The sequence below is a fragment of the Trichosurus vulpecula genome, chromosome 7 (genome assembly GCF_011100635.1).
Source record: "Trichosurus vulpecula isolate mTriVul1 chromosome 7, mTriVul1.pri, whole genome shotgun sequence".
Classification (NCBI taxonomy): domain Eukaryota; kingdom Metazoa; phylum Chordata; class Mammalia; order Diprotodontia; family Phalangeridae; genus Trichosurus; species Trichosurus vulpecula.
This window is the reverse complement of record NC_050579.1, coordinates 183,833,328-183,977,506: the sequence shown is the minus strand read 5'-3', so window position 1 is coordinate 183,977,506 and position 144,179 is coordinate 183,833,328. Positions and strand designations below refer to the sequence as shown.

Below are 144,179 nucleotides of genomic sequence, written 5' to 3'. Positions count from 1 at the left end.
TCATAATTTTTTAATTTTATAAATTGTCAATTCGCCTGTGATGTTATTGGTACAGGGAGCTCTCAGAGAAGAAACTTCCTCTACCAACACTTAAATGGCAGGGTAGCTGCTACACCAGCTTCTTCTCTTCTCCCTAGAGTCCTCCTCCCCATCACCTTCCTGATGTCGTGATCCTCTTTGAGAATGAAAGACAAACAACAACAACCCTGTAATACCCACAGTCATGCAACTGCATAGCAAATAGAGTCCTGGAAGCTTCTCTCAATGACTAACCTCTCACTGGGCCCAGGCATTCTGGGAAAAAAATGATGTATTTCTTTATAACCTCTACCAAATTATTTATTGTCTTAGGGAGGGAGGAGGGAAAGGAGGAAGAAAATTTAGAACTCAAAAATTTATATAATAAAGAATGTTAAAAATCATCTTTACATGTAATTGGAAAAAATAAAAAACTATTTAAAAGAAAAAATTATGTATTTCTATATGATATGCCAATGGTTTCATCCATAAACCTATGTGGTAATTTAAAATTTTCAGCCTCCTAAGAAAAATGTGGCTCCACCCCTACACATACACTATGTTATAGCTATGCTTATGGTGTTGCTTGGCATCTAGGTGGTTCAGTCATAGCGTGCTGGACTTGGAGTCAGGAAGACCTGAATTTGAATCCTGCCTCAGACACTTCCTAACTTTGTGACTCAGGGCAAGGTATTTAACCTCTTAACCTCAGTTTCCTCATCTGTAAAATGGGGGAAATAATAGCACCTTCTTCACAGGGCTGTTATAAAGCTCAAAAGAGATATGTGTAAAGTGCTTTGCAAAACTTAAAAGCACTATAATTTATATAATGCTTTGTTTATCATTATAATTATATAACAATTATAATGAATATAATCATATAACAATTATAATGAATATAATCATACAATTTAATAAGTATGTAATAATTATAATTATTTATAATTTATAACATATAGTCACCCGTTGTTATTGTTATCCACATTTCTTCACAATTTCTGGTTCTTAAAGAATAATTACTGTTTCTGCCTCAGGGATCAAGTAATTTGTCAACGACTACCTCATCTTCAATGGAGTTTGGATTGCAGTTCAAGTGCCAAAGACACTGTCTGACCCACTCCCAACTACTCTCCCCAGCCCCAGCCCCCACCCCCACCCCCACCAATGGAGGAAAGTATAAGGCCACTAGGCTGTGCTATGTCCCCACTCTGAATTCCTGTCTGGAATGTTTACTGGGGACAAGGGAAAGAAAAAAATGCTCAGGAATTCCAGAGCTAGTGCTGAGGTATGATGTTCCTAGCTCTGTCCAGATGAGATCATAAGTTTTGGGAAACTCAAGACATCTTGAAGAATTTAAAGACAGTAACTGGAAGGGAAGAGATCAGCTGAACACTAGAATGTGCAGTCACTGTTTTCTTAAAGTACTTACTGTGACCTTGGGCAAATCACTGGAGACAGTGTGGCTTAAAAAGCTGGCCTATGAGACAGAAAATCTGGATCCCCAATATTTACAAGCTGTCTGAATTTGGTCAGGTCATTAACCTCACCAAGTCCCATTTTCCACATCTGCAAAATGGAAATGCTGTTGACCAGCAGGCAGCTGTGAGTTTCAAGTGAGATATATTTAATTCAGATGGAAAGTATTTTTGACCTCTGTGGGCCACAGTTTTCTCATCTGTAAAATGAAGGGTCTGGAGCACCAATCATACCTCAAATCACAATAAGCTCCAAGCAGAAATAACCTGAATATAAAAGGTCATATTGATGAGGAATGCGTGACCCTCACCCTTCTTCCCAAATGAATTTGGAAAATGATGAGATTAACAGAAGTCTTTCCGGAAATGATGAGAAAAACAGAGGCCCCTCCACCCTAGGTAAATGGACTGGTCAATGAGATAATGAGATTCAAATAGGTGGGTCAATGAAATATGAAACTAACTGGGGCTCCTCTATCCTAGGCAAATGGGCTGGACAATTGAATCAAAACTCTGAGCTGCTGCCCCTTGCCTGCATATCCCTGATTACCCCATCTCTTTACCTACAGCAGGTTTTCTTCTATAAGAATCCCTAGCTTCCCCTGGCTACTGCGTGTCTCCCACAGGGAGCTGCCACCCTTATGCCCTTAAGGGGTCGTGATCTCCCTTAAAGATGAGCCTGCTTGGTGAGTTATCCAGAATAAATGCCTTCACTTGATTTGGAGACAACCTGTATGAATTCTTTCAAGACAACACTACAACACACACACACACACACACACACACACATACATACATACATACACCTTGCACCCCAACATTTTGGTGACCTTGCACCTCGTCAATATTATTTTAAAAGTTGAAGAGAATGGAAGGAGGTTCCTTTCACGACTACAATTTGGAGAGAATTCCTAATCAAACAAGGAAAAGAAGTCATTGTAATGGACAAAATAGGTCATTTCAATAACACAAAATTGAAAAGCTTTTGCATAAATAAATTCAATAAATTGAGAATGCAAAGAACTATCAAGCGCGAAAATACTTGCATCAAGTATTTCAGGGGGAAAACATCAATAACCTAGACCTATAAGGAGTTAACCCAAATATATATAAGGGCAAGGGCCATTTCCCAAAAAATAAGTAGTAAAGGACATGAACAAATGATTCATAGGATCATAGATTGAGAGCTAGAAGAGCCTTTAGAAGTCATCCAGTCCAAATCCCTCATTTTATAGATGAAGAAACTGAGAGATTAAGCAATTTACACAAAATTCCACGGAGGTAGTAACTGGTAGAGATCTAAATCCAGCTCCTTGTGCTAGCAAATCCAACATTATTTCCACAAAAGAATTGCAAACTAGAAGTAACCATATGAAAACAAAGTAAATAAATAAAAGAATACAGAAATTTCACCTCATAACAAGAGTATTCTGAAGCCTGCCTTAGTGGCACAGGGTCTCTGTCTCCCTCCACTAATACCTGCCTCCCAGGACAGCACCCTGGTCCTCATCTATCAAAGCTTTTCATGGTGTTTTTATTGGATACCAAAAACCCCAGTTGTGGCGGAGACACATTTTTCTAGGGAAATTGGCAGGCCCTCACAGGATTCTAGTTGGGATCCATGAGCCTTACTTTCTGGCTCTAAGGGAAGTCTAGGAGATGGGAGTGAGTTGCTGCAAGCAAACAAACAAACAAAACGCTCCCAAAATGCAGCAGCGGGTGACAGGAGGTTAGATTCTTCCGATAAATAGAAGCATAGGAATTTTAGAAATGGAAGGGACCCTAGTAGTCATATAGTCCAATTCATACCTGAAAGTCATCCTCCACTAGGATATATCACAAAAGCCAGACCCACCCCTTCTTGAGGCAGTTCTAGGTGCTGAAAAGTTTTCCCTGACATCAAACCCGGACTTGCCTCCTTGAAACTTGCACTATTTGCTCCTGGTTCTGCCCTCTGGGGCCAGATGGATCAAATCTAACTCCTCTCCCACACGACGATCTTTCAAATACTTGAACACCGCTGTCATGCCCATCCTGAGCTTTCTCTTCTCCAGACTAAGCATCCCTACTTATTTCAATTGAATGTCCTAGGACACGGACTCAAGACCCTTCACAAAATTTGTTCCCCACCTCTGGACACTTTCTGACGAACTAATTTATTAGATGGCACAGTGCATAAGAGCTCTGGATTTGCAATCAGGAAGACATGAGCTCAAATCTTACTTTAGACACATCCCTCTGTTACCTGGGTGAGTCACTTAATCTCTCTCAGCTTCAGTTTCCTCGTGTGAAAAATAATAGCATCTCCCTCAAGATATGATTGAGAGAATCAGATGAGATAATATATATAAAATGTGTTGGAAACTTTAAAGAGCCGTATGAATGCTAGCTATTATGTGCAGAATACTGTATTAGTGCTATGGAAATACAAATATTAGCTAAAAGCTATTTCCTTTCCTCAAGGAGTTTTTGGTCCAAGAGAAATATTACATACTGATGCAGATATTTATAATAATATGATACTGTAAGAGTCAGCAGGATGAGTACTGCTTCCCCAAAGGTTATGTAAACAAGGAATGCAGTCAACACGCTTTGTCAGGCTAATGGCTATATTTATGGAGCTCTTAGAGGAAGGTGGGGAGAGAGTTCCAGAGAACAGATTGGGGGGTTTCAGGGGACAAAACTAGAGCAAAAGTTAAGGGCCCTCTTTACCAGGCCTGCATAATGAGGTTCATGCATATTAACTCATATGCCCCTAAGGAGGGGTTAGTGCCATTTTGTGAACATGTGTTACTTGAGGTGGGAGGGGGAACACATTAAGGGGAACATGCAGTAGGGCTTTTTGGGAAGTCTATGAACTATGTTGACTCTCACCAATCAGAATCAGCTAGGAGGGACTGGCAGCTGGGAACAGGTACAAAGGACCCACTCTCGCTTCTGTAGAGTGTGTGTGTGTGTGTGTGTGTGTGTGTAGCTCATCTTGGGTCTCTTTCACACCAGCCCTGCAGGATGCATTAAAGTTCCATCTGCTTCACTCAACCGGAGTCTAATTTACTGCGTCTATTTGGGCGAGAGGGGTTATTTCTCACAACATACATCTATTTCCCTGGACACTTTGCCAGGGGAGAAGTGCTGGTCCCAAAGGGATATCCAGCCTTATGTTTTCTTGCCCATGTGTTATGTTTTTGGTTTTTTTTTAATAAAATTATGTATTTATATTGCCTCACTAACTAAACTCTAAACCCAAAGAACAAGGCCCAAGTTTTACACCTCTTTGTATTCCAGGTCCCTAACATGTGGAATCTTACAGCAGATGCTGGTTATCAATGATGAGTTATTAGGAAGTTATTATAGCTACTAAATGCCCATCCCAAAAGCAAAAACCTTGTTTTACTTTAGGGAAGGGACAGAGAAATATTAAAAGACGATCTCTCTTACAGGCCTAAAGTGTAATAATCATATGGATAGAACAGGGATGGGGCTGACCTTTCAGACAGGCAAAGTCTTTGTTTACTCTTTCACTACATCATTACCAGGGAAATGAGTAGTGGCTTTCCTTCCCAAGGGGGATGTCATCTGCCAAAGCTTTTCTCTTTGTAGTGGAGCTAAAAGGGATAGTGGGGGAAATGGGAAAGAAAACAGTACACATCCATCCTATGTCCTTCAAAAATGCAAATAACCTGGCATTCAACTACAGATATAAGGGCCAAACGCAACTACTTGTCCCCAGGATGCTCTTCATGAATTTTCAGGGGAAAAAAAAATCCTTTTTTTTAAAAAGGCTTGTTTAGCTAAGTTTAAAATGAACAGGTAGGCCAATAAGGCCTTATCTTCTGAAACTTCTGGCTATGAGCTTCCTTTACATTTACCCCAAGCTGGTTCTATGAAAGTTCTGTCTCTGGCGAAATTACTCACATGGGTAGGAGCCACCCATCAGTAATGTAAACTTGGAGCTAGAATTGGGTTGTGCCTGACTGAATGCCATAACTCCCTCCCCCAACCTCCCCAGGTTCAGAGAATTAATGGGGTTCAAGCTGTTAATAACCAGCATTCTGAGAGTGATTGACTTAACACTGTTCAGTGACTAAATGCTAAAAACTTTTCCCCCCAATTTTTAAAACATTTTTATTTAAAGTTTTGAGTTCCAAATTCTACCTTTCCTGCCCCCTCTTCCTTCCTTCCCCCTCTATGAGACAATAAACAATCAGATATAGGTTATATATATATACAATTATGTAAAACATTTCCATCTTAGTCATTTTGTATAAGAAGACTCAAATAAAAAAAAAAGAAAGTGAAAAATAGCATGCTTCAGTCTGTATTCAGTCAATATCAGTTCTTTCTCTGGAGACCAATAGTTAGTTTCATCATTAGCCCTTTGGGATTGCTCTGGATCATTGCTGAAAATAGCTAAGTCATTCACAATTCTTCATCAAACAATATTGCTCCTACTGTATCCAATGTTCTCCTGAGTCTGTTCACTTCACTGCGCATCAGTTCATGTAAATCTTTCCAGGTTTTTCTGAAATCATTCTGCTCATCATTTCTTATAGCACAATAATATTCCATTATAATCATATGCCACAGCTTGTTTAGCCATTCCCCAATTGAGGGGCATCCTTTCAGATTCTAATTCTTAGCCACTACAAAATGAGCTACTATAAATATATAACTGCGCATTTTATATGATTAACTTTTGATGGATTTTTTATTAATTTTTCTGGGTGGATATTGTTTTGTTGCTTTAAAAAATTCACCATGTTGAAAAGCTAACAAGATGTACTATACCAATTTCTTTTTTTAATTTAATGTTTTTCAATAAACAAAAATTTTTTTTCTCCTTCTTCTTTCCATTAGGTAGTCAAGTAAAACCCATTCCAGCACTGGTTGTGTCCAAAATAGTGTAGTCTCATTCTGCGCCCTGAGACTACCACATTTCTTCATCATTGGTCCCCTGGAATCATGGTTAGTCATTTGTGTTGATGAGATCTTAAGTCTTTCAAAGTTGTTTTTCTCGACAATGTTGTTGTTTTTGTCTGAGTTGTTCTTCTGGTTCTCCTCACTTCAATCTTCATCAGTTCATACAAGTCTTCCTACTTTTATTTGATGTCCTCCTCACATTTTCATCCTTGAATGCCCTTAAGATACTTCTACTTTTTCTCCCTGCTTTATGAGACTTTTTTGCTCATAGTCGTTCAAGAAGTCGAGTCAACAATTCCTTTCATATTATTCCATTACTCTTACGTACCATAATTTGTCTAGCCATTCTCTAAGTGATGGGCATCCCCTTAGTTTCCCCTTAGTTTCTTTGCCAATCTGGAAACAGCTGTTATAAATATTATTGTACATTGTACTTTTGCTCTTTCTTTGAGCTCTTTGGAGCACAGCATTTTGGCTGATTTCTGATTTCATGAACTAGTAGAGGGAAAAAAAACCTTAAAAGCCTCTCCCACCTCCCCATTATAAATTAACACCTTAATTGTTCATTAACATCTTTGCTGGGATCAGCTAACTTCAATTTAAGAGCGAGGATAAGTGCCTTCCTTAGGTTGATTGGGTAAAAAGGAATAAGAATGTAGACCTAAGAGGGAGGTAAAACACAGAGCAGAGTTGGAAAATTGCCAAAGAAAAGTTTTACTAGTTTCGCACAATTTTTCAGAGAGCCCAGCCCTGGTCATTCGTTTCAAGATCATTTAGTTCCATTTCATCTTTCTACCCTTCCGCATGTGTGACATAGTTTGCAAATGGGAGATCATCTTGTCCATTCCTTTGCCTCCAGGTACCACTCCAGCTGTATCTGGGTAGCTGGGGGTGGGGGTGGGGTAGGGGGGTTCCTGTCCTGTTTTTCAAGCTTTTAGAGAACAGGAATCCACAATCTCCCCCAGCAGTATCCAAATACTCAAATAGAACCGTGACCAAATTCATTTGACTGTTTTCTCCAGCAAAGCACATTACATTCATGCCGGACCACCCTGTGGCACTCATCCATACCCTTTCCACATCCTGGGAACATTGAATCCACTGGATGTTGCTGGAATGTGCTTTCTTTAGAAATCTCAAAGGTACCTGCAATCCCTACCCACACCCCCTCCACCATACATCTCTATCACATAATTCCTTGATGATATCTTTTATTTTTGTTTTTCTTTGGCATTCCTCTTTAGTGATAGGATACAGCCTGCTGATACCCACAATGACCCTCTCCATTGCCCTCTATGTAACATGCGTTTTAAATTCATCTGAGATTGTTGAATTCCATGTCTTGCTGCCACATAGCAACTCTGATAGAATGCTGGTATTTTTTTAAATGGGCCTTTGTTTCCATGGGATGCCTGGGGTCACTAAAGTAGCCTAAAGTAGCCAGTTTCCTAAAGGCCACCTGCCCTTCTCTTTTCCTCTTATTTAACTCTGAGCCCAACTTGTTATCAATTTACCTTTTGTCCCAGTTGTATATTAATTAGACAAGTTCTGTAGGCTGTCCACTCAAATCTACATTTCAATCAAAGCAATAGACTTCATCCACTTGGTCTTTGTGTGGACAGACAGGCTAAACTCCTTTGAATGATTACAAATCTCTTCCAAGAGGCCCTGCCATGTTCTGGGAATTGATACCATCAGCACAATGGCATCTGAAAACTGTAGCACATCTGGAGGATTTCATCCTGTATCTAGGAGGAATGAGGAATCCCTCTTCAACCATGATACTGTGTAGAATCTCCTCCACCACAATTGCAAATACTTTTATTGAGTGTATACCTCCTTTATGATTCATTTGATATTTCTGTAGGGTGGTCATTGATCAGGATTATTCCTATTGTTTTACCTTCCAAAGAATCTCGAATGATTTTGATGTTTTCTCTGGGTAGAAGACACCTTGTTGTAAAGGAACCTATAAAATAGCATTTTGTTCTATAGAATCAATTTTTGGTCAATTAACAAACAACAAGCAAAATGGGATTGAACATTGTCTATAGCTTTCAGTTAATTGGAAAATGGTAAGATGTGATCCATTGTTAGATGTCACTTGGGAAAGTCTGTTTGTTCCCTCTTAATTCCTTCTTCAAGGATGCTTTCAACTTGTGTATAAATGGAACATAAAGATTTTGAATAGAATAGATGGAACAGTAGGCATATAGGTCATGTTCTCAGTCTCTTTTTTCAGTATTTATAAAGTCTAAGTTTTTTCCCCCATACAAAGGTGTCTTTCCCCTCTTTTAGATATATTGTATATTGGCTCTTCAATGTCCTCACAATTGTATTGCCTTGTAAAGGCAATCAGTGAATGGGAAGATCTTCCCCTCTCATTTGAGTGAGCTTCAGGAGCGGGGCTCTCAGGGTCCTGGGGGGTGTGGCTAGGACTGGAGCCAATGGAAGCCTGTGGTGGGAGGAGCTTGCTGAAGGGTTAGAGCAGAGCTAAGAGGCAGTTGGTGAGGCAGTTGGTGAGAGCAGTTAAGAGCTGAAGGAGAGAGGAAGCAGTCAGTTAGCTGGAACACAGCTTGGAGATTGCGGCGGAAGCAGTGGTGACGGTGGCAGGTGCTACAAAAGAGCAGGACTGACCCTTGTGGAGACCAGAGTGTGCTGAGCAGGGGCTTGAAGCCAGTGGGTGGTCTTCTTGCTGGAGGGCCCTGGCATGGGCGGGGGTGGGGGGGTGGGGGAAGCACCAGTATGGCTTGGCTTGCTGCCATGTTTTTCTATGGCCACTATTGTGAGATGGGCATACGGTTTTGGAAGATTCTTGCCAGGATGTCAAATTGAGGACAGTGGTCCATGGGTCTGCTACTTTTGAGTTTCAATAAATGCTTTAACTCCTCTGCCTTCTACTTAGAGAATTCCTTATATCCTGCGATTCTGGACCATTCAGGCATATTCATGGTTATCTTTGAAGTCATGAATTCTGCCTTCATGATATATGCCTCTAGCATGGACCTTCTCTGTATATACTTGGTCCATATACACTTTCCTTCTCTGTTTTCTTTAGTGCTGCTTCTACTTCCTCCATAGCAGGAGTTCTTCATTTTCATGTGTTGCAGACCTCCTTGGCAGTCTGGTAAAGCCTGTAGAATTCTTCTCAGAATAATGTTTTTAAATGCATAAAATAAAATACATAGACTTAGAAAGAAAACCAGTTATATTGAAATAAAGTTATCAAAAAAATTTTAAGTCCATGGACCCCCTGAAATCTATTCATGAGCTCCAGCTCATGAAAACCCTTCTCTATAAGCATATCAGCACATTATTAGGATCCAAGTGTAGAAAGGTTATGTCATAAGTTATAGAGAAAATAGTTCTGATAATAATTTTTACAAATCTTTTCCACCTTTCTTTTGTTTGTCTTCCCCTCATTTTCCTCTACTTCTCTCTACTTTATGAGGCTATTTTACTCATAGTCATACAAGTCAATTCAATAAGCATTTATTAAGTACCTACTATGTACCAGACATTGTGTTAAGGGCTGGAGAAACAAAGAAAAAAACAATCCTTGCTCTGAAAGGAGCTCATAGTGTAATGGTGAGTTTGGGAGGATGGTTCATCAACATTCTTAGTAAGATTTTACAAGAAGCTTATATTCTAACCCAGTATTGCCTTTGGAACTCATCTCTCTCCATTTAGCAAATAAGTCAGATGTTTTCTGGTCTATTGTGGATGAAATTACTGTAGTTAATGTCAAGGTCATTTCTACTGTCTATTTCCATTATTTATTGGCAATTACTCATTGAAATAGTTCAGAATTAAATTAAAATTATTTTAATTGTATGCCATGTCTTTTTACTATTCTTCCTTCTTTTTTCTTTTATTAATTCTGAGATTCATGCTGACAATCTGTCTGTACACAGAAAGCTAACTCAGGGTTAGCTTCCTCATCAGTAACAGTTTCTGCCTCTCCATTGAAATATAATCTATCTTGTTCTTTATTATTTGGTATTATTCGGTGCTCACCATATCTGGTACCTACCAATTATTTTCTCAGATAAAGTGCATGATACAAAGTCATGAGGCTTCAATGTAATGTATGTTCTTTGGCCTCTCTCATTTCTTCTTCCTAAGCCACACTTTCTCATATACTTACCTCCATTGTCACCTTTTCCCACCTTTGCCTTGAGATAGTCCAGGATCACAGTGTATATTGATTTAATCTGGAGGGTGATATCAATTTCTTTGTAGAAAGTCTCGACCATTTCATTCCTAATGTAACAGCCCTCTTGAGAGTAAGAGTATATTACATACCCCAGGATTCTCACAGAAAAAGTAAATTCTGCTCTACTCCCACAAGAGGGATACAGTGTTCAATGTGAAGAAGTTTTTCATAAGTCTCAGCTGTAGTAGCTTTAACCCATTTACTCTTATTCTGTCCTCAGTGGTAATGGAGAACAACTTGTGACCGTCCTCCATAGAATGCCCTTTTGTACGATCATACAACTGGAAGGGACTTCAAAGATCATCTAGTCCAAGCCCCTCATTTTATAGATTAGCAAACAGAAGCAAAAGAGGTTAAATGACTGTCCCCTTCCCCAAATTCACACAGGTAATGAATGTCATATGTGGGATGTGAGTCCAACATGGGTTCCCAAGTCAGTGTTCTTTCATACTACCACACAGGGTTAGTGTCATGGAGCTGTATTGAGGTTTGATGAACTGCTGATAGTTAGGAATGGAATGGGGGTGCCTTATTGGCTGAGGGACACTGAAGGAAAGATACTGGAAGGGACAGGAGGAGTGGCTAAAGAAGTCTGGAAACAACAGGAGCTACATCATCAGAGATTGGAGGTCTTCTCCACAGCAGAACAATTTGGGAGCATTCAGTCCAAAGCAGGTTGAACAAATTCCCATGATGCCATGCCAGTAGGTAAAAATTCCAGAATCTACAAATGCTTGTTGCCCCCTCCCCACTCTCTAAAAGGGCCCTCTCTAAAGGACCCAAGACTGTCAGGAAGATGCCTACCTAACATGAGAAGCTGTCTGACCCAGAAGAAATTAGATTCTGAAAGGCTCTGCTTTTCTCTGGTATCTTTTCAGTCTTAAAACCATCCTGAGGAGTGATGAAGTATTGATCATCTTCTCCTTTGTAGGAGAGGGAATTCCTGTCTTTCATTTGGATTGGGAATTTTTCCCCTCTCCAATGAATATGGTCTGGGACTTTGAAGGAAGCCCTGGCACCCCGAGTGGTGCTGGCTGGGAAAACTGGCAGACCAAGTACCTGGCTGTTAGTTTCAAGTCTGCAGCTGTGCTCCTGGGGACTGCCCCTTCTGAAGAATGTGGAGGAGGGAAGGAAGGGAGAGCAAGGGAGAACTTGTGAAATGTTTACTACCAGAGAATTTGGCACCAGAGAATTTAGCAGCTGCTACTCCCATCCACCTGCTCAGTTCTGGAGCAGAGAATTCAGCTGATTCAGAACTTCTGAGATGCAGACTTCCAGAAATAGATTGTGAAAACGACAACTCATGAGACCTTTTCTCACTTTAACCCCTTTTTTCTCATAAATTAATAGAATCGCAATTTCCTATTTGACAATTTAAATAAACATGCATTTATGAAGTATCTTCTGTGTGCAGAACACTGTTCTAGGCATAGGAGGAAGTAAAGAGTTTAGGTAAAACACAATCCCTGCCTTCATGGATTTTATAGTCATGTCTAATAAGAAGAGAAGATGTGTACACAACTAGCTGTAATATATGAAAATACATGATAAATGTATTCAAGTGGTGCAAATGTTTTATGTGAAGTTCAAGGGCTTGGGTCATGGTCTCATTATTCTTCAGGGACCCCTCCTCCAATAATACAACAGAAACAGGCCAAACTGGACTGGCCTCCAGCAAAATGATGCTTAGACAATAATGTGTCCATTATTAGTTGTAAAGGAGTATGATTGATTGTTTCCAACCTATTTTCTGTCTCACCTACAGTATTTAGATAAAAAAGTAGTTTAATTTTCTTTTTTTAAGTTAGTAGCTTAATTTTTAAGTTTTATTGATGCCTTTAATTTTTAACATCATATTCATTTTTGAAATGCCCCTTCCCTCCCCCTGCCCAGAAAGTCATTCCTTATGACAAAGATTTAAATTTTTTAAAAAAATTCAAATTCAGCAAAACTAACCAATCATTGACCATGTCTGACAACATACCCAATGCCTCATATCCATAGTACCACGCTTCTTCAACAAAAGGAGAAAGGATCAATTTTTCATATTTTCTTGGGGCCACACTTGGTCACTATAATTCCAGTGTTCGGTTTCATCTTATTGATCTTTCCACAGTGTCTAGTGCATAGTAGGTGCTTCAAAAATATGTATTGATTATTGATATTGGTATTATTGTAGTCATCATGTACTTCATTTTCCTGGTTGGCCAGATTCATTTTCTCTAGAATTCTTGCTTCTTCCTCCTCCTCCTCAACAAAGACAGTAGGATCCACCACACCCTTCCAATCGCAAGAAACAAGGGCCTCCTCAGGCATCTATCCTGATGTTATCCCATCCCATTTCTACTTCTTGTTTAGGAGGGAATCAATAACGGAAAAAGTACAATCATTCCTACTGGAAAGGGCATGACAAATGATTGCCCTTTGGCTCCATTCACAGCTCCTTAATAACCTAAACCATAGCTTCCTTCCATCATCATCACTCAGTCTCTCACTTTTAGAATATAAACTTCTTGAGGGCAGGGACTATCTCACTTTTGTATTTGTATCCCCAGGACCTAGAATCTTCCCTGGCAGATAGTAAATGCTTAATAAGTACTTCTTTTCTTCCTTCCTCCTTCCCTTCCTTCCTTTCCTACTTTTCTTTCCTCTATTCCTTCTTTCTTTCACTCCTTCTTCCTTTCCTCCCTTCCTTTCTTTCCTCCACTCCTTCTTCCCTTCTCTTTCCCTCCCTCCATCCCTTCCTTCTTCCTTTCTTTCCTCCTTTCTATCCTTCCTTCTTCCCTTTCTCCTTCCTTTCCTCCTTTCTTTCTTCTTCCTTCTTTCTTTCCTTCCTTCCTTCCTTCCTTCCTTCCTTCCTTCCTTCCTTCCTTCCTTCCTTCCTTCCTTCCTTCCTTTCTTCCCTATGATTCTCTCTCCCTAATGCATGGATACTGATGACTCTAAACTTGTTCCTGTAATTCTTGAGACCTCTCTGTATGTCAGTATTTAAAGGAATATCCCTTCTAATATCAGAAGACCTTTATAAACTGATACAGAGTGAAGTGAGCAGAACCAGAACAATTTATACAATGATAACATTATAGAGAAAAATGACTTTGAAAGACTTTGGAACTCTGATCAAAGCAATGATAAACCACAAGTCTAAAAACACCAAGGTGAAAAATGTCACTCACCTCTTGACAAAGAGGTGATGAACTTAAAATGCGTGAAGAGACATACATCTTTGGACATGGCTAATGTGGGAATTTGTTTGCTGGACTGCATAAATATGTAATGATGGATTTTTTTGTTTCGTTTTGATTTGTTGGGTGGAGAGGGGAGGCGTTATTTTTTTAAAAAAATCTGTTACTTGAAAATTAAAAAAAAACAAATTAAAAAGAAACATCCATTCAGTGTTAAAGGCAGTATGGCATAACAGAAAAATCATTGGACTTAGACTCAGATGACCTGGCATTAAGTCCTAACTCTAGTGATGTGAGAGAGAGCAATCTTTCTGAGATGCTGTAAAATGGAGATAATCACACTAGCTCTATTGGACCCGGAGAAATCTGGGTTCAAACCCTGCCTCTGACAATTAATAATAATGATGATAAGAGCTAGCATTTACCTAGCACCTACCATCTACTGGGCACTGTGTTAAGTAAGTGCTTTACAAATATTGTGTCATTTGATCCTTACAACAGCCCTGGGAGCTAGACGCTACCTATTTTATAGTCAAGGAAACTGAGGTTAAGTGACTTGCCCAAGGTCACACAGCTAGTGTCTGGGGTCAAATGAACATAAGTCTTCCTGACTCTAGTCCCAGCACTCTATCCATTACACCACCTGGCTGGCTACCATCTGGGTAACCATAAGCAAGTCACTGAGCCTCTCTAAGTCATCTGCAAAATAAAGAAGTTGGACCAGATGATTTCTGAGGATCCTTGCAGGGCTAAATTTAGGTTTCTATCATAGAAGCTTGTTAAATGAGCTATAATGAGTATTATTCACCATTCTATGGGCCCAGTGTGCTCTTAGGTATTCACTCCCTTGTAGAGTGAATTAGAGGTGAGACAAACTGTGAGAAACTCATTCGTTTGTTATTTACACACACTCACACACACACACATACACACACACACACACATATACAGGCTCGCAAGTGCACATTATTTCTCCAAAGAACTCATAATTCACAATTCAACAGAAAAGAGTTAGTGCCTTCTCTCTAAGTGAACCCCAGCACAAGTCAGGAAATAATTATTATCAGAAACATGAAGCATAGTTACATAATAGCAGGAGGGTCTTGAATTTCTAAGTAGATGAAGTTTAGCTGAATGCTTTCAGGACCCTTCTGAAATTCAACATAACTTTTAGCACTATGAACTTTTCCTTATCTAGTAAAGAAATTAGAACAAATATCCCATGAGATACACACACACACACACACACACACACACACACACGGCAATGTGGCACAACAAAAAATTTCATTATCTCTACAGTCAGAGGAACTGGGTTCAAATCTCACCTCTGATGTGTACTGTCTGTGTCACCTCAGGCAAATAATTTAGGCTTCCTGGGGCCTGAATTTTCTCATCTGTAAAATGAAAATGTTGTGGTGACTCTGAGGTCACTTCTTGTTCTAAATCTAGGACTTTCTGAGTCATCAGTTCACATCTGAATTACTGCCTCCCATGGTTCCGGGATTAGCTGGTTGACAGCTGAGAACAAGAAGAGGCCACAGGATAAGCACTTGGAAATGGAACACCTGGCAACAGAGAAAAGTATTTTTAGCCCTGTGCCATCAGGATTTGATCTGGCAGCCAGAACCTGGTGGAGGATCTATGATAAGATAGTTCTTGGGTCTTGGACCAAGAAATGTCTAAGATGGGACAATTATCAAGTCTTGTTGTTCAAAAGCAGGATTTGAGCTGAAGTAGAACTATTCCTAGGGTGGGGTGACTAGGGCTTTGGACCAGGATTTTTAAATTTAAAGGGTGCTTATAGCACTTAAAATCCTTCAGCAGGACTAAAACAGTTGAACGTAGCACCTCGTTAGCAAGAATAATTACTTAAAATAGCGGCTCAAGATGAGTTATAGAGGTAAGCTCTTGAGGTCTAGTCTCACTCTATTCTCTACCCTCCTTCCTCTGCTTCCCTATTTTCTGCACAACTTATCCTTAAACTCATCTTTTAAAATTTATCTCAGGATGGGTTTGGGCCAACTTGCCCTGGGCACAAAAATTTAGACTCTTAGTAAGCCAATCCATTAAACATCAGACCTGGTGACCAGACAAGTGAATGAGACTCAGGACTGGAACAAGGGCAGAGATTCATCACTGAAAAAAGCAGGTTGAAGTATAACCAGCAGCAAAAGGTAGGCTGGTGGTAGGACAGCAAGGCTTCTTAAACTGTGGGTCTCGACCCCACATGGGGTTACAAAAAATTGGCAACAGTAAAAGATTTCTGAACATGCAACAACCAAAAATTAGTTCAAAATCAAATGCATAATGAATCCAGGATGTTTCCGGCAGCACTTGCCCATGTTACATCATGCAACTTCACTTCAGCCTTGGTTCTGAACACAAAGCATGAGCACTTTGCACTGCACATGCCGTCAGGCCACACAGCGCCAATGAAAGGGGAAAAGTCTCAGGAGTGGAAAAAGTTTAAGAAACTCTGAACTAAACTATGGTCAAAAAGCCAAGGTTAAGATGGGAGAAACAATGGAGGCTGAAACTAAGACTTGTGTCTGGGACAGAAACTGGAATCATTTCCAGGAGGCCAAGTTTAAATTAAAATTCAACAAGCATCTATTAAGTGCCCACTAAATTCAAAATTTCGTGCTCGTCCCTAGAGCCAAACAGTTTACAGATCACATCTTTTTATCTGGGGAAGAAAAGGAGGTGGGCAAGACAAAGATGAGGGATAATAGGATGGATAGCCTGAATTCTATACTGGGGCTCTTTATGATTACTGTTTCCTTTTCTAAATGTTTGTTGACCACCTTTAATAGTATGTTCTAGAAGAGACTTTAGAGATTACCCAGTGTAGTAAGGTTGACCTATAATTAATCCAAAAGGTAAATGCAATCACAATTTTGGTTCAGACTCATACAGAACAGCTCAGTTAGGGACCTAATTTATATAATACTATATATAATATAACATATATTGTATATGCTATAATTAATATAATATATGATATAAGATACAGTCTATATGGCATACAATGTATAATACCATGAATAATATATCACATTATATATTATATAAATATATGTTATATAAGGCATACCTTATATAATATGTTATACATTCTATAGTTTGTTATTATATTATATAAATAATATAATATGTTATACATAGTATAATTATATATTATATAAAGCATACCCTTATAAGGGATGAATAAGATAAATTATGAAAGGGCAGCTAGGTGACTCTGGATAAAGTGCCAGGTCTGGGGTCAGGAAGATTCCTTTTGCCGAGTTCATATCTGGCCTCAGGCACTTACTAGCTGTGCCACTCTGGGCAAGTCACTTAACTCTGTTTCCCTCAGTTTTACCATCTATAAGATGAACTGGAAAAGGAAATGCAAACCACTAGCTATTATTTGTAATCTTTGTTTTTATGAACTCTACTGAAATAGCAAAACAAGTCTTGGGGTTTTATGTTTTCATTCAACCATATGGTTCTCCTTTTTAATTTTAAAATAGGTAGCAGACTATTCTTAACATGGTATTATCCAGTCCTGACCTCTGAATAATTAATTAATATTTAATAATAAATTATTGCTGTATTAAATAATAATATTATTGTTTATTATTTATAACATTAATGAATAATCAATCACATTAATCATAAACACGTGATTTCTAATATTATTTTAATGATAAATTAATTATAATAAAACAAATTATAATTAATATAATAAAATTAATTATAGTTGATAATAAATTATTATAATAATTTAATTGTGATTAATAACAACAAAACAGAATTATAACGAATGTGCTGATAGTAGTTGAAATACCATAGATTTCTCCATTAAGAGCTTACATGAAGATAATACCCCCACCAGATCCAGTTTCAGATTTTTTCTCCTAGCTCAAGCCCACGTTCTTGTTATTCAAGGTCATCAAGTATTCCATCAGATGGCCAACAGATACATGCTGCATTCCTAGGAAGAATGGGCTCAAATCTGGAGTGCAGTGGTAGTGAGAATGAGATGTGGGCCTAGAAGTCCTTTAAGAGTCCTGATGAGACTAGTGAGGCTGCCTCTAGGTCATTATGTTCAATTCTAGGTACCACAGTATAGGAAGGGAGACTCTACAGGAGGGTAACCAGGGTACTGAAAGGACTTGAGTCCTTGCTATATGAGGAGCAGATGAAGGAGCTAGTGAAGTTTTGTTTAGTCACTAGAAGAGAATGCTCAGAGCACTTAGACACATTGCTTTTTAGTGTACAACACTTTGAGTACCCAGCACAGTGGAGGAAAGAGATCTTGTGGGCTTGCCAGGATAGACAAAGCATGCAAAGTTTGCCTTTGAAGTTTATCTTTAGCAGAAATCTCTCCTCCCCTGTCAATAGCCTTTAATTCCTCCCTCCTGGGCTCCATATCCTCCCTCACCCCTCCCTGCTGTATCTTAGTCCTGCTAATCCCTGCTAAAGTCATAGGGATCATAGGCTTTAGACCTGGAAGGGACCTAAGAGCTCATATTTTAACCCTTGTGTTAGAAACTCTCTCCTGACATTAACGGCCCAGGTGTACTTTGGAAGTTCTCACTTCTCTGGCTTATTAACCCCACCCAGCCAATCTTGAACTTCACTGTCCAACAGAATCCAATGTATTGGGCTAGATGATCTCAACCATCCCTTCTGGCTTTGACTACTATAATCACAAATCACAAAATACATTGATAAACATTTCAAACTGTCCTTTTAATGTCATTTTTCCCAGTAATTTTTCCTAAGTCAGAAATCCAGTTCCCTTTTCTAATTCAGGCTGACAACTATTCTTCTCCATTTATGTTCCTTTTTTTTTTTTAGTCTATATGTCTAACAACAGGTTGGTTTCAGGTTCACAAACTAACTTTTAAACTATTCCCTTAATTGGAAATTGAGAGGATGCCCATCAACTGGAGAATAGCTGAACAAGTTGTGCTGTATAATTGTTATGGAATACTATTGTGCTATAAGAAACGATAAGCATGATGATTTCAGAAAAACCTGGGAAGTTACATGAACTGATGCAAAGTGAAGTGAACAGAAACAGGAAAGCATAGTATACAGTTACAGCAACACTGTAACGATGATAAACTGTGAAAAATTTAGCTGATTAAGACAGTGATCCGAGACAATTCCAAAGGACCTTTGATGAAAAATGCTATCCATCTCCAGAGAGAGAACTGATGTACATCTTGAAGCATGTTTTGCACTTTCCTTATCTTTCTTGTTATTGTGTATGTGTGTTTTCTTTTGCAACACGGCTACTATGGAAATGTGTTTTGCATGTCCTTCCACGTATAATCAATATAATCCTTGCCTTCTCAAGGGGTGGAGGAAGGGCAGGAGGTAGGGACAGAATTTGGAACCTGAAATTTTAAAAATGAATATTAAAAATTTTAATGTCATTGGAAAATATTTAATGAAATAAAAATATCCTAAAAATATTTTCTTAATATTCTGAACTTGACAAACACCAGCAAACATAAACACTTTAACATATAAAGAAGAAGGAAACTGTATAAGATACCATTAATCCCCACCATATATAGCACAAACCAGCTTTTCAAGAGGTTTCCTTGATAATTTCAGGTCAAAGCCGAGACCAAGACAAGGTTTACAAACTGGTGGATTGGGGAGCATGAAGGAAGGTCCGTCACTTTTTCTTTTTTCTGTCTCTATTTCTGAGGGTGACACAAAGCATTATTTTCCTCTCTCCTTTCTCCCTGACCTGCAACTCCTCTTTCTATCCATCTCTTGTGACTTCTCCTACTCTCTTAGTTTCTTCTAAAAAATCCAAGGTGGCAGATGGGAATATCTGTTCAGGGCTGAATTACTACCAGTGGGAGCCATTCCTAGAACCTTATGATGCCTTTGGGGCCCCTATTTTAGTATAAAAGGAATTCTCCTAACTGGGCCCCTGGTGCCAAGAGATTGTGACCAATGAGATGACTCTCTTCTGGCCCTGGGGGTGACAGGAAAAATAAAACCTTGAGAAAAACACGAGAGAGTGAAGAGACTGGAAGAGAATGAAAGACTTGCTATATCAGCACCTTGGACAGGTGCTCAGAGACCCCACTGCTGATGTTCCTGATGGCTTCTAATCAGTTGAGATGCTGGAAAAACACTATAGCTGAAGGATACAAGGCCACCTAAAGTCAGTACAAAATGGTGGTCGTTTTTCTGAAGCCCCAGGACAAAACTAGTGAAACATCTACCTCTTCTCCTCCCCTCCCAGCCCTTACTTGCTCTGACTCTCACCCTGAGCCTATATCCCATTCCTTATATCTGCAAGATTCTGTTCACTTTCTACATTGGTAAAGAGTTCTCAAAAAAAAGCAGTTTATCTAAAATATGGTTCTGTGTGTGTGTGTGTGTGTGTGTGTGTGTGTGTGTGTGTATTCTTGGGGAGATCCAATGCATTTAAAGGGACCATGGTCACCCAAGGACATAGAAAGAAGAAAGTTGTCTTTCTAATTGCTGAGGATTTTTTCCAGCTGGGTTCTTGAGTTAAACAAAAGAGATGTTATTGATACATATTATTATAGCTCCATATTATTATAATTAAATATATTAATGATAGCAGGGAAAGGTAAACTTACTTTGTTACATACTCAGACACAGAACGATCCTATAGCATCTTGGTGGAAAGATGTAAGTAGAAGAGGGGTGAAGTCCCCCGAGGCAGAAGCCTCAAACAAATTTCTCTTCCCTAACACCAGGTTAGAGAGCATGGGCGTTGACTAAAATAAAAGTTGTGGCCATATGATGCCTGAAGAAAGAAGCTGAAAAAGGATGGTCCCCACAGACCAAGGTTAGGGTCAGAGAGAAAGAGTGGGTAGTTTCCATCTGCCAAACATCCCCAACCCACCATCACTTTGAAGTACCCTTATTTTTTTATATGAAAAGATTTCAACCATGACTATCCTGTTTAGGGAGCTAGAGATGTGGGCCTCTCTCTTGAGGATCAGTGACTTCATATTGTTGACATTCTTCATATTCTGATCCCATAACCAAGACCACTTTTATTACTTTTTCTAAAGCCTCACATAATTGGGTAATTACAGTTTTTACTGAGACAGTTCTTTTGAATTCAATTCAAATAATTCTACAAACAGTGACTGTACACAGTGTGTGAGGAGCCCTGTGCTAAGCAGGAGATCACAAAGTTTATTCAAGTCCCTGCCTTCTTAGAATTTGATAAAGTAAAATGACAAATACATAGTAACTATAATACAAAATAATAGATGATAAGTACATTATCAATGTGCAAAGTGCTATGTGGGGGCTGAGGAGAAAAATGTCGTTACTGCTTAAGGAGGTCAAGGAAGGAATCACAGAGGGGCTGACATTTAAATTGGTCTTTAAAGGATGGGTAAGGATCTAACTGGTGAAGAGGGGAAAGGACATATGTATTCTAGGAACCAAGTAAACAAAGGCACAGAAAAGCATGTTCAGAGATCATGGATATAGAAACTGGAAAGGACTTCGGAGACCATCTAGTCTAACTCCCACATTTTATAGATGAGGAAACTGAGGCATAGTGAAACCAAGTGACTTGCCCAAGCATAGCATGAGTGACACGAGATAAAGCTGGAAATTCAGCATTTTGTGAGCCTTAAATATCATGCAAAAGAATTTAAACTGTTCAGTAGACAATAGATTTTTGAGCAAAAGCATAACCACATCTTTGTATAAGGTAGTCTAGTTTGACAGTAGTATGCCATATACTTCGTGGTTGCATAAAAAAAAATTATTGATGAAAACAAAGAGAAAGCAGTCTTTGAAATAGAGCCAGCCTAACACATTCCCCAGCAGATCTTTATCCAGTGGCTAGTCAAGTTTGTGACAAATGATGTCATAACAAAGGGGGATCTTAAGTAAGTCAATAGTGCTCTAGGTTTCCCTTTCTCCAAGCTTAAAATACTAATATGCTAATAAGAGCACTGCGATCTCTGCTGTGGGGTGGGTAAGAGGAAATCACGGTTAAGGAATAACAAGACCCTAGTGCACATAGGGACACCAGTCCTCCAGATCCTATGAAAAACAAGGATGAAGTGACCATGAGTCACAGAAACAAAGTAATCCACCAAGTCTTTTTTACTCCCCTAACTTGCTAATTCATTTTACAAATTAACTGGCTTTACTTAACACAATGAATTCCAGAAACCAAAGAACTAGAACCAGCAGTTTATATTGAACTCAAATAACTAAGATCATTTAGATAATGAGAATCATTTCTGTAGTATACTGTACAATGATGATTAATGTTCTTAATGATGACCAGGAGGTAATATAAGATCCTGAAGTGTCTTCTGAATCATCAAAGAAATATTAAATTATCTTGAATAAAATTTTAGTGTTGAATTCTTAGAAATGTGGCAATTTGCATAAAGTCTATACTGTGAGTTAAATGGAATTTTAAATTAGCCAGAACAAATTGTTCCCTGACTACTAGTATGAACAGGTATTTACTCTGTTTCATGCCTGCCCTCTGGCTGTTTTTTTCCTTCTCCTTCAAGCTTCCTTCCCCTCTCCTCTACTCTGTCTCTCTGTCTCTGTCTCTGTCTCTATCTCTCTCTCCCCTTCCTTCTTCCCTATTTCTTTTCCTCCATCATCCTTCATCCCTTCCCCTCTCTTTCCCTTCCTAAAATTATCTTTTGAAATAATCTCAAACCTGGTGCTCTCACTGGTTGTCACAAATGCCATTTCATGATAAAAGACTTTAGGTCCTAACAGGAAATCTGAAGGTCTGCAGAGCAGGTCAGAGCTTTTTTCCATAATACCAGTGTTCAGTGTTTTATTCCAATCTGCTAATGGGATGTGTTTATATATTCCAGGTCAAGAGCCTACAGAAGCTCTCTGCTCAGCTCTGTCAGGAAAAGCATAAGCAAGGGACTGAGGGCCCACCTGGCTCTGGGATTTAGCTCTTAATCAGAACTATTCAGAGCACTATCCCTTGGATGAATTTAGGACATGAAGCCTTCAATTTACCTGCAGTTTTAAGCAGAGATGACTAACACATGTAGCATTTCTTTGGGATTAGTGAGGACTAAGGGAATCAGCTGTTTACCAAACAGCAACTAATCTCCAGGAAATACCCCAAGCTAAGGTATTATTTCTTTTTTTAGTGAAAATGAAGAAGAAAAGAAGGAAAAAATCCAAACACTGAGGGCCTGTGGGTTCAATACATATTCTTTAAGGGGATGGTCTTGTTCAGAGAGGCACGTGAGTTATCTCTACTCTTTGTATAAATCTAAATATCTCGGATACTCTGAATGTCTAAATATCATTTCACATCAAGGAGAGTTTCCTAAATGATGTATGTGGACATCTCAGTCCAACCCAAAGGCACATACCAATATCTGAGAGCAGAGAGCTCAAATCAGGAACTGGTGGCTTAGTTTCTTCCTTTCCTAATCTCATTTCTGATCATCAAAGTGAGGAAAAGAAGTCTCATTTCATCCTGAAACATCATGAAAGATAAGGTGTCATAGGCAAAGCCCACCTACGTAAATGGGCTGGTTAACTGGACCACTTTAATACCTCATGGATCAGTGATTTGAAGGAGGGAACCTACCATGGTGGAAAGAGCATGGGATTTGGAGTTAGAGGGCCTGGGATCTAGTTCTGGCTCTGCCACTGTTACCTTGGACAAGTCATTTAACTTCTCTGGGCCTCAGTTTAATCACCTGTAAAATGAGAGAGTTGGGTAGACGGTCCCCAGAGTTCTTTCCATGTGTAGAGCTATGATCCTATGATCTTCAGCTTTAAATCAATTGTGATATTTTCATTGGTATGTATGGCTTTTCTACCATGCAGATTGCAACTCCTTTATGATTGAATCTCTGCATTTAGCCAGGCTTATCCTTGGATGGTCTATTGCCAGGCCTATACCAAAACATTTCCATCTCACTAGGGCCTATCAGAGTTTGTGCTCCAGTGGTATCTTCCTTAAGAACCCAGGCAGCAGTACACATCAGAAAGAATCTTCAGTGGAGCTTCTTCTGTAATTCAGCTTGACCATGTGTAAATTTGTCTAATGATCCTGTTATTCTACATAGAATGTAAGCTCCCTGGGGATGGGGACTTTCCTCTAGGGCCTCACTTTGGGAGTCATTAAAAACATGTGCAATTTCCCAAAGGCCCAAAATCAATCCCAGCCCACTCTCTTCCTCCTGTTCAATTCTCCATCTGCAGTGTCTGCTTGTGACGTACGTATTGATGTACCAGCCCATAGGGCACATCGTAGTAAGGACAAGAGGCATTCTTTATGCATTTTTCCCATGGATACATTTTAACATGGATAGTTAGGCCCAACTCTTGAGCAATTACAGACCTCATTTAGAAGGCTCTGCAATGTTCAAAGGCTTTCTGAACCAACACAATCAACCTCCAATCTGAATCCTATGGAGGATTTCACCATCTGGAGGGAATCTTTCTTCTACTTGGACTCTGCCTTGGGCGTCCGGTCTCTCTCTACCTTTGGCAAGTACAGGTCTCCATTTTATGCATCACTTGATATTGAAAAGAGGATTATTGAACAAACAAAGTTAGCTCCAATGTTATACATACCAAGAAATTTTTTATACTTTGGTGGAGGAGAGCCTTTAATCCAATGAAGTCAAATGCTTTTTCAGAGCCATAAACAAGCACAGTGAAATCTTGTATTCTATGTGTTTTCAAGCCAACTATATGACTGTAAAGTGATCTGCTATAGGGTATCATTTGCAAAAGCCTGCCTGTTCTCTTCTCATATTTTCATCAAACATATCTTTGATGAGGTACAACTTACTTAGACCTCTCTATGAAGCTAGCCCTAGACCATGCTTCAATGTCACATTCTATATAGTCATCCTCCCAAGCCTTTTTACCATCTGCCTGCCACTGCAACTATGATTTCCTTCCTCTGCTTTCCACATCTTGGTCTACAATCAAATCAATAGTACCATTGCTTTTAGAATGGGCATGTCAGTTGAGCAACTCATACTGCCTATGATGCACTGCCCAACCCCCAACTAAAACTCCTTTCCCTGGCCACCACTCCTGTACATGTTGTTGTCTTCCTCTTTCCGACTATACAATCTCTGAGGATGCAGACTGTTTCTCTTTTTCACATTTGTATTCCCCAGCCCTTAGCACGGTGCCCATTATATTGTAAGCACAAAATAAATCCTTTTTTTCATTTCATTTCATATGCTTTTGGGATGACCTGGACTAATTGCTTCTCATGCTACACTTCTTTCTGTAAACTGGTTTTTCCCTGCTCAATTTCTCATTTTTTTGAAGAGATACACCTCACAATCTCCTCCTGCAAATGAGTTTATATTAGAAACCAATGGTGCCCTTGGCTGCCATATCTCTTCACTTAACAAGGAGATTTTTTCTTGCTTTAGGTAATTTTGAAGTTCTTTTATTCTTCTTCTTGTAGTAATTGTTTTATATTGGTTACTTCCCCAGGAAATGGTGCTAATCAATGGCCATGTCTACAGTAGTGTCCTTTTTTCAGCGTCAATAGTCATTTTAAATAGGTCGGCATGGAGCCATTTTAATTGCACCCATCTCTTCTTATTTTTATGTTTTCTTCCAATTTGATGTTGATTTTTATCTTTTCTCATAGTTAATGACCTGTGTATATGAACAGCTGATTTGGTAATGAATCCTACATCAATAACCAGTTATTTATTGTCTCATTATCATTTGTAGCAAGATCAACACTCATATGATCCAGTTCCTCTAGTAGTAAGTCTGCTGGTTGGTCATTAACAAAGTCTCACATTAAAAGTACCAACAGTTAAGTTAAATTTTGTAGGTAATCCTTTCTGCATTGCTTTCCTGCCACTCTACACAAGTAGAAGGTAGGCACACGTAACAGTATCACTTTGTATTTTTTTGTTTCATGGATAGCCAAGGCCAAAGAATTCACTCACCAAATGGCCAGCCTATTTTCCCTGCTCCCTGGAACCATTAAAAGAGAAATTATTATGATCTTGAAGATACGTAGGCCTTGAAGGTCCTTAGGCATGTGGCTAGACACTTTCCCATCTCCTGTGTGACTTCATAAACTGCTGAAGATTATAAAGAAGCACCCTGGGTCTCAGACTCTCCACAAACCACTAAGAAGCTATTGGAATACAGAAGGATGGGACAACAGGTGACTCCTCCCAACTCACAGCTGAGGAAGGGGGTGAGTGGTGAACCTGGAAAAGGAGAAGCAAGAGGTTGTTTGTGGCCCCCGGTCCCATTGTCCTTTCCAGGGCTGGCCTTACCCATGAATGGTTGCTTGAATGGTGTAATATAAGAGAAGGTCCTTCAGACAGCTCCCCAGCATGCCTTGAAATTTTTCTGATCAAGATTCATCTGGAAACACCAAACACCCTGAGAGGTGGGGTGGTGAACTGTCTATCTGTCATAACCGTATAGCACGAGGCATGGGTAAGAAAGAAGGAACACAGATGTGAGAAGACAGCAAAAGGAAGCTGATTCTACCTTCTTCCCAGAGGCCAAAGAATTGTCACCTACTTATAATCAAGTCTCTGTCCCTTCTCTCAACCTGTACCTTGCCTCGTCTGGCATGGTGAAGTTAGGCCATGAGGCAAAGGCATAAATCAGCCTAGGGCTCTGACTCTATGATGATTCCTAGAGAAACCTGAGCAGGGCATCCAAAGAACAACTGAGTCTCCAATAGGCGCTCTCAAGATGGAACAACATTCCTTGTTATCACAAGGTCCTTTCCCAGCCAACCCTTACAGAACGAGTCACTTTCAGCTTGGAATTCATGCATTTAGTGGGTTCTTTCCCCTTTGTCTTCTCAGACTTTTCATAGTTATTTTGAACTCTAATCCCCATCTCTGCCCCTAAAGAATCCTCATGAGATTGTCCTTTGCTTCATTTTTTTTCTCCTTATCCCCCTAGATGAATCAATGAAATTTTCGATTCAGCGGCTTATTATAGGTCTTGTGAGATACTAGCTCATTTCTCACTTAAATCCAATTCACATGCAAGTCAAGACCTCAGTCATGGTCCTCTTTGAAAACAAAGGACAGACAACCACAATATTAGACATTATATGTCAATGAGAGCTTCTTTAAGGTAGCTCCTAGGGCAGATATTGGAGACAGGTCCAGAGAGAGCTGGACTTTGCCAGAAGGGAAGATACAATACTGAAAACACCAGGGAAGGAAAACAAGTGAAATACAGTTATGCTTAGCTAGAACCAAGTCTTACGCATTTTGCATGAGACACTGCTAATCAGTGGAGAGAGAGAATGCTAACACAACACTGTATGCCCATGTGAAAGCAGAGTTGGTATGAGAGCTATGGAGAAGAAAGACTTTTTTTAAATTCTCTCTTCGAGAGAGGACATGTGTGGCTCCAGACTTTCTCCTGGAATAACGCCAGACACATGGAGAGAGAGAGACAGACGGATTTAGGAAGCAGCAGATATGTAGGGAAAGTTAGCTCCCCAATAAGTCCTTGATTTCCAGCTTGCTCCCCTAGAGACACTGGGCCAATTCAGCACCTCTCTTTTGGCTTGAGATGAGATGTTTTGCTCCCAGGCAACAGAGAGAGGTCCCACCCAAGGGGAAATTCTCTCTCTGAAGTCTCTAGGGAAGTAAGCCAGACATCAGGAAATGTTGAGGAGCTGGCTTTTCTCCTACAGCTTCTCAACACGTCTGAAGACAGTCTGGAATCATGAGTATCAGAAGAAGAAAAAGAACCAACTTTACTCTGAAATTAGCATTCTCTTTACTCATTAGGAGAGCTTCACCCACAATGCCCAAGGCTTAGCTAAGGTTCCATGATAAGTAAAGGCTTGTTGACAAGGTTGTGACAAGGTCTCAGCATCACTGTGTGCAAAGTTGCTGGTGAGAGGAGGTATCTGGGGCTTCCTGCCCTGACATATGGCGGAGGAGGGACAGGTATTAAGGGAACGAGCATTTATTAAGCACTAGTATATGTCAGGCACTATGCTAAGTGGTTTACCAATATTATTTCATTTGATCCTCACAACAGTCCTGTGAGGTAGGTGCTATGATCCCCATTTCACAGTTAAGGAAACTGAGGCAGACAGAGTGACTTGCCCAGGGTCGCACAGTTAGTAAGTATCTGAGGCAGGATTTGAACTCTGGTCTTCTTGACTCTAGACCTAGCGTTCTATCCCCTGAGCCATCTAACAGGAGGGAAAATTTCATCAAATAACATAGATGTAGAACTAGAACTGGCAGGACCCTTCCAGGTAATCTAGTCCAACCTCCTCATTTTACCAATGAAGAATCTGAGATGCAGAAAAGTCAAGTGACTTGTCCACAATCACATCAGCAAATGGAAGAGAAGATCTCTGACTCCAAATTCGGTGTTCTTTTCATCCCACCCTGCTGTGAATGTACCAGGTGTGTTGTAAACACGCCTAACCTTTCACACAGGTACCGTCTCATCACATCTAGCAAAAAACTGACCAGTATATTAAGTTAAAAAATATGTAGAAGGCAGGAAATATCAATCTGGAGTATTTGTCTATGACATGAGTGTTCTGAATGATGCGTAGCCCCACATGGCTCTTCAGCCCCTTCTTTCTGGATGTGTTAGATTCATCACTCAGGGCCAAATGGACCACAATTTTCTCCTGTCTTTCTTCATCAGTCACTATGTGGCTTCTTGTATAGCCTGCTAGGCTGTTGGCCTCTGATTCACTATAATTGCCATCCAACATAATGGTTCTTGAATGAAGCATCCCACACAGGCACGGGACCTAAGGAAAACCAACACAAAGAAAAAATCGCGGGTTATTAGGCATTAAAAGGACTAAAGAAAAAAGATTCAATGAGGATGATGCTTTCTTCCTCTTAACATGGAGGCTCACTTACTTTCATTAAATTTACAGAATCATAGAACCTCAGAGCTTAGTGGTCAAATTCATTCCTAAACCAAAATCCCTTCTCCAATAATTCAACAAATGATCATCCAGCCTTTGCTTAGAAAGTTTCCACTTGGGTGAGATTGGAGCATTTTTGCCCTTTGTCCTGAAGGGGTCCATCCAGTGATGGGCCTTGGAGAATCCCATCCTGCTTTGGAACAGCTTTCAATGTGAGGAAGTTTCCTCTGCCACCAAGCCTAGTTCTGCCCTCTGAAGTCAAATAGAACAAATTCAGTCTTTTACCAATGTTATTCTGGGAATCATTTCCTCCTTACCAGTTAGACATTTGTCTAAAAAGAAGAGAAGGTCAATCTTATGGGGGAGTGGGGGGGGGAGATACTCTGGGTAGGCATGTGCAAAAGATTCAAATTCAAAGTATCCTTGAATGTATGCTGTGTAGACATCATGCCGTGGAATGTAAGCACCTTAAAGGCAAAGATGGTTTCACTTTTGTCTTTGTATATCACCAGAGTCTAGCAAAATGCCTTGTACACAGCAACAGTTAACAACATTGGCAGGACCAAAGTCAAGATAGTAACTCAGGAAAAGAGAGTGAGGCCGAAGACTGTTCACAGCCCTGCCTCACTTAAATCCAATTCACAAGTCAAGACATCACCTGTGATGTCTTTGGTCCTCTTCAAAAAAAAGGATGACCAACAGTGACATGGTGCTTTGAGGTTTGCAGAGGGATTTATACATGCTAGCTCAGTGGATTCTCACATCAACCCTGGGAGATAGATGCTATCATGATCTCTGTTTTATGGTTGAGGAAACTGAAGTCTTGAAGAGATTAAGTAACTTGCCCAGGGTCACAGAGCTAGCAAGTATCCACAGCAGATTTGAACTCAGGTCTTCCTGACATTAAGTCCAGCAGCTCTATCCACTGTACCACCTAGCTTCCTACCTTACTAGTGTCTAATAAACATTTATCCAATTCATCGAACTAAGTACGGGCAGCCTTTCCCACACCAAGATGTACAAGGAATAGTTCCCGCTTGCTTGAAGCTTACAGTCTAGTAGGGGACATTTTTGGCTGATTAGGCAATGAGATATATCAAACTCTGCACCAGGGATCAGGATTTACTCTTGGCTCTCCCCACCTCCGATTCATGCTGTGCCTGCCGGCCTTAATCCTTAATCCTTCAGTGCCCCGGTTTCTCCATCTGGGAAACAGAGACAATGAAATTATTCAAGTTGCTCCTATTTCTACAGAGCTTTAAAATTTTCCAGTGGATGTCACGAAATTTTATATGGCAGAGACAGATTAGTAATTTCACGTAAATGGAAATGTGTTTTGCATGACTACAATACGTATAACCTATATCAAATGAGAGTGACAGGAGAGAGAGAAAAACTGGTGCTCAAAATTTGAAAAAAGAATGGTCAAATTGTTTTTATGTGTAATTAGGAGAAAAATAAAATATTAAGTTGAAAAAAATTTCATTTAAAGTTGGAATTGGCCTGAAATTATTGTCGGGCGGGGAGCACCTTTTGAGCTTTAAAAGTTTAGTCTTTTTTTTAAAAAAAGGAAGAAAACTCCCAAGATTTTATTATATTTCCAACTTGTAATCTGAAATACCTCATGAAAATGAAAAAAAATTTCAAGTGTTAAATTAGAAATCAGGAATTGCTTTTTTTTAAAAATTCCTGAAAATAAAAATCATACTTTTCTACATCAGCTTTTTTCCAGGTCCAGCTTATTGGTTCCTTGGATATTGGCTAAGGTATGGATAAATGGCCAACTTTTAAAGTCCAATTCTTTCTAATTTGAGCATAAATCCATCGTAATACTTGGGGCCAAAGTGTTACACATCCATTAGAGCACAGAAGGGTACACAAAACTGAACTTTATACATCATTCAATGTATTTAGGGATTTCTGGTTTTTAGTCCCAAAGTAACATGATGACCATAGGTTTAGAGCTGGAAAGGGCTGTAGGGGGTCACCTGGTTCATATCTTCATTTTAAAGAGGCGGAAGGTCAGGGAAAGAAAAATATTTACCCACAAGAGTAAATGAATGGCAGAGCCAAGATAAATTCCAGATCTCATAGGATCACAGGATTATGGGGTGTAAAATTGGCAGAGCCCTTAGCAACCACCTAATCTAACAGTTCTCAAACTTTTTGGTCTCAAGATTCCTTTAAACTCTTAAAAGTTATTGAGGAGGGGGCAGCTAGGTGGCACAGTGAGTAGAGCACCGGCCCTGGAGTCAGGAGGACCTGAGTTCAAATCCAGCCTCAGATAATTCACATACTTACTAGCTGTTTGACCTTGGGCAAGTCACTGAACCCCATCTGCCCTGCCTTCCTCCCTCAAAAAAAAGTTATTGAGGACTCACAGAATTTTTGTTTATTTGGGTTATATCTATCAATATTTGCCATGTTAGAAATTAAAAGTGATAGAATTTTTAAACATTTACTTATCATTCCATTTAAAAATAATAGCAAACATGTTAACAAAATAACATTTTTATGAAAACAACATTTTCCAAAACAAGAAAATTTAGTGAGATGAATAGCATCATTTTACATATTTTGTAAAATCTTTAATGTCTGGCTTGTTAGAAGACTGCTGAATTCTCATGTGTTTCAGCATGCAATCCATTGTGATAGATTGTTTTGGTTGATATTACTTTAAAAAGAAACTCTAGCTTCATAAAAATATGTAGTTGGAAAAGGAAGGAATATCTTAATAGGTTAATAACATCCTAGTATTATTATGAAAATAATTTGGACCTCATAGACCTCTAAAAAGGTCTTGGGGACTCCCAGGAGTCTATTGATGACACTTTGAGAACCACTGACCCAATCAAATTCCCTTATTTTGCAGAGAAAACTGAGCCCTAAAGAAAAAGTGACTTGCTTCTGGCCCCTCAGCTAATAATCTTCGGAGCTAAGATTTAAAGCTCAAATCTCTTAACTCCCAAAACACTGCTTTCTATTTCTCTGGTTTCTATGCTTCTATTTCTACTCTATCCCATACAGTAGGAGGGGGAGTAGCAAACAAACACTAGGATTGGTGGCTATGATTTATATATTTATAGATACAGTTAAGAGCAAAAAAGAAAATAAAATGTGTTCTGTTCTCAAATTCCAGTAATTGCAATAGTTTCGAAATTTAATGTCATTCATTTGGACTAGTTTTTTTCCCATATTTCTTAAAGCTATAAATTAATATGTCCATAATCACAAATTTACTTAATAGGAAGCCACAGTCAGACCGGTAGCAGAAAACATTATCACTAATCTTTTATCCTAAAAGGGTCATATTTAGAAAGCATTACTGTAGTATAGACACTTTATGGCTTTGCCTGAGATTATATTCACTCATTCAAGAAGCATCTAGTAAGCACCTACTATGTGCAAAACCCTAATAAGCTAAATGCTGGGGATAAAAAGACAAAAAAGGACTAATCCCTGTTCTCAAGAATCTTACTTCTACAGTGTACACAACAACATAGTGCAATGATCAGCTTTGATAGACTTGGCTCTTCTCAGCAATACAATGAAGTAAGACAATTCCAAAAGACTCATGATGGAAGATACTATCCACATCCAAAGAAAGAAATACGGAATCTGAATGCAGATCAAAGCCTACTATTTTCACCTTTTGTTTTGTTTTCTTTTTTCTTTCTCTTGGTTTTCCCCTTTTGTTCTGATTCTTCTTTCACAACCTGATTAATATGGAAATGTTTTTAATATGATTGTACATGTATAGCCTATATCAGATTGCTTGCCGTCTTGTGGAGGGGAGAGGGGAGGAAAGGCGAAAAAATTTGGAACTCAAAATCTTATAAAAGTGAATGTTGAAGGCCTTCTTTACCTGCAGTTGGAAAAAAAATACTATTATTTTGCACTGAAAAAAAATGAAAAAAAAATGAAGCTTACTTCTATCAGGGATAACTACATGTACACAGATAAGAAGAAGGGAACAAACATTTATTGAGCACCTACTATGTGCTAAACATTGTGCTAAATGTTTTGCCAATGTTATCTCATTTGATCCTCAAAACAGCCCTGGCAGGTAGGGGCTATTATTATTCCCATTTATAGTTGAGGAAACTGAAGCAGACAGGATAAGTGACTTGTCCAGGGTCACCCAGCTAGTAAGTAACTATAACTGGATTTTAACTGAGGTCTTCCTGACTCCAGGCTCAGCACTCTATCTACTGCCCTGTTGGGGTTTCATGGTGTATTGTAGGGGACATCTCAAAGAGTTCAGAGTCAGACCACTTCTAATCTAAGAACCAGCATTTATTAAGGGTTGAGGCCCCTCAGAAGCAGGCTAGGTTCCAAGAGGAATCAGCAACCTAGTAAGACAACAATGGGTAAATTTATAGTGCATTGATGCTGATTACACAACAGAAATTATGAATATTAAAAAGGCAGAAGGAGTTTGTTAAGGGATTAGGTAATGGGGGGGGGTCCCTTCTATGGTTTGGTGGTCAAACAGCCTGGTCATGCTGCTTTCTGATTGGCTAGCTATTGTGGTCTTGTCTGGTCAAAATGGATAGTCAGGTATTGTGGTCCTGTCTTGGGCTAAATGGATGATGTGATTATGGTTGAGTACAAGGACACACCTCTTCAAATATGTGAATTGGATCTGAGGGCAGTGGCCAGCCAGGGGTAGTGACTGCATTAAGTCTGGAGGCCTGAGGTGTGGTTAAAGCCAGATTGTGTGGTTAAATCAGTGCCTGCTGTTCGGTGGAGCCCATAAGGAAGTTAGAATACTGGGGTTGGGGACAGCTTTATTAGGATTCTATCAGCCCCACTTAGCTGCCCCTAAGTATAAAATAAATACAATAAGGTTAGACAGTCAACTGAATCAATCATCAATTTTGTGATTTAAAGTAACTACCTTAGGTGAGAACACTTCTTTTGAATCAATTTATCAAAGCCATTGAACTAAATATCAAAAATTCTTAATCAATTTGGAAGGAATGAAAGCTATTGGATGAAACGAAATGGCACTACATAGGAAGTATGTTGGGATTCGCTGAAAAGATCAGTCATACCTTTGGGTTTTGGATAAAATAAAGAAGCTAGTTTAGAAACTAGGGCATTGAGTAGTAGGCCCACTCAGTGTGTGGGGGGGGAAGAGATCCAGTCATGCCCCTAAGAGGGAACAGCTTGAGGCAGGGGAAAGAGGAGGAGATGAAGAGCATTTGCCTCCTCCCACCACTCCCCCCAACCAGAGAAAGATCTAGTGACCTCCAGAAAGTCAAGAGATTTTGAACCTTCTATGAGGATCCTAGCAATGTTCCAAAACAGTACTGGCTGGTGGTAGTGGGAACTGAGGACATTCTAGACATACAAGGAAAAGCTGCTTCAGGATGCCACAAGAAGCCCAGCACAAACCTTTCCCATACCTTGAGGGAACTTTATGGGAATCCATAAAGAAAGAAAAGGATTTCGGGCCACTAGGAGCCATGCTAATTATTGGCCACAATTTGGAAGGAATGTTCTCTAAGCTGGAGCTCACTTTCCCCTGGACTCTGTAGAAGAATGTATCCCAAACTTTGGGGAGGAATGTTTTGTACCTATTGTTCTCACTAGGTTGCCTTAGTAAATTCCTACTTCTAAAAGCCAATTAGGTCTGGCTGTCTAAGTGATGTCCACTGATAGTAGGAGAAGCATAACAGTAGGGGCTTAGGAGCAATAGTACTAGAAAATACAACCCCTCAAGGTTACCCCTAGCACCCTGGGAGGACAAGTAACTAGCCAAGATCTAGGGACCCAAACAGTCAGTGTCAATAGGTGTTTGTGAAAACAGCCCAGAGCCTGGGTTACATAACAAAAATGATTCTAAGGAGAGGGCATTAGCACATAGGAGGATCAGGATCGGTGAGGATTCCTGTAGGATGTGACACGTTAGCTGAGCTTTGAAGGAAACTGGGGATATTTGAGAGTACATGAGGAAGGCACAGAAGCAGAAGACAGAGGGTCACCTACAAAGAAGAACCAGAACACCAGCTCGACTGGAGCATAGATGCATATAGAAAATTAACGTGTAATAAGCCTAAACTGGAGCCAGATTACTGTGTATCATCCTAGAGGCAAGCTAGAGCTTCTTGAAAAGGGGAGTGACACGGTCGGATCTACACTTTGCAAATAGCAATATGGCGGCTCTGTGGAAGACAGATTGAAGAAGGGAGAGACTGGAGACAGGGAGACCAATGAGGAGTCTATTGCAATAGTACAGGCGAGAGGTGATGAAGGCCTGAACTGCGGGCAGGAGATGGAGAGAAGGGAATGGAAGCAAGATACATTGTGGAGGTCAAATTGACAAGATTTGGCAACTGATTGGATGTGAATGACAGAACTTGGTCCTATAGACAGAACTGAGGGCTGAAAGTTGGAGTTCTTTGAATAGAAGAAACAGATGTGATAAAACATAAAAAGGACTGTCCGAAGAGGAAAAGGTCATTCATCCAGCAGAATCTTCCTTTTGCTCTCAGTCGTTATCGTTGTCCAGTTGTGTCCGACTTGCCCAGAGTCACCCAGCTAGCAAGTGTCCGAGGCCAGATCTGAACTCAGGAAGATGAGCTTCCTGACTCCGGGCCTGACACTCTATATGCTGTGCCACCTAGCTGCCTCCTTACTCTCCACAATCTTGTCCATATTGTAAGTGCTTACTGACATAGGGAAACAAGGGCTTCAAATGCCTAAATTACCTTTTGTCTTTTCTTTGTTATCAGAAAGAGGAGGTAATCATTTTGAATAATTAAATATGCAATTTAATTCTGTTTGTGTGATTACTTGGTAGATGCAGCCAATGTTTTTCATGTAAAATGATTATAGCAATCTGTTCATTTTTATTTAACTTGAAGCCGCATTTTATTAGACATCATGTGACAGATATAATTTTTCAGGTCCTCTGGAAAGACTAAAAATAGCTTTGTGGTTTGTGCTTTCTGTCTATATTTGCAGCAGGAAAGTTGTCCCTGTTGGTTTTCTTTAAGGATATGATAGATTTCTGTCATATTGAATGTCTTGTTCAGTTGTTTCAGTCGTGTCTGACTCTTCATGACCCCATTTGGGGTTTTCTTGGCAAAGATCCTGGAGTGGTTTGCCATTTCCTTTTCCAGCTCATTTTACAGATGAGAAAATTGAAGCAAACAGGGTTAAGCGACTTGCCCAAGGTCTAGATCAGGGGTGGGGAACCTTCAGTCTCATGGCCACACGTGGCCCTCTAGGTCCTCTAGTACAGCCTTTTGACTGAGTCCAAGTTTTACTGAACAATTCCTTTTATTAAAGGGATTTGTTCTGTGAAGTTTGGATTCTGTCAGAGGGCCACACAAAAGGCCACATGTGGTTCTCTAGGTCCTCAAGTGTAGCCCTTTGACCTTTTATTGTTGCTTTTTGGTTATCATTTTCCCTTAACCTCACTTTACTTCCCCAATATGGAACCCTTCCTTGTACCTGTAGAGATGGCTCTAAACTGAGAAAGACTTTGCTGGTATACATACATATGGACTTGAGAGAGACAATAATCTTGCCCCCTGGGCTTAGCTTGGTTCCAGGGCCTTTCCCCCAGCTATTCATCTGCATGGAAGAGCAAAAGTATTTTGGAATTGAGAAACAAGAAAACCTGGACTCCTTGGAAATTTGCTGCAAGACTACTATCAATATGGATGCTGACTTAGAACATTCAGTTGTGGAAATTAAGAAATGTGTTACAAAGGTTTTCTGACACTAAGTTAGAGAGAGGTATCTGAAAGAGAAGCAATATGCCATGATCAGGAAATAAAACTTAAAAATAAATTCAATCCCAAAAGCACTGGCTAACCAGGGCTGCTCTGTATCCCCAAGAGCTTGGCACCTGAGGCAAAGACTCTCCTGGAAATTCCCATCCTAATCAAAGTTCTGAGAAATAGACAAATGCTTTCTTATGGGGAAAAATACTTGCTAGCTTTTTTTTTCTCCTAATCCAATGGCTTATGTGTGTTAGGGTTTCTGCCTTTTCTAAAAGAACTGCATCGGGAAAAGCCTCTGGGCTTTAAGGTTAAGGAGAAGAAACAGCCCTTTCGTTGAAGTCTCCAGCTGGAGGCAGAAAGGAGCTCCACATCCTCAAGCCCAGGAGTGCCATACCTGGCAAAACCCAGCAGCAACCAGTGCTGAGCAGCGGCATCCATGAGAAACCAGCTGGGACCAACTTCTAGCAGAAACTGCTTGTCTGGCAGAGGTTGAACTCTTGGGATTGAACTTGCTCGGGAGCAGTACCATGACATCACTAGAAGACATCAATGGTCTTATAGTGCCATGGGCATGTTTCCCTTCCATGTATAAACCATGGTCACAATATGTTCCCTGTGGGTATGTCCCTCCACATGTCTGGCCTAAGCACTTGTGTTCCTCCCGTGTGTACCCTTCCATGAGTGTACCCTTGCAATACACATTCCCTATCTGTGTGTCCCTCCATGTGGATTCCCTACATATGTCTACTATTTCCACTCATGGTATATGGATTTGTGGGGCTGTGTGCCCTAGATTTATGGGAAAATGTTTTGTTGATATATTTCTTACTATGTTATTTCAAGAAATACCTTTTAATTGAATTAACAATTTCCTCTGGCTGACTAGTAAAAATAAACACATTGGTGAGGGCTTAGGAGTAATGGATGCAGACCAACAGAGTACCCTGAATTGGGGGTAGCTATATAGGTTGAGAAGTACCCCATAAGCTTGCAAAAGCCAATGGATACAGAGACCACATCTTTCCCTAAACATTTTCAAGAAATCATCAAGAAACATAATTTGTGATATTCAAAGGTATTCCTTTGGCCTACGTTTCCTCATCAGTAAAATAAGAGGGCTAGTGAATACTGAGTAATTCTAATATATAATCTTGGCTCCAAAGAAGAGATGAGGAAACATCTTCCACTTTTCAGTAACAGGGTAGGGTACCATGGATGGGAAATGCTATATACACTGTCAAGTGCAGTCACTGTGTAGGTTGGTTTTGATTTACTATTTCTCTTTGTTGTAAGGAAGAAATCATTTGGCTGATGTGAGAGGGAGATGTTTCTTTCTAGAAATGACAATGTAAAGAAAACAGGTATCAATAAGATATTTTTACAATGAGGGGGCTAGACTGGGGTCCTTGGACCTCTCACTTTATGATCCTATAATCTCAGGATTAACCTTACAGGGTTTCAGCCCATTACCTGCATACATGACTATGAGGGGGTAACATCTCTTGACAAGCCTCTTTGTACCAGACTACTTTCTTCCCCATGTATTCTCAGATGCCTTCTCTTACAGTAACATCACTTCAGCATCAGTGAAAGCGGCAGAACCAATCACTCCCAGGATACTGGAAAATGCGTGGATTATAGACTAAAAAAAAATTAGCATTTGCTACAGGAATACTTGAAAACGATCACAGAGTAGAAGACAGGAAGTTAAAAATATACTGAGATGTTGAAGTAAAAATACTATGGATAAAGCTTGTCTCCCTCTTTTTATTCTCTCAAATTATCTAGCACAGTTAGAAAAGATGTAGAATATTCAAGAGACAATGTGTAAATAGAGCATCATGAAAAAAAATGGACTGCCTTGATTGTTTTTAGAATTCATCTATGTACACACAAAAATCTCACATTTCCTTATTTTCAATGACTACTTGCATAATAAATATATGCATAAATGTGGGTTTCTCCTCTAGGTTTACCCCCATTGTAGTTAGTTGGTAGCAAAGAGACATTGTATTGCTCATTTAACTGCTTAATACAGGAGGGCTGGGTCCTAGCCCTGCATCTGAAATCAGAGAACATAGGTTTGAATACTGGCTCTTTCACTTAATATGTATATCACACTTTGGGCAAGTCACTTATTTTCTCTGGGCCTCAGTTTCCTCACCTGTTAAATGATAGGGTTGTCCTAGGTGACCTCTAAGGGCGGGCCCTTTTAGCTCTCAATCCTATAGTTTATGATTTCTTTAAGTTTCCATTTCCTTGTTAACAAAATGAGAGGGTCAGACTAGATGATCTCTACGATTATTTCCTGCTCTAATATTTTATGAGTCTATGGATATTACTGATCTTAATTTTTCTTATTTTAATAAAACAAGTATCTTACAATTATTTTCCAAGCAAAACGGTTTTTCCTTCCCCCTGCTACAGGCCCATGTGAGCATGGCTCTCTTATGCTATTCCTCAGGTGGAATCTGTCTTTTCTCTAGAGTTTCTCTATTTACCAATGAGACAAAAGACCCTTGGAAGGGTCCCTGAACTTCTCTTTGGACCAGACCACTCTAACCCAAGGAGGCTTTCACATTCTAAGAGTCTTCCATTCTCCCTCACTTTGGAGAAGATAAGCGGGTTGGATTGACTCATAAGACAAGGAGGCACTTCTCCTGGTGGCTCTTTTAGCTGGGAACTTTTCTGCCACATGTCCTTTCAGTTGGAATTTCTTTACACATGCATTTCTTTTCTCCACTCTCCTCCCAGCTATGTTTCTAACTCTCCAGATTTTGCCTTCTCATCCTGGGATTTCTCTAAGCACCTTGGACCTTCCCACCCTAAAATACTTCTCCATCCTACTAGCCCTCTTCTCTCATTTGTGAGTTCTTTTCAGGGCCTCCATTTTAGGGATGGATCCAGGCTGGCCATGCTTCAGTTCCCTCTCAGCTATGATTCCCTGCATTTTACCCCAACCAGAGTACCTTCTCCACCCTTCCCAACCCTTGCTCCCTTGAGGAAATAAGCTCCTTGGGGGCAGGAACTTTCTTTTTACTACTACATTTGTATGCCCAATACTTAAAGCTGTGCCTGGTACAACATAAGTACTGAATAAATCCCTGCTATTTGTCTCTTAGGCAAACTAGGTAGGGAAGATTTTCTTTCTCACCTTGCCTCGAAGCTTCCTCTCCTTTCGCTCCTGTACGGTGGTCAGGTAGTTCACTGCTGCATACTCCAACACGGAGAGGAACACAAACACAAAGCTGACCCACAGGTAGATGTCCACAGCCTTGATGTAGGAGACTCGGGGCATGGAGGCATTAACACCAGTGATGATTGTAGACATGGTGAGAACAGTTGTACTACCTGGAAAGGCCCACAGATAAAGTTAGTTCAGACACTGAACTCACTTTTTAAAAAATGTCTTGATCTCCTTACCCTCTTTGCAGAGGTGGGGGACTAGGGGCATGGAATATTAGTAATACCATAATATATGATTGATGAATTGATTGGCTTGGCTGCTTTTTGTCTTTCTTAAATATTTTTCTTATTACAAGGGATGGCTCTTTGGGTAGGGGGAAGAAGAGGAAATAGAATGGAATGGAAATAAAAGTGATAAAGAACAAAAGAAAATAAAAAATAAGATTAAAATTGAAATTTGGCTTAAATTTGGGTTTCCTTACAAAACTACTAATGTGATTCATGACTCACAAGTACATATTCTTGCTCTCTGTAAGTTTTTGGGAGATTTTACCATATGCTTTCTTCACCACCTCCCCCCACCAAAGTCCTCAGGATCTAACCTTCAAACAACAGAGCCATTTTCCTAGCAGAACACATTTCACCTCCCTGAGGCAACCAGTGCTTTGCCTCCCGCTTGCTAACAGGGTTAGAAATGTTCCAGGAAGATCCTGTTCCAGAATGTGGATTGAGACTTGAGAAGCCTTCTTGATGAGAAAAACAGAGACCCCTCCACCGTAGGTAAATGGACTGGTCAATGAGATAATGAGATTCAAATAGGTTGGTCAGTGAAATAAAGAAGCTAACAGGGACCCCTCCACTCTGGGCAAATGGATTGGTCAATAGAATCAAAACTCTACCGCCCCTTGCCTGCATATCCCTGATGGCTTCTTCTCCCTGCCCATAGGGCTTCCTCTGTAAGAATCCCTAGCTTCTCTGAGCTAGGGGGTGTCTCCCTTAAGGAGCTGCCTCCCATAAGGGGCTGCAACCTCCCTTAAGGAGGAGCCTGCTTGGTGTGTTACCTGGAATAAATAGCTTTACTTGATTTGGAGACGACCTTAGCGAATTCTTTTGAGACGACACCACGACACACACCCCTTGCACCTCAACATTTTGGTGCCCTTGAACCTCATCATTCTAATCCAACTTCCTCATTTTACAGCAGGGGAAACTGAGGCCCAGAGAGGTGATGTATCTTGGCCAACGTAAAACAGGTAGGAAGTACCTTTGTTTTACAGATGAGGAAATGGAGGCCCAAAGAGGTAACCTAGCTTGCTCAAGGCCATACAGGTATCAAGTGGCAGCATCAGGACTCAAGTCCAGGTCCTTCCTTCTCCAAATCCAGCCCTCTTTCTATTGCACCATGATGTCTCTTTTCTAAGAAATGTTCAGACTTGGAAACCACAACATCGCCAGGGGAATAGCTACAGCTCAAACTCTTCAGACTCCAGATTCCAGCCCCGTTTTAGTAAAGGTTAGCTTTGACATTGCATCTGAACATTCTCTCTCTTTCAGCCTCCTTTGTTTCAATCATCTGATGGTTTATTGAAGGATGTGTAAATCACTAAAGGAATGTCAGGCACAACACTTTAAACCTTTTTCTCTCATTAAGCCATTTGGTTCCCTCAGGTTTTCTTTTTCACCATGTCTCAGCAGAGCCATAACTCACAATCTGCACAACTTGGGCAACAACTGGACAAAATGCATCTGGGGAGGAGTTTAGTTTTTTTTCATACAGTGGATTATCGACAACATCACATATCTTTTACCCAGTGAAACTCTGGCAGGCACAGCTCTGTAATCGATCCAGAAGGACACCCAGGACAGCATAACCATCAGGGTAGCAGGGAAATAGGTTTGGAGCAAAAAGAAGAAGATGTGGCGACGCAAGGTGAAGTTAATGTACAGTCGGTTGTACCACCCTGTTAACCAGAAGAAATAATGTAATAAAGTATAATTTGAGGCAAAAAACCCCAATCACCTTTCTTAACATACTCTCTCATTCCCAAATCTCTCACTTTCATCATATTTTAAAAACTATATATATTCATATGCTTCATGAATTAATGAAATTTCCATATATATATATTTTTTAAAATCTGATTGAATAATTATATAATAATTACATATAGTTATAAGGAGAACTGGAATTGTATATCAAATAGATTTTTGATTATAGGCTTAAGTACATAGATGTAAATATAGACATCCATTAGGATTTCAAAGATTGATAGACAGATATAGGAATTATTTCAGTTCAATATAGATTTAAACAAATTAAATCACAAGTCCAAAATAATTAAACATATAATTATAGGTATTTCAAAGAAGTCAAAACACTTCTTATAAACTCATAGCTGGCTTTCATAAATCTATTAACTCAATTTATATTATCTAACTCTACATACTCTCTCCAAGTAATATGCTAAGTTGGGGGAGATGCCAGGTTAGCTTAAGAGAGCAATACTACATACCCACAATCATAAGAATCTGGTGCCTTAATCTCTAGAATCTAGTGATAATAGCCTAGATAGAGTCAAGAAGTCTGGGCTCTAATACTTGGCTCATTGACAAGGTGATTTGAAGCCAATCTTTTAATCTCTGTGTACGCTGCAGGGGAAAAAAATGGCAGAAGTAACAATTATGGCCTTATCCTAGCTCTATCACCAACTCCTAGCATGACACTGAGAAAATCCTTCCTCTGAAAAATGAAGAAATAGAAAATGCCACCAAACATCAATGAATTACAGAAATGGAAGGGACCTCCAAGGTCACCTTCTACCGGAACAAGAATCCTCTCTTCAACACTTCCATTGAACATTATCCAGCCCCCATTTGGGATAATTTTCCACTAATGGAGAATCCATAACCTCCCGTATTTCCTTATATTTAGCTGATTTTTTTTTCTCTGAAACTTTCACTTATTACTCCTACTTTTTTCCTCTCCAAATCCAGAAAGAATGCTTGCTTTCGGAGGCAGAGGAGCTTGGTTCAAATCCTCTGGGCCTTAGCATCTGTAAAATTAGGAGGCTGACATTCTGGAGAGCAATTTGGAACTACGCCCAAAGGGCAAGCAAACTACGCATACCCCTTGTGATCCAACAATACCACTACTAGGTCTGTATCCCAAAGAGATCATAAAAAAAGGAAAAGGACCTACATGTACAAAAGTATTTATAGTCACTCTTTTTGTGGTAGCAAAAAATTAGAAATTGAGGGATAGCCCATCAATTGGGAATGGCTGAACAAGCCACGGTATATGAGTGCAATGGAATACTACTGTGCTATAAGAAATGATGAGCAGATGGATTTCAGAAAAACTTGGAAAGACTTACACGAACGGATGCAAAGTGAAATGAGCAGAACCAGAGAACATTATACATAGTAACAGCAATATTGTATGATGATCAACTATGAATGACTTAGCTCTTCTCAGCAAAATTGGGAGCTGGACTAGGTAGCTTCTAAAGTCTCTTTTGGGCTCTAAAACTATGATCCTAAATCTAATCCCTTGTTCATATAACATCCTTTCAGGAAAGTATCTATCTCGCTGGAGTGGAAGTGGGAAAGGATAGCAGGGAAGCAGAAGAATTCACCAATTAGTAGTTTGTAAGCACAAACTTGAAAAGGCAAAATATTAAGTGATAGATATTAGTTATTAAACTGTTGGGTGAAAACATTGGTCTTGAGGAAAGGTAGCATGTGTAAAGAGGGCAGAAGCTATAAAAGCATATCTATCACATTTCAACAGCTTTTTAAAATGGGTTTGCATTATTCTAAGCTTGTTATCTTTCAGAACTGGGCTGTTCATTTCAGAGGCTCAAGAGACACATAAAATATGGGCCCTGTCCTCAAAAAGCTTAATGAAAAAATCTATATACCAGTTAAGAAACAGTTAAAGACATTATTAATTAAGAGAAGCTGCATGACATTGGGGATAGAGAGTCAGCCTTGGAGCCAAGAACATCCAAGTTCCAGTAAGCCTGTATGACCCTGGGCAAAACATTTAACCTCTCAGGGTTCTAGGTAACTCTCTAAAATGAGAAGTTGCAGTGGAGGTGCCAACCTGCATTGGGAGAGGGAGTTTCTTCACTTTGGAAATATTTGTATAATATATGTAATAATTCATATAGTGCTTACTATGTGCCAGGCACTATGCTAAGCACTTTACAATTATCTCATTTAATCTTCACAAGAACCCTACCAGGTTGATGATAAGTTCCCAAAGTAAGCGATAGTGCCTCCTGGGGGTGCTGGAGGGATGGGGGGGGGCAGTAGTAGCCTCTGGTGCAATTTGGGGGGGGGCTTTGAATAAAAATAAGGAAGCAGTAGGAGCATAAGGAGAGAAGAGAAGAAAATTTTGAAAAACTGTATGTGTTTCATCTGCTGTGTAAGAGAGTTAAAGTCATAGTGATTACATTATTTTCCAAATAAACACACAAAATGCATATTATAACCTATCAGTGGTCAAGTCTGCTGACAGGTCTTAACAAGCAAGTGTTGGCAGGCAAGCATGTTGGGCACTGCTGGGAAGTCCAGCATGCGTCAGCAGGAATATGTGCTTGTAGTGACTTACTTACAATACGATACCATATAGTTACATGATGCAATATTGTGTCATCAAAATTTTAATGTGGAAAAAACCTACAAATTTACAATTAATTATTACATTTAAGATGCATCATTTTTTAATTTATATTTTTTTTGAAATGATGCAAATTTAAAAAAAACCCACAAATTGTTAAAGGGTTAAAGAAAGTAGATTTCCAGGGGGGCGCTGAGCAATTTTTTTAAAGGGGGCAGCAGGCCAAATAAATTTGGGAACCTCTGAGGTAGATGCTATTATTATCCCCATTTTACAGATAAGGAAACTGAGATAGACAGGTTAAGTGACCAAGGTCACACAGCTAGTAAGTATCTTAGGCTGGATTTGATTCAGGTCTTCTTGACTCCTGGCCCAGTGCTGTATCCACTGTGCCACCTAGCTACATCATTACACTCATAGTGAAATATTTTTAACATCTATTACACAATACCTATAATGAAATCACAGGTCTAGTCCTTGTCCATTAACTAAGCAAAAGCGTATAAGTGCTCCAGGAGAAGGGAGATGTGTTTCTTCTGAAGTAGATGGGGAAGGTTTCGTGGAAGAAGGGGATTTAAGTCGAATAGGTAGAGAGGAGAAGCAAAGTATTACATGCAGGGGGAATAATCTAAGGCAAAGTTAGGAGGCAGGACTAAGTCTTGTGGATTCAGGTGGCAATGGTTAGCGTACAAGATTCCTGTTGAGAAGTAGCAATTGTGTTGTGGAGATGAACTGAGAACAGAAATATAACTGGGAATTCCATCACCTGAAATAAATTCATTTGGAGGGTAAGATTATATATATATATATATGTGTGTGTGTGTGTGTGTGTGTGTGTGTGTGTGTGTGTGTGTGTATATGTGTATATATGTATATATGTATATGTATGTATATATGTACATATGTATGTATGTATGTATGTACACATACACACACATGTGTGTGTATCATATTCCCTTCCTACGATTTCCTCCAAGTTCCACCAGTCCAAGACTCATTGCCCAACCTTCAACTGAAGCTAGTCTTCTCTCCACTCAATATTACTGGGGGTGGAGGCCAGTGAATACTTGAAAGAGCAGGAATATATAAGTAAAGGAAGTGCCATTTCCCCTTAGATGTCAGTGCCTGAGGCAAAGTCTCAACCACTCTGCCCTAGTTATATTTCTAACTGCATGCTTCAGTGTTTGTTCAAATATAGGAGGTGATTTTAATGGGGGTAGATTAGTATCGGGGCAGCTAGGTGGTATAGTGGATAGAGTGCCAGGCCTAGAATCAGGAAGATTTGAGTTCAAATCTGGCCTTACATATTTACTAGCTGCGTGACCCTGGGCAAGTCACTTAACTCTGTTTGCCTCAGTTGCTCATCTGTAAAATGAGCTGGAGAAGGAAATCACTCTAGTATCTTTGCCAAGAAAATCCCAAAAAGGGTCACTAAGAGTCATATTTGACTGTAAATGACTAAACAACAAGAAACCCAAGATCAGTATGATGCTATAATCAAGCAAGTGAGTGAACTCAAGGTATATTCCATTTATCCTTCATCCTTTACTCCATAAAGTCAGTTCATCTTAATCATTCCCCTTTCTTCCCATTCATCCAAAGTGGGCAGCATTGAAATAAATGGATTCAGTGGCCTCTGTCCCTTTATGGCTATAGGGTTCTGTGGTCCTGTGAAATCCCGCTAAACCTTGGATTTGCATGGTGCCTTGTTTTTGGAAGGAATGAGTTCTCCCTTTATGAACTATCCTGATACCCCTGTCTTAGTGCTAAGGTGCCAAGGGTGATAGTTGCCTTAGAAACACGGGGATCAAATCCAGGGACTCTAAAAATGAGCACCAAGCGTCCCAGAAGAGGCCATCGAGATAACAACTACTGGGCTACACTGTGATGGCTGGCTCGCCTGGGTGGTATAGAGTAACTCATTTGAAGAGAAAAACAAACCAAGCACACTGCATTTGAGACCACTGAAAACCCTCAATGAAAGGTTAGTGAAATAGAGAAGACCAAAAAAACCCAACTCTATAATGCAGTAGGGATCTCAAAAGAGTACTGTTATGGTTCGGACTTGCCAAGAGTGGACTAAGGAAGCCTATCACAAAGCAGAGTGAAAGGAAGGAGTGTGCTACGGAGGGGCAGGGAAGATGAGCCGTCTCTGCAAGGAGATAAAAGTAGGAGCTCATGGTGGGGAAAAAGAGAGAATGAAACTGTTCCTGGCTCCCTCCCCCTGAGGCACCCTTTAACCATTCCATTGAATTGTAGCTGCCTCCACTTGTCTATTGCTACAGAATTCTCAGAGGACCAGACTGCCACTTTTGGGGGGTGGTTGTAGAAGAGAATCCTGTATGGGAACACTTTGGATTAGATGGCCTTTGAGGTCCTTCTAACTCTGATATTTTGGAATTCTATAAAAAGGAGGTTGAGGAAAAAAAATGAAAGGCGAATTTTGGAGCAATTAAATACATTCTTCTCCAAAGTGGAAGTGTGGATTTGGCCATTAAAAAAAAAAAAAAAGACCCAGAGCACCTGGGGTAAAGTGCCATGTCAAAAAGCAGGACAGATTTTATTTCATTAATGGGGGTTCTTTTCCCCTGAGGTGCTCACATATCCTCAGTGCCCAGAATATTCACTGAAGTCTGACTTGAAATGTCACAGGGCCATAGATTCAGAGTTGGAATAGACTTCAGAGGTCGTTTATCCCCACCTGCCTTCACCCCTCATTTTACAGATGAGGAAAACAGGCCTGGAGAGATAATGTGTCATTCCAAGTTGACATAGCAGTAAGGGACAAAGCAGAGATTTGAACCCACACCCTCTGACTCCAAATCCAGGGCTCTTTCTATTGCACAACAATTTCATAGTGATTATGTTCACACAACTTCTGCCTGTTTTATATGTTCTAATTTTCCTTGGAACCAATATTTTCACCCCAAAGCAGAATATGTTGGAGCCAGCTCAGACCAGCTTGTGATAGCCAATTGCTAAATTTGCTTTTTTTCTTTGGAGGTGATCAGGGTTAAGTGACTTGCCCAGGGTCACACAGCTAGTAAACGTTTGAGGCTGGATTTGAACTCAGGTCCTTCTCTCTCCAGGGCCGGTGCTCTACTCACTGCGCCACCTAGCCTCCCCAATTGCTAAATTTTCAATGTGCACATTTACACCTTAGAAATGCTAGAAATCAGGGCTTGATTTATTGCTTTGTGGATTGCCTAGATAGGAAAGTGATGGAGAAAATGTTACTAATGTAGGTTAAATTTAAAAGCGTGTCATGTGTACTTTTTCTCCCCAGGAAAGTTTTTTGTTAAATATTTACCAGCACATCCTTACCCAATTATGCTAATTTTTAAATAGCGTGTTGTGTTATTATTAACATCAATTTAATTAATTCCAATATTAGTTAACTTTAGAATTAATAAATTACTGTATTGATTTTTAATTTATTATTATTTAATAATATCTTATTTGATCCTCACAGCAACCCAGTGAAATAAGAGATACAAATATTTTTATCTCCATCTTATTGATGAAAACAGACTAAGGTACAGAAACTAGGTAGATACTAAGTGGAACAGTGGATACAGTGCTGGGCCTGGACTCAGGGAGACCTGAATTCACGTCTGGCTTCAGACAATTACTAGCTGTGGGACCCTGGGCAAGTTACTTAAACCTCTGTTTGTCTCATCTGTAAAATGGGGATAATATCCTAAATATGGAACAGGCAAGAGCTCAGTGTCACTGGACTGAAGAGTATGTGTTGGGGAGTAAGATGTAAGAAGACTGGAAACATGGGGGGGGGGGCTGGGTTATGAAGGGCTTTGAATGCCAAACAGGGCGGAGCATTTTGTATTTGCCAGTAGAGTGGCAGTGTGGGGAGGGGGGAGGCATCGGGGGAGGAGTGACATAATCACACCTGCATTTTAGGATAATCACTTTGGGGGCTAAATGGAGGATAAATTGGAATGGGCAGACCCACCACTAGGCTATTACAATAATTAAGGCATGAGATGATGAAGGCCTGCACTAGAGTGGAAGGAAGGGACTTCATCTATGTTGCAATCCCCTTCAATTTACAGATGAGGAAACTGAGTCCTAGAGAAGTTTAGTGACTTGCCCAAGGCCACTTGGAAAGTTAGCAGGTGGCAGAGCCCGACTTCCTACTGAGCTCCTTTCCCTCTAGGTCTAGCATTCATCCCTCTTAACAAAGTTTCCTTGCATTTGTTGGTCTCAGGCCTGGAAGGCCTGACTGAGCTTAGCCTGGTGATGGTCGGTGAATACTGCAATAAAGGAAGAGCTGGTAATAAGATGTTTAGGACATCTCAGCCATCCCAAACTGCAAAAATGTCATCCCCGTGTTGCTCAGCAGAGGTAAACTGGGAATCCTTCTCATGCGGTTTCTTTCCCTTGGGCTCCGCTGGGCAGAGGTAGAGATACAATACCTGTACTGCTGTAGAAAGCCAGTCTGGACGTCGTGTGAAACTTGTGAATCAGAAACTGTGACAGAGAAATCTTCTCATCTGTTTTCAGGGATTCGTCCCCATTCTTCCAGTACAACATCAGATCTTCATCCGTGTATGCATCTTAGAGAGGGAGGGGGGAAGAGAGGAAATTTGACTCCTTTGTTTTTAACACAGAATCATGCAACAGACAAAACATGGCCCAGTCTTGAACCAAACCGTGCTTCTTGCTGGCAGGTCACACTAGACTGGTGGTGGCCAGAAAGAAGTCACAAAGTGAAGGAAGGCCTGTAATTTCAGATAAGGAAACCACTTACAGCTTTCTAGCTCCAAGGAACACGTCTGGGAGTCCAAGGGAAAGTGACTGAAGTCCATGTTGCACATTGCAGTGACTGTAATCCTAGAGAATTTAAAAAAAAAAGGTTATTGACTTTTTAAAGAAAGTTGTTTGGTTTGGTTTGGTTTGGTTTTTCGCTTTTATCATGGATAGAACAAGGGGATTATGGGGAGAACGGCCATCTCTTTACCACTTTCTTAAAGGGTTTCAAAACCCAGTATATACATTACAGTGGTTTGCAGCCCTTAGAATGTTAAAACCACACACACAAACCTTCTATTAATGAAATAATTGGCCATGGTCTGTGGGTCTTTGCCACTAACTTACCATGTCATTTGGAGTAAGTGCTTTTCTTACGTACGTTCCCTATTCTCACAGAATCACAGAATTTAAGAGTCAGATAGGATCTCAAAGGCCAACAAAAGGAATCTCCACTGCATTGTAGGAAATGAATTTCCATACATCATACACTCAACATACAATATAGAGGCTTCCAGCTTCTTTTTGAAGACCTCTAAGAAGAGGGAATCTACCATTTTTCAAAGCAGCCTGTTCCACTTTTGACCTGGTCTTATTGTTAAGAAGAGGGCAGCTGGGTGACACAGTGGATAGAGCACCAGGCTTGGAATCAGGAAGATTCATCTTCTTGAGTTCAAATCTGGCCTCAGACACTCACTAGATGTGTGACCCTGGACAAGTCGCTTAACCCTGTGTGTCTCAGTTTCCTCATCTGTAAAATGATCTGGAGAAGGAAATGGAAAACCACTCCAGGATCTTTGCCAAGAAAACCTCAAATGGGATCACAAAGAGCTGGATGTGACCGAAAAAAGACTGAACAACAAAAATTACTAAGAAGTTTTTAATTGCATTATGCCTAAATTTGCCCCTTTGCATTTTCTACCCATTGCTCCTGGTTCTATTCTCTGGGGATAGACAGAATAAATCTAATTCTTCCTCCAAATCCTTCCTTCAAATGCTTGACAACTATGCCAGTGCCCCCTGAGTCTTCTTATCCCTATGCTAAACCTTCCCAGGTCCTTCCACTGATCCTCAGAAGACATGGACTTAAGACCCTACATCCTCCTGTTTCTCCTTAGCTACAAAATGGAAATTAGGACCTCTGTTGGGTCTATGATCTCAAAGGTAAATATTAGGCAGTTTAGCTATTAAGTGACCTTGACCTACTCAGGGTCACAAAGCTAATAAGTATCAGAATTAGGATCTGAACCCAGACCTTTCCCACTCCAATCTTACTTAGCTAGCACACTATTCACTACATAATACTGCTTCTACCTCAATGAAATGCTAAAGAAAAGCCACACCATGGGCCTGAAGTAATAGTTTGCCTGTGGATCTGCCTGGTCCTTCCAGAATTCTCTGAATGCCTGCTTCAGTAAACCTGCGAAGAATGCCAACTGTTCACAGCACTGCTCCATCCAACCGCCTTCTCTGACTCCAATAACGGCCCCAAAGGGAGAGGAGGTGGACTTGTTCTCCATAACTTCAATTTTAAAAGAACAGAGATATGCTATCATGATTTACTCTGCTGTTTATTTTACCTAGATATTTCTTCCTTCCTGTTTTTCCCCCTCAAATATAAAAGAGGCCAGGAGTTAGCTAGAGATAAGCAAAAATTAAAATCAGGGCAGAGAGCCAAAACCCTGTCTGAATGTTAGGAAATTTGCTCACTCTAAGCTACTGTGATTGTCACAACTTTTTTTTTCTAACGTAAACTCATGAAACAGAGAAATAGATCACATAGACTGGAGTACTTTTATATTGTTCCCATACTAAAAAGTGAGCTAACTGCTATAACGAGGTAGGTGGCTGATTAAATATTCAGAGACGAAGAATTAAGGAGTAAAAAGTAATAACTAGAGAAAAGACAACACCCTAAACCAACCCCTCCTCCCACTCCCCCCCCACCCAGGAAGGAGATAGAAATGAGTCCACTCTACCCCATATCCAACAGAGAGAAGGGAGAAGAAAGAGTCAAGTAGTGGCAGGTCAGTTCTATTCTTCACAGTAGCACCCACCAGTGTTACACTAGGGACTTCCCTACAATAATTTAGCACAGGTTTATCCAACCCCCTCCTTGAACAAGTTCATCTTTCTAGCCTGCATCTCTCTGGCTTATCTAGAAACCATTTTGGCTTATGTGACTTTTCTCTGAAGGCTGGCCAGTTCTCCAGCCCCTAGGAGATGTTGCTGATCACCTCAGAGGGATTGTAGTATCTTGAAGGCACAGTGCCTAAGCAGATCTCCAGGTGGTACCTATGGGAAAACACAGTTGGATGGGGTGCCTTACCTCATGCTGTAAAGAACATGACCATCTGGGAACACCCTGAGCATGATGTTATCGGTTGTGGTGTCATGAGTGAATGACCTTTTGGAATGAACAAAGAAGACATCTGGGACCCAGATTTTCTTCACTAGTCTCCCATCAAATGTCATGCTCTTATTAGTGGTACTGGGGAATGAGAGGCGTTCATCCTTCCAATAATGCCTCAGGTAGAGAGTCATTGTAAAATCCTGCAGGAGGAAGAAGGAAAGGACGCTGGGCAATGACTTTAATTCAATCCAATTAAACAAGCATTTATTAAGTGCCTACTATGCACCAAGCACTGCGCTAAACGCTGGGAACACAGACATAAATGCAACAGTTGCGGTCCTCAGAGAGTTTGCATCCTCACTGAAGAGATAGAACATGCAAACAGAGGAATTTTAATTTAATTAACTGATTAATGCAAACAGAGGAATTAAAATTTAATTTAAAACAAATTAATATAAGGTTATTTCAAGAGATAGACAGCACTAGCAACTGTGGAATTGGAAAAGGCCTCTGTAGAAGTCTGGGCTTTGAAGGAAAACAAAGATTTAGGAACACTCATCTTCCTGAGTTCAAATCTGTCCTCAGTCACTTACTAGCCCTGTGACCCTGGACGAGTCACTTAACCCCATTTGCCCCAGTTTCCTCATCTGTAAAATGAGCTGGAGAAGGAAATGGCAAACCACTCTAGTCTTTTTGTGAAGAAACCCCAAATGGGCTCCCGACAAAGAGTTGGGACATGACTCAAACAAATAACCCATCGCTAGAAGCATGACTTCCGGTTATACAGGACCTCCCCAGAGTTTATGAGCCGGCGTGCAGCAATATGAGACAAGAGTGTTTCTTTCTATGGGACAGTTCTGAGGTTAAAAGAAAAAAAAAAGGAACAACTCTAGATCCAACAGGAAGAGGCTGACAGGGAGGGAAATCAATAAATTATTGAAAAAATATTTTTAAGAAGGAAGAAGGTGCAGCGATGGACCAGACGATTGTCTGACAGGGCACGCAACGGAGTGGGTCTTATTTCTCCTTAGGAAGAACAGTCAGTTATCTACTTAGTGTGATTTCAGACGCTTTAAGAAGGATCCACACTCCCGCCCCCAAAATATCTCCTTCCACTTACTTGGTTGATGCCTGAAATGGTATTTTGTTGTTGTTTTTTTTAATTAATCAATTTATTTTTAGTTTTCAACATTCACGTCCATAAGATTTTGAGTTCTGAATTTTCTCCCCCTCCCAAGATGGTTGTGTAATCGGCTGAAACGTTTTAACAGGGAATAAACAAAAGTCCTCCACCACCTAACCCCAGCTTAGCTTTCCAGCCTTACTACATATTATTCCCATTCTTGCACTCTAGAGTTTAGCCAGACTGGACTTTTTGGTGCTCCTCACACACAGCACTTCATCTCCTATCTCTGGGCCTTTGCCCTGGCTGTGCCCCGTGCCTGGAACTCACTTCCTCCTCAAATGAACGTCTTAGAATCCCTAGTTTCCTTCAAGGTTCTGCTTAAATGTCACCTGCCTTTCCTAATTTACCCACCCCCACTCCCGCTAATAGTGCCTTTCTTCCCAAATTATTTCATCTATATCTATCTAGGTCATATCTATTTTGCATATTCCTAGACTGTAAGCTGCTTGAGGGACTCTTCTCTTTCTCTTCACAGGGCCCCAGCACAATGGCTAGCACATAGCGCTCAATTAATGCTTGCTGTGTGATTGACTGAACAAAAATTTATTAAGTACTACGATGTGTACAACACTGAGCTAGGCACCGCAGGTTCCAAAAAAAATTTTTTTTAATTACATAGTTCCTGCCCTCAAAGAGTTTATAGTCCACCCTTTATAGATAAGGCTTAATATATAAATCCCCTCCCTCCCTGCCCCCACTGCCCAGCAAGGTAATACATTGACTTAAAGCCATATTGAGAAGCATTTAAGTGATACCAGCACCCTTCATGAGTAAGTGTTTGATAAGGGAATAGGAAGGCACCAAACACCTTAGGGAGTAGGATAGAAGAGAGAGCACACTAGAGAAGGGGGAAGGGGACAGAAAAGAAAGGAGATGGGTGGTCCTAAAGTTAAACTTTGGCAATACTGCAGTTTTACTTAGGAATGACCCTGATCCATGGAATACATCAATCTTTGCAGTGAAACTTGTACTCTTAAAAAAAAGCGACCACTAAGTGAAGGTATATGTAGAACCTATATCGGATTAAATGCTGTCTTGGGGGGAGAGCCCCCGGGAAGGAGATGAAGGGGGAGAAAATTTGGAGCTCAAAAACTTGTGGAACTGAGGGTTGTAAATTAAAAATAAAAAATAAATTTAAAAAAAGGGACCACCACCACTACAATAGATGCCTCTTTTTAGGTCTGATCAAATGCCTCTTACAACTCTTTCACATTCCAACAGAAGTTATTTCTGGTGCTATTGATCAGAGATCCCCTTGTGTGTGAATGGTCATACACTGGCTGTGGGGCACCCCTGGTCTAGAGGACTGGATCCAGCTTTGGGTCTGGTGAGGTCAGTCCAAGGGTCACACTGTAGTCCACTTGAGTTGTTCCTATGGATCCAGAAGTACCCCCCAAAAGGTAGACTGACACTAGGTCTGTTAAAAAAAGGTTCCAACCACTGGATATGTGTCTACACCAAAGGGACCGGAGACTGAAAAAAGTCTGGCCAGGCCCAGTTCCGACATACCTTCCCCAGGTCAAGGCAGGAGACGAAATCAGAGTATTACAAATGGCCTAGCACCTTGAACTCCAGCTTCCAACAGACCCTTATGCCTCTCTGTTTTGTACCTCTCTCAAACATGTACTATGTTTTTCCTGGAGGGGGCGGGGGTTAGTCAGCTAGCACCAGACCATGCAAAAACCTCTGTGCCATCATGGAATGAGAGAAGGAGAGCAAGCAGAGCCTTTAACAGACATAGAGCTCTGAGCTAACTTCAAATAAAAGCCAGGAGAGCTCAGGCTCATACTGGACTTACAAAGAGTTCTCCTCCTAGCAATGCTATGGGCTAGGTGAGAAACTGAAAACTGACACCCCACTTTATTTTATATTGTTTATTAATTATTAAGAATTGTATCTAATCACTGGAATAGATACTTACATACAAACTTAGACTTGATTATATAGGCCTCACTGGTAGAGTTCGTAAGAGTTTGACTTCCCTTTCCTATCGGCTACAACTTGACCTTTCAGAGACTCAAAATCTGTAAGTTTTTGTTCACCAAGGAATAAGGGAGGGAGGGAAAAGGAAGAAGAGTCAACTTAGTCATAGTATGTTTGCCCAACATGAAACTTTCCAGGGTATGTGAGTCAACTCTGTATTTTTCCCCATTGCCCTGGAGCCTGGAAATCTCCTCTCTGAGTCAAGCTAAATTTAAACCCACCCTTCATCTGCATGGTAAACCAAACATAGTCTTAGTTTAGTTTGCATCACTGGTACCCTATGTAACCAACTGTATAAAATAGTAGCTTTGCCTGTCAGAGGGGTCCTTAATAAAGGGGTTTGAGCCCCTTTCATTGGCAATTGCTAATGATTTGTGCCTCAGTTTCTCCTTATTGCAGATTTTTATTGTGACACATGTTGTACAAGGAGAGAAGAAGTGTGGTGCAATGGAAGGAGCCCTGGTTTTGCAATCAGTCAGTCAACAAGCATCTATTAAGCACCTACTATGTGCCAGGAACTATGCTAAGTTCTTGAGGTACAAAAAAAAGGCAAAAGACAGTCCCTGATCTCTAGAAATTCAGTCTAATGCAGGGAGACAACATAAAAATGATGATGTACAAACAAAATGAATACAGGATAAGTTGGAGATCATCAGCAGAGAGAAGGCACTAAGCATTAAGGGGAACAGGAAAGGCTTCTTGTAGAAAGTGAGACTTTAGCAGGGATTTGAAAGAAGCAAGGGAAGCAAGGAAGGAGAGATGAAGAGAGAGGATTTCAAGCTTGGGGGAGAGCCAGTGAAAATGCTGACAACAGGGAAATGGAAATTTGTGGAGGCACTTGGTAATGAAAAGACCTGGGTTCAAATCCTGGTTTTGACATTTCGCTCCCTATGTGACCTTGGGCATGCCCTTTTTCACCTTATCCGTAAAGTGAAGGGGTTGGAGGAGATGATCTCTTGGGTGCTTTGTGGTTCTTAATCCTATTCTTATTTTACAGACGAGGAAACTGAGGCTTGGAGACATTAAATGACTTGTGTCCAATGGCAAAGCCTAATTTGAAAAATTTCTGATTCCAAGTCCGATGGTCTTTCCATCACACTGTGTTTGTCACCTTCAAGTGCCCATTTCCCTGCCCAGATGCACAATCTGGACAAACAGCAGTGCTGTCTCCAGTCCCACGGTCCTTTCTAACCCTCATTAGAGCATTAGATTCCTCACTGACCTGCAAGACCAGCCTTGTGTTATAGTTACATACCATGTCCACCTCCGAGATACTGTCCAAGCTCTCCACCTGCACGTCCACACCAACAGGAATGGCGGGCCCTGCACAAAGACAAAACCATATCGTTTAAGGGTTAGTCTTTTATAACCATGCACCACACTCATTAAGTGGCTTTTTCCACTAGTGTTCCTGGGACTTAGCTGAATCTTTGGCCACTTCATGATGGATTTAAAAGGAAAAACAGGCCGCTTACTCTGAATTCTCGGTTTTCATAGTCAGTGATCATGTTATTAATGGTACTGGGATCAGAATCACAATATAATATGTATGTACATACACACACACACACACACACACACACACACACACACACCCTCACAGATATACAGATAGACATATAGATAAAGTGTTTGCCATGTGCCAGGCACTGTGCTAAATGCTTTACAATTATTATGTCATTTGATCTTGAGCCTCACATTTGATCTTGAGCCTTATTATCCCCATTTTACAGATGAGGAAATTAAAGCAAAGGGAAGCTAAGTGACTTGTTTGCAAAGGTTAAGTGGCCCACCGGGAAATATCTGATAGTTTTGGTGTCATTCAGTCATTTCAGTCCTCTCCAACACTTTGTTGTCCCATTTGGGATTTTCTTGGCAAAGATACTAGAGTGGTTTGCCATTTCCTTCTCCAACTCATTTTCCAAATGAGGAATCGGAGGCAAACAGGGTTAAGTGACTTGACCACGGTCGCCCAGGTAGTAAGTGACTGAGACCAGTTTGAACTCAGAAGATGAGTCTCTGACTCCAGGCTCAGCACTCTATCGGCTGCGCCACCTAGCTGTCCCAATATCTGATAGAGCAGTTCCCTTATTTTCTGGGTGAGGACAGTAAGCCAGAGAAGTGATAAATACACATTTTGTGTCATGTTACACTTGATAACTTATCATTTGCTCGCCAAAAAAACTATTTTGTGGGGAACTCACACAGGGCAAGCGTTCACATGGTGGTAAGAAAAAGCTATACGAGGACACTCTCAAGGTCTCTCTCAAGAACTTTGGAATTGATTGTGTGATGTGGGAGATACTGGCACAGTACTGTTCAGCATGGCATGCCCACATCAGAGAAGGTGCTGTGCTCTATGAGTAAAGCAGAACTGAAGTAGCTCAAAAGAAATGTGAGATGTACAAATTTAGAGAATCCACCCCGAATGTTCACATGGACTATTTGTGCCTGACTTGTGGTAGAGCATTCTGAGCTCCTATTGGTCTGATTAGCCACAGTTGGACACACTGAAACTTGACCCCTAACATAGTGGTGTCATTTTGGTCCTCTTTGAGAACAAAGGACAACAACCAACCAACCAACACTTGCTAACTTATCATTTACGTTTTGTTGTGAATTAATTTGAAGGAGAGAATGATTTTTGCTCTGTCTCCCCAAATTTATCCTAGATGCTGCTGTGGGACAGAAGAGAGGATATTGTCAATCCTATTTAAGAACAATGGGTGTCTCCCGAGTTCTTTTCACTTCTACTCCCACCTACTAAAACTTGAGTACAAGAGTGCTCTCTCTCTCTCTCTCTCTCTCTCTTTCACACACTCACACACACACACATACACGCTTATTCACTCACTCACTTGCTCTTTCTGTCTCTCTCCAGTCTCTCTCTCTCTCTCTTTCACATGCTCACACACACTCTTTCTCCCACACACAGTCACTCTCTCTCTCTCTCTCTCTCTCTCTCTCTCTCTCTCTCCAGTCTCTCTCTCTCTCTTTCACACGCTCACACACACACCCTCTCTCTCACACACACACTCACACTCTCTCTCTCTCTCTCTCTCTCTCTCACACACACACACACACTCACACACTCTCTCTCTCTCTCTCTCTTTCTCCAGTCTCACTCTCTCTCTCACACATACACACACACTCTCTCTTTCTCTCCAGTCTCTCTCTCTCTCTCTCTCTCTCTCTCTCTCTCTCTCTCTCTCTCTCACTCACTCCCTCTCTCTCCCTCTCTCTCTCTGGACTTTCCTGGTCGCTCATCACTGGTGTCTCTGCTCAGCTCCCACAGTACCACTCCTCATTCTAACCACTGTTCTCTGTACCTTCCAGCAGAAAAGGTGGTGGTGACAGCAACACATGCTACCTCCAGTCTATGAGCAATCCCCATCACAGCTCCGGTTCTAACCAATAACAAACATTGTTCTATGGTCACTTTTCTCCAGCACTGGCATGTGGTGATGAAGCAGCTAGGTGGTATAGTGGATAGAGTGTAGGATCAGGAGTTGGGAAGGCCTGAGTTCAAATGCTGTCTCAGATACTTACTAGTTCTGTGATTCTAGGCAAATCATTTAATCTCTCTGTTCCTCAGTTTCCTCAGCTGTAAAATGGGGATAATAATAACAGAATCTATCTTACTGGCCTGTTGTTAAGATCAAATGAACTCATATTTGTAAAGTGCTTTGAAACATCAAAGGGATATATAAATGTTAATTGATATTACTATTGTTATCATTAATATTATTATCAGCCCTCTTCATCTGTCCTGCATGGTATCTTCATGCCCCCCCCGCCCCTCTCCCCACCCAAGCTCACCTTGGCTGCAATCTTCTTAGTTCCCAGCAGGTAGCATCTGCTTTTCCCTTTCCAAGGGAACTAGTTCTATGGCATGAGCCTTTCTTTAACGTTCCCATCATGGCAGAATGAATTACAATTCAAAACACACCTCCACTGCTTTTTCCTATTTCAGAGTTTCCCCTTCTTTTCCTTGACAAGAGTCAAGAGCGTATCATGCCTCATAACATCCATGTAGGTCTCTAACCCCATTATCCACTTGGCTTATCACCGCCCCACAGTCTGATGTCCTTTTCACCTCCATTCTCCAGGTGGTAATATTCCTACTTAAGCCCTGCCATAGGTTTCCTCTCCAGTTTTCCTTTGTGATCCCTGAGTCCCCCTGGAGCCAAATGGATGAAGTTGTTTAAATTGCTTAGCGATGTAGGTTGGCCAAACTAGGTCCCCTAAAGGGAAGAGCAGGGGTCATATAAACAGAAACAAAATGACCGTAGAATCCATAAGGACAGCCTCTAACACCAAAGGACCTCTCCCACTCCATGTTCATCCTTACCTAACCTACTCATGATTGTGGGTACTGCGCTATTCAAAGACTGGGGCTGCCGACCCAAGACCTATACCCTCATAAAAGGATCCCATTCCCAGTTTTTTTTTTTGAAGTGAGGAAAGATTTAATTTATGGTGATGAGGAAAAGATAGATAACAAACAATGGACATTCCAGATGGGCTTGGTGGTTGAGTGTCTTTTGGAATTCCTTACTTTCATCTTGACCCTCTATAAACTCTGTCCCTATTCCCCCATAATCCTTTTCAGGGGGTAGACAAATTCTCCCAAAATTCTGAGAATTCTCCTTTCTTTGTATCTTCACCCGCATACTAGTGCACAAATGCCCACTTGGCATACATTAGATCAAACTTGGAATCTCGGAAGACCAAGGCTTTGGTATCAGTTATTATTTATGTTGGTTAGGATGGATACTCCCCACTTAACTTTAGCCAGATTGCCTCCAGGCCCTAGAGTTGACAGCTGGTAATTGATGCCAACATTGAAGGCAGTGGGATACCAGTCTGCAAACTGAATGGTTTGCTTGGTCTTAACCATGGAAACGATAGCAACGACATTATTGTACATAGGGTGTAACAGGTCATGTACTTGTTTTGACATGGGTCACACTTTACCATCTGGTTGCAGGGCTCAAAGCAGTCACTGGAGATCTCAGCTACTGAGAACAGCTCATGACAGACCTCAAGCAGACGATGGATGAGTACATCACCGGGGGGACTAGGCATTGGGTTGATATGGAGCTCTGTAAAGTACACATTGAGAAATCCATGGAAATGCAGAGAGGCAGTGAAGTAAGAAATGATCTGGCCAGTTGAGGTTGGCACACAGTGGGTAGCTGATGTCTAGGTTCCAGAAGCAGGTATCATAGGTGGCCCTATTTTCTACCATGATTGCTCCAATGTGGTATGGGTGGTCAGTTGCAGGGCCCTACGATAGCTGAGGTTACCAACAGGGCTGGATTTTACTGTCTACTCAGGGGAGGGAACTTAGAGATCATTATTTTACAAATGAGCAAAATGAAAGGGGGGGGGGAGGAGGTATCAGTGACTTGGAACCCAGGACCTAGGGAATCTTAATCTACTGTTCTTTCCACTTTACTAGTTACCTCTAGGTGCCCAGTCCAAGGTTAGTAGCTGAAGATACACAGACAAAAATTAAACAGTACTAGGTCTCAAGGAGATTGCATTCTAATATGGGGAGGTAATATACACATAGTGAAGGGTTGGGCCTGGAAAGGTGTTTTAGTAAGAGAAGTCACAGGGACTGGGAGTGGTAGTGATTTGATTACAGTCCCCAGGACAAGAGATTTAAAGGTGAGGAAGGAGCAAAAAAACCAAATAAATAACAACTGAGGTGAAAGCACATGACCAGTTCTGGGTCCGAATAGATATGATAAACATAGTCACCCACACCATCAAAATTGATATTGCCCAGGGCAGCTAGGTGGAGCAGTGGACAGAGCAACTGGAGACCTGAGTTCAAACACAACCTCAAACACTAGCTTGTGACCATGGGCAAGTCACTTAACCCAGATAGCCACCAAAAAAATATTAAATTGACATTGCCCTTATTTTATTAAATTATTCCTTAAAGGTGCTGCTGTGTGTGTTTCCAAGATCATGGGGGAGGAGGGAAAGGAATAAGCATTTATTAAGCACCTACTATGTTCCAGGCACTGTGCTAAGGGCCTTACAAATATTTTCTTATTTAGAGTCAGAAGGGATCTTCTGTGGGCGTGTGTGTTGTTCAGTCGTTTTCAGTTGTGTACAACTTTCCATGACCTCATTTGAGGTTTTCTTGGCAAGGACACTGGGGTGGTTTGCATTTCCTTCTCCAGCTCATTGTACAGATGAGGAAACTGAAGTAAACAGGGTTAAGTGACTTGTCCAGGTTCACATAGCTGGTGTCTAAGGCCAGATTTAAACTCAGGTCTTCCTGACTCCGGCCCTGGCGATCTATCTACTGCACCACAAAATTACACAATTTGTCCAAGGTCACACCAGGATTTGAATCCAGGTCCTCAGACTCCAAATCCAATGTTCTTTTCATCACATCGTGCTGGCAGCCATATTCTTTATGAACAAGGGACAGAGATATACACGAGTAACAGAGACTACAGAAGTTGTTCATACTTTGTGTGAAGTCTGTCCTAATTTATTTGCCCCTTTCTGTCTATGACCAGACTTGCTACCTACTACTGTTTCCCTTAAAATGAAGATAAGAGAATAGATGTATAAGCCTAGAGCAAGGACATTCTTCTTCCCAAACCAAAGAGAAGCTCACAAGATCATAATAAGATTTGGACTAGTCTGAGCCCCTCACTTTACAAATGAGGAAACTGAGTCCCACATAGACATACTTAGGCTAAATTTTCCTGTTAGGCTCTGGGCATAAGGGCTGATGCCCCTTTTCTTGGTTCCTCTCCAAAAAAAAATAGGCATTGTGATGTTGTAGAAAGATCCCTTCTAGATCTAAATCTATGATGGTATAATCTTTGATGGTGTTACAACTGGAATTGAACAAAAGGGTAGACTGAGGCAGATCTCTGCACAAGATAACATTTAATAGCAGGGGCATGCTACATGTCAATAAATGGGTCAATGGCTCACCTCCATTTATACCAAAGACAGTTCCCCTTATATAGGTTTTGGGGAGTATAAAACAAAGAACAGAATAGGGTAGATGACATCATGGGATTTAGTACAACATGACTGGTTACAAAGCTGAGGTGCAGGGAACGACATGATTGGTTGTAAGTTTGGTAATGGGGGCTAGCAATGACCCCTCTTTTTCTTTCAAGAGACTGAGAAGTGCTCATTATTTGAGTCCAGGTGAGAGCACACCTGACTTTTGGATACCAAACCAGACATACTTGAAGGACAACTTGGCAGAGTAAAGATATGGGGCCTTAGTCCCTTTCTTTCATACACATTCCCCAAGGTTAGCAGAATTCCTTGAGGCAAGAAGAACTAGATTTTTAAACTTAACTCATCTCAGGCTAGCTGAATTCCGAACTAAATTCAGAGACAAAAAACCACGACTTAAGCAATGGTAGATCAAAATTAATTAATTGTAAATAGGATCAACAAGAAAATGATACAGGATCAATCTTTTTTGGGAGAGAGGGCAATCAGAGGTTACATGACTTTCACAGCTAGTAAGTATCAAGTGTCTGAGGCCACATTTGAACTCAGGTCCTCCTAACTTAAAGGCTGGTGCACTATCCACTGTGCCACCTAGCCACCCCTATAGGAACACTCAATCTTCTCAATGGTATAAAAGAGAAGACAAAGTCTGTCTTTAAGGCCCAGAAGATCCAGTGATGCAACAAAATACTCATGGAAGAAAGGGCACAAGATAACAATGATGAAGAAAATGAGGAATCAAGTGCATAAGAGACTGCAACAAGTCCTCTATTTTAATTATTCAAAGAACATGAAACTTGGCGTCCAACTCAAGGATGTTTAGGAGCTCAAATATCTCCCCAGGAGCGCTAAGACGAAAGATCGAGAAGCCCAGAGCAGCCTTGGATCTTAGGGATATATGTACTGTCACCTCTGGACATCCTAGACACCCAACAAGCAGTGACAAAGAATGAATTTTAAATACAGGCTTAGGCTTCTCAAAGTCAAGAGAGTATTAGGCTTGTCACGAAAACCCAACCAAATATTAGATGCAAAGTCAGAACTCCTTGATTATTCCTCATGCTCCACGAGGAATAAAGAAGTGAATTGCTTTGGCAGAGTCCAGGAACATGACACTACAGAAGACAGTAGGTTTTGAACACATTTCATAGAACCACAGATGTACAGCTAGAAACAGGGTCTTACAGGTCACCTAGTTTATTCCCTTCGTTTTACAGATAAGGAAACTAAGGCCCAGAAAGGTGGAGGAATTTGTCCAATGTCCTATAAATATGCAGAAAAACTGAGATTTTCACTTGGATTCTGTAACTCCAATGCCAGGGCTCTTGTTTTGTTGTTATTCAGTTATTTCAGTCATGTCTACCTCTTTGTGAGCCCTTTTGGGCTTTTCTTGGCAAAGGTACTGGAGTAGGTTGCCATTCCCTTCTCCAAATCATTTTACAGATGAAGAAACTGAGGCAAATAGAATTAAATGACTTGCCCAGGGTCACACAGGTAGTAAGTGTCCAAGGTTAGATTTGAACTCAGGAAGATGTATCTTCCTGACTCTAGAGCCAATGGCTCTATCCACTGCACCCCCTACCTGCCCCAGGGCTCCTTTTATACTAGTTATTAACAGAAATTGAGTACCTGCTACATACCTAGCATTGTGCTAGTCACAGCAGAGGATACAAAGAAATACAACTCATAGTGCTCATACCAGCAAGCAGAAATGCCTGTTTTAATGCAGGCCTGGGCCATGCCCAGTGAAAAGATAAAGCTGTTTACTAGATTGTGGCTTTGGGCAAATTACTTTACATCTCAGAAGACTTTCAGAGAAGGCTAGACATCTGCTAATTGCTTCTCAAGTTGGACCTTGGGGGAAAGAGTGACAAATAGCTCAGGAAAGCCTTAGGGAGAGAGCCCAAGGGAAAACCCAAGAACAAAGATGGGAAAGAAACCCCCTGTGCCAGGCTCCCCATCCCCACCCCACAATGAACAAGTATTTGCCTCAGCATTAGCAGCAAGGGCCACAGAAAACTTAGTCTTAATTTTACTAGGTATGGGGGTAGAGGGGAGGGGGAAGGCTAATGTTGCAATGATGTTCAGAGAGTGTACTCTGTAGGTTGCCCCAAAAGTCTTAGTGCTGTTTTAAGCTATTAAGGTTCAAAATTACACTAAGACCTTTGGGACACCCCTTATTTGTGTTTCTGCCACTGCCAAGAAGCAGCACAACATACCAAAAACGCAGGTTTGTCTCTCTACCAGAGGAGAATGTAAAAGGGGTGGAGAAATGAATGCTTATCCAGGAAAATGAAATGTTCCTTGAAGAAATAAATTGCTTTAAGAGTTAAAGAGTAAAACAAATCTGAGGAGGCAAATAAGAAAACAAATCCATGTTTGTTGGAACACAGAAAAAACATATCACTGAGAAGGAAGGGAAAAAAGAAGAACATTGAACCTTTAGGGCTATAGCAGATTTGGGGTTCTTCCCATAGAGGGAAGATGTTTAGCTAGATACTAAGAATAAATTAGTTTCTTACCATTCACTGAACCTGATGGAGTTTAGACTGTGGGAACCCCCTTGAACTCCCCTTGAATCTTCCTACTTGATTCAGCTTTGGTCTGAGGTTATAACTTCACATTATCATTAGACCCAAATCTCTACTAGCCTTGCCCTTTGTCCAGCTACTGCCCACCCTTGATACTATCAATATCCATGCCTTCAGCTACTTCCCACCCTTAATGCCATTCTCTTGGTTCCTGGAGTCTGACCTCATCCCAGTCCCATCAAGCTCCTCCTTAGATTTCTCCTCAAGACCCTCCCTAAACCCCTCCTCTAGTCATCCCAGACTACTGGAGACCACCCCTCAATCCCTTCCACAATCTTTCTGTATATAAGTCTCATCTTGCTTCCATGGAAGCGCTCAGATTCAATTTAGCTCAATCTAGCTCAGGTTCAATCTAGCTCAAATTCAATCTAGCTCAGATTCAGTCTGGCCCACTTGTGAAAACAAGCATCACAAAGAGTAAGATTTCTTAAGACAACCCATATAGTGAATCTTTAGTAAACTGTCTTTTTCCTTGGCTGAGAAGGCTTGAGTCAAATTCTTTTGGCAGGACCCAGTGTGTAGGTATTTTGGGGTCTTGAGCACCCCTAAAAACCTATGGTTCCCTAACATCATCATTTTTCTTTAACCTCATCATTTTGGTTCCCTGACCGGGAATACTGCTAATCTCAAGTTCTTCTAAAGCCAAGACTGGAAGATATGTAAGCCTCCTCCTCTCCCAATCCCCTTCTTGCTCTCCAAGCATTTTGAAGGTGCTTTTTGGGCCTGACTTCCCAGATCCCAGTAGGTCAGACAAGTGCTCACCGTCTTGTACTCAACCTGACACTCTCAGGTTCTCGGTCCAGTGGTTTATGTTTGAGGCCATAGACCTGGGCTCAGCTTCTGAAGCATAGAAGACAAGGATGGACACCCTATCCAAAGTGCATGCCCAATTTCTCAATTCTCTCAGCACTAGGGAATGGGATAACCCCAGGTACCTTTTTGTGTTTGTTTGTTTTTTTTCTGTCATATTTGTTTCTTTTTGAGGCTTACTCCTAGATCCTCCTTGTGGAGGAAGGGACTTCCAGCCCCCCAAGCCAGCAAAACCCTCTACCACTGTTGGGACCTCTTCCTCCTTGCCTTCTCCTTTCTCTGCTCCCTAACCCTAGCCACCCAGAATTCAACTATGAGGCAGCTAGGTGTCCTGGTAGATAAAGCCACTGACCCTGAAGTCAGAGAGACCTGAATTCAAATCAGATTTCAAACACTTAGAAATTGTATGACCCTGGGCAAGCCATTTAACTTTGGTTTGCCTCAGTTTGCTCAGCTATAAAATGGGGATAATAATAGCACCCACCTTCCAAGGTTACAAATGAGATAATATTTGTAAAGTGGCTAGCACACAGTGTGTGCTAAATATATGCTAGCTATTATTACTTTTTTATTATTATTAACTATAATGTTTGGCTGCTCATACTACTTAGATGAGATAGGAGTCACCAAATCTATTCCTTATGGTGCAACTGAGGACCACTATGCCTTACCCTCTGCCCTATAATTCAGCCTGCAGACCCTCAGCACTGTCATCTGACCTACTTATATAACCTATATAACCCTTCTGGGCCTTGCCATCCACCCTGCTTCTGTACACTTAGAACTTCCAAGCCTCTGCCCTGCAGCTGACCTTTCTTTTATGTGTTTTCTCTCCCAAGTAGAGCAGTGAGTTCCATAAGAGGAAGGACTATTTCACTTTTTCTATTTGTACCCCTAGTGTTTAGCATAGTGATTGATACTACTGCAGTTTGGGATGCTGGGAACCCCAAAAGTCAGGGTACAGGGTGAGTCTGCCTGGAAATAATTCAAGCACTCAAGCCTTTCTTCAGTTAAGGTAGCAAGATTTATTGTAATGCCAATAGGAGTGGGCTAGATTCCAAGTGAACCTGCAATTTAATGAGTGTGAAACTGATACTTAAAAAAGTGTGAGAAGATTTGGATGGGATTAAAGAGTGGTAAGTAGCTTGGGGTGGCCCAGGTGCCACAGGAAAAGGAATTAAGTGGTCTGGGCTGGGATGAAAGAGACACAGTGAAAGGACTATTAAAAGGACTATTGAGTATCTTAGTGGGCTGGGATGGGCCAGATGCCTCAGGTGAAACACCAGTGCTCTAGGCTGCTGAAATATGTGGGGAGTTCAGGGACTGGGCTACTTGCAAAGACACAGTCCTTTCCTTTTAGGGCTCCAGGCCCCATCACCCCATCATTACATTGTAAAACCTTAACAAATTGTTTTCATTCATTCATTAACTGAATGATAATGACGATTCACAGGTTCTGTGAGATGAGGAAATACACAGTACTGATTACTGAAAAAAGCAGCAAGTTGTGGTGCTTGGGGTACTAAATGCAACCATATGTCAGCCTGCCATAAATAATAGGGGGATATGCTGCCTATGGAATGTATCTGAGAAATTGCAGAGAACCTTCTCAGGCTTGGCAAACTTACTTAGTGATGACTACCAGCTTCTGGTGATTCATATGGGGATAAATGAAACCACCAAAAGGAACCTAGAAAGGCACTTCTACAGATGAAGTCTTGGACAAGAAACTAAAGGTTTTAAGGACACAGATAGTGTTTCCAAAATTTCTGCTGTGAGCTTCAAAAGTGAAAATGAGACATGAGAAGTCAGTCAATAAATATTTAGTGCCTACTATATGCCAGGCACTGGGCCAAATATTGGGGATACAAAGAAAGATGAAAAACAATCCCTGTTCTCAAGGAGCCCACAGTTTAGTGAAGGAGACAACATGCAAGCAACTATACACAAACAAGATATATTACAGGATAAACTGGAAATAATCTTACAGTAAAGGTACTAGAATTAAGAGGCACTGGGAAAGGCTTCCTGGAGAAGGTGAGATTTTAGTTGAAATTTGAAGGAAGCAAGGAAAGTTAGGAGATGGAGATGAGGAGGGAGAGCATCAAGGACACTCAGTGAAGACGCCCAGAGGCAGGAGGTAGAGTGTCTTGTTCAAGGAAGTAAACATCTAGTTAATAAGATGGTATCAGAGAATGTAATTTGGAATTATAGACAAGGGCTGAAAGAATAGAAATAATGGTCTTATAGCCAGGTTTAGAAAGTGCCTCACAAGGGCCAAGAGGACTATATTTGCCTAAAGACTTGTATACCTGATAAAAAAAGGGCCTTAAACTAAAAATGAAGGAGACACCCAGTAATTCACAAGAGACAAAGTCCTAAATCAGGAATACTAACTTTGCTCATGGCCTCAGATGTCTACACGCAAATGTACAAAGTATATGTAATACATGACATTGAGCTAAAGATCTTAAAACATGAAGGTCAGTTTTACCTCATACTTATCACTGACATTGAATAGGATGTGACACATGACTGGAGTTTGAAAAGGTAATAATGCACTCTGAAAAAAACACATTAGACCAAAAAGGATGATGGAGTGTCGTTGCATATCAAAAATACGTGCTCTTTTGAGGAGTGTACAAGCTGGACAGGGTCTATATGATGGGAAACATTTGAGTGAGAATCAATGGGGAAAGAAAAACAAATTATATTTCAGGAGTGGTAATAATAACTCTTTTTTATGTGGTATTTTACAATGACCTTTATAAACCCTATCCCCTTTGCTCTTCACAACAACTCTCTGAGAGCTGTAATACAAGTTCTTTTCTTCCCTTTTAAAAACAAGGAAACTGAGGATCCAAAAGATTAAAGTCTACCTAAGATCTCACAGATAGTAAATAGCAGAGTTGAGATTTAAACCTAAATTCTCTAACTCAAAAATCCAGTGCTTTTTCTACTATGCCATGATGACTCACAATACAACAGTCTGCCTAGGCATCTAGGAAAGAATGAAGAAGGAAGGAAGAGGAAGGGGGGAGGGAAGAAGGGAGGAAGGAAAGGATGGGGAAAGGAGGAAAGAAAGGAGGGAGGGAAGAAGGGAGGAGGGAAGGAGGAAGAGAAGGAAGGAAACAGGAGGAATGAAAGGAGGAAGGGAAGGAGAAAGGAAAAGAAGAAGAGAGGGAGGGAAGAAGGAAGTACAAGGTAGAAATGAATGATAAATTCTGGAAATGGACTAAAAACCTGGTATAGAGACAGGAGAAAATAGGCATCAGCAACTTCAACTATCTGGATGTCTGCTAGAGCTCCTTCTCTGGTAAAATCACGCTTGCTTTGTTGACAGTTCCATCCTTCAGAGGTTGGAGGATCCAAGAAGGAAAAGTACTATTTTGTATGTGATTCTGATGATTAAAGAGGAAGCAAAGGAAGTGGCAGATAGGTAACTGGGTATGAAAACCAAAGAGAATCCTATAAGAATAATACCAGGAAAGCAAAAGCCCCAGAGATCTGGAGCTTCTGCCGAATTCTAAGGACAAATGGAAAACACACACACACACACACACACACACACACACACACACACACACACTGCACACACTGTTCTTAAAAGCAGTGTATGTAGCTGAATGAGACAGCGGCTGTTTAGTCACAGAAAGATGTCAAGAGATTTCCAGTTTCACTAATCCATGGGATCATTAGGAAGCTGCTAGAGTTTTAATCCTGTCTCTCTCTCTAAACTAAAAGGGTTATCCAAGGGGTCTTCAGCTGCTTAGTCAAATTCCTCCATCAACTACTACTTAAAGGTCATTACACAGGGGAAACTCTCTGAAGGAAACAGAAAATGGATGGGAACAAGGAAAGAGGAGCTGCTGTGGTTCAGTCGTTTGGTTGAGTCCAACTCTTTGTGACCCCACAGACCATGGCACGCCAGGTCCTTCTATCCCCAGCAAGATGAAACTATCTCTTGAAGTCCATCCAAGTTGTTCATGTTCATCGTTTCTGCAATACCATCTATCCATCTCGTCCTCTGCCATCCCCTTTTCCTTTTGCCTTCAGTCTTTCCCAACATCAGGGTACAGAATACATCCAAATTAACTCACAGTTCCTCTGCAGAACCATTGCTCAAGTTTATCTGCTCATGGTCACAGGGTACCAAGGAGCACAACATTAATAAGCTTTGGAAATGATTACTTAATCATGCTGCCCATCTCCTGACAGAGGGGTGATAGACTTAGGATATAGAATGACACATATGGTTTGTGGACATGGCCCATGAAGAAATTTGTTTTGCTTGACTATGCATATTTATATGTATATATGTGAACATATGTATTCATGTATATACATAAATACACAAAATCTCAATTTTACAGAAGAAAAATTAAGGCTAAGAGAGATTAAGGGACCTACCCCAAGGTCACACACCTAGAAATGCCAAGCTAGGACTTGAACCCAGTCTCTGGACCCTAAATCTCTTTCCTTCCAGTCTAAGGCCTGAACATTACTAAATGAGACAGTGGTTCAAAATGTCCCAGAATGGGGGGGGGGCAGGGAGAGTACGGGATCTATTTCATTATCCCCCACCCCAAATATTTTTACATGGATCAAGTTTGTTTGAGATGAGCATCAAGGGCAGCTTTGAAAGGGGAAAAGATGTCACAAAAACAATCCCAAAGGGTATCGAAAATAGCTCATAGACTCAGAGATGGAAAGGATCTTGAGAGTTCATCTATACAGCAGGATATCTATGGTAGCATATTTTGGAGCAGCAAAAACTGGAAGCAAAGTAAACACCCATTGACTGGGGAACGGCTAAATACATTGTGGTACATTGATATAATGGAACATTAAGGTGCTGGAAGAAATGATGGATATGATGAGCACAGAAAAGCATGGAAAGATCTCCATGAACTGACACAGAATGTAGTAAGTAGAGTCAAGAAAATAACATACACAGCAACTACAGCAATGCAGATGGAAAGAGCAACAAAACAATCAAAACTGCATACTGCAAAATTACAATGTTCAGCTTAGCCTCAAAGAGGAAATGTGAGAAGACACCGTCAACCCCTAGGACACTCCAGGCCCCTGCCCTGCTCTGACCAGCAGTTTCTAGTCATTGCCCCCATTCCCAAAGTGAACTCCTGGGAGTCTCTGTTGTGACCAGCAGTTTCTGTTTCAGAGAGAGTTCCTAGGACACTTCTGTAACCCCTCCCTTCTTACAATTTGGCTAGTCTGTTGACTCTGCAGGTTGGGGCCTGATCGGTGGCCTGTCCCTATGGGCTAGAAGTGACTTAAACTGATACTGTAGTTTTCCAGAAAGGTGCTATTGTTTGTTTGGTTGGTTGTTGTTGAGTGGTTTCAGTCCTGTCGGACTCTCTGTGACCGTACTTTGGAGTTTTCTTGGCAAAGATACTGGAATGGTTTACCATCTCCTTCTCCAGTTCCTTTTACAGATGAAGAACGGAGGCAAATAGGGTTAAGTGACTTGCCCAGGGTCACACAGGTAGGAAGTATCTGAGGCCAGATTTGAACTCAACAAGATGAGTCTTCCTGATTCCTATCCACTGTGCCACCTAGCTGCTATCACCCTACAAGAAATGACTTATGACCCACCCCTTGTTCTAGCTATCTACTTAGCCTCCCCTCCTGAATGTGTATAACCTATGTTTATAATTTCCCTCTCTGAACATCCCTGTCTGAGTAAGACAGTGCGTTGTTCCAGATTGCAATTCCTTGTGAAAAAATGCCTCACTATTATTTACTGATCGCTTGTTAATCTAAGTTTTTGTACAGGTTTGACCATTCTGCCCCCAGTTTCTTTAGAGAGAAGGGAGACCGTGGCTGTGGAACATCACATATAATGCTTGGCTTTGAGGTATATGTTGGTTAGTTTTTCAGAACTTTTTTTTTTAATTATAAAGGATGGCTCTCTGGGAAAGGGGGGAGGGGAGAAATAAAGTACTAAATGTAAGTGACGGGAAAATAGGATATCAATAAAAATATTTTTAAGAAGACATTAGGGGGCAGCTAGGTGGCACAGTGGATAGAGCACTGGCCCAGGAGTCAGGAGGACCTGAGTTCAAATTTGGCTTCAGACACTCGATACTTACTAGCTGTGTGACTCTGGGCAAGTCATTTAACCCCTATTACCTTGCCAAAAACAAAAACCAAATAGCCATAACTTAAGGATGACTTTATCCATGCTTCCAACAATTACAGTGAGCTCAGTCTTGGAAATTCCTTAGGTGATGATTGTTGAGGCTTGGCAAGATGCTCTTACTAGGCTGTATGATTCAGAAATGGTTAGACTAGATTGTGAGCTCCGTGAGGGCAGGAGCTGGCTGTTTTCTACCTTTCTTTGTATCCCCAGCACTAGCACAATGCGTGGAGCATGGCTGATGCTTAATAAATGCTTACTGACTGATTAGGAAAGGAGGAGAAAATAGAGGACCCAACCAGAAATGACTAGGAAGTCATATGAACAAAATCCATAGAATGGCCATGCAGTAACATGGGCAGTGAGAGCTTTCCATAGCTAGGCAGGTTCCCCACCCCTGCCCTAGAGGACCCAAAGAAAGACCTAGATCCTCCCCTCCACCCTGCTGTCTGCGGGGGCTGATAACTAACAGTGCCCAACAGGAACAGCCTGAGTACAAGCATTTGAAAATCTAACTTCCTCCTAAAGGAGATAGGGCTATTTTAAGTATTATCTAAAGCAGCTTATTCAAAGACTCAGCCGAAATGCTCTGATAGGTGCCTGAGGATGAGGAAACAAACTGAAATGTTCTCATAATCTGCACATATTAATATTGCCAAATAATCTTAGATTACTTAAATTAGAAGCAGCTACGTGGATGCTGTGGATAGAGCACTAGATCAGCAGTCAAAAAGACCTAAGTTCACATCTGGCCTCACCTACTTACTAGGAATGTGACCCTGGGCAAGTTACTTAAGTGCACTATGCCTCAGTTTTCCCATCTGTAGAGAGGAGATAGTAACAGTACCAACCTCTCAGGGTTGTTCTGAGGATCAAATGAGAAAATATTTGTAAAAGCACTCTGCAAACTATATAAATGTTAGTATTGTTATTATGAATAAGGTCAGTGGTCTTAAGTTGAAATACTGGCTTCATCACTTTGTGATCTTAAACAAGTCATTTAACTTCTCCGTTTCAATTTCCTCCTCTTTTAAATAGTAAGGTTGGGTTAAAATGACCTCAAACCAACCCTTCTTATGATCTGGGAATGTGCCCCTTGAAAAAATATTCTAGTGCCAGAGGTTAATTTCGCTTAAGGTTTTGATATTTTTGTCAGCTTTGTTGTTGTTCAGTCATTTCAGTCATGTCTGACTCTTCATGACCCCATTTGGGGTTTTCTTGGCAGAGTGGTTTGCCATTTCCTTCTCCAACTCATTTTACAGGTGAGGAAACTGAAGCAAACAGGGTCAAGTGACTTGCCCAGGGTCATGTAGCTAGTAGATATCTAGCCACATTTGAACTCAGGTCCTCCTGACTCCAAGCCCAGCACTCTCTCCACTGTGCCACTCTGCATATGATAAGCTCTGCTTGTGCCATGAGCATATGAAAATGAACATGATTTTGTATCACTTCCTTGAGTTTTTGAGGAGAAAGTTCTGGATTCTCTAGGAAAATTAAAGGGAAAAAAATAGTCTATCGCTCAGTTTATACAACAGTCCATCTTTCAGGAGCTGATGGCAGTTACAGACCTGTCTATGACCCAGAAAGCTCATGAATCACACGTATAAAACGTAAGCCTCTTGAGGACAGGGAGGAGTCTTACTCCTCTCTTTATCCACCTCAGTACTTTAGCACCATACACAGGACATCAATAAACATTCCCTGAACAAGTGAATGAATGAATGTTCAGCTCCCCAGACCAATTGAAGAAATGTTTCCAGCTAGTCCAGTAGACTTCAAAAGGAAGGGATTGTGGGGGCCTCTATTTCCCATCTACTCTCACCATTTACATTACATTCCCACTTAGAAGGCTAACCATCATGCCTTGACTACAAAAATCAGAATGAAAGAATTTCAGACGCAGAAGAGATCTGAGCAGCCATCTGGTCCAATGCAGAGCCGTAAAAAGAGTCCTTTCTAGGGGCAGCTAGTTGGTGCAGTGGGTAGAGCACCAGCCCTAGAGTCAGGAGGGCCTGAGTTCAAATCCAGACTCAGACATGATACTAGCTATGTGACCCTGAGCATGTCACTTAACCTCAATTGCCTTGCCGTGCCCTCCCCCCCCAAAAGAATCCTCTCTGAAAGCTACCTGCCAAGTGGTCATGCCTTCAGGGAAGGGAAATCTACCTTCTTCAGGAAGACCATTCTACCTTTGCATAACTCAGGAAATTTCTCAGTTCAAGACCACATTTTTGTTAGTTCCTTTTCTGATAAAAATGAGGTCGACAGCTGGGGAAGGTAATATCTTCTTTGTTTCTCCTGCCATTCCTTTTGGTAATAAGATTCATGGATCTTCTCTCTAACCCTTCTCCTGCTCATTCTAAAGGCTCTGTGTTCAGATGTATATGGTTTTTAGAGTTTAGAAATAACCACAATGGCTTCCAGCCAAGACAGCTGCCCGAACAGGAGACAAACCGGTAATTCCCACATGCCTACTCCAGCAAAGCCTTGACGTTCATGCCAGACAGATCAAGAAATCCAATGAGAAAAGTAAAGTAAATGACTTCTTCCACCCCAGAACCATACAAGAGGGTCAGCCAGAAGCCTACGAGCAATAAGAAAGAGAACGCACCAGTAGGGAGGACCACGGATATGAGAGAGCCAGCAAGGCTCTGTGTGCAGAGGCAGCAAGAACAACTCCCTGAGATAGTCCTAGGATGGTCTGAAAGCCCCAGGGAGCAGCATATTACACATCTCAGACCTGGCCACTCTCCACCTAATGACTCTGAGGAGGTCCATGATACTGTGTCTTGGGATGCCAAAGAGGGTTCAGAAGATCCAATACTCTGCACCTCAAAGATCCCAGGAGGTGAGAGTCAACCGAAAAACCCAAAGGACTTAGGGTAAGAGCAAGCAGGACCAACCACCTCACTCAAAGCTCAACAGAGAGTAGAGCCAGGCCCCATAGAAACTAAAGCTGGAAAGACAAATTAAAAAAAAAAAAAAACAAACTCCAACCACTATCAGAAATTTAGAGATCCCTCAAAAAAAAAAAAAAAGAATGAATGTAAAAGTCACACAGGTCCCAGATCATACAACAGATCATACATTGGCAATAACATCTGGAGCCAGGTCTGCACCTACAATCCATCATCTTTGTGCCAAGAGGTGGGAAGCATCTTTTAGAGTAAGTCAACAAGTCAGATCAAGAAGGACTTTTAAAGCACCCATTGTGTGCCAGGCACCGCATAAAGCACTAGGGATACAAAGGAAGGCAAAAATAGTATTTGCTGTATACATTTGTTATGCTGGGAAATACAAGGGAGGGTCTTCATTTTTGTTGGACATAGCTATGGGATATAGTAGGGGGTTATCGATTAAGATTTTTTAAAATGTCAATGAAACATGTTTAAAATACACAAGAGAACAGAAAAAAGTTCAGAAAGGGACACAGACAAGGAGGGTAATTTTGGTACCATGTTCATTTTAGTATATACATTTTTTAAAAAACCAAGGAGTACATAATAGAGATTCACAGTTTCATATATAATCCTCTTTTCTTGTTTTTCTTTCTTGTGGAAACGTTCAGGTTTGTTGATATTTGTCAAGTTGTTATAAAAAAATAAAATTAGAAAAAGCCAATGACATATTTATAAGCAATTCCATCAGATTTGTATATGTTTGAGTTGCTTCTGATATCTGTGCAGCATCTAAAATCACTCTAATCAACTTAATATAATCATATATGGGAGGACATAGGGTTCTCCTACTGACTTTTGCTTTCTACAGCCGGATTCACAGTGTCATACTCCCTCAGTTTAGACGTGACTGTCAATAGGTTAAGTTCTTATTTGGGTACCCAGTTTAGATCTAAAGAAAGGCCTATGGGCCTGACAAAGACTTCTGGGAAAACAACCCCTTAATGAATTCGGGTGCTGAGAATAACGTAAATTAATGGGAGTCAATTCAACACAGAGCTAGTGCAAGCAATGGGGAAGAGGGAGAAGGGGAGAGAGGAAAAGGGGGTCTGATACACAACTCAGGCAGACACACTAACATAGAATTTAACTCATGTAAGGGCAGCACTGCACTGGGGTGCACTTAGACATAGATCCATTCAGCAGAAAGGAGGTACTCCAATAAGAAGGTATATTCCTGTTGGAGGGGAGGAGAAAAATCTATTGGGAAGGGGTACTCCTGCCTGAGGGGAGGATGTGCTCCAAAGTGCCCTTCTGAGAGCGAGGTTCTTATTCTATGATTTTGGAAGGCCTCCCTGGAGCTGGCCAAATTGAGTACCAGAGTTCAGGGCAAAATATTATTTTGAGGGTTTGTTATCAGGGAGAAAAACAAGCAAGAGGCAGACAAAATATTAATTGGGGGACACAGTTTTACTAACCTTCAAAAATGTTATTGCTAGCATTTTTCCATGAATAAGTTCTATAAGCTCACAGCCTCTCTTAAGGGAGACTGTCATGATGGCCTCAAAACTATCAGGCCTAATCCTTTTTTTTAGGCTTAATCTTATAACAATAGATTCCATGCATATAAGCTACAGCTTCCCTTAAGGAGAAACTGTCATGATGGTCTCAAAACCACCAGGCCTAATCTTACAACAAAAGCAGTGGATCAGAGTCCATAAACCAGTCCAGGAGGTCCTGAGCTCTGTCCTGACTCATAATCGATCATCCTATGTGGCAGCCAAATACTATTCACGTTGAGTTGTTGGCTTGACCCACTTCGACACACTTTCGGGGCGTGATAGTAAATCTTTAATAAGTAGCCCTACACAGGAAAGTTTAATCTGCATTATTAAACATTTCCTTCATCACTTTCTCAAGTCTAGAAAATCAACAAAATGATAATCAAGCCCTCATTTGTAGTCTGCCGATTTCCAAGGTATAAATGTTCTCACTGAAAATCTAGCAGTTGGTTCTCCCAGCCCCTTTCTGAGCTAGCTCTAGCACACTTCTGTTAACACCTCACCCCCAGAGAGAGAAAAGGCACGTACTACTTGTCCTTCAATGCAATTCAATCTGATAAGCCTTCAATAAACTCCCATTATGTGAAAAGTACCATACTAGTCCCTAGACAAACAAGGCCAAAAAAGAAATCCCTGGCCTTTCGCGGGCTTCCACTCTATTGAAAAGGTTCACAGCCCAAGATTCTCCCCAAGCTTGAGAGGAGCCTGTTATTTTCCAACCCACCCCCTGACTACGTGCAAGGCATTCCGAACAAGGCACTATCGCTTCACTTAGTCTGTTTGCTTCCTAGAAATGCGGATGATAATAACAGCATCTACCTCAAAGAGCTGTTGTCAGGCTCAAATGAGATAATGCATGTCAAGTGCTTTGAAAACTTTAAAAGCTCCGTGTACACGTCAGCTGCTCTTACCATTATCCAGACGGTTGGTAGCACAGGCGAAAAGAGAGGGAAGGATTCTGCAAAACTAATGAGACGATGCACTGATAATAAAGGGAATAAAAAGTCATACCTCCAAAGGCCGGTCTCATGGTGAAATCATGCTCATCTACTCTCAGAAGTTGTTCGGTTTTTCCTTTTTGTAATTTAGTAATGTCATGAGTCTTCTTGTATAAATGACTGCAAAGACACAAAATAAAACCTCTTCCATTGGACACCATTCCACAGTACAAACAAACTGGATGAGATAGTGAGAAAGTATATAGTGTAGCATAACGTCCTTTAGATAAGCTTTTTTTTTTCTTTCTATCATGATATCTCTGTTTAGAAGGGTCAGTGGAGACTGGGAGGAGTTAAGCAGAGCTCATCTAGACCACCTGTTCATAATCTTGGGCAGGATTGTGCTGCACTCTCTGCCATCACTCAAAAAGTTATAGTCGAAAGGTAAATGAAATTTGATCACTCAAAGGAAGCTTCACTGCAATTTAAAAAGTCAAGGTGGGGGCAGCTAGGTGGTGCAGTGGATAGAGCACCAGCCCTGGAGTCAGGAGGGCCTGAGTTCAAATCAGACCTCAGACAATTAATAGCTGTGTGACCCTGAGTAAGTCACTTAACCCCAATTGCCAAGAGAGAGCAAACCCAGTTATAGTCCTAGAGAACAGATCATGAAACATACAGACAATCTTGCCTCTTGTCAGAGAGGTGGGAGACTATGGGGGCAGAAATGTAACACATACTGTCAGATGCAGTCATTCTAATAGGTGTTTTTGCTTAAGCTGTTTTTCTTTGTTAGAAATGAGGGTTCAGTTCCTGGGGGGAGTGGAGAGGGTGGTATATATAGGAATGAATGAGATGTAAAAATGAAAGGCGTCAATAAATTTATTTTTAAATTCAAGGAAAAGCTATCATTGAATAGTGACCATTTTCTCGTTCCCTGTTTTACTCTCTTTCTAGGACATGATGGTCATTTTGTGCTAAGTGGTCAGTCAAAGTATCATGTATGTCCTCCCTATAGGACTAACAAAAACACTCTGTTATCTGGGTAACAAACAGGCCTGGGTGCCACTAGCAAAGATGCATAAGCCAAAAATTCTGTAGTACTCTTAAGGAAATTGCAAAGATTACCTGATAGACCTAAAGCTTGAATTTAAGCACTGATCCAGCTGTGGAAAGAATTGTCTAACAGAATCATCAAACATTAAAGCTGGAAGGGAAGTTCCTTGGAGACCCCAATCCCTCATTTTACAGATGTACAAACTCAGACCCTGAAAATTGACTTGCCTATGGTCACGCAGTTAGTTAGCAGCAAAGCTGGGAATAGAGCCCCAGCTCTCCCAACTGCCAAGCTCTGTCTGCTCAATCAGATGACAGATCTTTCATCTCTCTTCCTTCTCACTTTTCCTCCTTTTCCTAGACTACCTCCTTCTAGTCTCTTGTCTTGACTTTTCTCTCTGTTTTTCTTTTTATTTTAAACAATAAATATTAACATTTATTAACAATGGAAGGTCATATAAACATGTATATTTCTAATTACGCTATGCTTTCTTCATTGACCAAAGTCCCTGCTCTTCTTATCCACTTAGAAATTAGACACATTATCTCATTTTCTTTTCTCTCCCACTTAAACAGAGCCAATTCTGAGCATCTTATATGAGATCTATTTCCAAACTGGTCTATATAGTAACTATATACAAATAATATAATCGTGTAATAGCAATAAACTCCATTGTTGTTGCAAGCAGTGTAGTATAGTGGAAAGGACATTAGACTCAGAGTAAAAATGCCTGAATGTAAGTTGCTGTTTCAATACTTAGCTCTTTCAGCTTCAGTTTTTTCTTCTATAAAATAGGTGGAGGGATAATAATACTTGCATGGTGAAAGATAGATACATACATACATATATATATATATATACACACACACACACACACATATACGTATACATATACACACACATATACGTATACATATATACATATACATATATACACACATATACGTATACATATACATTATATATACATATACATACATATACATATATATGTATATATACACACACACACACACACACGTTGTTGCTGTTGTTGTTCAGTCCTTCTTCAGTTGTGTCCAACTCTTTGTGACCCCATTTGTGGTTTTCTTGGCAAAGATACTGGAGTGATTTTCCATTTCCTCCTCCAGCTCATTTTACAGATGAGGCAACCAGAGCTAAGTGGCTTGCCCAGAGTCACATAGCTAGTAAGTCTCTGAGGCCAGATTTGAACTAAGGAAGCTGAGTCTTCCTGAACCTAGGCCCAGCACTCTACCCACTGTACCACCTAGCGCGCGCGCGCACACACACACACACACACACACATATATATATATGTATATATACATACATATGTACATATATACAAACACACACACACACACACACACCCCTCCTGGATCACTGCCTTGTCATGGCGGAGAGGCTTACATGGCTCAGTGAAACTATAAGCTATGCCATACATGGTTACCCAAGACAGACAAGTCATAGTGGAGAGTTCTGACAAAAGGTGATCCACTGGAGAAGGAAATGGTAAATCACTCCAGTATCTTAGCTAAGAAAACTCCACGAATAGCATTAAAATGATAAAAGATATAACACCAGGAGATAACCCCTTCCGGTCAGAAGGTGTACAATACATTACTGCAGAAGAGCAGAGGACAACTACAAGTAGTTCCAGTACTAATGAAGTGGTTGGGCCAAAGCCAAAAGGAAGCTCAGATGCGGATGTGTCTGTTGACAAAAGGAGAGTCCAATACTGTAAAGATCAATATTACACAGGAACCTGAAATGTAAGGTCTATGAACCAAGATAAGCTGGATGTGGTCAAACAGGAAATGGAAAAATTAAACATTGATATCTTGGGTGTCAGTGAACTTAAATGGACAGGAATGAGTGAGTTTAATTCAGATGATCACTATATATGCTACTGTGGGCAAGAATCCCTTAGAAGAATAGACTAGCCCTCATAATCAATAAAAACAGTACTAGAGTACAATCTTGAGAGTGACAAAATGATATCTTTTTGAATTCAAGGCAAACTGTTCAACATCACAGTAATACAAATTTATGCCCTAGACACTGATGCCAAAGATTCTTGGCCAAAGTTAATCATTTCTATGAAGACCTACAACATCTTCTAGAAATAACACAAAAAAGGTGCACACTCATCATAGGGGATTGCAATGCTAAAGTAGGAAATCAAAAGATAACTGCAATAACAGGCAAGTTTGGCCTTGGAATACAAAATAAAACAGGGCAGAGACTAATAGGGTTTTGGCGAGATAACTCGATGGTCATAACAAACACTCCTTTTCAACAACCAAAAAGGCAACTCTACATATGATCATCACCAGATGGTTAATATAAAAATCAGAATGATTCTATACTTTGCAGCCAAAGGTAACCTCAGCTCTTCTGGAGCTGACTGTGGCTTAGACCATGTGCTTCTTATTGCAAAATTCAGACTTAAATCAAAGAAAGTAGGAAAATAGTCAGACCACATAGGCATGACCTAAATAATATCCCTTATGAATATGAAGTAGATGAATAAATTTAAGGGATTAGATCCAGTAGTGGAGTGTTTGAAGAACTCTGGACATAGGTTTTTAATATTGCACAAGGAGGCAGCATAAAAAAATTCCAAAAAAAAGGACAAGAAAGCAAAATGGCTGTCTGATGAGGTTTTACAAATAATTGAGGAAGAAGGAAAGCAAAAGGGAAAGGAGAAAGGGAAATATGTATCCAATTGAATGTAGAATTCCAGAGAATAATAAGGAGAGATAAGAAATTTTCTGAAATGAGCAATGCAAAGAAATAGAAGAAAATAACAGAATGGGAAGAACAAGAGATTGTTTCAAGATAATTAGAGATATTAAGGGAACATTTCAAGCCAAAATGGCCACAACAAAAGACAGAAATGGTATGGACTTAACAGAACTAGAAGAAATTAAGAAGAGGTGGCAAGAACATGGAAGAACTATTTAAGAAAGATCTTATATACCAAGATGGTATGGCTACCATTCTAGAGCATCCTGGAAAATGAAGTCATGGGCTTTAGAACGCATTGCTAACAATAGGGCTAGTGGAAAGGATGGAATTCTAGCTGAGCTATTTAAAGTCCTAAAAGATGATGCTGTTAACGTGTTGCATTCAATATGTTAGCAAATTTGGAAATTCAACAGTGGCCGTTGGATTGGAAAAGATCAGCTTACATCCCAATTCTAAAGAAGGAAGGGTGGTGCCAAGGAATGTTCAAATTACCAACAACCACACTAATTTAACACACCAGCAAGTTGACACTTAAGATTCTGCAAGCTAGACTTCAGAAACATGGGAACTGAGAATTACCAGAGGAGCAGGATGGTTTTCGAAGAGGCAGAGGAACTAAAGACAAACTGCCAACGTTTGCTGAATTATAGGGAAAGCAAGGGAAGTTCCAAACAAAAATCTGCTTCTGCTTCATTGACTACACTAAAGCCTTCGACTATGTGGCTCACAACAAAATGTGGCAAGTCCTCAAAGAGATCATCTTACTTGTCTCCTGAGAAACCTGTATATTAGAACATGGAACAGATTGGTTTAAGATTGGAAAAGGAGTACAACAAGGCTGTATATTGCCACCTATTTAACTTCTATGCAGAGTATATCATACAAAGTGCCAATCTGGACGAATCAAGCTGGAATTAATTTGCTGGGAGAAAAAAATCAACAATCTCAGATATGTAGATGATACCACTCTGATGTCAGAAAGTGAAGAGGAACTAAGAAGCCTCTTGATGAGGGTGAAAGAGGAAATTGTAAATGCTGGCTTGAAGCTTAACATAAAAAAAAAAAAACTAAGACCATAGCCACTGGTCCCAATACTTCCTGGCAACTAGAGGGAGAAGAAATGGAAGTAGTGTCAGATTTTATGTTCTTGGGCTCAGAGATCACTAAGACAGGGACTGCAGTCATGAAATTAAAAGACACTTGATTCTCGGGAGGAAAGCTATGGCAAATCTGGACAGCATACCAATAAGCAGAGACATCACCCTGCCAACAAAATTCTATATAGTCAAAGCCATGGTTTTTCCAATAGCAACACATGGCTGTGAGAGTTGGATTGTAAGGAAAGCTGAGTGCCACAGAATCAACACTTTTGAATTGTGGTGCTATAGAAGACTTTTGAAAGTCCCTTGAACAGCGAGGAAGTGAAATTAATCAATACTTTAAAAAATTAATTCAAACTATTCACTGGAAGGTGAAACACTGAAGCTGAAGCTTAAACACTTTGGCCACATAATGAGAAGACAGGACTCATTGAAAAAGACCCTGATGTTAGGAAAAACTGAAGGCAAAAGGAAGAGGATGAGATGGATAGATAGTGTCATGGAAGCAATGAACACAAGCTTGGACAGACTTTGGGAGACAGTGGAGGACAGAAGGGCCTGGAATGCTATGGTCCATAGGGTTACAAAGAGTCAGACATGACTAAGTGACTGAACAAATAACAACAAATATATATGTGTGTATGTGTGAGCGTGTGTGCTTTACCTCATGATCAGTCCCAAATCTTTTCTCGAGAGGCCAGGCTCCCACTGTCCTCAAATGCCAGGCTGCTTGCTGCTCTGATTTTGCTAGATCCCATTTCTGACGTGTTTTAAGCCTCGCAAAGAGCTCTCCTCACAACCATCCTTGGAAGTAAATAATGCAAGTATTATAGTCCTCATTTGACAGATGAGGACAGTGAGGCTCACGGACGTCCATACCAGCCTGTTTGGGATAGTTCTGTCCTTCAAGAATCCCGTGAAAATAAATTCTTTTAGCAACAAATCATTTTTAGGGGGACTTGGCTTTGGTCAAAAGCTTAAGCTTGGGGGATGAGGGAGAGGAAAAAAGATCTGAGATGATTCCCACTCCTGAGCCCTAATGAGGGAAGATAAGAAAGAAGGAAAGGGAATAAGCATTTATAAAGTGCCTACTACAAGCCAGGCACTAGGCTAACCGATTCAGTATCATCTCATTTGATCCTCACAACAACCTTGGGATGTAAGTTGGTATTACTATTTCCACTTTACAGGACAGGAGAACTCAATAAAACAGAGGTTAAGTGAGTTGAACAGGGCAACACAGCTAGTATCTGCCTGAGGTCACATTTGAACTCAGGTCTTCCTGACTCCAGGACCAGTGCTCTATCCACTGCACCACTTAGCCACCTCTATGAGACTATGAACTAGAAGTCAAGAGCTCTTTTCACTCTCTCAAACAGCCCTTCATGTCCAAGCACTGATTGAGCATTTTTACTTTACCTTCATTTATAATTGCTTCTTGCTCAGAAAACAGAATGCTCTTTCAGTAAGAATTTGGCTTAACTGGTTTCCATTTTTTATCTTTAGATATAGATGTAGATATAATTTGGGATATAGATTCCAATGAGAACTTCATTTGCACAAGTCTCCAACTGGGGGAGTAGGGGAAAGAGAGAGGGAGAGATAGAGAAACAGAGAGAGATAGAAGGAGGAAGAAGAGGAAGAAGAGGAGGAGGAGAAGGAGAAGGAGGAGAAGGAGGAGGAGGAGGAGAAGGAGAAGAAGAAGAAGAAGAAGAAGAAGAAGAAGAAAGAAGAAGAAGAAGAAGAAGAAGAAGAAGAAGAAGAAGAAAGAAGAAGAAGAAGAAGAAGAAGAAGAAGAAGAAGAAGAAGAAGAAGAAGAAGAAGAAGAAGAAGAAGAAGAAAGAGGAGAGGGTGAGAAAGAGACAGAGACAGAGAGAGTGCTTACTTTTTCCTAGCTGGCTCTGTGTGCCTCTTATTCCAGGTGAGGCATTCAGAATAGATTTGTTAAGTGAAAGGAGGTTTGGACAAACTACAGGGAAGCGACTTTACCAGAGAATGGGGCAGATGAAATTCCCGAGTGCAGAAAAGGGGGTCCCTTCTTGCATTTTAAAAATAGATCTATGTTACAGAGTCCTTCTGGATCAGATTCCCCCCTTCTTTAATTTGAATGGCACCCTAGTTTGAAGCCATGTGTGTAACATTAAAGTAATAGTACTATATGCAAGGGTTTCCAGAACTAATTGGCCTCTTGGCTAAGTATGGTCTCAAGGGGTAATTCTGATAACAGGGACCTATGGCCCAGATCTTCTGACACGGAAATAAGCAAGAACTGGGAATTTTGTATTGTCTTCACTGGCAGAAATGCACCAAGAATTCCGATGAAGAGCTCAACTAGAGGGCTTAACAGATCATAGAAATTAAATTATAAGTCGGGCAAGCTAACTGCCTCTATGCATCTCAAAGAGAAAATCCCTCTTTACCAGAACACAGTTTCCACATCAATTAAGAGGGAAGGATTAGAGTAACTGAGGTCCCTGAACTCCTGTGGCCCAGAGGAGAGAGCTCAGTAATCCTGGGGCCATTAATGAAAATTTTTTTTTGAGGAATAGCTACTTAATAGCCTGCTCCATTAACAACCTGGTCCTTTGGGCTATTTAAAGGAACACAGGGTACATCAGGTTCATTCTTTCACAACAGACAACAGCCTGGCGCCAGTCAAAGGACAGTCTTGGCACTATGAGCTCTTATTTCAAGGACTTCATGAGTCCCAAATGAGATCATATCACAGAGATTCTACATAGGATATTAAACTCAGTAGTTTTTGTTCTTAGCATGTTTGGGGGTTTTTTGGGTATGTTTGAGAAGGTTGTTTTGTTTTGTCTTGAGCATAGTAGGTGCTTAATGAATGTGTTGAGATGAATAAGAAGCATAGCCTTGATTGCTAAAGACAGAAGGGTTTGATGCCATGTTGTGTTGGTGGTACACGGTGTGAGGGTGACGGTAGAGTCTAGGAAGCATGGAATGGAATTCTGTTAATAAAGAGCTAGATAAGAAGGCTTCATGCTGAAAAAAGATATGGAGTTCTGTAGTCTTTCTTATACATTTTTCTCAGAAAGGTACAGAAATAGGAAAGGGAGAAAGCCCTCATATAAATATTGGAAAAAAAGAGTGAGAGTTGAATGTTTCTTAAGACTGAGACAACAGATGATACGATTAAGGTTTTATTTGTTAACAATAAGGAAATTATAATGAAGAAAGTGATACTATTGCAATTAGGATCTATTAGACATCTCTGAGGACAGGATTTGAGGACGGTGGAAACTTTTCAGATGTAACAGTGGCCAGGGAATGTGTGCTCTTTGGCTTCATGGGGATGGAGACATGCTTTGGCTCTCATTGCAAAGGAAGTGGACTTGAAAGGGGAGTTATTTGGGTGTTTGTTGGGAAGTGCCTGTTGTGTAAAAAAAAAATCATTAATTTTTAAAAGACATTCTTTTTCGGTGAAGGATGCAACCATGGTGAGGGCATGACGAACAGTGCAGTCAACATTTAACTGATTTAAGGAATCAAGAAGGACACACACCAGGACTCCAGCTCACCTGTGTATGTGCCACCTGCTTAGAAACGATTAGAGTGCTGTAAGAAATGGCAAAGGGATTGATTTCAGAGAAACTTGTGAACATTAGTATGAAGTGTTGCAGAGTGATAGGAGCAGGACCAGAAGAAACATTTATACACTAGCAACAATACTGTAAAAAGCAAACATCTTTGAAAGGCTTAATAACTCTGATGAACACAAAGACCTACCATGATTCCAGAGGACTTATGATGAAACACACTACCCACCTCCCGAGAGAGAGGTGATGGACTTGCGGTGGAAATAAGACACATATTTTGATTTGGCCAGTTGGGAAATTTATTTTGCTTGACTATGCATATTGTTACAAGACCTTTGATTCTTTTTTCTTTTTTCAATATGGGGAGTAGTGATGATAGAAAAAGTAGTTTTTAGTTCATTTTGAAAAATAAAATTTAATTTAAAAAAAGAAGAAAAGTAAGGCAAGTATGTGAGTGTTCACTTTCCCTTCTGCCTTCACTCCCTACTTCTTTCCTTTGCTGGGAAAGTTTCTAGGTGTCACCTCCCTACTACGATGGCTAAGTTCACCTGCAATCAATCTCTCTACCAATCAGGATGGCTCTCCCTTTACAAACCAGACGATCAAAAAACATTTGGGCAACAATCAATAAGTTTTCAGTATGGACAAACTTCTAGGAAAGTGAATGAGGAGTGAAAGGTTGGATGAGGCAAGAGGAAATGTTGGTGGGCCAGAGAATGAGTGTTAATTAATTTAGAAAAACTTCTAGAAACAGATGCCCTCCAGGCTATGAGAGAGAAGAGTGAAGCTTGTCTGTTCCATATATTCAGGAATTTGGTGAGAAGGTTCACAGTAAGGAAAAGGAGGACCAAGGAAAAGGAAAAGAAGGACCAAGTTCAAGAGGAAGAATCAAGATAGACTTGAGTGGACAAAAGATAAGCAAACTAGGCTAGAAAGGTATATGAGGGCAGACAGGATAGTGCTGACCGGTGTATCATGTGATCATAGATTTAGATCTGGAAAAACAAATCCAACCAGACCCCCTACATATGAGGAAACTGAGACTGAGACATTATTGATTTGCCCAGGGTCATACGGGTAGAAACCATCTCAGGGTTGGATTTGAACCCCGGTCTTCCTAACTTCAAGCCTAAAGTCCTCTTCCTCATACCAGGCTGCCTCTGAATGGAAAGTTTTAAAGGCTCAGGTCAGAAATTTGTATGTGATCCCAGGAGAGATAACAGTATCATAGATTTAGAGCTGGAAGGGACCTCACAGACCATCTAGTCTAACTGTTCATTTTGCAGATGAGGGAACTGAGGCCAAGAGAGGTTAGATGACTTGCACAAGATCACACAGGTAGTAAGTAGAAGTTCAAACCCAACTTCTCTGACTCCAAATCCAGATTTATTTTGACATCAATATCTCACTTCTCCGAGGAGAGCCCCAGGAGGGCTGCTGTTAAGTTCGAAAATGTGGGTAGTACTTTGGCAGCAGGGTGATGGACGGCTTAAGTGAAGGTCACTGAATGAAGTAGGAATTCGGTGATGAGCTGGAGCAGAATATGAGAGGTTTTAGAAAAAGCAGGGAGGGGAAAAGGAAGAAAGGAAGATAAAGAAAGAAGGAAAGAATGAAGGGAAAAAGGGAAAGAAGGAAGGAAGGAAAGAAAGAAAGAAAAGGAGTCAGGGTAAAGAAAGAAGGGAAGAAAGAAAAAGGCACATGAAGACAGAAAGAAGAAAGGGAAAGAAAGAAGGGAAGGAAGGAAAGAAGGGAAGGAAGGAAGGAAGGAAGGAAGGAAGGAAGGAAGGAAGGAAGGAAGGAAGGATCTAGACTTTGTAATTAGTTTTATGTGGATGCACTAATTTTGGGTGATACAGAAATGGTACCAAGGGAAGACTTTTGGAGAGTCCATTTTTTTCCATAATATATTTTATCTGACAACAGAAGATTTAGGTATCCACCCTGAAGATTGCCAAAGATGGGATAGTGCCAGAGAAGGGCAAATCAACTGATTACTGCCGATACTTCTTAGTGTTTCCTGACCCTGGAGTCTCATGAATGAAAAAAAAATTCTACAAAACTTCTGACCTGTTTAACAAAAAACCTTAGAGGTAGTACATAGTTATCATCCTAAGGATTAATTTTTGCTTACAATTCTCCTTCCAACTAAATAACTTTCTAATAACTTTAGAAATTTCCTATCAGGCAAATTCTTATTTGCATGTAAATAGGACTACTCCCCTCCCCCCCCATCTCCTCTACTAAGGATACTTTGCATTCAACCAATATACAAAACGAGGAAAATGCAAATAATTTGCTCAAGGAACTTTGCTATTGTAGTAATGGACCCAGGATAGGGCCACATGCAGGAAATTTGCACCCATGGGACCTCAGAAATAGCTATGAAGAACTTAAAAAAGCAAGTACTGTGGTGGAGGAATGGTTCTTCCAGCAGGAGTCTGAGTACCCTCCTAAGCCCCAAATGATAAACAGCACATAGATACATGCCCTTCTCTCCACTCACAGGGCCACCACCCTAGTACAGGCCTTCATCATAAACTACTGCAATACCCTCCTTACTGGTCTCCTTTCCCCAAGGCTCTTTCTTCTCCACCCCATCCTCCTACCAGCAGCCAAAGTGATTTTCCTGAAGTATAGGTCCGTATAGGTCCACGTCACTGTTCTGCTCCCAAAGCTCCAATGGCTCCCTATTGCCTCTAGGATCAAACACAGTCTTCTATTTGGCATTTAAAGATGTCTGCAATCTGGCTCCACTTACCTGTCTAGACTTGTCATCCATTACTCCCCTTCGCACTTTCTACAATGCAGCCAAAGTGATCTTGCTCTTCTCACACGTGCAATTTCATCTTCCATCTCTATACCTTTCACACTAGTTGTCCCCCTTGGCTAAAACTCTCTCCCTCGTTCCTGCCTCCTATAACCCCTAGTTTCCTTCAAAGCTCAGCTCAAATACTACCTCCTACATGAGAACTTTCCTGACTCCCTGCTCCTCCCAGTGCCTAGTGCACCCCTTTCTCAATTATGTAGTATTTCTTTTTTTTTATGAGGGGGGAAGGCAGGGCAATTGGGGTTATGTGACTTGCCCAAGGTCACACAGCTAGTAAGTGTGCCAAGTGTCTGAGGCCAGATTTGAACTTGGGTCCTCCTGACTCCAGGGCCAGTGTTGTACTCACTGCACCACCTAGCTGCCCCTAGTATTTCTTTTTTATATACTTATAAGCATATGTTGCTTTCTGTTAAGACTGAGTTCACAGAGGGCAGGGATTGTTTCATTTTTGTTTGCATCCCCAACATGAAGCACAGTATCTGACACATAGTAGGCACTTAACAAATGTCGACTGATTGAGAAGCAAAGTTGGGACTTGAAGCCAAGTCTTCTGACAGCCAAGCCCAGTGCTGGAAGCCTTACATATTGGGCAGAGAAAATGCTATTAATAGCCAGAACTCTCAGGACTCACAATACTTAGTTCTGGTATTATCCATATTTGTGATTTCCTTTACCAGTACGAACTACCCAATCATCATGGTAGAGAAACAACTTGGGGAACTGGGGGGCAAGAGGAAATAAAGTTAGGTAGCAATAAATTGAGATTTGTTGGAACCCCTTTGAACCCTGGAAGAAGAGAGTGTAGTGTATTTCATGTATTTTGTATGCAATAAGAGAAAGGGGTATCATGGTATAATGAAAGAAAGGGTGGACCTTGGATTCAGGAAAACCTGGGTTCGAATTCTGCCTCTGAAATGTACTAGCTATCAATGCCCCAGACAACTCTCTAAGACTACAAGTCATATAAAGTTTGTTGAATTACACAGCTGGAGGGGGTGCCCATACAAGGAGTTCCCTTCACTAATGAAATCACAGGTCTAGACCTTCCCTCCTCTCCCCCTTCCCCCTCAAAAAGTATGGAGTCATATTCTTTGTGTATGAGGGGGAATAAAATCTGCACAATTAAAAACATGTTTTGACAACTTAATGATTTAAATACAAACATCTGCAAAACTGAAAATAACTGTGTATATCTGTTTTATATACTTCGAAGGGTCACCACTGAAAAATGCTTAATGTTTGTTACCGAAGTCTCAAGGACTGCTGTTTTTGTGTACTTAAGGACAGAGAAGCCCTGAAAATTATACCAGCCTCTAGAGAGGCTCAAGGCACTTAATGAAGTAACAAACTCAATTCAAAGATGCTATCATTGTTTATTTAATAATTAAAATTTAATTCAGTAACATTTCTATCATCACGCATGGAGCCGATATCAATGTTAGACACTTAATCCTAGCTGTTCCCTGCTTCTTTCAGAATATATTTAGAAATAAAGTCTCCACAGGCTTAAGAAATCCTGAATCTACCTAATGCCTAATGGAGAACCATATTATAAATATACCATTTTTTTAATTAAAAAAATTTAAATACCAATTTTTAAAAATCTAAATTGTTTAACTTATATTTGTAAAAATTGATATCTGAAGGTAGTTAATATATTTTATTTCATTTTATTTTTAAATGTCTTACTGATGACATGTCTTCCCATCACAGTCATTTCAACTACCTTCCCCATCTTTGAACTCTCCTTTGTATAAGGAAAAACAATTACGCAGAAACACCCAGGTGTTGACTCATCTCCTGTGCAGGTTCTCTGCCTCACCTATATTTCTTGGAACTCTTTCCATATTTATAGTCCCAGGTTTGAATATTCCACATCTTTCACTTATCTCAGTATGACAGACTTGGATTGCCCATCTTTTCCCCTAAGGTCTGAAGTGATCAAGTCCTATTCTCACACCAAAAGATGTTTTCAGGGTGTCTTCCCTCTCCATATGATTTTCTAAAAAAGTCTATCATGGGATAGGATGATTTATATGGGCCTGAAAGGTGCACAATTGCTTGGTAATGTAATTCATCTGCATTGACTCTCACACATGGTAACACTGAAAAAGGAAAATACAACCTGAGAATTAAAGCTTTTATTCTCCAATGCCTCCCACATACAGTTTTGAGAAATTCCCCCTTAAATCAGGAGTTTCATCTGGAGAAAGCAACAAAACGAACAAATGAACATTTACCTGTTTCCCTTTTGGTCTTTACATCTGCCTGGCATACAGTAGGCCGGTGGTTGATAAAAGTTTGATGACTGAATGAATGAGTGAGTCGCTTCTCACTCCTACCATGCTGCTTGCCCAGGAATACTATATTTGAGCCTGTTTGAATACTTTATTTTCACAGAGCTATGGGAAGTTAGCCCTCTCTTTGATGCCGGTTTAGAAACCCTAGCTTCAGCAAGATCAAAGAACAGCTTACTTTGTGTAAATTCGTTGAGAATTTGACCAGTGTGAGGAGGTGGTGGCATCATTAACGTTCCAAACCTTTGGGGAGGGGGGAATAAAAATCCAAATGTAGCAAACTACCTGGAATTTGCAGGTTAATTCTAAATGTAATTCCATCATATAATGGAGAGATTTCCAAGAAACATGGTCTAGTTAGCAAATAGACTTTTTTCAATAGCAAGAGGGGTTAACAAATATTACATGGAAGTCTTGAGAGTTTGGCTGAGAATTTCAGAATCCTCTTCTGGTTCCTTACCTTAGCCTGGGCATTTCCAGCTGTCCAGACCAGCGTCTCCTCCTGGGATTCCTGCTTTCCACAAGAAGGACGAGGCAAAAGAGGAATAACAGGAGTCTGGCAAAATAAGGCATTTTGGGCAAGGCAGAGAGAAAACAGGCTACTGTCCGGTCACTTCTTGAAGGACAAGTCTTTCCTGGCTTCCACATTGACTCAGCTGGAAATCCCAGGTTCTTCCTGAACCTGGAAGATCATTATTAGGAAAGACTGCCTTTCTGAAGCAGTAGCTTAGTCTGATGGTCAGGGCTTGTCTCTCTCTCTCCTCTCTCTTTGTCTATCACTCTCTCCCTCACTGCTGCTTGGTGATTGGCCATTAAGAAGTTTCTCCTGTTGACTAGTCAGATTGTGCTTCCACTTGGTCCTGAAACTCAGCCTTTTGATTGAAATGGTTATATATTTTTTTTTAAATCCCTTCTCCGTGACAGCTTTTTGCTTACATCATTAATCTCCTTCTCTCAGGCTACATAAAGCCAAGCAAGCTGTCATTTTCATTTGGAAGGCTTGTGCAAGTTCAAGATGGACTGAATAGGAAAGGTTTGTAGGTATGTGAATGTACAAGCAAAAACGAGTTCATGAACTGGACTATTATCATAATGCTGTTTATCTAACAAGTTGCTCCTTGATTTCCAACCTCAAAGGGACCATTTAAAAAAAGGGAATCCTTTTAATTTTAATACCTTTTTCCACACCAGGAGGGAAAACTCAATCTTTTCACAAAAGCATTAAATATTTCTATCTAACCCTTAAGGTACATAGCTAAAATACACAAAAGGAAATAAAGAAGAGATGCAGACAAGACGGACAATATTGGTACTTTTTGTTATTGTTTAGTCCCGTTAAACTCTTCACAATCCCATTTGGGATATTCTTGGCAAAGATACTAGAGTGGTTTGCCATTTCCTTCTCCAACTCATTTTACAGATGAGGAAACTGAGGCAAACAGAAGTGACTTGCCCAGGGTCACACAGCTAGTAAGTATCTGAGGCCAGATTTAACTCAGGTCTTCCAAGCTCCAGGCACTATGCCACCTAAGTGTTGGTACTCTCATATTAAAATTGATGCATAACTTTTTAAAATAAGTTTTTATGGATGTCTTTGTTTCTTACATCATCATCTTTATCCTCGGTAGCTTAATGTATACTTTTTTCTTTTTAAAGCTGAACATGGTAGATTTTTCATGGTTTCATGCAACACTCTTTTTCTGTGCTTTGTATATAATAATAGCTCACAAGCTGGCCCCTTTTCCTACCTTCCCTTCTCCCTTCTTACACTCTGCTCCCTTCTTCTGTTCCTCCCACATTACACCCCCTCTCCTCTCTCCCCTAGGTCCCTGGAATGTTCTCACTCCTAACTTTCCCCTCTCGGCTCTCGGCTACCTTCAAAACTCAGTTCAGTTCTCACCTGGTCCAGCTCTCTCCCCACTGCTCTCCCTAGCTGCCCCTCTATGTATATATTTTGTTGTCATTCAGTCGTTTTTAGTAGTCTCCAACTCTCTGTGACCCCTTTTGGGTTTTGGTTTGTTTTTTGGCAGAGACTAGAGTGGTTTGCCAGTTCCTTCTCCGGCTCATTTTACAGATGAAGAAACTGAGGCAAACAGGGTGAAGTGACTTGCCCAGGATCAGTAAGTGTCTGAGGCTGGATTTGAACTAAGGTCTCCCTAACTCTAGGACCAGAGCTATATCCACTGTGCCACCTAGCTGTCCCATATGCATACATGGAAATATTCATATTTATTGATCACTATTAAGTTCATAATAAAAAATTTAAGAAACAAAGAGCTACTTAAAGAGAAAGAACTATGGAGTTGGAATGCAGAGTGAAGCAGACTATTTTCTTTTCTGTTTTGTTTTTTTCTCATGGTTTCTACCATTTGTTAAAATTCTTTGATGCAACATGACTAATGTGAAAATGTGTTTCACAGGAATGTATGTGTGGAGCCTATATCAGATTGCATGCCATCTTGGGGAAGGAAGAGGGAGGGAGGGGAAGAAAATTTAAAACTTATGGAAGTGAAAGTTGAAAACTAAAAAAAAAAAAAATTAATTAAAAAACCGAAACAAAGTGCTATTTCTAAAAGGTCCTGAAAAAGCCTGATTTAATGAAGATTAGACCCCCCCTGTAATGAACCTTTTATATTTCCTTTTTTTTTTCTTTTTAACTGAACTTCAAAATTAGGGAGCTCCTAGTGAAGAACTTCTTCTCCTAGGAAAATTTGTTAGCTGATAGATACATATCAAAAAACCAGTTTGTTTTTTAAAAAAATTTCTATACTTATCACTAATCTACACTAGCCTTGGGGCAACTAGATGGTGCAATGCATACAGCACTTGGGCCTGAAGTCACAAAAAACTAAGTTCAAATCTGGCCTCAGACACTTACCAGCTGTGTGACCCTGGGAGTCACTTAACCCTGTTCACCTCGGTTTCCTCATCTGTAGCTGGACAAGGAAATAGCCAACCACTCCAGTATCTTTGCCAAGAAAACCCCAAATGGGGTCACAAAGAGTTGGAAATGACTGAACAGATGGAGAACTGAGGCAGTGGCTAAGTGACTTGCCCAGGGTCACACAGCTATTAAGTGTCTGAGGTTGGATTTGGACTCAAGTCTTCCTGACTCCTATCCTCTGTGCTTTTAACTGCCTCAGTCCTGGACACCATGTTATCTCTCAACCCAACCATATCATACTGAAGCTTTTTTGGTTTTCATTTTTTTGGCCAGCCTTCCCTAAATCCACCTTTGCACTGAAGTTATTGTGTATATATTGTTTGTCTTTGGCTCTTATACATTTCTTCATCCAGAGACAGATGTAGGTGAAAAGATTCTCATTATCTTTATGGTGGTCCATTTCCTTAAATTCACCATGGGCATGGAAAGGTAAACTAACCAACCAGGAAATATTTGTTTCACTTGGGGACAAAATGAAATCAACTTCCCCAACTTTATTTGCCTGTCTGAGAAGAATCCTTCCAATTAATAGAAATGTCTTTATTTCTTCTTTCATTTATAGTGAGAATGTCAACATCATTAGTTTCCCTAGCTCATTTAAAATTTATTTGTAAATGGCCTAAGAACTGAACCATTCTTAGCACCCTCTGCCCCTTTTTTCTTCCTCCATTTAAAATTGCATTCATCAAACTCTAGTTTCCAAAATGAGGGAGGTGATTGACCCCACAAGCTATATGCTACCCTTGTCAAACCACAGGCAGAGCATGTTGTGTGCATTTTAGGCATGACTTTTGAGAAGCTGGTGTGCCTGCAGTGGAGGGAAACCAAGAATGTCAAGGGGATTCGAAATCATTTGAGATAAAGATTAGTTGAAGAAATAGTGGGAAGAGGGGAGGTGAACATTTCACTCAGCTTTTTGAAGGGTTATCATGGATTAGCAGGGTGGTCTCTAAGTATATAAATGGGACCCAGTGGTGGACATTCCAAGGGAGTCAGATTTTTGGTTCAATAGATGTAAAAACTTTTTCACAGCTAGTCCTGTCCAAAAGTGGTATGGACTGATACCATTTAGATGGTTCTGAGTTTGCTATCACTGGAGAGATATCTTCAAGTCTAGTGGGGAGGAATATTTGTGGAGTATGTTCCATACAGGAGACCTCCTTAGATAAGGAGTCGATCTAGGATCGCTTCCAACTGAGATTTTGTGATGTTGTGGGGAAACAGAAAAAGGAATTAAGGAGATTTGAAAAGTAAGGCTATTAAAGTTTCCCAAAGGGCACTCTCTTATTTAGACCCAGGTAACTGCTAGTGACTGGGGTGGGAAATCTTCAAGGTGATCAAAGTATTCTATTCTGACAGCACCTGTCTTCCCTTACTTGGGTACTGTATTTCCTTCCACCTCTTCATATTGACGTCCTGATCCCCAATTCAAAGAATAAAAAGAGCAATAATAAAAAAGGAGATCAAATAGTCAAGGCATTTTTTAAAAATAAAAGCTTTTTTTTTAAGCTTCTAAGATAAAAAGGATCACTAAGGATCAAGTCTTTTGCCTAAGCTGGAAAAAACAAAAAGCTTCAAACAGGTGCAGGGTCTTGGGTCACCCAAAGCAGTTTACAGAATTTTTGGCTGCAGGTTTAGAACAGAACTATCCTGAGAAGGACAGCCTGCCCTCAGAACAGAGAGGTGTGCATGATATCCCAGAGAAAGAGATTCAGCGCCATAAATTCAGGCAAAATTCAGCCGACATTCCAGTCAGCTTTATGAAGATAAACAAACTTTTGTCACTCTTAGCTTGTCAACTCTTAGAACTGGCTTTTAAAAATATTTTCAATGGCGGCAACCTCTCTTAAGGTTGGGCAGAATTAAAAAATAAAAGCCAGAATCAATTTAGAGGAAAGTCTAGTTAATGAAGTGTATTTGATCATGCAGGGTTTTGATCACGCTAGTTTGGGTTAAAAATGGCAGGGGGTGGGGGTGGGAGTACAAAATAAAGCAATGTGACTCCATGTTCTTGTGTAGCTCTAAAGACAATTCCCAAAGAGGACTTCAAGAAATGTTTCGGGCAATGACAGCATTATTGAAATGAGTCTATATAGCTTATCAAGGTGACTATTTTGAAAGGTTTTTCCTTTAAGTATTATAGTGATAATGTATATTTCCAATAAGTGATCTAAATATATCCCATAATTCAGACTGTTACATTAATTCAAATTAGCTTTCTACCCAATGAAATCTAAATTTAGGCCTGCTTATCTATACGTGTATATGTATATACATTTTATATACATATATATGGGGACGGTGTGAGAATGAAAGAGAGGTTCTAGCCTATTCCACAAATCCTAAGTACCTACTATGTGCTAGGTGCTAGGGATAAAAAGGCAAAAAAATAAAGTTACTGCCCTGAAGAAGTTTACAATCTAATATAGACTGATAAATGTTTGGTGTCTGAATGAGTTTCAAGGCACAATAAAAATTTTGAAGGAAAGATTACTTTCAGTTAGAGTGATCAGGGAAGGTTCCAGGAAAGAAGTAGCAACCAAGTTGGACCTTGAAGAAGGGCTTTCAACAGGGACTTGTGGGAAGTAGTACATTTCAACTATGGGGTTGGGGGTAGGAAGTCTGGTAAGGGGAAGGACAAGCATAGGGAATAACTGGCAGATCCACTCTGACAGGAACATTGAGCAAGGGAAGTAGCATGACTTAAAGTTGGAAAGGTAGGTCAAAGCCATTATTACAGAGGGACTAAAGTGCTAGGCTATGGAGTTTTTATTTTATCCTATTTAAAATATGATCTACTTGAGATCTGTGCAAGAGACTGACATGGTTGGACCTACAAATGAGAGATTTTGTCACCTGTGTGGATGAACTAAAGAGTGAAGATAAAGAAACAAAGTGACTATTTCGGAGGTTGATTAAAATAATCCAGGCCATAAATTATGAATTCCCATATTTCCATATGGCAATGTTTTGCATGACATATATAATTGATATCATATTGCTTGCCTTCTCAAAGGGTGGGGGGAAGGGTTGAAAGGAGGGAAGAATTTGAAACTTAAAATACTTTTTAATGAATGTTAAATTTTTTTTTAAAGAAAATGTAAAAAAAAAAAAGTTATAAGGGCCTGCACTAGGACGGTAGCAATGAATGTGAGGAAGCAAGATTCAGACTCAAGAAATACAGTGGAAAAATTTAAATTGCTTGGGAACTGATTAGATGAAGGAAGTGACTAGTTTTCTGTGGAGATTTTATTTTAAGAACAATGAAAGATTTTCTTTCACTTTCCCCAAAACACAGACAACGGAAAATTGCCTAAGTTTTCAAAAATAGAGCTGAAGATGTTGATGAAACACTGAGTATTTATTTTTAGTATAATAAGACAAAAATAAGCAGCACTGAAAACAAAGTGCTAATTAAAAGCCCCCCCCATATAATGAGAAAAGCTAATTAAATCTTCTAGAAAATTCTAGACATTGAGAAAGTTTTCTTTTAAAAGTTGCTGACTTTAACCAGCTTGATGTAAACTTAGGCTCTGTGACTACAAGCAGCTGTGGATGATACAAATCCAAGGACCAGGAAGAACCACAGAGGGATGATCCATCAGGTCACTGGCCACGTGCAGCCCCTGCTCTGCAATAAAGGAGTACAAGTATGGTTCTCTAGAACACTGTTAGGGGGTAAGATTTAAATGAGAACCCTTCCCCACCCCTTGCAGTTTTACTGGTTCCCTAATTCCTCCAAAAGAGGCCAGGATGACAATTCAAGTATCTGTCCTTAAGAACTTGTGAGAGATGAAAGATGTGGTGGGTGTGGGTGTGTGGGGGGGTAACTTTTATTGTTCTCATAGGTATCTGCTGGAAATAAAGGAGGGAAAAAGCCAGAGCTGACAAGGTGGGCATCTGGGTCAGATTACTGATATCTATAATGGAAAAAAACAAAAACAAAAAACTCTTTACTTTGATGATCACAGCTTGATAGCTAAGAACATCCAACCAACTTCAGTAAATTCCCATACACGTGAATGGCTGTCATGCTGAACTGTGAGAAAAGTTTCCTTTAGATCACAGGAATTATTCTCCAAGTCCCCTGACATCTAGGAACTTCCACGGATTGGAGATTGGTGAAATGGCAGAGGAAAGAAGGGCAAGGATTTATTTTCAGCAGGGGACATGTGACTATCCTGGCTACTATGACAAGAAGAAGGGGAATGAATGAGGCAGGGGAAGACAAGTGAATTCCCTTCTCACTGATAAAAAGGGCCACTGCGGCTTCCCATGAGTGTTTTTAGCATCATGAGTTGAAATTCAGAACACATTTTGCAAAAGAAACAATATCAAAAGGTTCAGTGCCTATTAAACCCTTAATGCAATTTAACAAAAATTTATTAAGTGCCTACTATGTGCAAGGCACTGGACTAAGGACCAGAGATACAAAGATTCAATAAGACACGGCCCCTTTACAACATAGTAACATGGCTGAAATAATACTGGTCCAAATATAGGCCATACCCTCAAAATGAGATGGGGAGAGGAAAAAATAATACACACACTTACACATACACACAGAAAAATAATGGTAATTACAGGCCACATTCAGGTTGTATAGATGCCAAATTTAAGGGTAAAGGAGCAGCCTATATTCAGACCAATATGGTACTGGGAGGGGAGGTCTTCATAAAGTCCTTGTGCTCTCTGAAGCTTAAAAATTTAGGTTGCAGACATGATAGACACAATCTGTAAATATCATTGCAAAGCAAATTTATTAAGGCTCAGGAAAACCACATTACATAGATTTACACAATGTGTTCTCATTTTAAATCTTGTGACAAATGAAAACTAGTTACTGTGTGGATGAAAAGACGAACTGCATCAACTGTAAGAAGAAAACTAAACTTGCCTTTCAATGCTACTTACAGATTGTTTCATAACTACAACCTAAGTCAGTAAAGTTTAAAAGTTACAAGTTTAAAAGGTTCAAAACTGCATAATGAACTTGATTAAGACTTGTATCAGTTACATTCTGATTTAAAGTCTTTTGTGGGCTGGCCTCAGAATCTAAACACACCATAATATTTTTTCCCAGTGAGCAAATGGATTCTGTATTCTAAAATAAATAACCTCCAAATAAACTTTAAGAACACAGCCCTTTCTTCAGTTGGGAGCTGCCTGTATTAAAAATACAATAAGCCAGGCATCATGGCACACACCTGTAGTATCTGCTGCTAGGGAGGCTGAGGCTGCTGGTTTGCTTGAACCTGGAATTCTGAGCCACAGTTAAGACTAAAGCTGACCAGGTGTTTGCACTAAGTCTGGCACCAATATGGTGAGCCCCCAAGGAGCGGAGATGGAAAAACAAGCAGGTTAAAGCTTCCAAACCAATCAATCAGCAGTGGGATCGGGCCCTGAGTAGCCACTGCACTTCTAGCCTGGGTGAGATATAGTGAGACCCAGTCTCAAAAAAAAAAGGAAGAAGAAAAGAAATACAATCAAAGCTTTTCAATAATACTGCCCCAGTGATTGCCTACAATGCTGCCATTGAGTTAAATGTATTAAAGAACAAAGATAATATTTCCATGGCTCTGCTTTCCCACAAGGCATTGGAATAACCCTGGGTAACTAGCATGACATAGTCTTGTAAGTGAATGTTTTTTATATTAAATTTGGGCTTGGATCGCATTGATTTCATTTTAAATATACATTTTTCTATCACTCACTTTTTTATAAAGGATGGTCAAAACCTTTCTTCAATACATTATGCATATTTTGGAATTAAAAGATAGTAGCACTGAGTAAATGATTATATTCCTTATTTATAAGTATTATAAGAACATGTTATATAACTTTCAATTTAAAAAGCAAGATAAACAACTGATAATAATCAGAGACAACATTCAAATCTTAAGATCAACCTATATATAACTCCAAAGGAAAATGAAATTATTTTCTGGCCTGGACCCTTTCTTTCACTAAAACCAAAGATTTGTGGGGGTCTGAAACTATCTGGAGAGTAAAAGAAAATGTTTACAAAGCAACATTCTCTTTTCTTAGCCAATATTCTATTCACAAATATGGTAATGTTTTTCTCCTTAAGTGCTTTTGTCAGAAGTAATTTTTCACCTTTACTAAAACATGGTTTCTTACATGCACGTAAATTTCATAACAAATGCCCAATTCTACTTCACCTCCTATGAATGATATTTAAGCAGACACTAGAGTCTGAGCCCCAGAAGCAAAGGGCTTTTGCTTTCCCCTCTCCAATTCTCCTCTGCTCCCAATTTATTCTCCTCAAGCAGAGGTCTAGTACTCAACACAATGGGCATTGAGCTACTAGTAACACTTGGGATTTAAACACCACTTTTTATCCAAAGTTTCAAAGAACTTTACAAAAAATTATCACAAATTTATACATAAGGAAATTGAGGCATAGAGAGTTAATAAGTGATCTTCCAAGAGTCATAATGCAGGCCAGTGGTGGGATGTGGGATTTATGACTTCCAGTCCCTTGAGCTAACTGCTAATATACTCTCTATGGACATAATTAGCCTCAAAATCTGTCTAAATATATACCGACATTTATAAGGATCAAAAAAGGAGGTGAGGGCCAAATACAAAAAATTTTTTTGTAAACAGTTCTTATATCATACCCACTGCAGAATGTTTAATGAAGCATTCGAGTCACAGCTCTTAAGACAAAAGCAATGTTATAACTCAAAGTCAAATATGTACTCATTGGCCAGATAGATTCGTCGGAATATGAGAGCTGCCAATGCTAGAGTCAGGATGACGATCAGTATGGCTGATCCGATATGATTCGTGTTGGGGTTGGCTCTTGGCTGCTGGACCTGAACATCAAGCGAAGATGAAGATGTTCTTCTTTGACTTTGTTGCTGGGCCCGGCGCTGTCGAGGGCTCATGGAGGTATTCTTGGAAACAGTCTGGGGAGACTCTTGTAGGGATGTTGCAGCAATGTTCGGAGCATCATACTAAGAAATTTTAGTAATTGTTAATTGAAACAGGCAAAGAAAACACACACACACACACACACGTTAGAATACAGAGAGAACTAAATATGGACAAGAACAGGGTTACCAAGAACCATTCTAGGCTTCTGAAACTAGCCTTCAGTTCGAACCTAAATAGATTGATGGGGCAGAGTAGGAGTAGGGATTTGTCCAGAGCCTTCTCTACAGACTGATTACCCATGCTAATCTCCACTGGCCTTCTAGCAATGCTTACTGAGACCAGGTTCTTGATTACTCTAATTTGTCTGTCTTCCTTCCCTCAGGATATCTGGTAGGGAAACAAGTTGACTCCAACCCTTAATCTGATAGGTCAAAGGCAGCAGTTAATGTGGCTTTTCTGTATCATGTACTGATTTGAAATAAATATTAATATTACTCAATCTGTCTTATGTATCTTGGGATTACATTTATCACATAAAACTGGATATAAGTTTCCAAAAATATAGTGCCTCACCCTACAACAGACATGTTACTCTGTTAACTCAAAACTGCTGTGCTGCCACCCATAGTGATAGTGATGACCTGTGAAGCTTAAAGGCAGTGTGTTCTGGGCTGGACTGAGATCTTCTAGGAGAGCAGTGATTCTTCTCGGTGGCTATGGGCTAAGGACACTTGGGACAGACTTATCTTTTACTCTGATATATTTTTGTTCAGGAAATAAAGCTCGAGTCTGGCATTTGTCTTGATTACTTTGTTTATGGTCGATTACAAGAAAACTGTAATTACTACATTATTCCCTACTACATTATATATATGTATCATATAGCTCCCCTCCTCATAGAAGGAGAAAAACAAGCCTCAGTGACTTTTTCAGTAGCAGCTCCACCTCTGTTATCTCTATGGGTTCAAATACTGGTTCTGCCATTTACTAGTAGTAGGACCCTCAAGGAGACTATAACCAACTAAAAAACTGGAAAGTTAACTGAGAAAGAAATAATATCACCTTAAACTTGTGATTATTTTTCTTCTAAGAACCCATAATGGTTTAACAAACTTATCTCTCTCTTTTATAATGTCCCTTATGAGGCATGCAAGGTAGTATCTTGAATTTATAGGTAAGGAGACAATTATAGACTCTAAAAGTAACATAAAGGGAGACAACAGTAAAGACATTAGCTTCTTATATATTCTCATTCTTCAACTTCAGGGATCCCAGATTATTATTTTTGCTACCTAAAGAAATTAAATAGAATAGCACTAGCATTTTATAAAGTCCATAAATCCTAATGTTTCCAATATAAGCAAATAACTGGTAATAACTACTTGAATTATGGCAAACAAGCTAGAAAACATTAAAAATAAAGTATCTGTTGTTCTTGGTTAGTCAACAAGGTTAAAATAGGTAAGAATCCATTCAATTTCACTTAAAATAGAAAAATTCCTTAGTTCTTAAGAGAAAAAAGAGAAATACAAATTCCTAAGACGAATAAAGATATTCATATGGAATAGCAATCCAGAGACTAGAATAAAAAGGTAGCTAACCTAAGATCAAGCCAAATTAAACCAAATCTTTCACTTTGTACAACTTCCTTGACTAATTAGAGTTTAAAAAAAACCCAATCTTTTCCTTCCTCAAAACCTAGCCCAAACATCTTACCAAACTAATGTCCAATTTCCAGAGGGAAGGCACCTCAGCTTTTAAAACATACGTTTATATGATGTTGGCCATCTGACTTTTAAAATATTAATCTACTTTGATATTAACAAGATTCATCAAATGCAAAAAGATGGAGATTTTATCTAATTTTAAGGCTATAACTGGGATTCAGTTATTTCATATATATGGTCATCTGTATGTCAAGGAGATCTAAATCCAGCTAATATAACAAAGCTTTCAGCATTTCTTAACACTCTGCTCCTTTATGTAAGAAGAAAGTTTAAAAGATAAAACCAACAACAATGCTTCAATTCTTAAAGTTAGGTAGGCAGTTTTCAGCTTGCAAGCATTCAATTTACATCTCTTCTGCAGACAACACTTGCCCTTATCCCAGCCCCTGCTACCCCCGCCCATAAAAGCTGTAATGAACAAATCTAGGATTATAAGAGAAATTACATTCATATGTAGAATAAGGGAAAAATCTAAGAAAACCAGGAACACCTTAGTTGATTTGACCCCGGGGACATTTAAGACTGGTCTGCCTTCATGGTAACCCACCTGCCACCAAAATGCCAACCTGCCTTAATTTTTTTACTTGATTTTATTAGACTCACCAACATTCTATGGATAAGAGATTAATATCCCCCTTAAAATTTCAAATATATCTGCAGTTCTTATAGGCTTATCAGTTGTTCACACAATGTGAATTAGCTCAAACCACATTCCTCCAAACTCCTAAGACCAAGTTACACTAAAAGAGAGAGATTTCAGGGAGTGGGGCAATTTTGGAACACAGAACAATGTTAGATCTCCATGATATACTGAAGTTGAAGGCAAGAGGGTGTTCAAACCAGCATGAGGGCTTTATATAACACTCAGGAAGACCAATCACAACCTGAGCACATCCAAAAAAGGAAACCAGGTTGGTGAGGACTAGAAAATAGGCTATCCAAGACTCTGTTCAAGTACCTGGGGAGTCTAGCTGGAAAAGAAAAGACTAAGAAAGGACAGGAATACCCTCTTCAGGTCTTAGAAGCAACACGGTTAAGTGGGAAGAGTACTGACAATGGTAGTGCCAGACCCACCACCTGCACAATCTTGGGCAAGTCTCTTGACTTTTCTGGCCCTGCAGTTTCTTCATTTGTGAAAGGAGAGAGCTGGGATAAATGACCTCTCAGGTCCCTTTTGGCTCTACATGTATGATCCTAAGGAGCTGGAGCCTGTTATTCAGGGCAAGGGACTACATGTGTACTTCTTGGCCCCAGGAACAGTTGAGGGGCAATTGCAGAGGCAGATTTTGGCCCAATTTAAAAAAAAAATTTCCTAACAAGAACCATATAAGAATGGAATGAGCTACCTCAGCAGGTAGAGGGCTTTTTATGCAGAGGCTCAATGACCAGTTGTTAGGAATGCACCATTCTTCCAAGTCATTCAGGTTTACATCCTTGAAGTCATCCTGAAGTCAGCTTTGATGCTTTCCTCTCATTCTCAACCTCTGTGTGAAAACAGCTGACGAGTCTTGACCATTCTACCCTCACCACATAGCTTGTGTCTATCTTTTTCTCAACTTAAAGAGCTAGCTCAGGTCCTCATCATCTGCATCCAGTTCCTTCTCTAATCCACCCTCCACAAAAGATGCCAAATTCATATTCCTAAAACAAAGATCTGACCATGTCCTCCTCAAAAAGCTTCAATGACTGCTCAGTGCCTCTAGGATAAAGTATTTACTCTTCAACCTGACATTTAAAACCTTCCACAATACTCTAACTTGAAAACCTTCCAGTCTTATTTCTTATTATACCTTCACAAACTATCCAATCCAATAAAACTAGCCTGCTCACTGTTCTCCATACAGTTCTGGCTTCTATAAATTTGCACAAGTGATTTCCTATAAATGATATGCACCTCGCTTCTTAGGAAGCCAGGCTTTCTTCAAAGCACAGGTCCAGGACTACCTCCTACAAAAAGCGACTCCTAATCCCTCATAGCTCTTTCTTGAAACTACTTGTATTTTTTTTTTACACATTTACTTCTGTACTTGTTCTATAGGCCCAGTACTAGCTACCATTTGTGTAATGAAAAAAGGTTTGCAAAGCATTTCATCTATATTATCTCATTTGATATTCACAACAACTTTGTGAAGTAGGCACTATTATTATTAGTATTGTTTTTTTAACTCTGAGAAACTAAATGACTTGCCCAGGGTCACAGAGCTTCTAATAGTCTGACATAGGATTTAAAGTCAGATCTTCTTGACTCCAACACTCTATCTACCACCACAGCCTCCTAGGAGGTATCAGAAGAATATAAGCTCCTTGAAGGCAGGGATCATTAATTATTTTGCATATAATATGAATTAACTAATAATTAATTAATTAGCAATATAATTATTAATTATATTGTTTATTTTGTTTTGTCTTTGTTTCCCCAGAACCTAGCATAGTGTCTGTCACATAACAGGTATTTAATAAATGTTTGCTGAATTAAACTAAATACTAGAGGGAAGCTCCCTCTTCAGATACATGATAGACTCTGAGACCTCTGTTTTTTCAAATCTGGGATTCTTAGGGCTTGCAGGAAAGGATACTCTAAGGTGGGGGGAGGGGTGGAAATAGGGGTGAGACTATGCCAAAGATAAACTAAACCTACCTCAAACATTTGCCTAGGACTAGCACTGCTCCCAGAATCAAAGAGCTATGTAAATGCTAGCTATTATTATTGATGTTGTTTTCTTTATGGCCTCAGGCTTAAGTGCCTGGCACATTGTGAGGACTTAATATAATCTTATTGATTGATTGACTGTGGGTATTTTATTTTGAAGACTTGATTGATACTAGGGACACTGATAAAATAAATAGTACAAAGTCAGAAAGTCTTAAGCTAATAACTCGAATATTTAAGAGCATGTCTTAAATTATATATAATCTTAATGTTCCTGTGTGTTTTAATCTTTGTAACTTTTCTATAATTTAAAGTGAAATTATTTTACCAGTTTCATATAAATTTTCCATGACAGTGATTATATAATCCAGCCATTATGGAAGCAGCTGAGACCTGGTATTGGGCCAGGGCAGCTGCTGTGTGAGTACTATATAAATGCAGTGAGAATTTACTGTCAAATCCCAGATAAGCTATGTTTTTAGCAGTGAGGGGGCGAGAGATTGGTAAAAATTTTAAACACCTCGGAAAACGTCAGGCCATCTGTTGCATCTTGATATACTTAAACTTTTTCTAGCCTTGTAGAAATGTAGAAAATAAGAATGCTTCTCTTTTCCAACAATGAAGACTGTCATTTTTAATTTTCTTCTCTTCACTAATTTTCTTATCTTCTCAGGGACTGAGGTTCTTAATAAGGTGTTATGTTTTCTAAAACCCATAAATAGTGATTCTTCTTGGTTCCTGAAAATTTATTTGCAAATCATATTTATGAAAAGGTTGTGTTCCAAATTTTCATTTGTAAATTGGTTATGTAGAACTGGGAATTTCCCCAGAATAGGCTAGTTCACAAGAATCTATTTAGCCTATAATTTAGCTAAACTATATAGTTCCTCTTTAAAATTAATACAGTAGACTAAGTGATCTTGAGGCACCTTTCAGCCCTAAAATGATATATTAAGGGAAGCCCTCTGATAATAACAATCCTGAATAGTACATGAAGTACATCAAGAAATTCAGTAAGGCTAAATAAATAAAGCTCGAGAGAACCTGGTAAATAATAAGATTCCTTTGAAAACTGTACTTTGTTTCCCTTCTATTTTTCCCATTAATTTTAATACGGACTGGAATCTGATTTTAAAAAGTTACAATATGTACTTGTAGTCACCGAAGGCAGTTTCAAAAGAGTTGTTACTGACAATGTTAGCTAAGCTATTATTAACAGAATTTATACCTAATAGCTTGAACTAAAGATGATATGACCTTTGGGCCATGAAAAAATGCTCCAGCCTTAAAAACTGCTATGCTTTTATGCTTCAGTTGGAAAATATCACCAATAAAAGAGGAAAAGCCAGGGGACAAATCACTACCAAAAGAAGCAAGCACCTACAATGATTTGGAAAAGTCCTATTTTTCCTACAAATAACATTAAAATCCATAATTAATTTTTAAGAAATAGCAGATATGACAAATATATTATTTTCTTGACAAATTTTCTGAGCAAAAAATCATAGAAAACTTTCACAATTCAGAGAAAGAAAATAAAAGTATAATGAATGCTTTCAAATTCCTCAGCACTCATGGGTCCAACATGGGCACAGATGCAAGCCCCTTCAACCTTTCTCATCCACTGAGGTTTTTGTCCATGTTTAAACACTCCATAAATTCTCTACCTATCATGGTGAGGTACTGATTCTGGGGTCTCAAATCTATGTACAAGCTCTGGTAAGTCCTACCAAGTTGAAACACTTTTGAGTCCTAGCCCAGAAACAGACTGTGTAATTGAAGACCAAGGACCAACCTAACTAAACAGAGAAAAGCTCATTCGATTCGATTCGATTCAATTCAATACAATACAACATTCATTAAGGGCTTACTAGGAGCAAGGGGCTGCAAAGCTAAGGCACAAAAACAAGGGATTTAACTTTTTTCCAACACCCAAATCCTCAATAATTTTGCAAAAAATTAAAAGACCACTGTTTTTGTCTACATCTCCTTTGGTATTATATTTGTAATATCATTCACACACATACATACACACACACATCTATATATGGTGGGGTTTTTTTTTAGCATAGTTCAAAATACTTTATAAGCATTCTCTACTTCAACATGGACATAAAATATTCTAAATGTTTAAAAATTCTTTTAGAATTTGAAAATTCAGTAGACTTTAGCAGGGGATCACAGGATGGTAAATAAATATTATGAAATGGCCCAAGCTTACTAAGGCTTACTTAAAACAACTTGTTTGTTCCACACTTCCCACCCTACCCCTAACCTCATGTACTTTTTTTCTGACTTTGAAGACTGATGAATTGCCAAGGACTAGATAGGTGAGCAAAGGGGGAGCATGAAGACTGGAAGGATACTGCTTGCCAGTGATAGCAAAGGTAGTTTCTGTGCAACCTCCTTATGAGTTCAACACTGATTTGTCTGGACAAAATTTATTCCAAAAATGGGTTACAATCTAAGAGAGGCAATAACCTGGGAAACACACATATTTGGGGGGCAGGAATAAAAAAAAAAGAACAAGGCAGAAAGAGTTTAGAGAGGTAGGAAGAAAACCAGAATAATACTAGGTCACAGAGGTTGAGAGAAGAAAGAATTTAAGAAGAAATAGTCCACAGTATCAAATGCTGCAGAAAAGTTGGGAGATGATGAGGACTGAAAAGAGAACACTGGATTTAGCGATGAGGGTCAATGGTAACCTTCCATAGAGCAGTTTTAACTGAGTGGGGAGAACAGTAGCCAGGTTCCAGGGATTATGGGGTGAGAAGTGACATAAAAAGCTCTAATTCTTAAATGAGCAATAAACTTTACCTTTAGAGGCCTCTGGAAAATACTACAAAGTGTTATTTTTAAGCTTAAGAGGCTCTTTGTCCTGATAACAAGAGAGTAAAATAGTTCCAGGAAGGAAGGACAACTGTAGCCCTCTTTGATATTCCCTTCCTTTGAAGCCAGCCTGTTTCTGACCCCTCTTTGAGCTGCAAAATGAATTCACAGGACTTTCACATCTGTGTGGATACTTAGAAACCTTTACATGAACTTCACCCTTTTGGGAGAGGGAGCCAAGTCTAAATTTCAGCCTCACAGTTTTCTTCTCTGCAACAGTAATAAAGAACTTGTTCCTAAGCATAATTTATTGTTACTGGAATTTTTTCCTCAACAGCTAAATAACAAAAAAAAGTAGAGGTAACAAGTACAGATGAATTTTCTGAGAAGTTTGGCAGTGAAGAGGTGACAGAAAGGACAATAATTTGAGGGGAGTAATTAGATTGAGGAAAGGTTATCTTAGGATAAGGGAAACTTGAGCATGGATCAAAGAAACAGAGATAGTAAAGCAGAAAGAAAATACGAAAGCTTCCACAGAGGAGACTATTAAAACCAAATCCCAAAAAAGGCAGAAGATAGGACAATCAACAGAACTAGAAAAGGTTTGCCTTGGGAAGGAGCTACTTCCTTGTCAGAAAGAAAAGCTAAGCAGGAGAGGAAGATAAAGAGAGGTTCTGAGCTTGAGGAGGGAAGTTGTGAGAATGTATAGTTTACTGCCCAAATGTCTGTCAAGTATGAAATGAAGCCACCTGCTCAACTTCAGGGAAGCAAGATAATAGCTAAAGACTTGAGAGTAGAATAGGAATAATAAATACAGACAAAACTGGCTATTAATTCTATAGGAGATGAATAAATATACTGCATTACAGTACTGAGGTCAGATAGTATAAATATGTAATAGAGCCAAACAGCATAACTAACTGCAGGATTTTTCTTTAGCCTTGCTCAGCAACCTCTAAGTTGATAGCAGGGTTTTCCCAGGATTTGGGATTAACAAAGCAAAAATGGTCAGACAGTCAAGGGGATGAGACAGCAGTGAGTACACTGCTGAAATAGCTGATAATGACATTCAAGATGAGAAGGGAGGCAACTGGAGTCAAAACGGAGGTGACGGGCGGGGTTAAACAAAGAAGGTTCAAAGAACCAGACTTCACAATTAAGACGATGAAGAGGTTCAATACACAGGAGGGTGAGGTAGAAAATAAGGAGATGGTCAGGAATGGGAATTTCAGAATTTAAGATTTTTGAAGCAAAGAAGTTCTGAGTAACAGTGAAATATAAAATACGAGTGTGAAGTATGAGTAATTAGAACACAATTGTAGCTGAGTTTATATATTCACCATCTTCTCAGGATCTAGGGCATAAACCTAGTTGCTGGTTAGGGTTGAGGATGCAATCTATAGCCTTGGAACAGAATAAAACTAACTGGCTACCACAGAGACCAGTCATTCCTTTAGCCTTATTATAAGTACAGTGCTTTAACCAAGTAAGAGAACTAGCCATAAAAAATTAAGAGGTTGGCCTATTTAAAGCACAAAGGGAGAGACAACAGATCTCATATCCTCTAGTTCTGTTGTACAGAACCTGGCACAACAAGGATGTCCAATGATTACAGAATTATAGAATTTTAGAGATAATTTAATCTAATGCCATTTGGCAGATGAGAAAACAAACCCAGAGAGTTTAAGCAACTTATATAAGTTCATATAACTAGTTAATGGCAGAATTAGAGCTAGAACCCAAATCTGGCAGCTCCCAAATCAATGTTCTTTCCTATACACCCACATGTCAATAATAATAATAATATATGAAATAAGAGAGTCATACCGATGTACTGGCTGTTGTATCCTGGAATGTCGAAGGTCTACCTTCCTGTTGTGGCTCACTTAAGGAGAAAGAGTTTTTTAAATCTGGCACAGTGACAGACTTTCCAGATGAATTGACTTCTGCCTAAAAGAAAAAGATAAACATATATGTATATGTGTACACACACACACACACACACATATGAGAAGAGGAGAAACTGCAGACTAATCTACAAACTTAATTTTATCTGTTTTACTATCATATTTGGGGCATACAAAAGAAACATGAGATATGGTCCCTACTCTCCAAGAGTTTACAATCTAATTAGGGAAACAAGAATGACAGAGAAGAAACGACCAGAAAACTATTAAATGCTAACCTGTCTGGTCATGGCTAACTACAACAGAAAAGGAAAATATAATCAGTGTGGGATGGGGTAGCCGAAGAAGGCTTTAAGAGGGTGATTTGGGGCACTGATGTACACACAGATTTAAACAACTGGACAGGAAAAAGACAAACATCTGTTAATACCAATTCAAATGCATTAGTAAATAGCTATTTCACTAAACTGAGGTTTCAGGAAAGTCACCATTTCTTGTTGTTTTTTAATCTGATAAAATATTTCAGGTCTTCCATTTGGACAGATTCACCCATTCACTCATCTCTTATAATTTTCTACAATAGTCCCATTACTTCATCTGCACAGTCTTGTTTACAATATACCTAAAATGACCTCCTTGATAATAACTGCTTATTTGGGATATATCTACATGGTACTCTAATGAAATTAAAGTTACATGTATCTGTGAAGCTCTTTTGTTCCTAAGACAAATTAGAATTGTGCAACATTAGGTGTGACTATCTAATAATAATCATTTTTACCAGTCCCACATTGTAACAAAAAGGGAAACTTGAGTTTACGGTTCAATTTTAGGTTTCTTAAATTAAGTTTTTCAAAGACATCTGCTTAATATAAGAATATGAAAAATTACCACAAAGGGGTCACACCTCAGCATTTTACCCACAGGATAGCATGCTCAAAAGATAGAAGCTTAGTTTTTGCATAAGGAGCTAAGTACCTCATGGGTTTTAATGGGGGTGAGGAAAATGAGAGAAGAGAAGAAAATGATGAAGAAGGCAATCAGATAAATATAAAAAAAGCCATATCAAAAAAATTGGGTAGAATTGGAGAAGTAACTTTCAAAACAATGGCTGAGGGGAAGCTCTTAAACAATGGATAAAGGAAATTATAGAAGATGGAAAATTATACTTACACAAAATTTTAAAACTTTTGCATAACTGAAATCAACATAACTAGAATAAGAAGACTGCAGAGTGAGGGAAAGATATTTGTGTGAAACGTATTTTTCTAAGATATACAAGGAATGGACTCAATTATATAAGATAGAGTCATTCCCAAATAGATAAGTGCTCAAAGGATATGAGCAAACAGTTTTCAAAAGAATATATGCAAAATGAGTAACCATATAGAAAAATTCTCCAAGTCACTGCGAACTACAACTGAGATCTCATGTCATATCATCAAATTAGCAAAAATGATAAAAGACAAAAATAATGTTGAAAGGGTTGTAGGAAGTCAGAAAAACACTAAGAAATTGTTGTTGGAGCTGTGAATTCATCTAACCGTTCTGGAAAACAATTTAGAATTATGTAAAGAAAGTTAATTCATTGTTCATGCCCAGCAATCCCACTAGTGGCATTTACCCCAAAGAGGTCAAAGACAAAAACAAAGGTCCCATATATAACAAAATATTTGTAGCTGCAAAAAACCCTCAAGAAACAAACAGAATGTCTGCTGAATAGAGGATAGTTAAACAAATGATGCTATATGAATGTAATGGTATAACATTTTACTGTAAAAATGAGTTATGAAGAATTCAAAGAAAAATGGGAAGATTCATGTGAACAGATGCCAATGGAACAAAGCAGAAAGAAAATGACTTACAGAATGATGACATAAATGAAAAAAACAAAAAAGGTAGCTGAACTCAGCTTAAGTACAATGACCAATAATGATTTCAAAAGGCTGTAGAAACAGTTTTCTCCCTCTTTTTGGTAAAGGAAGGATTTAGGAAAGAATGCATATGTAGACAGACAGTTGTACAGGTCAGTATATGAGGGGATAGAGATTATTAGAAAATGACCGGGATGTAAAAAACAAAGACATCAATAAAACTTTTTTTTTTAAACAAAGAGTAAATCAGGCTCAGGCCAACAACAGTGGTAGAGATCCTAAACTCTCCACATGCTAGGTGTGTCAAAGATGTTAGGTAAAGAGTATGAAGAATTAGTAGAGCAGATGGAAACAAAATATAGATGGAAAAACAGGGTAGGCACAATAACAGAGAAGAGTGAAGAGAAGGGAGACAAAGCTACATTGATTGATGGTGGGAGTTGACCCAAAGTTATAAGAACAGATGAAGTAGGTGGGGTAACCTGGTAAGGGATACCAAAACCGACTATCCTGTGAAGGAACAGATAACCAAGTGCTCCAGGCAGCCCAAAGCAGGGTATACTCATACAGTTCACTTTTCTTGTAAACTATGGAGCCTTTCTTCCCTCTCTCCTCTCTGCCTCTCCCATCTTGATCTCTGCTCTTTCTTTCTGTCTATAGCTCTTTCTAGATCTGTTCTTTCTCTTTCCACTTGTATCTCTTCCCTCCATTTATGCTATTCTATCTTCCTCTCAATTTCTTGTCTCTCTTTCTTATCCTTGTCTCATCCTCTTTTCCTTAGACTGACTGTAATATGAAACTAAAGTATATTTTTAATATCATTTGCTCTTCACCCTTGCTGTATTAGGTAAATATCCAGCAAGAAAAGCCTACCTACTAAATTAATAGCAGTACTCTGAAAATTTCCTGAACTAGACATGTTTTATTATAAAACATGTCTTTTTAAAAATTATCTTCCAAGCCCTCATATAAAACATAAATACTTTAATTTCCATATAGATAGTTGCCTCCAGAGCACCTTTAAAAACACATAAAACTGTCTAAGTTCCTAAGTTACAAGCAGGGAAATAGTCATTTAATTTTGCTAAAAATAAACTTCCCTATTCAGCCCAACCCAGACAGCGCCATCTATCTTACCACGTGTCAATCTTTGTCTTCTACATTAACTACCTAAAATTCTTTTATCTGACATCTGATAAGACTGTAAGGTCTTTGTAAATAGCTATCATCTGATACATAGTAGGTAAGCAATCCATGCTTATTGATCACTGAACTCTACTACTCTGCAGAAGATAACAAAGAATGTAATGATGATGTCACCTTAAATTTTTAGATCACTTTCACATAATTTCATCAAATTCTCAGAAAAACCATGTAGGGTAGGCAGGACAAATATCACCAACATTTTGCAGATGAGGAAATAAACTCAGAAAAGCTAAGTGTCTTGCCCAGGATTACACAGCTAGTTAAGTGGTAGATTCAAATATTTCAGTTTTCTAATTTGGTGAATTAAAATGTTTGTGTTCTAACTAAGTCCAGGGCTCTTTTCATTTTAATCTAGCTGGAAATGATTAAGAGCCAAAATGAGCAACTAATGATAAGTGGTTCAGAGATAAAAGCACGAGCTAGCATTCATTTAGAAATTAAATTCCAAAAGTATAGGTGTGGTTATTCCTACAGAATACAAACATACTATTATAGAACCCCAGGAAATATCTTTTCTTCCTGACAGGAAAATGGGAGGAATCCTAGCTAAAAATCCATTATGTAGTTTACCTTGAAACTGATTTGTCTAGCAAGTTCCTTGGCCTCTTGATCGGCCTGACTTGAATCACTTCCTGATGACAAAGGCAACAGGGCGATCTTCATTGCTGAACCACATCCTTCACAACAGAAATCTTGTGACCTGGTGAGAAATAAAAGAATTCTAAAACGATTGCTATCAAGAATTCTCTCAATGAATGGAAACAAAAATAGTTGACTGTGATTCCCTTTTTACAAAGACATAAAACACTGAACAAATAAAGTTTTACTTTAAAAGAAAAAATATTGAAAAGCTCAGCCCACATATGCACACTCGTATGCTTTCTAGGTTGGAAAACCAAGAAAACATTTTCCCTGAATAAAATATACTTTTAAATTTGGATGTACATTTTAAGTCACCAAATTAGAAAACTGAAACATTAATAGATTTTTTTCAGACTTCTTTTTTTCTCTTTACACCAAATTTGGCCACCTAAACCATGGGTTCAAAAAGTTAGCAAATATTATTAAATATATTTTTCCAATCACAATATTTTATTGAGTGATAAAACCAAACCATAAATTGAGATCTTTTCTGTTCCAAATAAAACTATTAAGTGTAACTAACAACTATCCCCCTCGAGCAGATGATAAGTTCAATAAACGGCTACATTTTTCAAAAACTCCAGTAAACATTCTCACAAATACTCTTATATTTATAGTTATGCTCATGACAGTATAAACACAAGTTTACCACAACAAAAATATAATTTTCTTACCTTACAGTGAAACACTCCTTCTAGTATAAAAATTTCTGAAATAAGGTTCCAACCATGGTAGATTACAGAAGATAAAATAACTCAGAATTTTCATAACATTAGAAAAGCTCATTCTGTCACTAATATTTTTCCTCCATATGCCAATTACAGAAAAGATTTGCCAACCACAATAAGAACCTGAATGCTACCAAACTGATAAACACTTGCTTAACACAGGTCTACAAAATACAATATTCATTTATCTAGAGGAAAAATCATATTATTTATACTGCAGTCGCATTGCGCGCACACACACACACACACACACACACACACACATACACACACATATATATATTTGCCCCAGTGCACTACAAATGTATCAAATGTCTTTAAAAATAACCAATCATTTTTACTGTGACAGGTCCACATATAATACAAAAAAAGCACCATTCAAAAAAGGCTTTACATGTGTACATCTGTTTCTACACTACGTATTTAATTAGCTAACTGAAAAAACAATATGGCTTTGCTGATTTGAAAATGAGGGGTCTAATGATCTCTAAAATCCCTTCTATCTTTAAATTAAATGATTTATGACAGAATGAAAATATAAGTAGAGGTCAGAAGACCTGGGATAGATTGCCAAGGAGGCAATAAATTTTCACTGAAATGAGTATCTTATGAAAGTTGTCATTTTACACCAAAGCCTACTAAAACAGTTTGCATATTGCAGGTGCTAAATGGAGTTGGGGATCTGGGTTTACAACCCACCCATGATCTTGGGCAAATCAGTTAACTTCCTTGGGCCTCAGTTCCTCATCTGTAAAACGATGGTTTGGGACTGACATCTTTGGTTCCTTCCAGCTCTAAGTCTATGATCCTGTGATGTAATTTCCCCATTATGCATGTAGTGTTCACAATTTTCTTATTTTTGTTACTGTCTTAGTAATAAGACATGTCTTATCGAAACACTTTAAGTTTAATAGTCAGTACTTGGCAATTCGAAAATGTCTGAGTTTTTGCAAAAGCCTTTTAGTGCCTAGGAGAAAAAACTAAGCCATTTCTGGATGGTGATGATGGCGCACTCATCATTTGCAGAGTGCTGAAAAACTTTTTTCCCACCATAGGCATAAATACCCCTCCTTTCACTTTACAGAATCAACCATACAATGAAATCCTGACATCAGAATTTCTGTAGCCTCTGACTGAGGGAGCAGGTGAAATTTAAGAGCAAAAGTTCATATGGTATTTACCTACTATATTTCACTGCAACATTATGAAAAAAAATCTACTCCTAGAATGAATCTAATGGAACCTTACTGAGAAGTTCTGCCAACAAAACAACAGGTCATTTACTGCTGCTTTTATATGAAGTTAATCAAGTAATTTGATATTTAAGAACAAGTCAGCTCATGGAGATAGAATGAAGTTAGGAAAAAACAAGCATCATTTCTTCAAGGTACATGCTTTGTAGGTCTGGAAAACAACTTAAATACTAGATAAAGAATAAAATGTAAGGTACTCACTTTTTGGCAAGAGCTCTTCTTTCCTCAGGTGAGTAGTCTAGAGACCCTATGGCACCTTCTCCTTTTGTTGGCATAAATCCAATGATGGCTAACAATGCTGTTCTGACTGAAATGAACAACCCAACATTCAATCTATATGTGAAATTAAAAAGCATTAGATTCCCACCACTGGAGTTGGGGAAAAACAAACACCAAAACCCCCCAAATTTTTAGGCTCACATGATGGAATACTTAAGTAAAATAAGACATCCCTAATACCCTCATCCTGTATTTATCTGACAGCAAATGTGAAAATCGGACTAAATTTTACATTTTTTCTATTCAATATTTAATATTGTATAGCAATCACTTTAATCTCAGAAGAAAATTAATTATTAATTATAAACTGGTAAGAAGTTCTTTAAATAAGATTAATTATAACAATAAACTGATACTTACTACTCCATGAAGGCTGCCAAGTTTCAGGATGATGTCCTGAGATGCTCAAACAAATTTTCTTGCCTACTTCAAACCTTCCATTAGCCTTAAGGATAAAATAATTTATACTTATCACAAACATGTTTTAAATAATATTTCTTTAAGACTCTTAGTTTTAGAAGTTGCTTTTAACAATTTTAAAAATACTTAATTGGATTCACAAAAATAGAATGAACTGATAAGTATTTGTTTAGCTCCTAACTCTGCATCTATCACCATATTAAGCTCTATCTAGGACACACAAAAAAAACAATATGGTTCCTGTTTTGTGCTAAGCTTGAAATGGAGATTTGGGAGTCACAGAACTAGAGCTTTGAACTACAGAACTGGAAGCCACTTTCTATCATTAAGTCCAACATCTCCTTTATGTTTTAAGGATAAGGAGATACTGAGGGCCCAGAGCAGGTAAGCAAATTGTCCACATTAAAACAACCAGCTAGTAGCAGAGCTAAGAGTAGAAATCAAGTTTCCTGAATCCTTAGCCCAGTGCCTTTAACCCTTCTACTATGCTAGGCATCCATGAAAAGATGCTAGTTGAAGTTGCACTGGAAGATGAGTTGAGGGAATAATTATATAAAAAGCAGACGCTTAAGACAGAACTCTGTGGCATAATTACTGTTAAGAGTTTGGCAAGAAGCAGCAAAGGAGGCAGTATGGAGGAGAAGCAGAAGGGCACATTGACAAGAGTCCATCAACCAATCAACAAGCATTTATAAATCTGGTCTCCTGGGTCCTAGCTCGGTGCCTTTAATACTCTTCTGAGAGGTCTCATCATATTTAAAAGTGGAAATGTAAGAACTATGAGACCTGGGGAAGAAGGGAATAATTATAGGAGTGCTTTATTCATGTTACTATCTTCACTTTCAGCAGATATGTTTAGGACTCTTCTTTTAACATATATTCTCCTTAAGTAGTTAATTTAATTCTTGAAACAGGGCAACCAGAATATACGCCATCTTGGAGTGGGGGGGAAGGTAGAAATGGGGAGAAAATTTGTAATTCAAACTCTTGTGAAAATCAATGCTGACAACTAAAAATATTAAACAAATAAAATGAATTAAAAAAGAGGGAAAAAAAGAAAGACAAAAAAATATAATTCTTGATAAAATGTAAATATTTTCACTGAAACTTGTAACAATTCAGGCAGTTCCCATCTTACATTTAATTCACAGCACATGACTAGCGGCTGCATCAATGTTGCTGAGGGAGCTGCCCAGCCCTCAAGTGTTCAAACTGCCTTTCTCTTTCTTCTCCACACCCTCCTATGTCCCACCATATCAATAACACCCAGAGCTTCAATCTTAGAGGAGGAGCTCAGGAGTTCAGAGCTCCTAAGAGTGACTAGTACTCAGGGTCACAGTCAGTACCATAACTCAGTTTCATTACGGGTAAAACTGGCTTTTGTAGATTGACATGGGAAAACAGTCATTGCCACTTGCTGAGAGAAAAAGGATTCAGAAGTTTCACCTCTCAAAAAATAAAAAAGTCTGGGGATTTCACTGATTGGGAAGTGCCCTCCAACAATGCTGATTCTCCAACCATCCATGCCAGCCTATCCTATGTTACTCCTGTCCATGTTCTCGCACAACGTAGGAGTCCACCTAATATGCTGAGGGTCTTCCTTGCTTTCTCTTAACAATTAAGGGGACCTAGGAATACTCTTGTTACCATATGACCAGGCCATCTTCTCTCCTATCATACAATTCCTGATCTTCTTTGGAGTTTATCGTATGTTGTAGCCTTCTCACACCCACAATATGTCTTTTCACTGCCCTCTGTGTGATATTTAGTCTTGGTTTTTGGAGGCAGTTACATTCCATGTCTTGCTGCCATAGAGCAGTACCAATAGAATGTTAGCATTAAAAATGGGCTTTTGCTTTCATGGTTAACTTGTGGTCTTCAATTTCCAAAAGGCAATCCAGCCCACTTTTCTCTCCTGTTCAACTCTGGGAAGAATTTATTTTCCTAGAAATAGGAACTGATGAACAGTCTTTATAGGGTGGTCACTGCAATGCTGGATAACAAACTTTATTCACTTGGTTTTCCCTGTGTAAATGGACAGGCCTAACTCCTTCAAGTGATTATAAATCTCTTCCAGGAAAGCCTTGCAAGTTTCTGGGATTTGATACATAAATAAGTTGTCATCCACAAACAAGAGCAACTGAATGACCATCCACAGGGAAACCCTCTTTGACTTGAATTCTGATCTAGATTTCTCCTATCAACCTTATCAAGTATGGGTCTCTCTGTTTTATGTTTCCCTGATGTTTATTATCACAGAGTTGTTGGGAAAATGTTATTTCTATTTTTCTATCTTTCAAGGAATCTTGAATGATTCTGATGTACAGACAGGAGATACTGCCATAAGGCAGTGTTTTGTTCTACCAAATTAATTAATAAACAAAAAGCACAATAGTATCTTATATTCTCTACATCTGTCAGTTAACAGGGAAATGGCAAAGATATAGTCCATGGTTGACCATAACTTAAGAAAACCTGCTTGTTACCTATGAGGAATTTCATCAAGAATTTTTAGAATCATAAAAATAAACATACAATGACTAAAACAAAATGTACGGAGAGAATAATAAATCGAACTCTAATGACTAAACCTTAAAAGCATTTCCCTCTTTTTATTAGAGAGGCAAGCAATGGGTGCATATTTAATGCTGGCTTATCAGGCTAGGTTGATATCAGGCAACAAGCATTTATTAAGCACTGTACTAAGTACAAAGAATACAATGAAAGGCAAAAACATAGTCCCTACCCTAAAGGAGCTCATATTCTAACAGGGGAGACAACATGCAAATAACTATGTATATACAAGATATATACGGTTTAAATAGAAGGTAATCTCAGAGGGAAGGTACTAACAGCAAGGAAGACCAGCAAAAGTCTCTTGCAGAAGGCAATATCTAAGCTAAAGGAAGGATATGAAGCTTGAAGGAAGCCATAGAAGCAAGGGGGAAAAGATAAGCAGAGAGCCTGGTCCAGACTTTTTTTAGGAGGTGAAGGAGAGTCAATTCGAAGGCAGAGTCTAGGAGACAGTGTTGTATGTGAGGAATAGCAAATTGACCATAGAAGAGCAGAGACCAGTGAAGCTGGATCATAGTGTGTATGAAACAAAGTGCAAGACTATAAAGGGTTGAGGCTGTAAAAGTCTTTAAATGCCAAACAAAGGATTTCATATTTCATCCTGGAGGTAAGAGGGAGCTGTGGTTGAGTTTACTGAGTAGAGAGATGACATGATCATGACAGGTCAACTACTTTGATGGCTGAATAGAGGATGAATTAGAGAGGAGAGAGACTTGAAAACAGGGACTTGAAGCCAATTAGAAGACCATGGCAATAATCCAGGTAAGCCGTGATAAGGGCTTGTCTATTAAGGTGGTGACTATGTAAGTGGACAGTCAGAGATATAGAATTGTCAAGATATGACTACAGATTTGATAATGTGGGGTAAGAATAAGGAGTTTAGGCCAGTAATGTTAAGGGGATTTGAAGATCTTCCCCATGGATTAATAGGCCTCACGTGGAGCCCATTGGGAGATGGACTTGCCTTAGGGGGAAGTTTGCTTATAGGAAGGCTCACATCTTTTGCTAATTTCTAATTAGGCACTGAATCAGGAAGGTTGTGACGCCCTCTGACTCTGAGAAGAGTATATATACTCTGAGGTGAGGTTTTGCTTTGGGGAGCTCACTCACTAGAAGAGTGTTCATGTGTTTTTGGACTCTTGGTAGCCATTAAGGAGCCCCGCCCCAGCTTTGAAAACTCCCATGCTGGTGCTTCTCTCTCTGGTGACTACGTATGTATTGCTACAGTCACAGAGTTGGATCTATCTGTTGATCTGTGCTAATTGCTCAGACAGAAGCCCTGTCTGTTGATCTATGCTATTTTCTGTGCTTGTAATTTCTCTTTGTATTTTCTCTGAAGTTCAGGGTGCTGACTTTTTCCCTGAACTAAGTGAATGATATATGTGTTTAATTAAAGTAAGACTGTTGACCCCTTAAACAGCTATCTTTCCTAGTAAAACAGATCCAAAAACCTGTACTAGAAGTCATCCTGAGTGTGTCAGTATGGTTGCTGCTACAAGGACATCACCCAGGTTTCAAGCCTGGGTTACTAGGAAGATGGCAGTGCCTCAATAGGAACAGGAAAACTGGGAAGAGAAGAGGGCTTGAGGGAAAAATAATGAGTTATGTTTTGGACATTTGAGTTTGAGATGCTTATGTGATATCCAATTTGAGATACCCAAAAGACAATGTGTGATATGAGGACTGTAGCTCTCAGGATAAATTAGGACTAGATATACAGATGTGGGAATCATCTACAGAGATATGATAATTGAAGCCAAGGGAGCTAATGAGATCACTAAGCAAGATTAGTATTGAAGAAAAAAGGCCTAGGATACTAAAGATTTCCTGGGTACCTTCTAGATGAAGATTCAGCAAATGAGACCGAAGAGTGTTCAGACAGGAAGACCAGGAAAGTGTCACGATAATCTAGAAGGGAAAGAATATCTGAGAGGGTGATTGACAGTATCAAATGTTAGAGATGTCAGAAAGGATCAGGACAGAGAAAACGCCATTAGATTTGAAAATTAAGAGCATACTAGTTACTTTGGAGAGAATAGTTCTGAAGAGGGTTTAGAAAGAGGAAGTAGAGAGACTGAGTTCAAATGGTTTTTTCAAAGCAGTTAGCCAGAAACAGAAGAAGAAATATAAGACAATATGATCAGGGATGATGGTATCAAGTGAGGGTTGTTTTTTTTTAAGGATGGAGGAGACTTGGGCATGTTGTGAAGCAACAGGGAAGGAACCAGTAGGCAGATACTAAAAATCAGAAAACTTGAGGATGATGGCAGGGGCAATCTAGAGAAGACTGGAGGGGAGAGGATCAAGGGAACGTGTAGAAGGCAAGGGAAAGGGCTGCCTTTGGTTTTACTTATTTCTTTTTCTTTTGTTAAAAGGACAGATTCACAGGGAAATGGGTATATACTAGGAAAAAGCTGGTGTAAAAATGAAAAAGAATCAATAAAACTTTGAAAAGAAAACTGATCCTTGTCTAGGTTTCTCGGCCTTCCTCCTCCAGTGCATTCAAAGTTCTAAACAACTGACTTACAAATAAAGCTATGTGAACAAACACAATCTGTTAACAAATTAAGGATTTATATACAGGGTATCCCAAAAGTCTTAGTATAGTTTTAAGCTTAATACTTTAACTGCACTAAGACTCTTGGGAACCCTTGTAGTTAGAGATTTTTAAACTTAATAGTGAACACTATAAAAAATTCCATTCAACAAATGTTTATTAAACGCCTGGAACATACAGAGCATTTTTCTAAGATACAAAAAATAGAGTCCCAGCCCTCAGAGTTTACATATATAACCTAGTAGAGAGATCTATCACATATAAAGGTGATTGTAATACAGAATGATGTATAAATGAATACGGAATATGCAAGCAAAGGTGATATAAGTCTGGGAGAGAGAGGTTGTTTCCCATTAGAAGGGTGATGTTAGTGAAAACTTTTGGGGAGGACTAGGCATTTGATCTAAGTTGGACAGAAGAGGAGAAGGTCATTCTAAACTTATGAAACACACAAGCATAGACAGAGGCTGGGAAGTTGAGTTAGGGAGTGGGGGTGGAGGTGGGGGCAGCAAGTCAACCAGTTTGCTTGGTATGGAGGTAACATTCATTTTGTATTCACAGTATACAGAGCACTGTACCTGGCACTAAAGAAATTAAGAAATGATCCCTTTTGCTGAACTTTTTTTCCCCTTTCAATCTTTGTTACAAGGGAACAAATATATCCCTCCCCTACAACACCCCCACTGGGTAGGCAGGAAGAGGGATGTATTTGGAAAACCACAGGTTTCAAAAAAAAACCCTTTTTTTTTTTTTTTAAAGAAATGATCCCTCCTCTCACAAAGTTTTCAGTCTAAAGCAGGGCTGTCCAACCTTAGGTTTTTATTAAAACAACAGACAATATATTTTTATTTACCATTTTAGTGAGAGCTTTGCGGTAGCTCGGCCTCAATTACTAAAGCATATGTAAATTTCTATGCTTGTAGGCAGGCCGCATAAATTGCACTGTGGGCTGCATGTGGCCCAAATGCAGCATTTTGGACAGCCCTAGTCTAAAGGATAAGACAGCAGCATAATACTACATGGTAATACAGACAACATATAAATATTTAAGTACATACATGATGATTTTTTTTCTTTTTTTTAAATTTATTTTTAGTTTACCACACACGGTTCTACATAGTTTTGAGTTCCAGATTTTCTCCCCTCCCTCCCCAAGACGGCCTGGAATCTCATATAGCTACCATGTATAACTTTGCATTGAATTAATTTATACACTAGTCAAGTTGTGGAGAAGAATTATGACCAATGGAATGACTCATGAGAAAGAAGAAACAGAACCAAAAAAAAAAACCCCAAAAACAAAAGAGAAGCAATTTTGTTTTTGTTTTTTTTTTTTGGTTCTGTTTCTTCTTTCTCATACATGATGATTTTAAAAGAGAACAGAAACAACTGAAACAACTAGGGAGATTAGGAAAGACTTCTTCTGGGAAGCAGTATATGAGCTGAGTCTTGAAAAAAGGCAGGGAATACTGTTGCTGTTCATCCTTCATTTCTGAAAAGGACCTCTGACGCCCTGACTTGCACGTGAACTGGATTTAAGTGAGGCAGAGTTGCACAAAATCATCAGCCTTACTCTCTCTTCCTGAGTCATCAAAGTCCAGTGGCAGGACAAAAGTCAAGACGACTGGCAATTCAGTGGGTGACCTTGGCTTCTTTGATGTCTGACCAAAGTCTAAGTGCTCCACAGTACATGCTTCAGCTGCCTTCAAGAGACACTGGAGCAAATTGTTTTCATCTGCCCATTCCACTGGGGAAAGTCTTCATATGGCTGAGATAGACATTCCCCTAACTCACCGACTGGTTTGAGGTCTATTGGACCCTCAGCCTGGTTTAGATCGTCTCTCCAGTTTTACCAGGGTTGACCACTGCACGTGCTATGGTTTCTTGGAGCCACAGGTGAGAGCTGAATAAAAGGTGGACATCAAAGGTAGATAACCAGACCCGAAAAGGGCTCCGCAAGCCCTCACAAACCCCACTAGGGAATATGAGACAGGAAAATGTGTGTTCTGAGTGGACTGATGGACAAAAAGAAGAGAGGCAAGAAAACCCTTTCTGAAGGTCTCTCTGAATATCTAGGCAACTGGTAATGAGGGCTTAGAATAGAAACAGAGAGAAGATTTCTTTTTTGTATATCATAAAGGTTTTCAGTAGTTTTCTACAACTTGGGGGAGGAACTGAGCCTATGATTCCATTGCTGTAATGATCTCCAAAGGCAGAAACCTCTTCCACCAACGCAGATCAACAACTTGTTCAACAGGATTAGGGAGCTGCCTATCTCATGGGAAGCTTAAGTAACTTGCCCAGGATCACAGAGTATTATGTGTCAGAAGCAGGACTTGACCCCAGGCTTGATCCTCTATCCATTCATACCATTCTACTTGTCTTTCTATTATTTCTTTTGTTAAACCAATTACTGTGACTTCCAGGCTCATCTCTAGCTCGTTCACTGTTTGTAAACAAACTAGATATGAAGAACAGAGAAACGTTCTTTTATATGGCACAAACAAGTACTTGGCATGTTACTAGATGCCTCAATTTTGAAGGAAGTTCTTGCGCAAAACTATAACCCCCAGGGGTCACTGACCATGGCCAGAGGGCCTAGAACCCAAGGACAGAATTCAACTGAGGCTCCAGTGTATTATATGAAGAAAAAAATCTACAGTGATCTTACACACATACTCTAAACTATTAATTCAGAGTATGCCAAAATTAAGTTGTCCAAAAATATACTTCGCATAAATTTTGTTCAACTCTGAATCTGCCTGAATTTTAAAAATATGTTTGTTAAACTTTAAAAGAATTCTATATATCTTACCATGTAATACAAAAATTGTGTGGGCTATTTATTAAAAGAATCAAGATAGTCTTAATTACTCAATTCTAATTGCTCAAAACAAATGAATTCTTAAAATCTAAGTATACTTACTGTTAAGAGAATGATGCTTGGCGGTTTCATGGGATATTCTGGTGGCAGTACTATTCGTCCATGATAAACTCCTCCATCAAAATCAGAATCTGGGGGGCCCCTAACAGTGAAGTGCCATTCAAAAAGGTTATCCTAAACAAAACAATCATATATGACTATGAAACATTACCAAGAATACAAGGACAAGTTCATTATTTTTCTGAAGTAAATATCAAGGTACCTTATATAATAACCTGACCTAGAGTATAAGGATGCAATTTAAGGTTAATGTTTAACAATAAAAGGGTACTCAGGATCATTTCTGGACCAAAGATATATATCACCTCTATTCCATAAAACAAAGTAGTAATACTTATCATTATTGGTGGTCACTTATGTGATACCCGTGTTCTAGTGTTCATGCCTGACAGGGAATCCTCCACTAACAGAACAGTGACTCCTTGCAAGTGCCTCACTGTTATCAGATTACCACATAACATAATCCAACAAATAACATAATATTTGTTAAGTGTTTAGCATAGTGCCTAGCACGTATTAGGCACTAAATAAATGATTGCTCCCTCCCTTCCTCAATAGAGAAACATGAAGGATGAAGTTAAAGAAAAAATGAATTTGAATAGTAGCATAAGAAATATCCTTCTGTTGAGATTTAATTAAAGAAAGAAGACGAACTGTTTGACAGTAGTGAAGGGAGATCTATATGATCTACCAATCAATCAACAAGCATTTATCAAGGGCCTACTATGTGCCAGTGTGCTTAGTACCCACTGTTACAGAGCTTACATCCTATCGGGGGATTAATATATATACATGTAAATAGATAACAAGTAATTTGGGGGAGGAGGAAATCAGCAGCTAGAAAGATCAGGAAAAGCTTTATATAGGAATTGGCATTTAAGCTAAACTTTGAAGGAAGCTGTAGATTCTGAAAGGCAGCTGTAAGGAAGGAATGCATTATGATCATGGGCGACAGCCAATACAAAGCACAGACAGTAGTACAATGTCATGTGAAGAGTGTAAGACATTATGAGAAATCATTACTTAAACTAAAATCCCGTCTGAGATTGAAGTGTTGTATTTTAGCAATGCATTGAAACACAAATTTACCATCCCAGAATGAAAGAAGATTTAATGTTCAATAACATTTTAATATCTAATACAATAGACTTTTCATTAAAGTTTTAAAAGCTTCTTAATCGGCTGATAAAATTTCATGATGCATGCTACCTGCCTCCTGACACAGAGGTGAAAGACTCAAGACACAGAAAGACACGCACATTTTTGGACACAGCCAATGAAAGAAATTGTTTTGCGTGACTATGCATTTGTTGGAAGGATTTTGTTTTTCTTTTTTTCCTTTTCTTCCAGTGTAAGAACGAGATGAGAACAAGAGAAAAATTAATGCTTGTTAATGGGGGGGGGGAATATCAAATATTGGAATGCCTGTGTTCCTCTACCACTCAGAAACTTCTCCTTTAAGATCCAAATACAAGGTGTGTCCCAAAACACTCTTCAGGCAGTTTTAAGCTTTAATAGCTTCGAAGATTTTTGGGACACCCTGAATATCAATCAATCCAGTTATCTATTGGCTTCCAGGTTATTCCCCCTCTTTTCTCAGAGCTCAGTACCTGGGCTCACAGTATTCTTCTCCACACCAATTCTCACTCTTTTATTAGTAAATTTCATCATTAACGTCAAAGTCCCCTTCAAAATCCTAGTTTTACAGGGTCTTCAATCTTATTCCCCCATGACTTACTTCCTCTAATCTACTTCAGCCATGTACACTGATGGTCACACCCCTGATCTAAAATGTTCTACTTCGAAAATCAAAAATTCAGAAATTTCTTTATCTAACAATAAACGATAACTCCATATTTCCTTATGCCTCACTCTTCCTAGACCTATGCTTCCTCCTTACCATAACCTCTAGTTCCTCTATTCCTCAGTACCCCTCCTAGCCCATGACCCATCTATGACTTCATTTTCCTCCTTTCCTGATTCCAACCCTATATTTAACCAGTTCTATATTACAAAGAACTGTAATATTACAAAGAACTCTCCAATCCCCTGCTCACCTGTCCTATTACTGGCTCATGCCTTATTAAACCCCAACCCTGGATTATGCCTAATATCTACTCTTTTCCCTAATATTAACATGTTAACTGAATGGTATTGGAGGAAAACAAGCAACCAGGCTGACTTGGTCCCCTACCAATCTGTGTTACTTAATCTTAACTGGACTGCACCCCTCATTGCAGCGAGGCAATCCTATTACTCCTTAATTCATTCTAGCTCTATTGTGCTCCACTCAGCAATGTTTCCAAACTTTCATTTCTCTCAAGTCTTCCATACCACCTTCTTGACATCATCAGCAGACACTGTACTGAGAAAATGCTGACCATACACCCTGAGTTCCCTTTATCCTTTTTCTACATCTCAAAATTCCCTGACCTCATCTCTGATTCTCTCTTCCTTTATGCCAATCTCTAAAGAAAAGACCCTTTCTCATCAAGGGCAACCCCTTAATATGTACTTTTGAGCCCATTTCCTCCTGTGTCCTTCATTAAAAAGCCCCTACAATCATTTCCCTTTTCTCTCCAAGTCTTCAATCTCTCCCTATATACTTGTTCCTTCCCTGCTGCCTACAAACACACTCAAGGGTCTCCTTAAAAATCATCATTATTTGATTCTACCATCCCCCTCAAGCTATCATCCTATAATTCCCCATCCTTTAGGGCCAAGCCCCTAGAAAAAGCTGTCTGCACTCATTGCCTCCAATTCCTCTCTTCTCACTTTTCAATCCTTTATAGTCTCATTTCTGACTTCCTCATTAAAGTGAAACTGTTCTATCCAAAAGTAACAATGACCTCTTAACTGCCAAATCCAATGATTTTTTTCTCAATCATTATCTTTTTTTTTTTAACCTCTCTAAAGCATTTAACATGGTTAAGCATGGATACTGGATACTCTTCTCCTCTCTGGGTTTTCATGACAATGCTCTATCCTGGTTCTCTCCTCCTATCTGTATAACTGCTCTTTCTTGATCTCCTTTTTTTGTTTCATTAATACTATACTTTCCAAGACCTTTTCCTGGGCCCTTCTTTCTCTATATACATTGCCTCTCTTGGTAACCTTATCAGATCCCGTAAGTTTAATTATAATTTCTATTATAATACAAAAGTCTACATACCCAGAATGGTCTCTCTCCTCCAAGCACCAATTCCAACCCACCAACTGCCTACTGGACATCTCCAACAGGATGTCCTAACTAAAATTCAACCTATCCAAAATGGAACTAGTGCAATTTTCATAAAAACCAATCCCTCTCCTAAACATCCCTATTTCAGTCACAGGCACCACCAACCTTATGGGCAACACCCAAGTGCACAAACTCAGAGACATCCTTAATTCCTCCCTTTCCTCTGCCCCAAATATCCAATCAGCTGCCCAGTCCTGTCCATTCTATCTTTGCAATATCTCTCATATCACTTCCTCTCTCGTTCAGGCCCTCATTATCTGGCACTTGGATTACTGCAACAGCTTTCTCAGCAGTGGACTTGCCTCAGATATTTCCTCTCTAATCCCTCCATATAGCTGCCAAAGTGAAAGTTCAGGTCTACCCACGTCATTCTCCATTCAATATACAGTGGCTTCATATAAATTCAAGAATCAAAACAAATTCCTCTTTTGGCTTTACTACCTTTCACAACATTTTCAGTGAAATAGATATATTATTCCTCTTAATATACCCTACAGTACAGTCAAAACAGTATTACGTCTTCTCATGCATGACTTTCTATCTCCTATCTCCACGCACAGGCTGTCTACCATGCCTGGAATACACTCCCGCCTCACTGCTGCCTCTTGGAATTCCTAGTTTCTTTAACAGCATCTTATGTAGAATTACTTGACTTTGCTTAATGAGATAAAAAGTCACACTTTGGTCCTTTAAACCTGTTTAGTATTCCTTTAAAAATATATTTCACAGAATCACAGAATTTGAGAGTTAGACGGAATCACAACAGTCATTTAATCCAGTCCATTTACAAAAGGAATCTCTACTCTAACATACCCATCAAGTTGTTATTTGATCTCTGAAGGCTAGCAAAGATTAGGGAGCCACCATCTCTTGAGGCAACCCCCTATACTTTAGGACAGTTCCAATTGTGAGATTAGAGATCTACGACCTTGGACCATTCTGTGATATTCTCATTCTTTTTCTTTCTATCTGTGTGTGTGTATACATACATGTATACACATATATAAAGATTCTGTGAAACACATTCTTTTCTTTTTTTAGTGTTAGAAAGGGGCTTAAATACGCTTTATTTCAACTTATACCTGAGCAGATATCTCCTTTATAGAACTTCTAACAACACCTCCAGGGTTGGTAAGCTCACTAGGGAACTTATTCCTCTTCTGGATAATTCAAATGATTAGTTTTTCATTTTATTGTTGTATGAAATGCATTCTTAAGGGGAAAGCTAAACATGTTAAAAGAACCAAAGTTAAGACTTCTTATCTTAATAAGCAAAGTCAAATAATTCTACATAAGATGATGTTAAAGAATGAAAAGCAAATTTTAAGGAAATGATTTTAAAATTACTAAAAATGGCTATTAAAACACTTTGTCTGAAAGTGCTGTTTAAAGTGTATTAGAACACTAAAGTGACCTAAAAACGTGAAATAGCATATGTAAAGTCAAACATTCCAGGTTTCAAGTCCCAATCCTGCCACTTATGAACTGAATTACCTTGGGTAAGTTATTAAACTTCCAAGTCTACTTCCTCATCTGTAAAAATGAGTAAGATACTATTGATATCTGAGGGCTGTTGGATGAAAAGTGTTCTGTAAACTGTCAAACCCTCTATAAATGTGAGCAACTTGGATTATTACAATTATTGGAAAACTCACCTCTAAAGGTTGAGCATGGTAGTGATCTGTAGGATCTTTCAATTCTGCTGCTTCTTTCATTAAGCGTTTGACAGCTGAAAACGAAATTTTGCAAATTAATACAATAATATTTAAAATACCTCAAAAAATCTCTCAGTACTGAAAATGACAATAGGAATAAATGTAAAATCTTGCACTTGGATAAAAAAAAACTTCACATGTATAAAATGGAGGAGGCATGGGTAACAAGCACTTCTGAAAAAGACCTTGGAGTTTTAATAGACAGCAAATTCAATCAGTCAGCAGGGGTAAGTGGCAGACAAAAAGACTAATAAAATCTTGGACTACATTAATGGGGGCAAAGCTTGTAGGAATAGAGAAAGGATAGTCCTCCTCATCCAACTTCACTTGGAGTTAATCTGTTCATTTCTAGGGAGCATCATTAAAGAAGGGCATCGATGAGCTGGTAAATATCCAACAGGGCAACCATGACAGCGACGGGGATTGACAAGCTGACTGAACATGTTTAACATGAATAAGAAAAGACTCAGGAAAGTCATGGCAGCTGTCTTCAAATATTGAAAAGACTTGTCATATGGAAGAGAGGTTTGACTTGTTCTATTTGACACTAAAGGGCAAAAACAGAAGTAATTTGTAAAAGTTGCAAAAAGGCAAATTTAGACTTGCAAAACTTCCTAAAATTAAAACTGTCCAAAAATGGAACAACATGCCAAGATGTCATGGATTCTGTCTTCTTAAATGCTTTCAAGTGGAGAGGGTGGAGGACCACTTCTTGGATACAGTGGAGATAACTTTTATGCATGGGTTAGACTAAATATCCACCAAGATAAATCCAACTTTCAAATTCTGCAGTTCTGTGACCCTTGCTAAGCAGAGAAACATGATATTCAAGAGCAATACTAATTTAAAATAAAAACTCATTTATAAAATCTTGTAAAAGAGGAAGGTGGAAAGATTATAATCATCTCATAAAGGAGAAGTAGTGAAAGGAAAAATAAATTTAAAGAGTCCAGGAATGTGACTCCCAGATCACTCCAAGACTACTACTAAAGATGAAATTTGAAAAAATGACAACAAATACATGAAAAATAAAAAGATCTGTCAACATTTCTATATCAAACTATTTTCACCATCACTAACAGTAGAAAAAGTCATTACATTTGAATATAAATATCTCAGTCCCCAATGTGCTATTTTAAAAACTGGAACTAGCACTAAAGAAAAGGAAAATGGGAAATGCTGGTAGAACAGACCACGTATAAACAGAGACAGTCTGTGGTAGAGATGACATCATTTTGAGGAAACTGGAGGATAAATTTTAAAGATATATTAGAGTGGAAGAATATTCCCAAGAAAGATTGGGAAAAAATCACCAATGGCATACTGCTAAAAACAGATAATCATAAGATCATCAGAATAACAGCATCCTCCTAGGCCTACTTTCTCATATCTACAAAGTTGTTCCAAGACTACTAGAACCAGGTTCCATCACCTTTTTTGTATCATGGAACCCTTTGGGAGTCTGATGACACACCTATGGACCCCTTTTCACAATGTTTTTAAATGCATAGGATTACAAAGCAAAGCAATCATGCTGAAATAAAGATGTAATTTTTTTCCCATCCAAATTCATCGACACCCTGAATTTTATCTACAAACCCCAAAGGGGTCCCCCAGATTAAGAACCTCTGATTCCTACAAATATATTCAAGGTGCCCTTGATAAAAATAAGAGAAAGGGAAAGCTTTTGAAAATGCTTATTTATAGTATACTATTTTTATATCACATAATTGATTGAAAAATGCAGAGAATGCAAGATCCCACCATGTTTAGTGCTTAGAGACTAAAAAAAATATTGGAATCAATTAAACAAAATGCAACCTAAAAGATTCTCTTCCATCAAGGTATCCCCATGACTGTGCTCATTTCAACTTTTAGCATCCACAGCTTCCTTCAAAGCAAAGTTGAGGTACCAGTTCCTACACAAAACCCTTCCTAACCTCAACTTTTAGCATCTATATATATGCTGTGAGGATGAGCAAAACATCTGCTCACTAGGTAAAGTAATTTCTGAGACCAAGGAAGCAGAACTGTGCGGTCTGCACTTTTCTTCCCTCCCTCCTGGGCAACAACAGGATGAACAAGAATAGTTCTACTTTAAAAGAGGCCTCTACTATCTTAAGAGATTTTCTGCCAATACAAGGAATTCTAATAAGATTGAATAACCCAGAGAAGTACATTCCCCACAGGAAAAAGCCTGACCTTTAACTACTCCTGTGACCCCAAGGCTAGCCCACTTCCCCATTTCCATCCTGCCTCAGAATACAGCTGATTGGCTGTGTACTGAAAGTCAACCTAAAAAGCTATAAATATCCAAATTTACCCCAAGAAGTTGAAGCCCTTCCTAGCCCAAGGGGATCTTCCTCAGTGTACTAATCCATTTATTTTCCTTTCAGTCTAGCTACTCACTTTTTGCCCCCCCCCCCTCCCAGTCCTGCAGTGAGATTCTCCCTGGCCTTTTCATGGAACCCAGGCTGGGAAGTTCCCAAGACAAGAGGTAAGGGTGAAATGTGACAGGCACAGAGGAGGTAGCAGAAGGGTTCTGGACCGTTCTATTTCTAGTAGCTTCTCTATTATTCTTCCCCAGAGGAAACCAACTCTCCTTTGATATTTGTGGTTGTTGAATCAAGTAATCAGTAATAGATTTTCCTCCAAACTTAGAAGTTCAGAAACAAAATGAGTTCCTCATTTCAATGGCTAAAATAAGCTTCTTATTAAATTTGTCAAAATTAAAGTTACAGATTGCCTGGAGCTTATGCTTTTCTATGACAGAAGAAAACCGAATCCTTCCTACTGAGTCACTAATAGCTACGTGGGGCTTAAGTTCAAGAATCTAAAAACAAAATTGTTCTAAGAAGCAATCAGAAATCAGGGTCACCAGAATGGAGTCAGAAATATAAAAATCTAGGTCAAAACAAAGACAATAAACAGATTTAGAATCAGAGGATATCAGGTCAGAAAGTCAAAGTCAGACACACAGAAATGGGAGGAAGCATTACAACTTAAGCTCAGGAAACAGAAAGAAAAAAAGTACCTGTAGGTCTTAAGATACCAAGCTTCCAACTTAAAAGTAAGGGCAGCTAGGTAGCACAATGGATAGAGCATCTGACCTGGAGTCAGGAAGACCTGAGTTCAAATCTAGCCTCAGACAGTAGTGGTGTGACCCTGAGCAAGTCACTTAACCTCAGTTTCCTCATCTACAAACTGGAGATCATAATAGTGCCTATTTCCCAGAGTTGTAAGGATCAAATGAGAGGCACTTAGCATGGTGCCGGCCATATACAAAGCACCATATAAATGTTAACTATTATTATCATCATTGTTAACCCCATGATGCAATGGAAAGAACTCTAGGTTTTGAAAGAATCTGGCCTTAGTGAGCCTTAGTAAGTCACTTACTCTCTCTGTGCCTCAGTTTCCTTATCTGTAAAATGAGTAAACTGGACTCTATGACCGTTACAGTTCCTTGCAGTTCTAAATCTATGATCCTATAACTACTTCTAGTTTGCATCCTGAAAGGCTAAGTGTAACTACAAAACAGTCACTTCAAAAGTTAAGTCTGGTGAAAGTCTACAGTAAAAATAATAATATGTTACAAAATTACGAAATGCTAATGTCATGTTTTTTACGCCGCTTCTTCATTTCTGAGTTTGGCAAATGGTATTTCATGAGCACGACAGTATAAATTACATTCTTCAAACAGAAAGAAAAGTCTAAAGAGAAATTCCAGCATTCACTTTGTCGTTCAATTTTCTTCAGTTTGATTTCACTAGTTAGGGAGTAATGGCAACTTACAGAATCAGTCATCTTTCAAATCCTGAGGATGTCACCAGACAGGCAGAACTTTTTGGTAGTAAAAATTAAATTATTTACAACTCTCAGGCTGAAGGCAAAATACAACAAAATGTTTCTATTCTTCCAAGGATGGTCTTAATTCAAAGGTTAAAGATCTTCCTAAAAGTAACAAAACCCCAGAGCAAAAAACATTTACCCTCTCTATTAGCTTCCTTTCCCATATTCTGCAAAATGGGTTACAAAACTACCATTCACAGAAATGACAACAGATTGACTGATTTACTTTTACGGCAATAAAACAGGAAAATGAGATTGGAAAAGGCCACAGGAAAAAAACTAAGTTATTATTTTGTCAAATTGTACACATTTTTTCTTTTTACAAAAATGTAGAAGATGACAGACCAAAAACTGGGACTTCCTTGAGCTCTCCTCCAAATACCTCCAAACACCTGTAAAAAATGACTTTAAACAAATTCTAGTGCTACAGAACCCACGAAATAACAGGGGGAAACAAGTCTCCAGCCCAACACAGCCTGGATGGTCCCTGGGAAAGGTCTATCGCACCATGCTGGGAGCAGAGCAGAGCGCAGCCCAGCATAGGTCATGCCAGGAGAGACCAGGCCTGAGAAGAGGTCAGGGTGCTGAATCACTGGTAGCTGTGGCAGTTTCCAGACTTCTCAACCCACAAATGCCAAAGATAACTTAGTAGGTCAGTGGGAAAACTCTGTTGGACCTGGGTGGGAGAAGGGCAAGGTGGCCTGGGGTGGTGGCCCCAGTGGTGGTGGTGGTGGTGGTGGTGGTGGTGGTGGCAGCGGCGGCAGCAGCAGAGGCAGCAGCAGTGGCAGCAGCAGCTGCTTCTGGAGCTCCAGGCCCACAGATGGTAGGGGGAATCAAGCGGATGATCAGAGTAGAAGTGCAGGGACCTCTTTGCTGGTGCTGAGGCAGGATTCTCTTGCTCTGCCCTGCTTAGATCTGGGTTGCAGTCCTGGTTGGGGGTCCCTGGGGGAGGAAGATCGCTGGTGTGTCAGAGCTTGAGGTAGCTGTGGAGAGGGAGTCCTCCTGATAGGTACACGGCAGAAAAGAGTGCTTGAGGTCACTCACAGACCAGAGAGAAGTAAACACCTCTCATTGGATCATACCACCTCAAAAGAACTAAAAATTTACCGGTACCTAGAAGTAGCTCTGAAAAAAGCAGCACAAAAGCCCTGAAGCTTGGGACACAGCGCTCTCCACTCTGGGAGCAGAGTTCTACCTTGGCAAAGAGCTAAAAAGCTGGGAAGATGGGCAGACAGTGTAAAAGGACTCAGACTACAGAATCTTACTTTGGTGACAAAAGAAGATCAAAACATACAGCTGGAAGAAGACAACAAAGATCTTACATCAAAACCCTCCAAGAAAAATATAAATTGGTCTCAGGCTACAGAAGAGCTCAAAAAGGATTAGGAAAATTAAGTAAGAGAAGTAGAGGAAAAATTGGGAAGAGAAATGAGAGAGATGCAAGAAAATCATGAAAAACAAGTCAACAGCTTGCTAAAGGAGACCCCAAAAATACTGAAGAAAATAACACCTTAAAAAAATAGACTAACCCAAATGGCAGAAGGGCTCAAAAAAGCCAGTGAGAAGAATGCCTTAAAAAGCAGAACTGGCCAAATGGAAAAGGCGTTCCAAAAGAAAACTGAAGAAAATAATTACTTAAAAATTAGAATGGAGCAAATGGAAGCTAATGACTTTAGGAGAAATCAAGAAATTATGAAACAGAACCAAAAGAATGAAAAAATAGAAGACAATGTGAAATATCTCATTGGAAAAACCACTAACTTGGAAAATAGATCTACCTGAAAGCCATGATCAAAAAAAAAAAAAAAAGAGCCTAGACATCATCTTTCAAGAAATTATCAAGGAAAACTGCCCTGATATTCTAGAACCAGAGGGTAAAATAGAAATTGGAAGAATCGCCTCTTGAAAAAGATCCCAAAAGGAAAACTCCTAGGAATATTGTAGCCAAATTCCAGAGTTCCCAGGTCAAGGAGAAAATATTGCAAGCAGCCAGAAAGAAATCAAGTATTGTGGAAACACAATCAGGATAACACAAGATCTAGCAGCTTCTACATTAAGGGATTGAAGGGCTTGGAATATGATATTCTGAGGGTCAAAGGAGCTAGGATTAAAACCAAGAATCACCTACCCAGCAAAATTGAGTATCATGCTCCAAGGCAAAATATGGACTTTCAATAAAATAGAGGACTTTCAAACTTTCTCAGTGAAAAGACCAGAGCTGAATATAAAATTTGACTTTCAAACACAAGAATCAAGAGAAGCATGAAAAGGTAAACAAGAAAGAGAACTCGTAAGGGACTTAACTAAAGCCAAACTGTTTACAAAAAGATGATATTTCTAACTCATGAGATCCTTCTCAGTATTAGGGTAGTTTAAGGGAATATATATGTACATATACATGTATATTTGCGTGTGTGTGTGTATAAAATCTATCTAGACAGGGGGCACAGGGTGAGTTGAATATGAAGGGATGATACCCGAAAAAATAAAATTAAGGGGTAAGAGAGGAATATATTGGGAGAAGGAAAAAGGGAGTATAGCGAGAATAGAGTAAATTATTTCACATACAAGAGGCAAGAAAAAGCTATTATAATGGAAGGGAAGAGGGGAGGTGAAAGGGAAAGTGTGAACCTTACTCTCATCAGATTTGGCTTAAGGAGGGAATAACACACATACTGAATTGGGTATCTTACCCTACAGGAAAGGAGCAGGGGGGAAGGGGATAATTGGGGGTGGAGTGATAGAAGGGAGGGTAGATTGGGGGAAGGGGTAGTTAAAAGCAAACACTTTTGAAAAGGGACAAGGTCAAAGGAGAAAATTGAATAAAGGGAGGACGGGATAGGATAGAAAGAAATATAGTTAGTCTTTCACAACATGACTATTATAGAAGTGTTTTGCATAATGATACATGTATAATCTATATTGAATTGCTTGCCTTATCAAGGAAGGTGGGTGGGGAGGGAAGAAGGGAGAGAATTTAAAACTCAAAGTCCTAAAAACAAATGTTAAAAATTGTTTTTTTACATGCAACTGGGAAATAAGATGTACAGGCAATGGAGTACAGAAATCTATCTGGCTCTACAAGAAAGTAAGAGGGAAGGGGATGGGGGGGGCGGTGACAGAAGGCAGGGCCAACTGGGGAAAGGGGCAATCAGAATACATGCCATCTTGGGGTAAGGGGAGGGTAGAGAAGGGGAGAAAATTTGTAACTCAAAATCTTGTGAAAATGAATGCTGAAAACTAAATATAAATTAAAGACTCAAAAAAATGTAACTACTTTGTAGACTAGTATTTCATGAGATTCTATTAATTTTTGTTTTCCTCATCTTGTTGAGAATATTAAATTATAATTGATGATTATTTTAATTTCAATTTTTGTAACATTTTATGGAGATATTGAAAAGAATTAAGAGAATGCTTCATTCTTTTATGTGAACTTTTCCTCAGATATGAAAAGTTATATAAATTTCACATGATCTGTCAGTCCAAATGGATTCTTTCTTTAATCAAAAAGCTAGTACTTAAAGTGCTTTTTTCTTCCAGGATCATCAGCAAGATGAGCACAAAAATGACTAGGTCAGTAAAAGTCTAACCTAATTTAATATTTTCATTAGTGAGCTCAAAGGATAAAGAAACAAAACATTAAGAGAAACTTCAAATATTACAGAATTTGGATTTGGGCTTAAGTCTGGCAGAAAAATGCATACAAGGGCTACAAGGATAGTCAACTGACAAATTCTGATGTGCTGCCAAAAATATTATCTAAAAAACTAGTGTTAGAAGTTAGAAATAAGAAGCAGAAAACATTATAATTCATCTTGGAAAATTCTACTTGAAGAAAATAATCTGCTATTTTTGGTGAGTTTTAAAAATCTAAGTTTTAAGAATACAGGTTCAATTCAACAAATGTTCTCACTTCAGCCAAGTGTGCTAAGCACTAAGGGACAGCTTACAAGTTATACCTACTGTGGGAAATAGGCAAAGTTGTGGGATAGGATCATTCCTGTCACATATGAAATCATTCTTTCCAGGTCTGTCAGGGGTTAATAATTTGGGGCAAACAGTAAAATATACAAGCATAACTACATCAGAGTACAGAGGGGGGAGAAAAAAACATTTTTGGTGGGTGACTGATTTGATGACTAGTTTATGATAACACATAGTCCTATGATATTTTTAAGAGTTTACCCAAGTCTGTTTTTACTCTGTTAAGATAGGTATTTCAACTGTTATTTCCCTCATTTCACACATGAGAAGAATGAAGCTAAGAAAAAGAAGCAAAGTGACTTACCCATGATCACACAGCATAAAATGTCCATTCTCACCCAAACCTAGGGCTTCTGACTCTACTAAACCATGGGCTGCCTAGTAATAATTAACCATAATTCTATTTTAAGAAAATCTTGGGAACACCCAACTTTGACACAACATAAAGGTACAGATTTACCGTCTGGACTTTTGTTTTGTGATTAAAAGGTATGAACTGACATTAATAAAAATAAGAAAAATTATAATATAGAATATTATAGACTATTGCTTATTACTTTTATAAAATTGCTCAAATTCATAATTATATATCTCATACATACATACTAAAACTAGTGGCCTTGAACTCTGCAATTTAAAAAGTGAAAAAAGTTTACTTATTCAGCATGATAATAAGAATGTGTTCTGAAAAAAAGACCGTTCTGAAAATCGGGCTCAACGCTCAAGTATAAACTCTAAGTACAATAACTTGGTAATAAAATGTGCTATTTAAAAAAAATCAAAACAATCTTGATCATTAACACCTTTAAGAAATTACTATCATGCGACAGTCTTGTATAAACTGTGGAAGGACCTTAATTATTTAAATAAGAAAGGGTGGGAGAAATTAAATATGTTTATTTGAGGTGGTTCATAAAAGATTTGAAAATATTTTCTTCAAATAATAATTCTCAATGCTTTTTATTTAAAAAAAATACAGTAACTGTTTACATGTTAGTGTATCAGGCCACAGTTTACCTGTGGTCCTTGTACTCCTGAGACCTAGGAGCAATCAAAGCCAAAAGCCTGTGATAAAAATCTGAGGACTAACAAAGGGCTTCAGTTTTTTCCAAAAAAGGTTTTCCATTTTCTCCAGAAACCAAAATAAGAAACTGAATATGCACATAGCTCTTATATGAATATTCTAAGTGAGCTCCCAGACGGCAAGGACTATTGGTTTCTTTCTAACACAAAGCCTTGCAATTTGTAATTGCTTAATAAATGTTGAATGGAATGATTCACAGGCAGCCAGAAATGGTGGAAAGGGCAATGACTTTATAGAAGGGGGCTTAAATCCTAACTATTTATTTTTCTAGAAGACCCTGGATAAGTCACAAACACAAACTCTCTAGATCTCAGCTCTTCACCAGTAAAATGAGGGGGCTGAGATTTCTAAGCCCCCTTTCAACTTCTTGATGCTGTGATCTTATGATTCAAACCAGTACCCTGACTTTATGGTAAATGAACCTAAGTGAGTAAGTAAATATAAATAAATAAACAAATATCCTGTCTTTGCAATTGACAAGACCAGTTACCCACTTCAAATGTGAACAAATAACAGACTAACAGTATTTTCCTTCTACTACATATGTTGTATTTATTTAATTATCCCATCCAAACCTCATCTAAATTTCACCAAAGAACTTCAAGTTCAAGTTCTATTCAATCCACTGTCCAATGACCTTTTTTTATTCAGGAGAAAGGAAAAAAAATCAGATATGGCAGAATTTTTTACCCTAGGTTCTTAGAATAAAGATTGCTGGTTTTCCCAATACCAACTGGAAAAAGGGGTGGGTGAGGGTGGAGAAGGATTAAAAGATTAAGTTAAACTTAAATTGCCTTTTTTTCCCATTTCACAAATTTGCCAATACACTGGTGGAATAAATGGCCCAGTACCTCGTGATCAACTTATTTAGGGTACGGCTTTTTCACAGGCATTATCAGCCCCCTTTTTCAGCAGTGTTCCACTGTATATCTATATGCCCAAGGATTTATAGAAAGATCTGGAGTAGTGGCATCAGGGTTAGTGCTTTGAATTCCTTCTCCCCTGATGAAGGGGGCCTATATAGATATCTATATAGTTACTTACATACTCTGCAGTGGAAGTAAGTCTGGATTTGGCAGTTCAGAATCCTGGGTTCCTGTTTCAGAGCAGGGTCTAACTAGTTATGTGACCTTGAGTAAGGATTTCATTTCTCTGAACTTCTTCCTCATCTGTTAAAAGGTATTCATACTGAAGGATATTAGAGTTTTAGAGTCAGGAAGACTCTTGAGACTTGACTCTTGAGTCTGAGACACAATACCTTTGACCCTGGGCAAACCATCTCAACCTCTCTGAACCTCAGTATCCTCATCTATAAAATGGGGATAATTATCACGCTTACCTAACAGAGTAAATGTGAGGATTAAATGAGATGTGTATAAAATATTTTGAAAACCTCAAAGCACTAGAAGTGAATAACTATTATTATGTGAGCTACAGTGATAAAATGTAAACTCCATTGTTTATATTGGCTTTGCATTTTCAGTGCCAGGAATAGCAGGCACTTAATATAAGTGCTTATTCACTGATTCTTATCAGTGGAGTGTTCCCTCATCCAAAATTCCCTACCCCCATGAAATTACTGTTCCAGACTATCTCCTCCCCCAACATCAACCCCCAACCCCAAACATCGGGTATGGGCGCATATGTTTGGGGGTCAAGACAGTCTGGAGCTGTGGCTTCCTGAGGATAGAGAACTCCAGATGAGGAAATTCCATCTACCACTGCAGACAGACACCTGCAAGGCAACAGTATTTGAGGTTAGGTGACTCCTAGAGGATCACACAGCCAGTGCATGTTTAAGACCGGACAGGAACCCAATTATCCTTAATTCCAAGGGTAGATGGGTAAATAGGTAGATAAATAAAGATACATACATATATAAAATGTACATATATATGAAGTAGCATGATATAGATGACCTATAAGGTTTCAGAATTCAATGTGACCTTAGGATTCATCTAGTTTAAATACATATATATGTACACGCAGGTGTGTATATGTGTGTGTGTGTACATTCATACCACTCTCTTCATAGATAGGGTTAAAAGGCTAGTATCTAATGATAATCTATTAAAAAGTGTAAACAATAAAAGCATTGAGGTTGAAAAGCCGTGGTAGACTCTAACAACATAAGACCAAAACAACACTTAGAGCTGAAAAGGATTCTAAAAACAGTAGTTCTTAACTTTTCTGTGTCATGGACTCCTTTAAAATAATTGAAGGAAATACTAAATTTCAGTAAAAAGTGTGAAAATATAGATGCAGTGTGTTTCTCCATCCCAAACCCCTTCCTCTCCCCTCCCCCCAAAAATCTATCCGACTCCAGATTAAGAATCCTGGATGTAGGTCAACTCCCTCGTTTTACAGAAGAGGAAACTAAAACCCAGAAAGGGTAAGTGAGTGCCCCAAGGTCATACAGGCGGCAGGTGCTAAAAGATCCACGTTTCCATATGATCACAGCTTTTACGACCTTTGGGGGCTCCTAGTGAAACGCCACTATTTTACAGCGGAGGAAACTGAGGCTCACACAGAGTAAGGGAGTTACACAAGGTCACGAAGGTACAAATTTGAACCCAAGTCCTCCGACTTCCTCCTCATCAAGGCGTTGTCCTTTCCACCTCTCAGCATCTCTCAGGTCCGGAGGAGGAGGGGAGGGTCTGTCATATAAAGCCCTCCACAGACCCCTCTTTCGTCTCTCTCCCCCACATCCCCACAGACCCCTCCTCTTCAAATACACACACGCACCCCCCGACCCCGTCCAAAAAGGCGGGTCAGCGAAGTTGCCCGGGAAGTGTCAAGTCCAGGGATAGAGTCTGAGGAGACGGCGCGGACGCCCGGCGGGGAGTCCCGCAGTCTCCGGCTACCTCTAGGGTCCCCCCCTTTAAGAAGAATGAGGGGGGAGGAAGAAGCAAGGGGGAGGGCAAAGTGGGGTGATGCCGAGGTCGGAAGGTGGGGGCAGGGCGTGGGCAGGAGCCCGAGCCGGGCCCTGTCTCCGTGAGCTCGGGCTGGGCCGGTCAGCGGACGAGCGGGCGGCCATGACAAGGCCGGGCCGGACATCGGACTCGAGTACGGAAGGGGGCCCTCGGACTGTGACAGGTGGAGGGGCGGCGGCCCAAGGCCTCCCCGGCTGCCAGTCCGTCTGTCCCTCTGTCCGCGCATGCGTGCTGGGAGATTGGGGAGGGGGGCGGCCGCTCCCTTCACTACCTGGGCTCTTGAGGTTGTACCGGGTCTCCATGGTGGCCTTGCCGCCCCGCTCTGGCCCCGCCACCGCCTCCTGCTCCTCGGCTGCACGACGGGCTGGTGGCCCCGGCTCCGGGCACAGGATTTCCTGAGCCGGGGAAGCCGCGTCCCCCAGTCCCCGCCCCCGGCGGCCCAAGCGAGCGCCAGGGATACGCAGTGAAGGCGGCGGCGGCGACGGCGGCGGTGACCGTGGCTCCGCCTCCCTCCTTGCGCTCCGCCCTCCGCGCCGCCGCCGCCTCCGCCCTCTTCTCCGCCTCCTTCCTCGCGCCTCTGCCGCCTCCTCGGGATCCGCCGGGCTGCCTCGGCCGGGCCCGCCCGGCTAGCGTCCCGCCCTGCCTCCCCGCCCCGCCCCGCCCCGCCCCGGGCTGGAGGCCGGGCCCGCGCGGGCCGTCGCTGAGTAGGAGAGCCGGGGGTGGGGCCGCGGCCAGGGCTCCCGTCCTCCCGCCACCGCGCCCGCCCTCCCGCGTCGCCCCCGGTGCCGGGCTGGGTGTCGCGCTCCCTGACCCGCGCGCGGTTTGTGAAGTTGTCCTGACGTGGCAGTCACTTTGTGGCCGGCCGTGGGCCAGGCGTGGGCACGCCTCCGGGCCGCCTCCCGCCCTGGGTCCGGGCCGGGGACGGACACTGGAGTAAACCGTCGGGGAAGTCCGAGCTTAATCCTTGTTAGAGCCTAACCCGACCACCAGCTCTCATTTTGCGAGGGAGGAAACCGAAGTCCAGGGGAAAGTGACTCGCCCAAGGTACTATAGTAACACCAAAGAGCGGAGCCGAGGGACAGAATCAGGGACTTGGAATTTAGAGCTCGTCAAATCTTCGCCTTTTTTTTTTTTTTGGCACCCCGGTGAAGCCTATGGACCCATTCTCCGAATAATGGTTTCATGTCCATAAAGTAAAATACATGGAATTACGACGGAAACCAGTTTATTGAAATAAAGATGGGGTTTTTTTGCCCCTGAAACCAGATTAAGAACCCGTAATGAAAGCCAACACTTTTTACTTCGTAGATGAGGAAACTGAAGCCAGAGAGATTAAATGGCAACAACTATGTAAATAGAACAAGAACAAAGAAAAATGAAATGAAAACTGAACGCTGAGAAATATGACCAAGCTTGACCCCAAAGAAGGGAGGTGAAAAATCGATAAACATTTATTAAGCACCTGCTATATACCAGGCCCTGTGCTAAGTGTTGGGACACTTCCTCTGCAGAAATGGGAGACTGTGGATATGTAGTATTGCATATAACATCAGGCTTTTGATGCGTTGGTTAGTTTTATAGAATTTCTTTATCATGAAGGATAGTACTGTGGGAGGGGGATACATGAGAAATGTAGGTGATGTGCAAACAAAAGCTATCAATCAAAAAAAAATTAAATGACTTCTTGAGGTTAGGTAGTAAAATAGAGGCAGCTAGATGAATAGAGCCCTGGGCCTAGAGTCAGGAAGATTCATCTTGATGAGTTCAAATCCAGCCTCTGACACTTACTAGCTGTGTGACCTTGGGCAAGTCACTTAACCTCCTCAGATACTTTGCTAGCTGTGTGACCTTGGGCAAATCACTGAACCCTGTTTGCCTCAGTTTCCTCATCTGTAAAATGGGCTGGTGAAGGAAATGGCAAACCACTCCAGTCTTCTTGCTAAGAAAACTCTAAATGGAGTCACAGAGGCAGACCTTCAACAACCAAATGAGTACCTATCTCTCAGGGCTGTTGTAAGGATCAAATGAGATAATATTTGCAAAGCATTTAGCATAGTGCCTGGCACATATTAAGCACTGTATAAATGTTAGCTATTGTTGTTTATTAAGTTTTAGTGATGCCTTTTACATCACATTCATTTATCAAAATACCTTCTCTCCCTCCACCCCCCACCCAATCCTAGCAAGTCTTCCCTTGCGAGGAAATTTTTAAAACAGTTTAATAAAACCATCCAACACACATGGAAAATGTCTAATACTATCATATGCAATATTCTATACAGTTTCCCACCTTTCAATGAAAGAAGGGAGATATATTTTCTCTTTCTCATATCATCTAATCATTATAAGTAGGTAAAATTCAGTTTCATTTGCTGTTCTTTTTACATTGTTGTAGTTATGTGTGTTGTTTTTATGCTTCTCCTTACATCACTGCATCAAAGTTCATATGAATCTTCCCATTTTTCTCTGACTTCTTTACTTTTTTTCCACACAGAGCAACAATATTCTATTATAGCTGCTGCTTTGTTCAGTTGTGTCCAACTCTTTCATGACCTCATTTGGGGTTTTCTTGGCAAAGATACTGGAGTGGTTTGCCATTTCCTTTTCCAGATTGTTTTACAGATGAGGAAATTGAGACAAACAAGGTTCAGTGATTTGCACAAGGTCATGCAGCTACCAAAGTATCTGAGGCTGAATTTGTACCTCGGGTCCTCCTGACTCCAGGTCCAGCACTATCCACTGAGCCACCTAGCTGCTCTCTAGCTGGTCAAAGGGCCCGGGTACACATCCCACCTTTCACGCTTACAACCAGTGTGACTACAGGCTAATCAATCAACAATATTTGTTAAGCACTTATGTGCCTGGCCTCATAGCACATGCCTTTAATCCCTGCTACTATGTGAGACTGAGGCTGGCAGATCACTTGAACTCCAGAGTTCTGAGCTGCAGTAGGGCTAAGTAGCTTGAATCTAGCACCAATGAGGGGTAGGGGAAAGGGGAGGCTGCCGAAGGAGGGGAGACCCAGTCCAGATCAAAAATGGAGCTGCTCAAAACTTCTATGCCAATAAGCAATGCACTTGGGCTTATGAGTGACTTGGGCGATATGGAAAGACATAGGCTAAAAAAAAAGGCACTTTTGTTACAGGCACTGTGCTAAGAGCTAGTGATATAAAAGCAAAAACAAAGTTCCTACCCTCAAAAAGCAAACATTCTAATGGGGCGGGGAGAGGTGACACTGTATAAATAACTAATAAAAGATGTACAGAATAGGTGAAGATAATCTGAAAGGGGAAAGTATTAACAGCTGAGGAATCCAGAAAAGCTTCCTGCAGAAGTGTAGGATTTAATAGCTAGTAATAATAGCTAGGATCTATACAGCCCTTTAAAGTTTACAAAACACTTGACAAAATCTTATTTGACCCTTACAACAACCCTGGGAAGTAAGTGCTATTATGAGGAAACTGAGGCAAAGGTTAAGTGACTTCCCCAGGGTCACTCAGCTAGGAAGTATCTGAAACCAAATTGGAACTCTGGTCTTCCTGATTCCAGGTCTCTATTCACTCTTTTGGCTCTGTTCACTATGCCACCTCAGTAGTTCTGATTTGAGCTGAATCTTGAAAGAAAGCCAGGAAAACTAAAGGCAAATTTAGAGAATGTTAGAAGACTACCAATTATAGCTAACCGAAAGTGGCATGGACAGCATCCAAAGGCTGTGGGTTTCTTCCACTAAAGGCCTTCAATTAGGGGCTCAGTGATCACTTATCTGGGATTGTTATACAGAGGATCCTTTTTCAGTTAGAAGCTAGACTTAGTTGGCCTCTGAG

The 144,179-nt window shown here is 39.8% G+C and overlaps 2 protein-coding genes across 2 annotated transcripts; both read right to left on the bottom strand.

Annotated features, from left to right (window-relative positions):
• Nucleotides 1–28,284: 28,284 nt before the first annotated feature.
• LOC118857173 (gamma-aminobutyric acid receptor subunit rho-2) lies at nt 28,285–90,898 on the bottom strand. The gene is made up of 9 exons (XM_036767820.1): nt 90,567–90,898; nt 76,594–76,700; nt 55,810–55,877; nt 51,362–51,585; nt 49,034–49,116; nt 48,699–48,839; nt 41,450–41,602; nt 39,610–39,806; nt 28,285–28,593 (listed from the first exon to the last, which is right to left on the bottom strand). The coding sequence occupies exons 1-9, from the start codon at nt 90,752–90,754 to the stop codon at nt 28,285–28,287; spliced, it is 1,470 nt and encodes a 489-aa protein (XP_036623715.1). The 5' UTR covers nt 90,755–90,898.
• Nucleotides 90,899–97,787: 6,889 nt separating this feature from the next.
• UBE2J1 (ubiquitin conjugating enzyme E2 J1) lies at nt 97,788–140,959 on the bottom strand. Its single transcript, XM_036767113.1, has 8 exons — nt 140,627–140,959; nt 128,440–128,513; nt 123,526–123,657; nt 115,409–115,493; nt 114,971–115,076; nt 112,717–112,846; nt 108,987–109,109; nt 97,788–100,033 (listed from the first exon to the last, which is right to left on the bottom strand). The coding sequence occupies exons 1-8, from the start codon at nt 140,655–140,657 to the stop codon at nt 99,752–99,754; spliced, it is 963 nt and encodes a 320-aa protein (XP_036623008.1). The 5' UTR covers nt 140,658–140,959; the 3' UTR covers nt 97,788–99,751.
• Between the last annotated feature and the right edge of the window lie 3,220 nt (nt 140,960–144,179).

What these genes read in the sequence shown, in the direction of transcription:
- LOC118857173 (XM_036767820.1), bottom strand. Translation starts at nt 90,754, where the DNA reads ATGTGGAAGCCAGGAAAGACTTGTCCTTCAAGAAGTGACCGGACAGTA. An exon ending in CTGGAAATGCCCAGGCTAAG is followed by an intron (nt 76,701 to 90,566) that starts GTAAGGAACCAG and finishes GTGTCTTTGCAG; the next exon opens with TCATTTATACAAGAAGACTC. An exon ending in AGAGGAAGCTTCGAGGCAAG is followed by an intron (nt 28,594 to 39,609) that starts GTGAGAAAGAAA and finishes GGTTTTCCTTAG; the next exon opens with GTCCCGTGCCTGTGTGGGAT.
- UBE2J1 (XM_036767113.1), bottom strand. Translation starts at nt 140,657, where the DNA reads ATGGAGACCCGGTACAACCTCAAGAGCCCAG. An exon ending in GTACAACCTCAAGAGCCCAG is followed by an intron (nt 128,514 to 140,626) that starts GTAGTGAAGGGA and finishes TTTCGTTTTCAG; the next exon opens with CTGTCAAACGCTTAATGAAA. An exon ending in CAAGCATCATTCTCTTAACA is followed by an intron (nt 115,494 to 123,525) that starts GTAAGTATACTT and finishes TTTATCCTTAAG; the next exon opens with GCTAATGGAAGGTTTGAAGT.